At 42.9% G+C, this 144179-nt stretch overlaps 3 protein-coding genes and 1 pseudogene across 3 annotated transcripts; 1 reads left to right on the forward strand and 3 right to left on the reverse strand.

The window, feature by feature from the left end:
- The first annotated feature begins 17022 nt into the window (after positions 1–17022).
- On the forward strand, positions 17023–81106 carry ALA3 (aminophospholipid ATPase 3). The gene is made up of 26 exons (XM_086510784.1): positions 17023–17450; positions 48448–48513; positions 48617–48678; positions 49770–49851; positions 49926–50036; positions 50617–50694; positions 50785–50881; positions 51790–51896; positions 52055–52120; positions 52208–52329; positions 75173–75257; positions 75357–75434; positions 75525–75641; positions 75713–75862; positions 75941–76042; positions 77248–77390; positions 77485–77586; positions 77714–77777; positions 77876–78088; positions 78620–78785; positions 78899–78978; positions 79071–79532; positions 79611–79778; positions 79863–80225; positions 80312–80418; positions 80525–81106. Exons 1-26 carry the CDS (start codon positions 17313–17315, stop codon positions 80850–80852), a joined length of 3657 nt encoding a protein of 1218 aa, XP_086366910.1. The 5' UTR covers positions 17023–17312; the 3' UTR covers positions 80853–81106.
- A 38996-nt stretch (positions 81107–120102) lies between these two features.
- On the reverse strand, positions 120103–121587 carry LOC147459534 (uncharacterized). The gene is made up of 2 exons (XM_086509853.1): positions 120637–121587; positions 120103–120556 (listed from the first exon to the last, which is right to left on the reverse strand). The coding sequence occupies exons 1-2, from the start codon at positions 121342–121344 to the stop codon at positions 120284–120286; spliced, it is 981 nt and encodes a 326-aa protein (XP_086365979.1). The 5' UTR covers positions 121345–121587; the 3' UTR covers positions 120103–120283.
- Positions 121588–124204: 2617 nt separating this feature from the next.
- On the reverse strand, positions 124205–137059 carry LOC147459535 (uncharacterized). The gene is made up of 3 exons (XM_086511609.1): positions 135899–137059; positions 124913–125045; positions 124205–124331 (listed from the first exon to the last, which is right to left on the reverse strand). Exons 1-3 carry the CDS (start codon positions 136044–136046, stop codon positions 124205–124207), a joined length of 408 nt encoding a protein of 135 aa, XP_086367735.1. The 5' UTR covers positions 136047–137059.
- Positions 137060–137678: 619 nt separating this feature from the next.
- On the reverse strand, positions 137679–140103 carry LOC147459536 (uncharacterized; annotated as a pseudogene).
- Positions 140104–144179: the final 4076 nt, after the last annotated feature.

Raw genomic sequence — 144179 nt, forward strand, 5'->3', positions numbered from 1 at the left:
TAAACGTAAGCCCCACTATGACCATCTATGTGTTTTTGGTTATGAAGCTTATGCTCACGTGCCTAAACAACTTCGACAGAAGTTGGAGCCAAAGTCACACAAATGCATTTTCATTGGATATGGTGCATGTTAGAAGCTGGACACACCCCACGGCATCTAACTACTCGGAGGACTATTATTTTTGTAATTATTCATTCATTGAGGAAAACTCGATTTTTCACCTTGTAAATATTGGGACTTACAGAAGTTTCCAGATTGTATCCCAGTTTTGATAGTTAGATTGAGTAGATGGTTGATTTTGGAACTTTAGGGTTTGAGACATTGTAAGGTATATATACCACTTTTTGACCTTAATGAAGGACCTTTTGTCATTTTAAAACAAGTTTGAAGTTTGTGAGTGAGCGTACTGTGTACGAGGGAGAGAGTGTGAGCTTCATCTTGACGCTACGTGTGCTACGATGGTCGAAATCGAGTGCAGAGAAGTGCAACGTGTTGCCCCCGACTAGAGCTACGAGCCGATACCAACATTGCGCGCGTACGGTCCGGCTTTGCGAGCTCCTTCTACTAGCTTCATCGGTTGTTTGGGTGAGCATACGTTGTCCAATTTTGCATTGCAGCATATCCACGCGTTCACATTGAGTAGAACTACACCTTAGGCACTTTAGATTTTGGAAACGAAGACCTGCAGATTTCGGCCAGACATCCTACGTGTTTCTGCACCAGGTGTTTTGGGTCGTGATTTTGGTGCATAGACCTTAGGGAGAGCAGCCTATTGGTATTAGTAGGGTCTCCTTCAAGTTCTATGGTGTTTCGAGATTGTTTAATGGGTGTTCGGCTCTAGAAAGCGTTGTAGGAAGTTTCCTCTTTTGCACTCTTGAAGGCTGTGACTTAGACAATTGGTAGAGACCTCTGTAGGAATTAGTTAGGAGTCGGTCGAGTGTAGGTTGACACCTTATGCTTGCTTCCACGCGCCTGCGGGTCGAGCTTCGTCCTTAGCTGACATTACATGTTAGGTGAGTTCTCGCTGTGCTGACGTCCGTCGCAGCGTATCCGTCCAACAGTGCAAATGGAGAGATGAGATATTGTCTCTGGCACCTGAAATCTTGTCGCGTCATCCGTAGTTCAGATGTAATCTTCAATGAGTCGAAGATCCATAAACAACCTATCAAGGAAATAGAGATTCGGAGAGTCACTTTTGAGGATGTTGCCTCAGAGACAGTGAAATCAACTCAGCGGGCTAGTGATGTACTGTTAACCCTCACGGCTCACGGACACCCTATCACCTACGACGGACGTTGTAGTATTTACTTGTAGAGTCAGGTATCGGGCTTGGCGGTCCAATAGGAAAAGTGTAAGAGTGATCACCGATGAGAGGCGCACTCTAACTGGAACATTCAAGGGATTAGTTGGCTAAGCATAGGCGCCCAAGTGTGAATGGGGCGAGCTTATATAAAAGTCAAATAAACCTAAAATTCACTCATTCTCTCATTTGTGCAATTGAAGAGTGCTCTTGCTCCATCTCCATCTTCTTCTTCTTCATCTCCTTGTGTGTGTGTGTGTGTGCGAGAGAGAGAGAGAGAGAGAGAGGGAGAGAGAGAGAGTGTGTGTACAATTGAGCATTGTGACGACAGCACGACGGCAGCGAGGCGGTTGAGCGCGGCGTAGCGACATCTCCCTCTTCTTCATAGCGAGGAATCCTCCACGAAAGCAAGCGTAGAGCGGTGAGTGACACACCATCGCCATCTTTGAGCTTACTAGTTTAGGCTTGTTGTGTGATTGGAGCCATTTGTGGCTCGCACACGGTGTATCGGCAAGTTCCTTGCATTGACACGTGGGACATACGTGCACATTTTTGGCGCCGTTGCCGGGGAATGCCATACACTAAACTTGAATGGCACTCTGTGCTTCTTTTGTGGTGCAATTTCAATTGTAGGAAAGGTAGGGAAGGAGTGTGTGTGTGTGTGTGTGTGTGTGTTGAGAAGAAGGATTTGGTGTTGTACTGTGTTTTTTTTTTTGTTAATGGAGTTTTCAAAGGTACTGTGTTTATTCTCTGTGTATTAAGGTTGTTAGTTTTCTTCGTTATTGGAGTTTTCAAAGGTGCTGTGTTTATTCTCTGTGTATTAAGGTTGTTAGTTTTCTGTGTACAGTAAGTAGGAAGTAGATCTATGATAGCTGATAGAGTGTGTTAGTGTGTAACAGTAGGTGTATTAGTTAGAAGTAGGTAGATAGAGTATGTGTGTGCTCTCGCGTAGGCCGCGGCGACCTTATCCTTTATAAAAATAAACAAAATAATTTTAAAAAAAATTAAAGGTAGGACCGGGATCGGAAATATCTCCCAAACCCAAGCCCAAGCTCACGCTCAGGCCTAGGCCTCAGTCGCCTTTTAAAATTACGAATTTTAGCTTCACACGTAGCTAAAAATCAATTTTTTGAGGACCAACGGAACTTCAGATGCCCGAAAATTGTGTTGTAAAGTACACAACGACCCTCTAGGTGATACGCTCATTTCGAGCTATCACACACTTTAATAAAAAAAAATCAAACATTAAAAAACATTAAAAACGTAAAAAACACGAGTGAAAACGGACGCTTAAAAAAGGTAACCGGTTAACCTTCGAGGTTATTCGCCGACGCTTGTAGGGTGCCAAAGGTACATGCATCTGTGCTCTGGTCGTGTGCTAGAGACGGAGCAACTAGAGAGAATTTCGACTTACATGAGTTCTCAATATCCACCTACTTTAGGTTCCGGGCCCTCGGCGGGGACCCAAGGTAGTACAAACCAAGACCCGAACATAGCAGCTAGTGACTCTTCCTCTGACTACGACGTCATGGAGGGTTTCCCAATGCCTAATCCCGATAGCTCAAGCCAAAACATGCATGCCATGGGCCCACGGTCCGGGCCGAGCGTGCTTAGCTGCTTGAAGGAAACCTTTAGTAGAGCCACTCGCTCCGAACATGGAGCTAATGATGTAAATAAGGGGGGTGGGGAAGTAAATTCTCCATTCGTGACCAACGTAGACCCTATGCCCTTAGAGAATGTGCACGTGAATACTTCATTCAGTACACCTCCTGACTCTTCAGAGTTATTTCCCTCCGAGGTCATATTACCCAATGGTAGAAGCCTTGCCGAAGTGCAAGAGGTTGAGCGATATATCCTTGCAGCGAGGGAAAAATAGGTCGAGAGCTTACGCAAGGCGGAGCAACGAAGAGAGTTGAAAGCGAAAGCCCCTATGTCAATATCCTTGCTAAGAGAGCAATCGAGTGCTCCTGACTTAGCAACCACTAAGGGCCAACCCCTAGAAAGCAACATTGCATCTAGCTCAAAGGACACCCCTAGTACCTAAATCCTAGATGGAGTGTTCCTAAATGAGAACTGGGAGTACGAACTACAAACAGAAACTCTGACCGACCTATACACATGTCAAACCTATCACGTGGGTTGGTTAGATGTCCTACAATCCACAATGGGTGCTACTAGTGTGGAGGATCAACAACAAAGAGTTTGTGAGGTCATTTGTAGGGTCATTGAGTTAGAGAGACAGAACAAGGGGATCAACATGCCTTCAACGGGTCTCATGAGATTCTTAGATACAGGAAAGGCTAAACAACCGACCTTATCGCAAATGGAGACTCCCTCGGTAAGTCCGATGGATCCTCCATATGTTGTTTCGCCAGGGGTCTCAGTGCAATCTGAGCCCACAAGTGATAGCTTTACCTTTCCAAGTCTAGCTCATCTTTCCCTTGATGACACCACGGCTACCATGCCTACCCCAATGATGGGCATGCCGAGAAACACGCCATGGACCTCATTTGTTAGTAAAGCGCCACTACATGGTAGCTCAATGCCTACAACAGTACCTACAAGTGTGTACCAATCGTATACACCCATGGGTCCTCGTACTCATGTAGTCCCTACCCCTCCCATTGTTTCAACTACCTATGCTCCACAACCACAACACCCAAGTTCTTATTTCCATGGGACCATACCGGCTAGCATTAGCATGTCACATCCGACGTCTGCTATGCCTAGGGCCAAACATATGAACTTTGGACCACCACATGGCACAACATCGTACCCAACGTGGAACCCAAGGGCTTCCTATGCGCCAAGCCCGATGCCAATACCTACTCCACATGTAGTCTTTGGAGCACCTCCACCCACGATACCTGCTCACTTAGGTGACTTGGCAACATTTGCTCAAGCTATCGGCCGATCTATTGCTGAGAATATGCGTAACGCGCCTGATAGAGAGCCTAGAAGTAAGGCAATACAAATAGCCAAGCTCACACAAAAATTTAGTGGAGACAGGGATGTGAGAAAGCATATCGAAGTGTTTGAACAAATATGCGATTCTTTAGGAGAACACAATGACCTACATAAGAGCAATGCTTTAAGCCTAACCTTAAGTGGAAAGGCTGGGGATTGGTATAGAACCCTAAGGGTGGAAGAAAAAACGATTTACCCTACTCTTAGGAGATTATTCTTAAAAGAATACATACGAGAGGGAGTACTTTGGGGTGTAGCCTCTCAGCTCCAGAAAGCCCAACGAGAGGAAGGAGAGTCGGTGAGAGACTTTATTAGTCGCTTGAAGCATTTGAATTCTCGATGTAATCCAAATGAGCGCTTCAACAATAACCAATTGCTTGATAGATTCATTAGGGGATTACGACATGAGGATATCTACAATGGCTTAGTCATTAGAGGTATCACCACTTGGGAAGCAGTCACCACCAATGCGATCCAATTGGAGGATAATTTAATGATTCAAGGAGAAAGAGTGTCTGTTGAGCCTAAATCTATTAGCTCGCAAGCATCAGGGCATCAGCCAATGATCCTAAAGCCTATTGCTAAGGAGCCAAAGATATATGAGATGACTTTAGCAAATCTCACCAAGGCTATTCAAGAGAGTCTTAGAGACAATCGTGCTCCGCAGAACAATCATATGTATCCAAGAAGGGAGCAACAATGGTGCTCAGTATGCTATGGACCGCATAGTACTAGTGAATGCCCTACTTTTAGAGTAAAATTCAATGGGAATTGCAATGCATGTGGAAGGTATGGTCATCAAGGTAAGGATTGCATAGTATTTAAGCGTGTGATGGCCAATAGACCAACCTTAGCATGGACAGATACACCTCGAGTGCCTGCATTGATGCCGGCCCCGCTGGCCCCACCTCTTGAACAAACATCACAACACATGGTCCCTAGGGCCCAAAATGTTGTTCAAACAACACCTTTACCACCTCCAGCGCTAGGACCGCAACCACCACATCTGAGAATCACTTCTGTGAATCAAGTGGGTTGTGAGTCATCTATTGCTTGTTTGGAAGGCTGTGAGGAAGATATAGATCCTAATATTGCATATGGTATGGATGTGCTTGAAGAAAGTCCACAATACTACATGGAGGACTATTGGGGACAAGTCAAACCTGTATATCAAGTAGCTGCTCTTGCGGCAAGAGGCCAAAATATCAATTACACTGCTAAGAGACCACCTCTTCAATGCTATGAGTGTCGAGGCCCACATCGTGTAGCTGAGTGTCCTATTAGGCTACAAAAGAACGCCACACTAATGCAAACCAATCAAGCGAACACGTCTACAATGCCGATACTCATGTGTAATCGATGTGGCATAGATCATTTGATTGCCCAATGTCCAAATAATCCAAATGCATCGAAGATCACGCCATTAAACTTGATTGAAGTTACCGAGGAGCCATCACAAAGTATACCTATGGTACCAGTAAACGTACTCACACAATCGACGCTCCAAAAACAAAATTATATGCTTGAGGAAAGAGACACAGCATCAATTGCCCAATCTCAGAAAAAGAAGAAAACACGAAGAAAGAGATCGCAAAAAGCAGCGAAGTCAGACCCCAGTTCAAAGACCAACATAGGGACTGGTGATGACCCCGTATATATGAACAACGTTGAAGAGGATTCTAATTCAGGTGAAACCATGGAGACCAAAACGTCCACTAACATAGAAACCAACAAGGAAGATCTTCATGAGCCACAATGGCAGGGATCCAAGAAGAAGATAGGAACTTATCCAAACCCTACAGAGGAGATTGAGCGAGTCAAGCAATTAAGGAGTTTGGTAGAAGATACCCAAAGGGATCTAGAACCAACACCTAGGCAGATTCAGATTACAGACACCGTGTTCCCTATGCAACAACAACCTCACCAACTCCATAGACCCTTAGCCATACCTAGTGTCATCCAAGAAGAAAGTGACTTAAAGTCATGGGAAAGTGGGCATACTCACTTCTTTATGGAAAGAATGTTTACAGAGGGACTACTTGATCCTATCGAAGAAATGGAGATCCCATCTTCCCCACGTCAAGGGACTGAAGTCCAAAAGGTGCCGTTAAACATTGCCAAATTGATGGATTTCATGTCTTCAGAAGTTAGAACCACCATTATGTCCAAACTATATAAAGACCCTGAGCTAGTCTCAGCTCTTAGAGCCTTCCTCAATGGAGAACTGAAGTTTGGGCTACCACAATTTGCACAGATGGCTGGAGTTGGGGAGATGCCAATAGAGGACGAACACTTAGATCCACAACCCAACCTAGATGAGAACCTTGTTATAGAAATACATGTTAACAAGTTGGGACAATACTTTGAGGGTGATGAATCCAATGCGACCATACCAATCACTACTAAGGGATTAACTGTGAAGGGAATCCTTGATGGTAACGCTGGGGTTAGCATTGTGACTAAAAATTGCTGGGAAACTATGGAAAGACCTCACCTTGCGACCACAACCATAGTAGTGAAGATGGCCAATGGGTCTATTGTTAAACCTATTGGGATGCTAGAAGATCTCAAGATCAAGGTCTTTGGACATAAAATAAGGATTACCTTCATTGTTATGGATTTCTCCAAACACACCATGGCATCGGAGATGACCTTAGGACGTCCTTTCATGAGGGAAGCAAAAATGGTGCATGACTGGTCTAAAAACTAGGTCTACCTGTAGTTCCAAGATTCTGTCATTCGAGTGGATCTTGTGACTGGTCGAGCACATCCTCTAGGAAATAGGTTTATAATTGATCATAGATCTGACACCACAGTTCACTCGGCCCCATTGCAGTATTGTTACACGTGTAAAGCGCACATTGATGTTGGGTAAGATTCTCCTTATATGGATGTACTACCTGGGATGACTGAGTCGGACAATGTGGATTGGGTCCACCTAGCAGCAACCATAGACACTTGGGGAAACAGGGAGATGACCTGGGTAACACCTAAGGGGGATGAAATGCCCGTACCCTTAAATATGCTACAAGCAATGCATATAGCTTCTGACAAGAGCTCATCCTTATATAACAAAAAGAACATACAAATGGGTCTCTAAAGCTTCTTTAGCGAGCATAGCCAATGCTAAAAAACAAAAGCCTTGTAAGAAACGAGAAATGTACGGAAACGTTGCGTTGGATTCCTAAAAAACTATTGGAAGCCCAAGGCTACTATAAAGGAAATGATCAAATCTGGGTGCCAAAACGTAAATTCTGCTCTTACTTGTCACCGGGCCCATGTGAGCTCAATCCCGTAGCTCCAAAATGAATCGACAATCGCGGAAAGGAAAAAATCACGAAATGCTACACACCTGATTCAGAGCTAGTTTGGGTACCGAAGAAAGAACAATTTATTCCACCTAGCTCAGGAAGGGGGGAGTCCCATGAAGCTTCCAGCTCCTCATGTAATGCATCCATAGAGATAAAAGCTTCTCCACAACCTCCACCTACAATAGTGGACCTCCATGAAGCTACAAAAGAATCCACACCTCCCAGTGTTCAAGAATCACCTGATGAACCACTTCAAGTTCGATCCTGGGAGAGTACCTTACCACCCTTGCAACTCGATGAGGCACTTAAGGTAATAGAAAACTACTGGCAAAAATCATCACCTATTACCAACTGGAACAACTAGTTTCAAAGGGTGACCACATTTCAAACGGTATGATCTACCCAAGGAAGGGCGGAGTGTTTGCTGACATCCATCATTCACTTGCTTCCCTCTCAACCTTCCTCCCTTACCTCTCAATCTCCCAATATTAGGGAATGTATATATATAGCCTTATACTTACAAAAAACAAAAATAATAAAGAGCAAGAGCAATTAGCAAACGAGTGCACAATAAAAGTCAAAACATTGACCCAGACCTACACATTCACATCCGGTACACTGAAACAGAAACCTATGCCATAAAACAGCTTTGATCCTCATCACTCGAGTGATGGAGGGTAGGTAGAATTAGTACAATAGGAGTGTTTCTGTTTTAGAGTTGAGTGATTAGCAAAGTTCTTTTTTCCCACTAATGTGCCTCCTAGAGGTATTCTTTGTGTTTCCTAGTGTGTACATGAACGTGTTGCTGTGGTTAGGATTTGGACCGTCATGGAATCTTTATTTCGACTCACTTTTCAAATCAAGCGCAATCATCAACACAAACAGGTGTTTCTTGTCCATTAGCATTGCCCCTTATCTTTTTGCATCCATGTTTGTCTGCTTTAATTGTGATTGATAGCATAATATCCATCACATTTGCTTAGTATCAAACATTTAATTCAATGTAATTTTTTGTCATAATCACTTGTCTAGATTTAAAAATCAAGTAGTCTGACTAAGCTAGTTTGACCAAGCTAGGTGTTAGAGATCTTCTCTTAATACCATGGGGAATGCCTTCCTAATAATCAATGGTTACTTAGGTTCTTAATCCGATTTAGGCAGCATTGTGTGAAATGTACTAGGGCTTTCTAGTGGGCTTGACCCTATTGACCTTTAGCTTAAGTATTATAAAGAGAGTTTACTAGTGTGATGAGCCTGGGGAGGTGTAACAGTGTTATATGACCCCCCAAAAGTTACAAAATTAAAATGTTGAAAACGAACAAATAAAAACAAATCAAAGTGCCACAATGTAAAATCTTAAGCTGGAAGAGAAATCTCATCTTAATTTGGTACTTCACTCACATGTATCGCCTATGGTACTAGAGCCCTAGAGGTTCCCAGTGTGGGCGCTTTTCCTTGAAAAGCAAAAAACCCAAGGCATACAAAATAAGCACACACATCAAAATTGAATCACTGTGAAAAGACTTTGGGGGGTCAAAGAAAAGATAATCAGTCAGGCGATGATTTCATGAGAAATTCCTTTTATTGTAGCTTAACTACAAGGTCTTCTAGGTATAGCCTCTAGTCAGCCCTCGAACATGAAACACTTGGCTCTCGCAATTAAACAACTTAATTGACCAGAGAAAATTAAGAAGCTTACCCATGGTATTAATAGTCGATCTCTAGTGCCTTTCGACCATTAAATTAGCAACCCCATACTTGTTTAATTTATTACCTTTACATTTGTTTATGCAATTGATTATATTGCAATTTAATCTTTATTGCTGACAAATGGTTTAAAATTCTATTACCAATCAAATTGTCTGCCTACAACTATATATGCTTTTTAATTCTATATGAGAATGCAATTACTGTGCCAATGTTGTTTGATTTTGCAGTAACTGAAGGAGGCTAAGGACATTTATCTTAAAAGCTCTTCCATCTCGACGAACGAGCTTCAACTCAATAGCTTCTAAGGACGGAATCTACATCAGGAAGGGGGGCATGTTAACCCTCACGGATCACTGACACCCTATCACCTACGACGGACATTGTATTATTTACTTGTAGAGTCAGGTATCGGGCTTGTCGGTCCAATAGGAAAAGGGTAAGAGTGATCACCGATGAGAGGCGCACTCTAACTAGAACGTTCGAGGGATTAGTTGGCTAAGCATGGGCGCCCAAGTGTCAATGGGGCGAGCTCATATAAAAATCAACTAAACCTAAAATTCACTCATTCTCTCATTTGTGCAATTGAAGAGTGCTCTTGCTCCATCTCCATCTTCTTCTTCTTCATCTCCTTGTGTGTGTGTGTATGCGTGAGTGAGAGAGAGAGAGAGAGAGAGAGAGAGAGAGAGAGAGAGAGAGAGAGAGAGAGAGAGAGAGAGAGAGTGCGATTGAGCATTGCGACAACGGCACGACGACGGCGAGGCGGTTGAGCGCGGCGTAGCGGCGTCTCCCTCTTCTTCACGGCGAGGAATCCTCCATGAAAGCAAGCGTAGAGCGAGTGACACACCATCGCCATCTTTGAGCTTACTAGTTTAGGCTTGTTGTGTGCTTGGAGCCATTTGTGGCTCGCACACGGTGTATCGGCAAGTTCCTTGCATTGACACGTGCGACATACGCGCACATGTACCTTCCACTAGCAATGCTCTAGAGGGAGCGGATAGCACTGGTCAAGGAGTGAGATGGTCTACTAGAGTCTCTCGTCCACCTGCGCGTTTCGAGCCAGGTCTTGATTACATCATGTTGACTGATTGCGGTGAGCCAAGCTGCTACCAAGAAGCCATGATAGCGGATGATGTGGTGAAGTGGGAGCAGGCTATGGAATCTGAGTATAACTCGATTCTGGCTAATGACACTTGGGACTTGGTAGAACTGCCAAATGATGCAAAAGCTTTACCTTGCAAATGGGTTTACAAGAAGAAATTTACCTCGGGTGATCCAAATCCAAAGTACAAGGCTAGACTTGTAGCCAAAGGGTTCAAAGAGCAAAAGGGAGTCGATTTTGATGAAATCTTCTCGCCTGTGGTCAAGATGACAATGCTTAGAACCGTACTTGGTCTTGTAGCGATTGAGGACATGGAACTTGTCCAAATGGATGTGAAGACAACATTTCTTCACGGCGATCTCAATGAGGATGTTTACATGCAGCAGCCTGAAGGGTTTGTTCAGGAGAACGCATCTCGTGAGGAGCTAGTATGTAAGCTCAAAAAGGCACTTTATGGCTTAAATCAGGGTTCAAGGCAGTGGTATTATAAATTTGATGCATGTATGAGGTCTCAAGGATATAAAAGGAGCGAAGAGGATCACTGCTTGTACACAAGAAAGCTACATGATGGCTCAATGATCATTCTAGTTTTGTATGTTGATGACATGCTTATAGCTGGAAAATCCATTGCGAAAATTGCCAACTTGAAGAAAACACTTAGCAATAATTTTGCAATGAAAGATTGGGGGATGCTACACGCTTTCTTGGCATGCGAATCAAAAGAGATCGCAAACGTAGTATTTTTTAGTTATCTCAGGAAACATACATTGAGAAAGTTTTGCAGCGTTTCAATATGCAGGGAGGGAAAGCATTGAGTACCCGAATGCAGGCATTCTTGAAACTCAGCAAGGAAGATGCACCCAAATCTGATGTTGAGCGAGCTGAAATGGCTAAGGTACCATATTCTTCGGCAGTGGGCAGTCTCATGTATGCTATGGTGGCCACAAGACCAGACATTGCTTTTGCAGTGGGAGTAGTGAGCCGATATATGGAAAATCCTGACAGCAAGCATTGGGAAGCAGTGAAGCACATTCTTAGGTACCTCAAAGGTATGGTCCGCAGGTGTTTACGCTTCGGGAATAGTGATGCATCCATCGTGGGTTATGTGGATGCAGACTATGGGGGTTGTGTCGACAATAGGAGATCGACATCTGCCTATGTCTTCATATTTGCTGGAGCAGGAGTATCTTGGAGGTCATGTCTTCAAGATTGTACATCATCTTCCACTACGAAAGCAGAGTACATTGCATGTCGGATGCAAGTAAAGAGGCTGTATGGTTATCTCGCTTGGTCAAAAATCTTGGCATTGATGAGACTCCAATGATATATTGTGATAGTCAGAGTGCTCTTGCATTGGCAAGGAATCCCGTGTTTCACTCCAAATCGAAACACATTGAAGTCAGGTATCATCTCGTCAGAGATTTCTTGGCCAAAGAGCTCATTGATTTGGTCAAGGTACACACTGACGACAACCCAGCAGATGCTTTGACGAAAGGCTTAGCTCTGGAGCGGTTTACACATTGTAGTGAGTTGATGGGTATGATTGCTTCACGGTTGTACATACCAAGTCACTTAGGCTGCGTTGGCCTTCAAGTGGGAGTTTGTTGGGATTCAGGCCAATTGGCCGGACATCCCACTTACTACTAACCCATCTACTAACTTAACCATGTATACAGTTATTCTTTAATACAATACAATAAGGACCTGCAACAACTGGATAACGTTGATGTGCGCTCCACCCAAAGCAGGTCTCTCTCTCCCTCTGCTCTTGCACTTGCACTCGCACACGCTTCCCTTGGCACCTTCAGATCTAACAAAAACCTACATATTGCAACACTAACGGATTCTAACAAAACCTGCTAAACCTACACATTATAACCACTAACAGATCTAGCACAAACTCAGACAAAAGCTGAAAACAGATGAAAAGAATGGCTTCAAGAGGTAGCATTGCTCTTCAAGCTTAGTGCAAGGCAGTCCCTGATAGCGGTGCCAAAAATGTGCGCTTTATCACACGTGTCAGATAGGAACTTGCCAAGCACTGTGTGCAACCCACGAATGGCTGCAAAGCACACAACTAAACGATCTAGCAAGCTCAAAGGGGCAATGGTGTGTCACTCACCGCTTGATGCTTTCTATCATGAAGAATCTTGTGCCACGAAGAAGAGGGAGCCGTCGTCACCGCACTCAACCGTCTCGTTGTCGCCAATGCCGTCGCAATGCTCGATCACTCTCTCTCTCTCTCTCTCTCTCTCTCTCTCTCTCTCTCTCTCTCTCGCTCTCGCATACACACACACACACACACGTGAGCACACGATGGAGAAAAAGATAGAGGTAGAGCAAGAGCACTTCTTAGCATGCACCTCAAAGAATGAGGATTTTAGGTCAAAATGGACCTTTTATAAGAATCTGGCCCATTCACACATGGGCGCCCACAGTGCCCGGTTGTTGTTGCAAAAATACTGTAAAAATAAGATAAGTGGTGCGCCTCTCATCGGCGATCACCTACACACCTATAGGACCGACAAGCCCGGTCCATGACTCAAATAAATGATAAGGCATTCGTCGAAGGTGATAGGGTGTCCATAAGGGTTAACAGGATCACTGCTTATAAATAAGGAGGTCGAACGATGGTTCCCTTGTCATTCTCATCTTGTGCGTGGATGATATGCTTATAGACGGGAAGTCTAAAGATGAAATTGCACTTGTCAAGGATTCCTTAAGCAAGCAATTTTCCATTAAGGATTTGGGTGATGCACATCATTTTCTTGGTATGCGTATCAAGAGAGATCGTAAACGTGGAATACTTGAACTATCATAAGAAGAGTATATTCACAAGGTCTTGGTGCAACATTTTAACATGCAAGGGGGGAAGCATTGAGTACCCCAATGGATGCATATGTAAAACTTAGCAAGAATGATTGCCCCAAATCGGATGTTGAAAAGGCAAAGATGAAAAAGGTGCCATATTCTTTGGCAGTCTCATGTTCGCCATGGTTAGCATGTGACCAGATATTGCATTTTCAATGGGAGTGGTTAGTATATATATGAAAAATTCAAGCAGAAAGCATTGAGAAGAAGTGAAACATAACTAGATATACATCAAGGGTTCAACCAAAAAGTGCTTACGATTTAGGAACAGTGATGCATCCATCGTCGGATACATTGAATTGGATTCTGCAGGTTGTGTGGACACTAGGAGATCCACATCTGTCTACATCTTCTTGTTTGTTGAAGCGAAAGTCTCTTGGAGATCATGTCTCCAAAATTGCACTTTGTCTTCCACGATAGAGGCTAAGGATGTTGCAGTTTCAAGTGCTAACAAGGAAGCTGTATGGTTACCTCGTCTAGTGGGAGGCCTTGGTATACACCAGACTCTAGTGTTACATTGTGATCACCAGAGTGCCATTGTGTTAGCAAAGAACCCCGTTTTTCATTTCAAGTCAAAACACATCGAGGTCAAGTATCATGTGATATGGGATATTTTGGCTAGTAAACACATCGAGTTAGCCAAAGTTCACACGGATCACAACCCTGCAAATACTCTTACGAAGACCTTAGCCACAAAGCAGTTTGCACATTGCATTGAGATGATGGGCATAGGGTAAATCCTCATGATGCTTCACATTTGTACAAGTTTGTACTAACATAGGCCACTTGGGCCACTATAGCCTTCAAGTGGGAGATTGTAAGGGTGTAGGCCATATTGGCTGGGCGTCAAGCACCGCCCATCTTTGTACTCTAACCTTATTATTTAATACATAAAGCAATAAGGAGCTATGGCTAGTTATCCACTATAGCTCCACCCACACCAAGCGTACACTCTCCTGCACACTGCACTCGTGCACTCGCACTCACACACATCCGCTCTCCTCCCAGTTTTTACTAAGATCAATTGAGCTATATTTATTCCCCAATAAAAGAAAAATACTATGACAAATAATCATAAAAGCTCTTCAATTCAAAGAAAATGATTGAGTTTTCCTCTAGTTTCCCAAAGCTCGCTTGAGGCATACTATATGCAACAATTGGCATAGAGTTAACCAATCCCCAAAATTATTATGCTAAGTTGGCATGATGATACTATCATTTGTCTCGAATTCAAAAACCCATCAACGAATTTGCCTATAAAATTAAATTGTCATTGCATTGGCCAATTTATATTGCACTTCATGTTAGCTTGCTTAAGGCTTACATAGATTCGCCACCAACACAACCCATAGTAAAAGATCATCCTAAATTGGTGGTGTTGAAGCACTGGAAAGTTTCTTACATGATGAAGACCAGGGTCACAAAAATGATAAGGTATTTCGTACAAAATTAATTATGCTAAAGAATTATCCTTTCAATGATGCTACATGGATGATGCAGAACCTGGATAGAAGAATAAGATGTTTCTTGTAGATTGTTACAATACTTTACATATGATGCCTTAGGGGCAATTTTTTCCATCCAATCATGACAAACTAAGAAAAAATTATATGTTTGTCTTTTGCCATCTCAATGCTCTTCATTTATATTTTTAGGGTATTGTTCAAATCTCACACGCGACAAATATTTTATTCCAAATATTAAGTAAACTTGCACTTTGCAAAGAAGTGGTGTCTTTGCTAAATGTTATGACATACTGTTGCCAACAATCACTCCTAAGCGCCGAGTAGATTGGTCAAGTACTATGTGATGGTGTCAAGTGCTTGAATTGGATCCTTAGCTAAAGGTAAAGAGACCAAGTACATCTTTCCCTTGTGTATACTCATATTCAAGGACAACTATGAATTCAAGGACAAGATAATGCCACCAATGTTAATATTTGGTCTACTTAAGCTGACTTTGTCTCACTAGAACTGGCAAGTATATGAAGACAAAGTAAGAATAATCAAAGGATCAGGAATTACAAAGATGAAAAAATGTACATTCATAAACTCTATTGGTGCCGTGGTACCTTCAAAGACCAAAAGTGATTGAAATGGATCCTAAGAGCCTTTGGGAGTGCGCTAAAGAGTCAACCAAATGAGTTGAAGTGGGGAGAGAGGTGCATTCATGGCCTATTTGTGCCAAAAGAATGATGCTACCTTCAAAAGTGCCTAGGTAATTCATTTTGGATTTTGACGCGTGTTTGTGAAACCAATAAATTGGGTCTAAGTTACCTCCAAGAGTGTGCTAAACAATTAATCAAAAGAAGGGATGGGGCATCAAGATTGAACTTGGCAATCAAGGTAGCAATGGGTATCCAAGAGGTTTGAGAGGCATCCAAGAGGGGGCACCCTAGCTAAGTGTGGGGCAAGTAGCCTCCAACTTCTCTTTTACACCACAAGACTAGCATGCACACATGCGAGGGGTTGTTTTGGCTTGTATATGGTTGATCTCTGGTTGGTTTTAGCTAGCAGGCTCCTCTTAGAGCTCTCTTCTCCTACTTTCTCTACACAGAAGAATCCATATCCATGAAGCTCTTATATGCTTAGTTATATACATATAAAGTTGCAATATATTAACTACTACAAATTGCTTATTCTCCTTCCTCTTAAACTAGGATCCAATTCAAGCACTTCAACTATGGCGCTGCCCAATTTAGAAGTTATCGATCTCCTCGATGTGGGAATGTTATGGAGAATAAGCAAGACATGTATTGATTCAAAATCTCTTTCATAGAGAAAGTTAACTAATACAATTTCTGGAGGATGGGTCGCTTCATGAATAGGATTCATAATCAGTGTCAATCCCTCTTTCTCTTTTCATATCATTGCATATATGTATGCGGGATTGAACTATCAATGGTTGTGTGAATTTTGCAAACTATTAACTTTTCACCATGGGGATTTGTTGTGATCAATCTTCAAGATGACACAAAGGGGAGAGAGACGATGATGATGACGGTTTGCTAGGAGAAAAGAAGCTTTGCAACCCAAAAGACTTGCAATAGCCATCCATAGGTAGGTTGTGGACAGGTTCGACAAGAGCATGAAATAGAGGAAGGGGATTCTTTCAATTGATGGAGAGACATAGTGCCAAATCTCCACCATATTGCCCCATATAACACTCAATTAATTTGCGCACTACATGATTTTCAAGTTTTTTAGAAAATTTTGTAGCATGAAAGTTTAAATGCTGTATTGATTTGAATCATGTTGTGCACCGCATTCACACTTTATTGAAATGTAGTAAGTCTTTGAGGAGGTAAGGGAGCCAATAATGTTGCGGTTCCCAATTCTATGTATGTTGTCCCCTAATAGTATTGTGATTTCCTTCTACAATCTCGAGCACCACATTAGCATAGTGGATGAGTAGTTGAAAATGAACATACTTGTTTGTTCGCTTTCCCTCCATGAATGGTTCTCTTATGCAATATTACTATTATTCGCAGATGAAGTCATCCAAGGATTGTGAAGAGAAAAATGGAGGTGACTCTCCGAATTATGCTCCATAGACCAAAAGCGATGTCCCTCCATATAGCTATTGGCCCTCTTACCTTAGCTTCTCAATCAAATTGGACTACATTGTGCGTCTTATGCACATTTTATTGAAATACTGTAAGATAAAGTGTGAAAATACTTTTGTCAAATTATTACACCGAGCATGATGTTTTCCAGCTTGAAAAATGTCGTAGGGGACCGGTAGCTTCTTCTGGTCGACCGGTGGTAGCCAGTAATACCGAAGCCAATATTTTCAATCAGTGCCTCTACGCAGGACTGTGGCGCAGGCACGCCACGCTCCAAACTAACGAACACACAACGCAGAGAGCTAACTGATCGCATCTATTGACAGCTCTCTCTCTCTCTCTCTCTCTCTCTCTCTCTCTCTCACACACACACACACACACACACACACACACACACAAAGAGACAGAGGACCCAAGAGCGGCTTTACGCTTTCCGAGATCAAGCAAGGGCAGGCCCCTTCAAGCTTCAAGTATCCAAGATCTGCATTCATGGCCGCTTGGCGGCCATCTCATCGTGGACGACATAGGCTTGACCATTACCGTGCTCCCGAGCCTGATCTTCTCCTTGGAGGGCACAGGACTATTTTCTGCAATGAATTTGAAAAGAACCAGGGTTTTAAGTTCAAGGTATTTACCTATCGAGCTTATGAAAGTTTTCAATCGTGTCCTTCGATCATTTAGAAGTATCCAAATGACATGCTGCACTTAGCACACAACACCAAAATGATTTTTTGCTAGAAGAGCATGCACTTGTTTTGGTTCTATTTTCTCTTTCGATCCTTGTAGTAAGAGAACGAACATTTTGGTATCAGACAGTAGAACATGTTTCTTTACGTGCCATGGTGAGGGGTTGAACCAAACACCTCCTGACCACACTCACACACCCTCTCCACTTGCCCTTGCCCTTGCCCTAGGTTGTTTTTGACAAAGACAGTATGAGTTGTCAACTTCAACTGTTTTAGAAAACTTTTCAGAAGCATGAGGTTTTAAAGGTGTAAATTGGTATGGTTTTTTTAGTTCAAGCTTTGAAGTGCAAATGTATTGAGGTAGTTTTGCCGCCCGAGTGGACTTGTCCATACCACAGAGATGCTGGCAGATTATGTGTCACTAGGCCATTGCGACATAAGGTTATGGTAGAAAGCCATGTCCCACCGCATGTCAAGCATCGTGGCATAGATGCGACAGTAAAAGTGGTCGAGACATTTTTTTTATTAGCCTACTTTGAGGAGAGATGTGAATGCCTTTGTGCGAGCATGAGTGACTTGCCAAAAGGTCAAGTTTGACAGGCAAAAGGCACCTGATGGTATATGGACCATTATTTGCAGGTTCAACAAGCAGACCCATTTTATTCCCGTCAGGAAGATCTGACCAGATGACACGATTGTTTATGTACAATGTTTTCAATTACCATGGTATGCCACAGTCTATTGTCTGTGATCGTGATCCTTGTATGAGGAGCGTGTTTTGGAGAGGCTTGTTTGAAAACATGGGCACCATGCTCAAGTTTTCATCCTCATTTCATCCACAAATTGATAGGCAGTTAGAAGAGGCTAATGCTATCGTCTTAGATCTGTTAAAATGTTATGTGTTAGATAATAAGGGCAAGTGGGAACAGTATCTACCCATGCTTGAGTATGCGTACGACAATACGGTGCATTCGTCAACATGTAAGGCACCTTTTGAGATTGTTGAGGGTAGTGAAAAGGTTCCTCCCATTTTGCACACACAGGACAAATTTTTTGAGGCAGATCGATATGTTGAGAATATTGATGAAATGTATAAGAAAATCAAGCTTGCCTTGGAGAAGACTCAGACAAAGCAGAAAAGGGTTGCTGATCGTCATCGTCCTGAATTGTTGTTTTCACCTGGTGATTGGGTATTTTTACGGTTTGAAAAGTCAAGGTTAAAGAAGATGAAGGGCAAGGAAATGTTGTTTCCGAAGCTAAGCATGCGTTACCATGGGTCTTTTCAAGTACTTAAGAAGATCAACGATGTTGCGTATAGGCTGAAATTGCTTGACACTTGGAAGATTCATAATGCGTTTCACGTTGTTGGGCACATTTCTGCCACCCCGTTTTTTGTAAATTTGTACGTATGGACATAACGCCCGATGTCAAAAATATGTGTGTGGGCTTTCTTTAAAGCAAGCACATGTACATGCACTGCAAGTCGCTAGTCTAGTGATAGCTGTCGGGCTATTGTAAGTGCCTGTGAGTGAGTTTTTTGAAGCGAGATTTGTATATAACTAAAACTCATGTAAAACTAAAAAAAGTTTAGCCAAAGATCAGAAATTTGCAGATTTTTGGTCGTTTGGGATTCTCCATGCTTTCTGATGCAGTTTTTTGCCCTCGCCTTGCCTTCTCTACGCATAGTCGTACCGGGACAGCTCTCTGTTCGCGTCAATTTTGCATGTAGCGTCGTGTAGATTCAAATTTGGTTATCGTCAGCTTTCTCTCCAGTCATTTTTCAAGCTTTCTCTCAAGCTTTAAAGTGACCCAATTGGAGTTGTGCTCTTCAGGTTACGACTAGTTCTCTACAGGGTTATGGCTATGGCAGCATAGTGGCAAATTGTGTACAGGCAGATTGGGAGGGCATGTATGTATGAATTGTGGAATTGATATTGAAGTTGTGGGTTTGTAATGTTTAATGGTAAAAGGGGAGTCGCTTATTTTCATATGCATTGATCGGCGTGTGCTGTAAATTCGTGCTTTGATAGGGTTGTGCCTTTTTAGACCTTAAGATTTTTCAGACTCCCTTGGGATTACAAGTAGATATCTATGATAAGCGCCTTGAACCAGAATATGCCAATTTAAAAATCATCCGTATGCCTCACATTTCTTCGAACATTTCTCTTTTAGCTAAGTATGGTGTCATTTGCTCTCAACTATTTAGATTTTCTCGTCTTTGTTCTAGTAAATCTACTTTTGTTGCTCAATCTTGTCATCTTATTTCTTTACTAGTTGAAAAAGGATACTCATTCAAAAGAATCATGAAAAATGTTCGTTCATTTTTGCCTCGTAGTAAGTTTATTTTTAATGTTTCTTCCTTTGGAATGTTCAAGATAATCAGTAGTAAATTGAATAGAAGTGGGGAGCTAAAAAGACCACTTATTGTTTGACTTAATAACACCTTATGTTGTTGTTTTGATCTTTAGCGCTTTCAGTATTTTTAATATAGCTTGACAAATGCTAGCCTTTATCATGGCTGAGTATGCCCATCACCTCCGGAGGGTGATAGAAACTTAGCTCATTGGTTTTGTAGAGTACATTCAAAGCATGAATGACCTCTATATAAACCTGTACCTACTCTTGGGCACTGACGACGTGAGTAGGGATGTCATAGCTGTTGTCCAAGCTATGCATGATAAAGGTGATAATCTTATTCTTCTTGTTTGGACAAGCAGCGAAGTTGAGATCACATATTGTCAAGTTTGGTTCTTTGCTCTTCGTAGGTTTGTAGTAGTATTCATTTTTCGATTTCGTATTTAGCTTACCTGAGGACTTAAGAATGTGTTTCGTTAGCAGTTGTTGTGTGAAGTTTGATTTCTAGGATTAAGTTTTTAAGATGTCTTATCCTTTTTTTTTTTTTTGCTTAAAGTTGAGTACTTGTTTTAAGCCAAATACGTTGCGTCAACTTATTTTACACATGCCTTTTCTAAAAACATTTTTAAGTTAATAATGTTTTGTATTATCTACTTTTGTTTCGTAGCAAACAAAGTGATTTAGTTTGTTTGTTTGTTTGTTTTTGTTTTTTTTTTCTTTTCTTGTGTCCCTTGCTTTTATAGTTTTATGAGTGCTTTATTCCCTCTTATAATTCGTGAGTTTAGACTATTCTGAACTTATGAAGGTATATATGTTTCAAAGGGGTTTTCCAAAGCTTTTGGTATTCTTGCAATGCCATTTCAACACTCTTGGGTGTCGCTATAGAGGTGTTCCAGTTTGCTTGTTTCCCAATAGTGTTTTGGTGCCCGCCACCGAGGATCTTCTTCAAGTGACCTTCAATTGACAGCTTTGATGGCTATGATGATAGAGTTTCCAAGGTTCTATGGTCATGTAGGTGAGGATGCTAATGCATTCATTGAAAAGATGGAGTTTTCTTCTTTGATGGCAAATAAGGAAGATCCAATGATCATGCTCAAGATTTTGTTCTTTTGCTTGAAAGAGGATGTAAGGATATGGTATGATGAGTATGAGTTTTGGTTGAAATTGTCTCAACCTCCATTGGTGATGACTTATGATGCATTAAAGAAGGCTTTTCGTGAGAAGTTCAAGAAGGTAGAGGACCCAACGGATGTATGGCACTCCATTGAAGGACTTGTGCAATGTGATGGTCAAAGTGTAGATTCGGCAAACTATGTTGGGCACATTTATGCCACCCCGTTTTTTGTAAATTTGTACGTATGGACATGACACTCGATGCCAAAAGTGTGTGTGGGCTTTTTAGCTTGCTTTAGAAAGCACATGTACATGCACTGCAAGTCGTTAGTCTAGTGATAGCTGCCGGGCTACTGTAAGTGCCCGTGAGTGAGTTTTTTGAAGCGAGACTTATATATAACTAAAACTCATGTAAAACTAAAAAAAGGTTCAGCCAAAGATCAGAAATTTGCAGGTTTTTGGTCGTTTGGGATTCTCCATGTCACGCGACACATCCAACCCTATGTGTCCGTGGACAAGCTACAGTATGATCAGGGTTCAGTCAGTCCAGCCAGTCATAGCACTTTCCATTAAGAACGGAAGGTTCTCCCTTCCATAAGAACTAAAAGGAACCTTGAGCACAGTTCGGAGCACTCATCTTGAGCAAAGCGCAAACATTCATTCCATAGCACCTAAATTTGGTATTAGAGCTTTGACAGTGTTTTGTATCACTCAAGGAAAGAACCACAAGAATTTTTTTTGCTTGTTGCGGTCGCTCGAACCCAAGTTCGCTTGGGCGTGTCGATTTCTAATTGTGTTTTTTGAAGAGTGACAGGAATCCCAAGAAAGAAGGGCTTGTCCAGTCTTCCCTTGTGTCTCTTTCTACTCACTGAGAGTGGTCGTGCACTTAGCGGCCGACCAATCGACGTGAGGTGGGAAAAAGCAACCTTGGTGTGAGCGCAAGGCCACCAAGGGGTGCGTCTGTAGAAAGGAGTAGAACTCGGGTGAAGAGAAGATCCTTCTCAAACACGGTTTGCAAGCGAAAGAAAACCTCAAGAACCTCAAGATCCTCAAGAACCTCAAGAACCTCAAGAACCCAAGTTCCTCGTGGACTTAAGGACCAAAGATCATAGTGCATGGTCGTCACCCGAAACGGAATGGATACTTCGCATACAGGTGATGAGCATGAGAGAGGCGACGAAGAATTTTCTCCACCAGGAGATTTTTTCGACCCTCCCCCTTCGCCATCTATGCCACCAAGTGTACCAAACCCTATGGAGGCAATGGTCAGGCAGATGATGGCCATGATGGATAAACAAGAAGCAAATCGCCTTTGTCACAAAGTGATGACGTGGCTACTGACAGCAGAAACCCTAGTTTCTGCCAGAAACCCTAAAATTCCTGCAAACCCTAATTTTTGCTAGGAACCCTAATTTCCGGAAATCGCGGAGGCTATTTAAATTTTTTTTTTTTGGAAAATGATGAGCGACGCAAATTTTGCTTTTTCTCTACAATATGAGAAAGAGAGAGAGAATGCTTTTGCTTTCAAGTTTTGAGTCTCTGTGAGAGAGAGAGAGCAATTGCTTTTGATTTGAAGCTTTTGGGGTTCTGCTTTTGGGCATCCCTTGTAACCTTTAAATTAGTGGTGAGGGCCTCACTTCTTAGAGCATCTGGATGCAGAGTCTGAGAGTGAAATCCTAGCCACTCTCTTGTACTTGATCTGATTAATATAAAAAGAAGTACCGAAAGGGGCGCCAGTCTTTGGGGCCAATATCTCTGGGCACGGAACTCCGCCGGGCCAGTGTACATCTATTGTGATCTGTGACTTGTTTTGAAGTGGTTATTTGGTGCTGTCGCGATTGATTCTTGACTTGGAGTGTCCAAGTCTGTTACAGTGGTATCAGAGCACGACCGATTTCTCTTCTACGGGAAATCCGATCCCCGAATTTTTTTTCCGCGGCATCTATGGCTTCAGGCAATGATCAGTCGACTCCCTCTGCATCTGGAGATGCGGGTTGGGATCACAACGAAGATTCAGACAGAGTATGGCCCGCCTAGGTCTACTCAGGCGGAGCAAAGAGAGATGGAGCGTCGTCAATTGATTGGTTATGTAACAAAGATGATGCTCAATTTTTCCAAGGACCCGAAGATGGCAAAATATATGAACCAGACCTCTTTGGAAGAGGTACAAATGGAGTGGCAAAGAACCACAACACCACTCCCGAAACCCGCTCTCAAGAAACCTTCTGCCTCCAAGAAATATACAGAGAAGGAACTGGAGAACGTGGTTGATGCACGGATTGCTCAGCTTTTCGACGTGCATAAGAAAGGCAAAAAGCACGGCAAAAAGCAGAAGAAAGGCACTGACTTCCCGGGATATTTGGGTCGTCGGTCGACATTTGACAAGGCAAAGAAATTGAAGAAGCGCGTCAAGTTTGAAGACCTACCCAGTTCTTCTTCTTCTTCTTCTGACAGTTCTTCTAGCTCTTCAGACTCGAGCGAAGAAGACAGGAAAAGCAAAAAGCGAAGCAAGAAACAACGCTTCGGAAAGGGCAAGAAAAAGGCAAAGAAGTCTAAGTCTCGCCCAGTGAGTGACACTTCTACAAAGGACTCGTCTACGGACAGTTCAGACTCTGACAATGGAAACTTTTATGCGAACAAGAAGAATTTTTACAAAGCCAACCAGTATGACTTTCTCGAATATAAAAGCAAGAAAGTCCGAGAGTTTAAGGAAGGTGGCCACTCGATCAAGTTTGCTACTTTTTCAGGATACTCAGATGCTTCGAAGGCTTTGTCTTTTATACAGCAGTTTGACATCGCTTTCGCGGGAGGACGCTATTCAGAGCACTCCAAGATTCGGAGAGCTGCCTCTTACTTTAAGAGGAATGCTCGTACTTGGTGGTCCACGCTTCTTTTAAACAAGACTTCGCCAGTTAAATGACTAAAATTTAAGAAGCTTTTTATTTCTTCTTGGTTGACGCAAGAATATGAACGAGCTGCTTGGAACCATCTTCGGATGACCAAGAAAGATACAATCAATGCTTATTGTGAAAGATTCTGAAGCTCTTTTCTACCCGCCTCTTCATTCAAGAAGATCTCGTTCAGAGAACAGATTGAGCGGTTTACCTTGGGTCTACCTACAGAGATCCGAGATCACTGCTTGGAACAGAAGTCAGCTTCTATTCAGGAGTTGATGAGTCATGCGAAGCGGGGCTTTGCCATTCACTCTGGCAGTCTGACCTACCCCACAGATGAGGCCATGACACAACGAGCCGAACAAACTTTTGGGAATGAAAGTAGAAAGAAAAAGAGCAACCCAGAGAAAAATGATGCACGACCGAAGCTTACTCCTGAGGAGAGAGCTCGCTTCATCAGAGAGGGAAGTACTTTGGATGCGGGGAACATGGACATATCTCCGCGAAGTGCCCTAGAAAGGCACAGAAAGAACAGAATGATAAAGACGACGACAGGCTTGAGAGTTCGAGAGCAGCTGAGGAACGTGGCAGAAAAGGCAGATAGAAAAGCAGATCTGGTACCACATGGCGTGGGACCTGCACCGAATCTAATGAATGAAAGTACAAACTTTGCCGCTTTTGGGGCAAAGTGAAGGATCAGGAAGCTCTTTTGAAGGAGCCAAGGCAAACTTCTTTTCACTTGGAATTGGCGGCTCGATTTGGAATTACGCCCGACAGACTGACGCCACAAGCGGAGGTAGTTCGACTAGCACCCGGATGGGATGTTGCCATTACATCGAGCATTGGAAAACTTTGTTTGCAATGACAGGGGTGTTTAGGGCACGTGAGTGACGTTCTACTTAGGATCCCTTGGTACCACAAGAACTACGTCGTGGTTGACTACCGGGCCGAGAAAGCGACTTTGATAAATGAAGGGCTTAGAGATTGTACTTGATGAACTTCAACTTCTTACTCATTCTTTTGGGAGAGAACTGAACGATGGATAAAAGTTGAATATGTTTTGACATGATCAAAAGAACGCCAAGATTTTTCTCCACACTCGTGCCGATTGCTTTTCAAAGGGCCTGAAGATCAAACCATTGATCTGATACCTGGAAGCACGCCACCGAATCGGCCACCTTACTGTGTGAGCCGAGTACAGAATGAAAAGATTATGAACCCAGTGAAAGACCTCTTGGAAAAGGGTCTTGTCTAGCCTAGTACTTCACCGTATTGCTCTCCAGTGTTGTTGGTCTTGAAGAAAGACGGATCTTGGAGAATGTGCATCGATTATAGCACTCTCAACGAAATCACCATCACGAACAGATTTCCGATTCCTAGGATCGATGATATACTCGACAGGTTACAGGGATCCTCGTGCTTTAGCAGGATTGACTTGAAGAGTGGATATCATCAGATTAGGATAGCGCCAGGAGATGTCTACAAGACAGCTTTTCGGACGACTTTTGGGTTATTTGAGTTTTTGGTGATGTCTTTTGGCTTAACCAATGCTCCTGCGACATTTTACCGGATGATGGACAGGATTTTTTGAGAGTATAGGCTATTTGTTGGCACTTTCTTTGACGACATCATTGTTTTCTTCATGAATGAGGTAGCACACAGAGATCATTCGCTTCAAGTCTTTCAGGCATTACGAGATCACACGTTAGTGATAATGCAAAGAAAAGTGAATTTTTCCTACCTTTGGGACAAATTGTGTCACCAGCAGGAGTGCAAATGGACCCGGCCAAGATAGAGACTATCCGTGATTGGCCCGATTTGAGGAATGTCCATGAAGTTAGAAGCTTCTTGGGACTGTGTTCGTACTACAGGCTGTTCATACGAAAGTTATCAGAGGTTGCTTCCCTTTTGCATACCTTGACACAGAAAGGAGTACCTTTTTCGTGGGGACCCACAGAGGTGACTGCCTTTCGGACATTGAAAGAGAAATTGACTACGGGACCTATTTTGACTTTGTCGGACTTGCAGAAGTCATTTGAAGTATATTGTGATGCTTGTGGTCGTACTCTGGGTGCGGTCTTGATGCAAGAAGGCCATGTCATAGCTTACGAGAGCCGTTTGTTCTCTAGGCCGGAGATGACAACACAGATCTATGAGAAAGATCTTTTGGCGGTTATCCATGCTCTTACTCAGTGGTAGCATTACCTACTCGGAGCGGATTTTACTGTCTTTACAGACCATCAGAGTTTGCGCTACTTCTTGTCACAGAAGCAGCTTTCGAAAAAGCAGATGCGGTGGGCGAGCATCTTGTCAAAGTTTCACTTCCAGATTGTCCATGTGCAGGGACAGAAGAATGTGGTGGCAGATGCTTTGTCTCGGAAACCGTTGGTTCTGGCTATTTCCGCGATACATCATAGGAGCTTCGAGGATATGGTCGATCAGTATGCCACAGATACAGATTTTGCAGATATTTTCACACGGATACGGGATGGGGAGACAGTAGCCCGATACTCCCTTCGGGAAGGCCACTTGATGAAAAAGACTATGTTGTGCGTTACACAGCCGTTGAGGGAAAAGGTTATGACTGAATGCCATTGTCCACCTTTTACGGGTCACTGCGGCATTGCTACCACCATGAAAGGGGTAGAGAGATACTTCTTTTGGCCGTGACTCAAAAAGGACGTGGAAGAGTTGTGCGCAGTATGCCAAAAGGTCAAGTTTGACAGGCATAAGGCACAGGGATTGTTACACCCTTTACCCATACCCACCCGCCCCTGGGAAAGTATTGAAATGGATTTCATTTTTAATCTCCCGATTACACAGAATGATCACGATGATTTTCCGATTACATGGCACGTCTGAGACGATTGTCTCCGACAGAGACCCCAGATTTATGAGTTTGTTTTGGAAGGCAATTTGGGAGAACATTGTCACGCCGTTGCAGTTCTCTTCATCGTTCCACTTGCAGACCGACGGGCAATCTGAGATTGCCAATTCAGCGGTTTTAGATTTATTGAAGTCTTGTTTCTCGGATTAGAAGACTCAATGGGAAAAGAACTTACCTTTGGTGGAATTTGCCTACAATAACACGATACACTCTTCGACGGGGAAGACGCCATGTGAGATTGTTGAAAGTGCTGCGAAGGTTCCATCCTTCCTGAGCACGAAAGATTAGATATTTGAAGCGGATGAATATTCGTGAGATTTGGATATGGCTATTGCCAAGGTTCGCGAGACTTTGTAGAAGTCTCAAGAACGACAGAAAAAGGCAGTGGATCGCCATCGTCGTGACTTGAAACTGAAGGAGGATGATTGGATGCTCTTACGTTTTGAGAAGGCACGCCTAAGAAAGAAAAAGGGAAAGGAGAGGCTTTTCCAAAGCTTAGTATGCGATACTACGGACCTTTCCAGATTACTGAAAAGATAAATGATGTCTCCTTCCGATTGAAACTGCCAGATACTTGGAGGATTCACAATGCATTGCATGTGAGTCTCTTGAAACCTGTTAAGGGTGATGTGCCTGATGATGGGGAGCCTGATGAGCAACCCGAAGTGGAAGAAAACGAGGAGATCCTTGTTCCTGAATAGATTTTGGCACATAATGATACAAAGAAAGGTAAAGTCCGAAGGCGGGTTCTTGGTTAAGTTCAAGAACTTTCCTGCATTTGATGCGAAGTGGATGGAGGAGGAGGACCTAGCAGATACTCCTCGGATTGTGAAACTTTACCTCGATGTTTTGGTTTAGCATAGTCTACTCCAAACGGAACCCAGAATTCAGCTTGGCTGGAGATCTGGTGCAGTGGGATGCACAAGAGGGGAGTCACTCCGCTCCTTTCTCAACAGATGCCTTGATTTTGATACTAAAGTCACTGATGTCTCTTTGAGCTTCAGGGATACTGAGAGCTGACAGTATTTTGCTGGATGACTTTATGAAATGGAATTCCTGACAATGTTACTGATTTGTTCTTGACTTCTTGTGAGTGCAGGAACTGATAGACGAAATGACTGCAGCATTTTGGTCTACTTGATCTCGAATAGACATGGTTGCAATAGGGGTTAGTCAATCTGAATCGATGAGGTCCCGATTGGACCTAGATGTGATTGCTAGCTACATTGCCGATAAATCATGGTCTAAGATCCGAATGAATGTTGAATGTCATGTGATGTCTTGTGATGTCGTGTGATGTCGTGTGATGTGAATGTCGATTTTGTACATGTGCTAGATGTGTGTTCCTAGTACGTAGGTACTAACAGCCAGTGTTTGCTAAGACGGTTTATTTGCAGGCGTAATCGCGGTTGATTATAATGCTTTCAAGAGGGGGGTATGTCACAAAGTGATGACGTGGCTACGGACAGCAGAAACCCTAAAATTCCTGCAAACCCTAATTTTTGCCAGGAACCCTAATTTTCGGAAATCGTGGAGGTTATTTTAAATTTTTTTAAATTTTTTTTTTGGAAAATGATAAGCGACACAAATTTTGCTTTTTCTCTACAATATGAGAAAGAGAGAGAATGCTTTTGCTTTCAAGTTTTGACTCTCTGTGAGAGAGAGAGCAATTGCTTTTGATTTGAAGCTTTTGGGGCTCTGCTTTTGGGCATCCCATGTAACCTTTAAATTAGTGGTGAGGGCCTCACTTCTCAGAGCATCTGGACGCAGAGTCTGAGAGTGAAACCCTAGCCACTCTCTTGTACTTGATCTGATTAATATAAAAAGAAATATTGAAAGGGGCGCCAGTCTTTGGGGCCAATATCTCTAGGCACGGAACTCCGCCAGGCCACTATACATCTATTGTGATCTGTGACTTGTTTTGAAGTGGTTATTTGGTGCTGTTGCGATTGATTCTTGACTTGGAGTGTCCAAGTCTGTTACAGCCTTGCTAAGAACCGCGAGCAAGAAGCAAATCGCCTTGCTTTAGAACGCGAGCGCGACGAACGCAAAGAACGAAAACAACAAAGAAAGGCGGAAGAGGCAGCACGAAGCGCGGCCTTTGAGGCCGAGCGTGCAGCTCAAAGAGTGGCTTTGGAGATTGAGCGTGAGGCTCAACGAGAACTACGCACTCAAGAATTGATTCGACAAGTACTTGCCTCGAAGTCCGACCCACCCAAAGATCGTGGGAGTTCATAAAGTGGCGCAAGCCACGACGCGGATTCCAACCATCTAGTCACAGAGAAGTTGGCTTTCAGTAAGTATGATGGTAAGATGGATGCTATGGTTATTCATTCTTGGTTGCATCAAGTTAATGCTTATTTTGCGACAACTAAGAAGACAGGAAATAGCAAAGTTTTGACGATAGCTATGTACCTTGCCGGTGATGCCATAAATTGGTACCACGCATGGCAAGAGGCACAGCTAGCCGCGCGCCTAGAGGAAGCCGACGAATTCACGTCCCTTTCTTTCAATTGGGCTGATTTCCAAGACAAGCTCAAGGCGCGGTTTATGTCACCTCAGTACCTCACACGATTGAAGGACGATTGGCGTGCTCTCAAGCAAAATGGTATGCCGGTTATGTCTTTTTCTAATCGTGTTTTGCAGCGGGTACTGAGTACGCAAGTCGGATGATGAACGCAAAGAGACATTCCTTTTTGGATTGGAGGAGTATATCAAGTACGATGTCGAGGTGCTCGATCCAATTGATCTCAACAAGGCGGGAGCGATAGCTCTCGCACAGGAGATGAAGCACAACAAGGGAAAGCCTGAGGAGAACAAGACTTCCACAAGTACCTCGTAGACTTCTCAGAACCCTCATAACGGTAAGAACGGTAAGAATGGTAACTCTTCTAACCAATCTTCCACCAGTCTCTCAGAAAAGAATTCTTCCAATGAATCTAAGGGTAAGGCTAACACAATTGCTAAACCTAAGCTTACTCCAGATAAAAAGGTAGCCCAAGGAATTGTAGGAGTATACATCACATCGGAAGAACAAAGCACTTATTCTAAGGAAGGTCGTTGTTTTCATTGTCACATTAAAGGTCACATAAAAAGAACATGTCCTAAGCTTGAATTGAATGTGTTAGGTGCAGCGGAATGAATGTTGTATTTTCTCAAGGTTAGTGATCTTTATTGCTCAAGGTTCCTTTTAGTTCTTAGGGAAAGAGAGAGCTTTCCGTCTTGTAGAGTGCTGTGGTCACGAACAAAGTGAGTGGATATTGTGCGTGCAAGTGAATGAGACTGAGAGAAGGAGAGAGAAGAGATACGACACCGAGAGGTTGTAAAACCCTCCCCGAAGGCCCCACTCTCGTCGGCGAGAGTGGTCTACTTTGATTGCACAAAGGTGTACAATGCGTATGCAATGGACTGATGCAATGGGACTATGCGATGACGACGACGACTTGATGGCTGAAATCTGAGATCTTCTAATCATTGAATTTTGGGACTGTTTCGGTGGCTGAAAATGACTGTTTTGGCTATGTTTTTATGGCTGAAAATGGGAGGAACATCTGCAACCGTCTAGGGGCTGATCTACTACTATGTCATAGGCTGAAAACTGCGAGAATCCAACTGCTGAATTCTGCGTTTTTGCTACTGCTGAGCTGGCGTTTTTGACAAGGCTGAAAAAACGCTGAATCTGCAAGTGATGCTGGCGTTTTTGTCAAGGCTGAAAAACGCTGGCTGGGATGTATCTGTTGAGGTTGGAAAACGCCAGGCAAGAGGACTTGTAGGCGATGGTTGACTGGGAGGAAAACGCCAAAGGGAAGGAGTGGATGGCGAGGGTCTACTGCTGAGGGGGGGTACTGCTGAGAAGTTTCCTGTTGAGCGGGAAGCTCCTGCTGCCTCTTCTGCCAGAAAGTGCTAACTTGGGTTTGCTTATATATTAACTTAGCAAAATTGCCCTACCTACTTTTGTTGGAAAGTCACTTAAAAATAATAAGTGAAAATACAAAAAATAGGGAAAATAGGCTAAATGCACTTGAAAATTCCCCTGACTGAATCTGTTGGATTCTGAAGGGAATACTGATGATCATGCTGTGTGCAACCGGAGGATATGCATCTATGCTAAGTGACTGGGCATGCACGGTCTACGAATAGACTCACAAAAGTGCCATATCACTGCTTGACTGAACTGACTAAACCCTGTTGTGGTGTAGCTTGTCCATGGACACATAGGGTTGGGATGTGTCACGTGACATCCCCTCCTTTTCAAAGTGAGGTACTGGTACCGAACTATATGGCGTCGAGGGAGATCGCCAATAGCATCCGGAATCCTGGAAGGGACTCTTCGCCGGCCCACTCTGATGTGTGGGTCGTGCGGTACTTGAACTTCATAAGGGTCTGCAACGCTTGCTTCTTTGGGCCGCGCCGAAAGCGACACAAAGTCATTTGAATCTCCTTTCTTGTTTCAACTTCGTCGAGAGTCTTGCTTCTTTCGTCTTCAAGAATTTCCATGGCTGAAAATTCCTGAAACCATCTCCAACACAAAACCATGAATATACCTATTCCATGTAAAGTGAAGGAAAAAAATCTTGTCTTTTCTAAAGACTGTGTATGCAATGTCGATGAACATAGAGACGGAGTGACCAACCGTTCATCAAACACATGCAAACAATGAGGTCGAATCTTTTCTGTTTGATCGAAATCAATCAATTGTGGCGAATTACAATGGAAATGCCTGTGCTTGGTGCTCATGCTATCATGTGATCTTTCGGACACTGTGTCATGCCAAGGAAGAGACATGAAATGCGACTTCCTGACATACAAACTTTTCAGCTTTTCCTGAACAATCCGCATACATTTGTGCTCATCCATGAGAGAAACGTGCTCAATATACAGTATGTCATGCCTAGGAAAAGGGATCACATAACGATGTTGACTAAAATACAGGAAACCTTCACGAATGAAACACTCGAACAATGCGTGCGTATCAATCATGCGAACAGATAATACTTCCTGTGATGGTTCTTTGGACCAAGGCTCGAGAGCCAAGATCGGTTCGTTGGGATCTATTGAATCTTCTTGAGGGGGATCTGTGGACCTCGACTCGAAAGCCAAGATCGATTCTTGGTGATTGATCGAATCTGCAAAACGAGGTTAGCTTCGCGAGAAAAAGCATCCACTAACACCTCATCCTTGGGAACAATCACATCTGCTTCATGCAAATCATCATGCTGGTCTTTATCATCCAAATCATTATGCAAATCATTGTGCTTCAACTCATCATGCAAATCATTATCATTCAATTCATCATGCTTCACACAATCATGCAAATCCTGTGTGTCATGCTGTGGAGAAGTAGAGACTGAGAGAGTCTCCTTTTCCTGCTCTTGTGCGAACTGCGCTTGCACAATAGAAAAGAGTCGCAAGAACTCTTTCATGTGTTGGTCGCTCTTTTCTTTTTGTGCTTTGATCTTGCGATCAAAATCTGCTTGTCTTGCTTTGCTCTCGCGCGCTATGGCTGCCATTCTTTCTTGGTACTTAAGCTCGATGGCTGCCATGTCTTCTTCGTAGGCTTTTCTATCTACTTCTCTTTCTTGTTCCAACTCCTCCCTAGGAATTAGCGCAATCCTTGTCGTAGATGGAAAAGGGGGAGGGTCGGAAAAACCTCCTGGTGGGGAAATTTCTTCTTCGCCTCTCTCATGCTCATCACCTCCAAGCGAAGTATCCATTCCGCTTCGAGTGATGACCATTCTACAATCGTGGGTTCTTGTGGGTCTTGGGGTCTTGGGTTCTTAAGTTCATGAGGAACTTGGGTTCTTGCGGGTCTGGAGGTTCTTGAGGTCCTTGATTCGTGAGAATCTTGGATTCTTGAGGTTCTTGAGGGATTCTCTCGCTTGCAAATCGCCTTGGAGAAGGATCTTCTCTTCACCCGAGTTCTACTCCTTACTGCGGGCGCACCCCTTGGCGGCCTTGCGCTCACACCAAGGTTGCTTTTTCCCACCTCACGTCGATTGGCCGGCCGCTCAGTGCACGGTCCGCTCTCAATGAGTGAAAAGAGACACAAGGGGAGGTTGGACAAGCCCTTCTTTCTTGGGATTCCTGTCACTCTTCAACAAAACACGATTAGGAATCGCCACGCCCAAGTAAACTTGGGTTCGTGCGATCGCAACAAGCAAAAAAAATTCTTGTGGTTCTTGTGGTTCTTTCCTTGAGTAATGCAGAACACTTCCAAAGCTCTGGTACCAATGTTAGGTGCAGCGGAAATGAATGTTCTATTTTTTCAAGATTAGTGATCTTTATTGCTCAAGGTTTCTTTTAGTTCTTAGGGAAAGAGAGAGCTTGTATAGTGCTGTGGTCACGAACAAAGTGAGTGGATATTGTGCGTGCAAGTGAATGAGATTGAGAGAAGGAGAGAGAAGAGATACGACACCGAGAGGTTGTAAAACCCTCCCCGAAGGCCCCACCCTCGTCGGCGAGAGTGGTCTACTTTGATTGCACAAAGGTGTACAATGCGTATGCAATGGACTGATGCAATGGGACTATGCCGACGACGACGACAACGACGACTTGATGGCTGAAATCTGAGATCTTCTAATCGTTGAAATCTGGGACTGTTTCGGTGGCTGAAAATGAATGTTTTGGCTGCGTTTTTATGGCTGAAAATGGGGGAACATCTGCAACCAACTTGGGGGCCGATCTGCTACTGTGTCTAGGGCTGAAACCAAAAACGCTGAAGGGATCCTGCTGCTAGCCAAAAACGCTAGGCTGATTTGGCTTTGCAATCCAAAAACGCTGGTTTTGAAGGGGTCTTAATGTTGAACCTGTCCTTGCCAAAAACGCTAATGGCTGATGTGAGAAAACGCTAGCAAATGTTGGACATCTGATGGCGATCATGAGAGTCTGCTGTGGCTAGGATATTGAGAGGTGATGGCGATGGCATGCTGTGGAAGGAAACGCCAAGGTCTGGAAATTGCCCGTGATGATGGAGGTCCAAAAACGCTGGGGGTGCTGGGGTACTGCTGAGAAGTTGCCTGTTGAGCGGGAAGCTCCTGCTGCCTCTTCTACCAGAAAGTGTGAACTTTGGTTTGCTTATATATTAACTTGGCAAAATTGCCCTACCTACTTTTGTTGGAAAGTCACTTAAAAATAATAAGTGAAAATCCCAATAAATAGGAAAATAGGCTAAATGCACTGGAAAATTCCCCTAACTGATGCTAATGGATTCTGATGGGAATTCCGATGATCATGTTGTGTGCAACCGGAGGATATGCATCTATGCTAAGTGACTGGGCATGCACGGTCTACGAATAGACTCACAAAAGTGCCAGATCACTACTAATCTAAACTGACTGAATTGACGGGAACCTTGCTATGGTGTAGCTTGTCCACGGATACATAGGGTTGGGATGTGTCACGTGACATTCATCTACATTGCATGCACAGTCTTTGAGGAAGACAAGATTTTTTCCACTCACTTTACATGGAATAGGTATGTTCATGGTTTTGTGTTGGAAATGGTTTCAGGAATTTTCAGCCATGGAGATTCTTGAAGAAGAAAGAATCATGACACTTGACGAAGTTGAAGTATCGAAGGAGCCACATGAGACTTTGTGTCGCTTTCGGCGCGGCCCAAAGAAGCAAGCGTTGCAGACCTTTATGAAGTTCAAGTACCGCAGTACCCACACATCAGAGTGGGCCGGCGAAGAGTCTCTTCCAGGATTCCGGATGCTATTGGCGATCTCCCTCGACGCCATTCAGTTCGGTACGAGTACCTCACTTTGAAAAGGAGGGGATGTCACGTGACACATCCAACCCTATGTGTCCGTGGACAAGCTACAATATGATCAGGGTTCAGTCCAGTCAGTCTAGATATAGAAGTGATCTGGCACTTTTTTGAGTCTATTTGTAGACAGTGCATGCCCAGTCACTTAGTGTAGATGCATATCCTCTGGTTGCACACAGCATGATCATCAGTATTCCCATCAGATTCCATCAAGGAAATTTTCCAGTGCATTTAGCCTATTTTCCCTATTTTTGACATTTTTCACTTATTATTTTTAAGTGACTTTCCAACAAAAGTAGGTAGGGCAATTTTGCTAAGTTTGTATATAAGCAAACCCAAATTAGCACTAAATGGCAAAAGAGGCAGCAGGAGCTCCTTGCTCAACAGGCACCTTCTCAGCAAGAACCATCAAGGACCCATCAGACTTGGCGTTTCCCACCATCAACACTAGCGTTTTTGGTCTACATCGTCACCATTCCCCCTAGCCTTGGCGTTTCTAGCCTGATCATCGCCAGCACACCCAGATCCCCCAGCGTTTTGCTAACGCTACAAAGGACATCAGCAGTTCCCAGATTTGCCTAGCGTTTTTGCTAACGATCACCAATCTGCTAGCGTTTTTCATTTTCAGCCTTTTGTGGAGAATTGCAGCAGCGTTTTCAGCCTTCAAGACAACAGCAGATTCAGCCCGAGACGCATGCAGAAGACCCCCATTCCATTTTCAGCCCTCAAAAACGCAGACAAAACAGTTGTTTTCAGCCACCGAAAATAGTCCCAGATTTCAGCCCCTAGGGTTTTTGGACAACAGATAGAAGACCGCAGATTTCAGCCCTAAAGTCGTCGTCGTCACTGGCATAGTCTCAGATTGCATCAATCCATTGCATCGTCATTGTACCACTTTGTGCAATCAATATGTTAGGTGCAGCGGAATGATTGTTTGTGCTTTTCTCAAGATGAGTGCTCCGAACTGTGCTCAAGGTTCCTTTTGTTCTTATGGAAGGTAGAGCCTTCCATTCTTAATGAGAGAGTGCTATGATCACAAACAAAGTGAATGGACACTGTGCGTGCAAGTGTATGAGACTGAGAGATAGAGAGAGAAGAGAGACACGACACTAGAGACGTTGTAAAACCCTCCTCCGAAGGCCTCACTCTCGTCGGCGAGAGTGGTCTACTTATGATTGCACAATCTGGTACAAATGGTATGCATGAGACTGATGCAAGTCTAGGCTATGTCGATGACGACGACGGTGATGACGAAGTCGACGTAAGGGCTGAAATTTGCAATCTTTCTGCTGCTGTCCAAAAACGCTAAGGGCTGAAATCTGCTGCGGGTCCAAAAACGCTGATTTTTGGGGCTTTTCCTGTGGGTCTTTGTCCCTGAAAATCTGCAGGTTTAGGGCTGAAAACAGAGGTTCCTAAAGGGTGAAAACTGATGGTCTTTACGGGGCTGAATCTGCTACACTTTAGGGGTATCTGGCTGGTCTTGATCTGCTGCTGAATCGCTGTGGCTGAGGTTGAAAAGGCAATCTTGCTGATGTCAGAAACGCTAGCTTCTGTGTTCCAAAAATGCTAGCTGATGCCTTGCAAAAACGCTAGGTGCAAGGTTCTGTTGGCGAGGGAGATCTGATGCAAAACGCTAATGACTGGGTACTGCTGGCATTAGTGCTAGATGAAGAAAACGCTAGGTCTTGCTGCTTGGAGAAACGCCAAGGCTTGGGATCTTGCTTGGAGGGGGAAACCGCCAAGGTTTTGCTGAGAAGTTGCCTGCTGAGCTTGGCTCCTGTTGCCTCTTCTGCCAAATAGTGCTAGCTCTAGTTTGCTTATATACAAACTTAGCAAAATTGCCCTACCTACTTTTGTTGGAAAATCACTTAAATTAATAAGTGAAAAATGCCAAAAATAGGTAAAATAGGCTAAATGCACTGGAAAATTCCCTAACTGATTCTAATGGATTCTGATGGGAATACTGATGATCATGCTGTGTGCAACCAGAGGATATGCATCTACACTAAGTGACTGGGCATGCACGGTCTACAAATAGACTCACAAAAGTGCCAGATCACTTCTAAATCTAGACTGATTTGACTGACTAAACCCTGATCATGCTATAGCTTGTCCACGGACACATAGGGTTGGATGTGTCACGTGACACAATAAGTAGACCACTCTCGCTGACGAGAGTGGGGCCTTCGGAGGAGGGTTTTACAACGTCTCTGGTGTCGTATTTCTCTTCTCTCTCTATCTCTCAGTCTCATACACTTGCACGCACAGTGTCCATTCACTTTGTTGTGATCATAGCACTTTCCATTAAGAACGGAAGGCTCTCCCTTCCATAAGAACTAAAAGGAACCTTGAGCACAGTTCGGAGCACTCATCTTTAGCAAAGCGCAAACATTCATTCCGCTGCACCTAACACTCCATGCTTTCTGATGTAGTTTTTTGCCCTCGCCTTGCCTTCTCTACGCATACTCGTACCGGGACAGCTCTCTGTTCGCGTCAATTTTGCATGTAGCGGCGTGTAGATTCAAATTTGGTCATCTTCAGCTTTCTCGCCAGTCATTTTTCAAACTTTCTCTCAAGCTTTAAAGTGACCCAATTGGAGTTGTGCTCTTCAGGTTACGACTAGTTCTCTGCAGGGTTATGGCTATGGCAGTATAGTGGCAAATTGTGTACAGGCAGATTGGGAGGGCATGTATGTATGAATTGTGGAATTGATATTGAAGTTGTGGGTTTGTGATGTTCAATGGTGAAAGGGGAGTCGCTTATCTTCATATGCATTGGTCGGCGTGTGCTGTAAATCCGTGCTTTGACAAGGTTTTGCTACTATGTGGCATAGTCTCTTGGGTGGGCGACGGCAAGTAAATTCCCAAGGGGAGTACTCTTGTTGGATTTGTGGTGTTTCAAAGGGGTTTTCCAAAGCTTTTGGTATTCTTGCAATGCCATTTTAACACTCTTGGGTGACATTGCTATAGAGGTGTTCTAGTTTGCTTGTTTCCCAACAAGGTTAGTCTTCTAAGGCCCTTTGTGGGTTATGTGCCAGAAGATATGCAAGATGAAGATCAGCTAGAAGTTTAGAAACTTGGTGAAATCTTGGTACCTGTCACAAACAGGAGCGCATAGCAATATAAAATATACTCGGATAAATAAAATTTATCACTTAATATGAAGCCAGAGGATATAGAGAGAAATAGATAGAGAGAGAGATAGAGTGAGAAGATCGACACAGTACTGGGCACCAGAAGATGGGCTTGTCCCCCCCGTAATAGTATCTTTATTACCGAGGAGAAGTCTATACAAGCACTTGAACGGAACGTATTACCATGTTCGTTCTAGAATAAGACTTGATGGTTCCCGAAAGCCTCGGCTTCCGATTCCTAGGGCAAAGCCCTATTCCAAGGAACTTCCGTTCCTTATTCCAAATCCTTGAGAACCAAGGTTCTTGCCTCTGGATCTCACCTTTCAAACTCAGGGCATGACATCCCTACAACTCTCTTTTCCAACTCTGTTTCCAATGTCCTCTCCCGCAGAACAACTCTGCTTTTCCGGACACGAAGTCCTTACTTGGAAATCCTAACTTCCGGATCACAACCTGAGAGACTACCTCTCTCCGATCCGTGGATCTACTTCCCAAACTTGGGTACGAAACCCTTGGGTTGATCTGGCTCTAGTTCCTCAGAGCGCTTTTTTTCTGCAGAGGCTCATGCCTTCCTCTGCTCCTACTCCCTCACGAAGAGGAAGTACACCTGCAATCAAATACTCAAAGATCATAACATGAAAATCGTTACCTTCAAAGTCTCGACGCTCGAAATGCAACTTGGTTCTCGAAAAGCAATTCCCCGGAAGAGATCTCTACATAGAAAGTCCTCTCTTCCAATCCTACACACAAAAGAGGTGTGTTCTCGGGTTCCTTCTCGTAAATCAGCCCCGTCTACGACGTTTATGGGCTGAAAACAGAGAAAAACAACAGCTTGTCGCGATGGAAACACGTTCCGTAGGCACTTCTTCGTGAGGGAACTCGCGCATTGGGTCTTGGCGACATCGGGTACACTTGGGGCAGCCATGGGCATCACCGGCAACGTCTTCTTTACGGCTGAAATCTGCAGCAGCATCTCCTCCTTGTGAAAATTGATTCCCCCTCTGAGTGAGGGCATGTGATGCTTTTATAGCTCCTAGCCACGGGCACGAATAGTTGCTCGCGTAGAGATCGCGGCCGTTTTTTTTTTTTTTTTTTCCGCTGTTTTGCTAGAAAAAGAGAGATAGAGAACGCAGGCTGATCTGTGGCCTTATTTATCAGATGGCTGCCCACTTATTAAATGGGCGGCCAGCGTATTTTAAAAATAGTCTGAATCTGCCCAAAAACTCAATAAAACCTTATAAGTTAAAAACAATGCTTTCATAGCACTTCCCAGGCGTCCCTAGATGCAATCACATGCACACTTGCAATGCAGACATAGACTTCCTCGCGAGAAAGCATCTGCTTTCCCGAAAAGCAATCCGCTTTCTCAGAAAGCATCTGTTTTTTCCTCAAAGTTTCCTCTGAACCCATCTTCATTCAAGTGCTTGTTTTTCCTTGTGCACAATTCTAACACAGTTCTCTTGACTATGGATATCCCCTTTCCGATGCACCCGTCACCCACCTTGTGACGCATCAGGAATACCCATCACCTAGTCCTTTCCTACCGAACTTACAGTACAATCTCCTTCACGATGCTCTATGTCACCCATCCTATGACGCATCAGAGATGTCCGTTCCCGGATGGTCGGATACTTCTTTCCGATGCTCCCTGTCACCCATCCGATGTGATGCATCAGAAGTACCCGTTCCTGGTGGCCTTACACATATTCCCGTTCTCAATGCTCCCGTCATTACTTTCAATGACGCACTAGGAATACGCTGTACTCGGATGTCTCCAGTGAGAAAAACCCTCTCACTTAAAATTCCAATAATTCATTTAGAATTATTTTTCTTGGTGTTCCAAGCGAGAAAACCCTCTCACTTATAAATCCAATAATTCATTTAGAATTATTTTCTTGTCAGATAAAGCCAATTTAGCAACAGTACCTGAGCAAATTTTGGCACATAAGGAAAGAAAAGTTAAGGGACAGGTTGCAAGACGCTATTTGGTGAAGTTCAAGAACTATCCATGTAACAGACTTGGACACTCCAAGTCAAGAATCTACCGCGACAACACCAAATAACCACTTCAAAACAATTCACAGTTCACAATTTATTCGACATTGGCCCGGCGGAGTTCCGTGCCTAGAGATATTGGCTCCAAAGACTGGCGCCCCTTTCGGTATTTCTTTTTGTATTAATATGTGTTCAAAGTACAAGAGTACGGGCAAGCGCTCACAGTCAGACTCTGCGTCTAGATGCTTGAGTTGTGAGAGGCCTGCTCACATATTTAAAGTTACGAGGGTTGCTAAAAGCAGAGCCCCAAAAGCTGAAATCAAAAGCTTCAAGTAAAAGCTTTGAAAATAAAGCAAAAGTTCTTCCTCTCTTTCTTTTAAGAAATAAAGCAGAGAGGCTTTCTCTTTCTCTCTCTTGCTAAAAATAAAGCAACGCCAAAAAGCTGCCTAGCTTTCTGTAAATCACGCTGATGTCTGTACAACAAGCCACGTGTCAGCCCGCCACGTCAGCAGATCAGGGTTAGGGTTAGGGTAGAATTAGGGTTTTTGATTTTAGGGTTGGGGTTTCAACAAAATTAGGGTTTCTGATTTTAGGGTTAGGGTTTCAGCAGAATTAGGGTTTCTTGTTTTAGGGTTAGGGTTTCAGCAGAATTAAGGTTTTTGGCAGCCACGTCATCACTTTGTGACATACCCCCCTCTTGAAAGCATTGTAATCGCCCTCGATTACGCCTGCAAAAGAGACAAAAGCCGTAAACCGTCTTAGCAGACACTGACTGTTAGTACCTACGTACTAGGAACGCACATCTAGCACATGTACCAATCGATAGTCACATCACAGGACATCACTAGACATCACTAGACATCACTGGAGATCACATGACATTCAACATTCATTCGGATCTTAGACCATGATTGATCGGCAATGTAGCTAGCAATCGCATCTACATCCAGTCGGGACCTCATCGATGCCCGATTGACTAACCCCTATTGCAACCATGTCTATTCGAGATCAATTAGACGAAAATGCTGCAGTCATTTTGTCTATTAGTTTCTGCACTTAAAAACAAGTCAAGAACAAATCAGTTTCATAGTCCGGAATTCCATTTCATAAAGTCATCCAGCAGAATACTGTCAGCTCTCAGTATCCCTGAAGCTCAAAGAGACATCGGTGACTCTTGTATTCGAAGATCGAGGCATCTGTTGACAAAGGAGCGGAGTAACTCCCCTCTTGTGCAAACCCACTGCACCAAATCTCCGGCCAAGCTGAATTCTGGGTTCCATTTGGAATAGACTATGCTAAACCAAAAACTTCAAGGTAAAGATTCACATTCCGAGGAATATCTGCTAGGTCTTCCTCCTTCATTCGCTTCGCATCCATTGCGAAGTAGGTCTTGATATAACCAAGAACCGTCAGTTCGCCTTACCTTCTTTCTTTCTTTCTATGCCAATTTCTGTTCTGGAACGAGTATCTGCTCGTTTTCGTCCAATTCGGGTTGCACCTCTAGCTTCCCATCATCGGGCACATCGCCTTCAAAAGGCTTCAAGAGACTCATATGAAAAACATTGTGAATCCTCCCAAGTATTCTGGCAACTTCAGTCCAAAGGAGATATCATTTATCTTTTTAGAAAACCTGGAAAGGTCCACACTATGTCATGCTAAGCTTATAAAGAAGCCGCTCTTCCCTTTTGTTTTCTTTCTCGGTTGTGCCTTCTCATAATGTAAGAGCACCCAATTCTTCTCCTTCAATTTCAAATCGCGACAATGGCGATCTGCTACCTTTTTCTATCTTTCCTGAAATTTCTGTAAAGCCTTCTGGACCAAGTTCACGAGAAGTCCCTCGTGAACTGGTCGGCTTGAAAGAAAAATCTTATCTTTCGCGCTAAGGAAGGGTAGAACCTTCGAAGCAAATTCAAAAATCTCAAATGGCATCTTCCCCATCAAAGAGTCAAACGTGTTTCACTGAATTAGCAATCTCTGATTGTCCGTCAGTTTGCGGGTGGACGAGAGCTGCAATCGCGTGCCTATGTTTTCCCAAATAGCCGTCCAAAACAAACTCGTGAACCTAGGGCCCTGTCGGAGACAATTGTCTCAGGCATGCCATGTAATCTGAAGACGGGGGCAATAAACAATCGTGCCCACGCTGTGTTCTCGGGAGATGAAATCCATTGCAATACTTTCCTAGGGCGGGTGGGTATGAATAAAAGGCTGTAACAATCCTTGTGCTTTATGCCTGTCAAACTTGACCTTCGGGCATACCAAGCAATTGCACACAAACTCGTCCATATCCTTCTTGAGTCTCGGCCATAAGAAGTATCCCTCTACCCCTTTCAAGGTGGTAGCAATGCCGCGATGACCCGTGAAAGGCGGACAATGGCATTTGGTTAGAACCTTTTCCCTCAACGGCTGTGTAACGCACAACATGGTTTTCTTCATCAAGTAGCCATCCCGAATGGAATAATCCGCTACTATCTCCCCTTGCTGTATTCAATTGAATACATTTGCAAAATCTGTTCTGTGGCGTACTGACCGACCATATCCTCAAAGTTCCTATGATGTATCGCGGAAATAGCCAGAACCAACGGCTTTCGGGGCAAAGTATTTGCCACCAATTTCTTCTGTCCCTCTGCACATGGACAATCCGGAAGTAAAACGTGCAAAATGTTTGCCCACCGCATCTGCTTTTCCGATAGTTGCTTCTGTGACAAGAAGTAGCATAAACTCCCATTATTTGTGAAAACCGTAAAATCGGCTTCGAGTAGGTAATGTCGCCACTGAATAAGAGCATGGATATCTGCCAAAAGCTCTTTCTCACAAATCTGTGCTGTCAATTGTGGCCTTGAGAACAATCGACTCTCGTAGGCAATAACATTGGCCTTCTTGCACTAAGACCGCATCTAGACTACGACCATAAGTATCACAATATACTTCAAACGACTTCTGCAAGTCCTGCAAAGTCAAAACTGGTCCCATAGTCAAATTTTCTTTCAAAGTCTGAAAGGCAGTCACCTCTGTGGATCGGGACTCCTTTCTGTGTCAAGACATGCAAAGGGGAAGCAACCTCTGCAAACTTTCTAATGAACCGTCTGTAGTACGAACACAATCCCAACTTCATGGACATTCTTCAAATCGGGCCAATCATGGATAGTCTCTATCTTGGCCGGATGCATTTGCACTCGGGCTGTTGACACAATGTGTCCCAAAAAGTGTATCTCTGGTAAGAAAAATTCACTTCTCTTCCCATTAATCACTAACTTGTGATCTCGTAATGCATGAAATAGCTGTACTCTCGAAAAATCTTGTTCATCATCCGGTTAAATGTCGCAGGAGCATTGGTTAAGCCAAAAGGCATCACCAAAAACTCAAATAACCCAAAAGTCGTTCGAAAGGCTGTCTTGTAGACGTCTCCCGGCGCGATTCGGATCTGATGATATCCACTCTTCAAATCAATCCTGCTAAAGCACGAGGATCCGTGTAATTTGTCGAGTATATCATTGATCCTCGGAAATTTGTTCTTGATGGTGATTTTGTTGAGAGCTCTATAATCGATGCACATTCTCCAAGATCCGTCTTTCTTCAAAACTAACAACACTGGAGAGCAATACGGTGAAGTACTAGGCTGGAAAAGACCCTTTTCCAAGAGGTCTTTCACTTGGTTCATAATCTCTTTGTTCTGTGCTCGGCTCACACGGTAAGGTGGCCAGTTCGGTGGTGTGCTTCCAGGAATCAGATCAATGGTATGATCTTCAGGACGAGCAGGTGGTAACTCGCCTGGCAGGCCGTCTGAAAAGCAATCGGCATGAGTGTGGAGAAAATCTTGGCGTTCTTTTGTTCATGTCAGAACATATTCGACCTTCATCCATCGTTCAGTTCTCTCCCAAAAAAAAGAGTAAAGAATCTGAAGTTCATCAAGTACAATCTCTGAGCCCTTCATCTGTCAAAGTCACTTTCTCAGCCCAATAGTCAACCACGGCGTTGTTGTTGTGGTACCAAGGGATTTCGAGTAGAACGTCACAACCTTCCAAGGCAAATACATAAAACTCCTCGTGCTCTAAACACCCCTGTCATTGCAAACGAAGTTTGCCAATGCTCGGTTTAATGGAAACATCCCGTTCAGGTGCCACTCGAACTACCTCCGCCTGTCGGGCGTAATTCCAAATCGAGCCGCCAATTCACAAGAAGTTGGCCTTGGCTCCTTTAAAAGAGCTTCGTGATCTTTCCTTTTGCCCTAAAAACGGCAAAGTTGTACTTTCACTTACTAAATTCGGTTCGGGTCCCACGCAATGTGATACCAGTGCTGCTTTTTATCTGCCTTTTCTGCCACATCCCTCAGCTTCTTTAGAACTTTCTGGCCTTTCTTCATCCTGTTCATTCGGTGCCTTGTTGGGGCACTTTGCGGAGATATGCCCAGTTTCCCCGCATTCAAAGCACTTCCCCTCCTTTATGTAGAGAGCCCTCTCTTGAGGAGTAAGCTTGGGTCTTGCATCCTTATCTTTCTGTTCTGGGTTGCTCTTTCTCTTTCTACTTTCATTTTTCGAAGTCTGTTCGACTCTTTGTGCCATGATCTCATTTGTGGGGTAGGTCAGACTGCCAGAGCGAATGGCAAAACCCAGTTTCGCATGACTCATCAACTCCTGAATGGAAGCTGACTTCTGTTCCAAGCAGTGGTCTCGGATCTCTGTAGGTAGACCCAAGGTAAACCACTCAATCTGTTCCTTGAACGAGATCTTCTTAAATGGAGAGGCGGGTAGAAAAGAGCTCCAGAATCTCTCGCAATAAGCTTCCACTGTATCCTTCTTGGTCATCTGAAGATGGTTCCAAGCAGTTCGTATATCACGTTCATACTCTCGAGTCAGCCAAGAAGAAATAAAAAGCCTCTTGAATTGTAGCCATTTAACTAGCGCAATCTTGTTTAATAGAAGTGTGGACCACCAAGTTCGAGCATTGCCCTTAAAGTAAGAGGTAGCTCTCCGAATCTTAGAGTGCTCTGAGTAACGTCCTCCCGCGAAAGCGATGTCAAACTGTTGTACAAAAGACAAGGCCTTCGAAGCATCTCTATAACCAGAAAATGTGTCAAATTTAATTGACTGTCCACCTTCCTTAAACTCTCAGACTTTCTTGCTTTTGGCTTCCAGAAAGCCATATTGGTTGGCTTTGTAAAAAATTCTTCTTCTTTGCATAAAAGTTGCTGTTGTCAGAGTTTGAACTGTCTATAGACGAGTCCTTTGTAGAACTTTCACTCACTGGGCGAGAATTAGACTTCTTTGCCTTTTTCTTGCCCTTTCCGAAGCGTTGTTTCTTGCTTCGCTTTTTGCCTTTTCGGTCTTCTTCGCTCGAGTCCGATGAGCTAGAAGAACTATCAGAAGAAGAAGAAGAAGAAGAAGAAGAAGAAGAAGAAGAAGAAGAACTGGGTACTCCTTCAAATCGAACACGCTTCTTCTGTTTCTATGCCTTTTCAAATGTCGACTGACTACCCAAATAGCCTGGGAAGTCAATGCCTTTCTTGTGCTTTTTGCCTTGCTTTTTAGCTTTGTTCTGCGCGTCAAAAAGCTGAGCAATCCGTGCATCAACCACCTCTTCTAATTCCTTCTCTGAATACTTCTTGTGAGCAAAAGGTTTCTTGAGAGCGGGTTTTGTGGGTGGTGTTGCGGTTTTCTGCCACTACGCATGCACTTCCTGGAAAGAAGTCTCGCTCATATATTTTGCAAATTTTGAGTCCTTCGCAAAATTGAGCATCATCTTTGTTGCATCGCCGATCAATTGTTGACGCTCCATCTCTCGAGGCTCCGCCTGAGTAGGCCGAGGCAAGTCATACTCCTTGCCGGAATCTTCGTTGCGATCCCTTCCCGCATCTTTGGATGCAGAGGGAGTCGATTGATCCTTGCCTGAAGCCATAGGTGCTGCGGAAAAAAATTTGGGATCAGATTTCCCGTAGAAGAGAAATCGGCTGTGCTCTGATACCACTGTAATAGACTTTGACACTCCAAGTCAAGAATCTACCGCGACAGCACCAAATAACCACTTCAAAACAGTTCACAGTTCACAGTTCACAATTTATTCGACACTGGCCCGGCGGAGTTCAGTGCCTAGAGATATTGGCCCCAAAGATTGGCGCCCCTTTCGGTGCTTCTTTTTGTATAAATATGTGTTCAAAGTACAAGAGTGCGGGCAGCCGCTCACACTCAGACTCTGCGTTCAGATGCTCTGAGTTGTGAGAGGCTTGCTCACATATCTAAAGTTACAAGGGTTGCTAAAAGCAGAGCCCCAAAAGCTGAAATCAAAAGCTTTAAGTATAAGCTTTGAAAATAAAGCAGAAGTTCTTCCTTTCTCTTTCTTTTAATAAATAAAGCAGAGAGGCTTTCTCTTTCTCTCTCTTGCTAAAAATAAAGCAACGCCAAAAAGCTGCCCCGCTTTCCTAAATCACGTTGATGTCCGTACAGCCCGCCACGTCAGCAAATCAGGGTTAGGGTTAGGGCAGAATTAGGGTTTCTGATTTTAGGGTTAGGGTTTCAACAGAATTAGGGTTTCTGGTTTTAGGGTTAGGGTTTCAACAGAATTAGGGCTTCTGGCAGCCACTTCATCACTTTGTGACAATCCACCTATGGATGCAAAGTAGATGGAAGAGTGTGAACTTTTGGAGTCACCAATTGTATTGCACCTTTACCTTGAGGCCTTTGGGTTACAACCTACGTATGCCCCATCCCAACGTGTTTGAAAGAGGGGTAATGATGGAGCTAGCACATCAAATGTACATACGGATTCAGTGCATCAGAAGTGGACATTGCTCTACAAATGCTAAAGGTAATATGCTCACTTCTATCGTATGACCAAAGTATGAACGGTCTCATTAAGTCATTTGTATCTATATTCCATGACCTTTCCAGCGGATACATGTGATGATAAAAGGGTGCTAATCACACTAAATCATCTATGGCATGTATGTCTGGCATGCTATCGAGGACATTTGCGATTTCAAGAGGGGGGTATGTCACGAGGCTGTGGCAACCACTAACCTTAGTTGTTGGTTTCTTTCCCTTGGCATGCTATCGAGGACATTTGCGATTTCAAGAGGGGGGTATGTCACGAGGCTGTGGCAACCACTAACCTTAGTTGTTGGTTTCTTTCCCTTGGTTTTCTTTAATTTTTGGGACGCTCTTTTTGAAGTCACAAATGGGCAAACATTGTGTAGCCAGTGTGAAACAGCCAACGCCCGAGAGTTTCACCCCCACTCGGGAAGGGCAGGTCGCCACGAGATGGTCGGGCCAGTTGGCACTGAAATCCGAGCAGTAAAAGGGTGTCTAGGCTCAGTTCAAAGTCATTTAGGCCCCTCGCTACATGATATAAGTCGGTGGGTACTAGGAATTAGCTCACCAAAGGCAAACTGGACACATGGCGGCTCCAAGCAAATTTACCAGCTTCAGCATGAAGAGGGGGCATCCAAATTGAGAGAGGAGGCTAATTTTTGAGGAAGTGAGCCTACAGTGTGTCTGAGTAGTGGCTGCAGGCGATCACAACTTTAATGGAAAGCTTGCCTTCTCCCTTGTCTCATGTAGCACGATGATTTGCTCCTGTGCATCTCTCTCTCCCCTTTGCACATATGGTAATGCCCCACTAGTTGGGCTTCTCAGATGACCATGTACAGTTATGGGGTTTTATGCACGTTTGCCAAGGCAAGAGCTTTCTGTACAGGAACCGGATTAGTTAGTTGCTAATCCCCCACAGGTACGCACAGTTCCATCGCGAAGGATTTCGAAAACGGAGAGTTCTCGCATGAAAACTCGTCCCTTTCAAAGGGGAACTGTCCCATTGTGTGCGGGAGCACTTGATGCACGCGTAGATGTGGTCGCTCCGTCCAAAACGATCCAAAACAGAAAATTACAGCCTGCTTTGTTTTTCTGTAGGTTTGGGTTTCGCACCTTAACTGCAAGACATCGCCAGGGGAGCCTCGGGAAAGCCTTGTGATGCTTAAACGGGGCTTTGGGCACTTGACATAGATAAAATAGGGAATTATAGCACATTGAAGTTGACCTGCAGGCTGCAGCTCACTAGAAAGCTTCCAAATCTCAAGGGAAAGTGTCCTTGACGTGTATTTTTGACCTATAGAGGTTTTTGTGCTGTCATGCTAGCGAAATTGGGTAAAAAACCTGGAATTACAGCCATGGACAGGTTTGGACAGCTTGGTGAGAGTTAGGTGAATGTGTTCGCATTGTCTATTTGCAATAAGAATAAAGAAATACCGAAAGGGGCGCCAGTCTTTGGGGCCTACAGGCTATTGGGTAGGGATGATAGGGGGAGGGTGGGGGCAAGGAAGTAGGATAGGGGCGAGTGTAGGAGGGTAGGGGTCCAAACCCCATCTTTCAAATGACAACCATGCCATGGATACCTGGAGGGGGACGGTTGGACTGCTTACTCGGTTTAGGGGCACATCGTTGACTTACATCACACACCTTTACACGAGCAATGGCATCCCGAAACACATTGTCACGTGCACATCTAACCCTATGTGCATGTGGACAAGCTACTTCATGATAAGGGTTCAGTTAGCTTAGGGAGGCTTTAATTCCTTCTTAGGTTGACAGGTGTTAGGTGTTCTTTCCTTGTCTATAGATTGGGTTTTTGCTCACAGCTATTGTTGTCTTTTGGCTCTGCCAGCGTGCGCACGCGAGCACACACACAAAAAAACAGGCACGAAGGCAAACATGCACGTGTATAATCTGTTATCTGGTTGGACGTCTTAACTGTCCATAGGTTGTTCTTTTTCTTAGGCACAAGTTAATTTATTTGTTGGTATTGCAGGGTAACTCTATTTCAACCACAAAATACAATGTTTTGACTTTTCTTCCCAAAGGCTTGTTTGAGCAGGTTTGGAGTGTCTCATGGATTGCTTGGTGCTTTTACAATTAAAAAACAACCATTTTCTCTTCCATTGAACCATGAGGCTGATAAATGTGGTACTGTGTTGTAGTTTCGACGGGTGGCAAACCTTTATTTTTTGATGATTTCAATCTTATCTGCAACACCTGTCAGGTAGATTTTCCTTGTTTTGTGTTTGCTCTTCTCAAGTTTTTGCAGAATACCCAACCTTAGTCCTTGTATATACCCACTTCTGTGGCTTGAGCCACAAATCTGGCTCTTGCTTTTTTAACCTAGTTAACTCTCGCTTTATAATTATAAGACTTTTTGAGAAATTTTTACTGGCTCTGTGTGGATAATCCTTCCTAAAGACTTGCACTTGGGCTTTACCATAGTCTGAAGCTAAAATCAAAGAACATTCAAGTTTTGAAATAGTGCAAAGGATATGATCATTGCTGCAAATTTGAGTCCTTCAAACGCCATTGAACTTTGGCTTTGGACTACTTAATTTAGTATCACAAATGGAAATAGTAAGTTATTATGCAGTTTTATTGAATGCTTGGTATCATAACTATGAAGGCCTTACTGGTTAAGTTGCTATAAAATATACTTTGTGATGCATGAACAGAGCCGAGCACTAGAAATCTTACTTTTTGAATAATATGACTTTGCCATAAAGTAAAACGAGAGGAAATTGTGAAGAATTTTAAATAGTTGATGATTTTTATACTTTTTTAAAAGTGTACGAAATCGCCTATATTGCCTAAGCTAACCATCATCCACTGTAGGAAATTGTATTGTCACAAACAGGAGCAATTGCACGCATGTGCATTAAATTGGAAGAAACAGGGTTCACTTGTTAGCTTCTGTCTGCGTCTCCTCTGGCCTCTGTCGGCTCTTTTGTGATCTTTGTTTTGCCTCTGCACCTCCTGTGGACTTCTTGTGTCCTCATCATTCTTTGCTGCTCTTCATTGCTGCCTGTTTTTCTACCCTTCAGACACTTCAATGGGCCACCCAACTACCAGGTGCCCTTTCCTGTCACCTGCACAAAAAGGGATCCGGTTCAAATCTTCATCTTAGAGTCCAATCTTTTGTGCAGGAGTCTCAGTTGTTTTCGTGTTTAGTCTAGTAAAGCTCTGTTAGTTAACAGTAAAGCCTTTTTCTGCAGGTATTATGTTATGTTGTCACTATGCTACATCTGTTGAAGTTACCTTAGGGTCATTTTGGCTGTCTGACTCTGTTATTATGCATGTTCTTGGTTTCAGTCCAGTGAACCCAATAACAAATGTCGTCCCATTAACATTGGTGCTGTCAGTATCACTCATCAAGGAAGCTTTTGAGGATTGGGTAAGTATACCAGTGCTAGAGCTTCTGAATGTCCTACATAATAGTATGTTTACGTCAGGTTTCAATGATCGTAGAAACGGTTTATTAATGACAAAGCTATCAATGGGACTGCGGTTGAAGTTTTAAGAGACGATCGCTGGAAGAAATTACCATGGAGGAGGCTAAGAGTTGGTGATATAGTGAAGGTTTTTTCTAATTTCCTTCACTATCTTTCATATTACATCGGGAAAAAATATGGTGTTTATTGTTAATCTAAGGCTTTCTATACTGATTCATATGGTAGTTGCAGTTATTCAATGGGCACTTTTTACTTTAGGAAACCCTTGAAAATATTGAACTCTTGAAATTTCAGTATCAGTACAAGAAACGTTGCTTTTTGCGTTTGAGGCAATCATAGAGTACAAAGAATTGCAGTTGTGTAATTTCTATTGGCCGACCTATGATTTTTAAGTTTTGTGTGTCTATCTACTTGATACGTAGCAGAGGGCCCATGCTGAACATCGTCAGCCATTTTTTGAAAGCTTCGCCTCATTGAGAAGCAGTTTGAGGCAAGCCACACCATCAATCAGATTGATATGATGATTTTGCCCCATAACCATTTGTCACTCAAGGCTATAGTGGCCATGTCAAGTAGCAGCAGGCTTTAGGCTCGTGTATATCTCACATTGATTTCCTCAAGACTTGGGCAGAGTTTTCTGTGGCCTTGTTACTGAGATTTTGCTGATACATTCATTAGCCAATGGCAATTTGTATTTCCCTTTGCAGGTCAACCAAGATTCTTTCTTCCCTGCAGATCTCTTGTTTCTTGCAAGCACAAATCAAGATGGTATTTGCTATGTGGAGGTATTGTGGGGAGCTTGGAAATCTTTTGACTTTGTCTTTTCTTCTAAGTTTCTTATTCAGCTTAGATTGTGCTGTGCAATTGTTCTTTAGACTGCTAACCTTGATGGGGAGACCAACTTGAAGATAAGAAAAGCCTTAGAAAGGACATGGGACTATGTTGATGAAGAAAGAGCCAAGGATTTCAGAGGTTTGCAGTGATAGCAAGTTGATCTATATTATTAATGTGTTTGTAGGATTCCTAAATGCATGCAGTTTTGTACTAATAATAAGCTAAAGCTCGATTCTTGCAAGGGCTGCCTCACTGCTTTGAACTTCACTGCTTGATAAAAGAGCATCAAATTATATGGTCATACTCTACTTTTTAGAATGAGAATTGCTTCTAGATCATAGCAGGGACCCTCAATTTTGACACTACTAAAAAGATTAAATTACTTCATAAAAGCACGATAGCTTTATCGTCTGGTCTATGGTTTCTTCCAAACGTCTTCATTCCTACTGAACTGTTTCCATGCTGTTATGGGGCTGGATGTAGGATGAATGAGTTTGCATGAATGCAGAGAGAGTTTGTAAATTAAGCTTGAGATTGCATCAATTTCGTAGACTAGATGGTTCCAAGTTGAGAACCAAGAGGTGTTTATATAGTTCTCTAGTGAATTCCCGATGCATAACTCAAATAGCCCATAGGGAGTGTCACTTGGTTTGCAGTGGATGGCCACACCCAATTCATGCCGGGGATTGAAAATTGTATGCTAACCACCTCTCACCACCCCACTCATGTGAGCAAGAAGAAAGTGGCTGAGTGAGGGTAGTGGTGGCCGCCAAACAAGATCCTTGGGAGGCTGCTTGAAGTGCTTTATAGGTAGTAATAGGATGATGCTGTGTTTTCCACCGGTCAAGTTTATTTGTTTTGCTTTGCCTTTCCTTTTTGTCCTCCTGCCACACTCTTAGACAAGAGCTGTTCAAGTAGCTTTGGAAATTTGTTTGCTGCTTCAACTTCATTTCTATTCAAAATGCTTATGAAAGAATTTATCAATGTTTCTCATGATTTTGGCCGTATCATCTGTGTCTTCTTAACTCCCCATGTTAATGGATCAGGTGAGATTCAATGTGAACAGCCAAACAATTCCCTTTACACATTCACCGGCAATCTTGTGATCGGGAAACAGACTTTGCCCGTAACACCCAATCAGCTTTTACTGCGAGTAAGTATTTAAATCAGGGGCAGAGGATCTCAAGCTTCTTTAAGGTTCTGTCAGAAGGATTACTCTCTCTCTCTCTCTCTCTCTCTCTCTCTCTCTCTCTCTCTCTCTCTCTCTCTCTCTCTCTCTCTCGTACTGATGGTTTTGTGCTTTGTAACTAGGGATGCAGTTTGCGTAACACAGAATATATTGTTGGAGTGGTTGTTTTCACTGGACATGAAACAAAGGTTATTCCTTCTTGTTCCTGTTTTTTGGGTCATATCTTTGCACGTGTAAGACTTCATTACCTTTTACTTACCCTTGTATTTGGGCAGGTCATGATGAATGCCATGAATGTTCCTTCAAAGCGCAGCACTTTAGAAAGAAGATTGGATAAGCTTATTTTGATCTTGTTTTCAGTCTTGTTCACCATGTGCCTGGTTGGTGCCATTTGCAGGTTAGTTGCAACACTGCTTGTTATTGTGGGGGACTTTTTCTTCGTAGAACTTCCTGGCTAAGAATTTTTCTTGAAACAACTTGTTATCTCATTGTTAATTTCAGAAGTCAAGACTTCTGAACCCTAAAAGCACATCAGAGAAACTTCATGCTCCTCTCTGGACCCCAAACCTTAGGCTTCAGATACAAGTGTGATAAGATTATTACTTAAGAGTGTCACTCTGTGGTATCCAGGTAGACTTTCTGTGATGACAGGCTCTTTTGGCCCCAAAAAGATGAGACAGCCATAGAGACACTTTGGAGACTTCTCTTAGAAGTGAATAACTGCACGGCGAGAGAGCACATCGGAGGGAGCGTCAATGATCATGCTCATCTCTGGACCCCAAACCTGAGGCTGAGGTACAACTGTGATAGGATTGTTGCTTAGAACATCACACTGTGGTATCCAGGTAGACTTTCTGTGATGACAGGCCCTTTTGCCCCCAAAAAGATGAGACAGGCCCTTTTGTGTGACTTGCCATAGAGACACTTTGGAGACTTCTCTTAGGAGTGAATAACTGCAAGGTGAGACAAGTGACAATGTAGAGTGTGCCTTGCAGGGGGTCATGTATAGCAGTCACACATTGACAGGAATTGTGTTTTCCAGGGACTCTTTCATTTACAATTCTTGCTGTTTTGGCAGGTCTTGCTTTGCTATTAAGTCTCGGTTTTTCCAACCCTCTGGCTCTAAGCTATGTCAAGAGAGAGCAGAGCGCCTTTGTTATAGTTTTGAAGTGCCTCCTATTGTGTATGAATAAATGGACATTCAATGATAACCCTTTAACGGTCGGACAAGAGTCCAAGGACCCCTGTTGTATTGGTTGGACAAACTCCGAAGACCTGCTACGACGGTTACATGGACCTGGCTTAGCGGTTGCTTCGGTTATGATGGTTTTCACTGAGCCGTTGGACAGAGTCCCAGGACCCACTCTATACATCACATTTGACACGTGAAAGTTTATTGCATCTGCAAGTGTGATGCATAAGATTCTAAGAGATTGGTATGTGACAAGCTCCTAACATTGCACCACAATGATGTGCCACCGAGAGCAATGGGTAGAGCAGCACATAAGGCCGCCGATGAAAGGGCTGAATTGTAAGTGTGGGTGCCCGCAAACCGTTACAGAAAATGCAGGGAGCAGTATGGATTTTGTTGACATTTACCTAGAGTTAGTTTGTTAGTGTGACGTGCGCATTGCAGTTGAGCCACATGAACAAGCTACTTCTACAATCTAGCGTCAGTCTTAGTTTAGCTTAGGATCTAGCTTGGCACTTTGTGAGCCTCTTGCAGGATGTGCATGTTCAGGCAGGTCATAGTCGTAGTTGCATACTCTCTCTTCACAATACTATCATTTAAGCATTCAGGCATGTGAACAGTCCCTTAAGTCAATTTATTAACAAGTGACACTTTAGCTTCATTTTTTGTCACTATCGTGGTTTGCAAAGTATATTTCTCGACCATCATGGAAATCCCTATTTAGGTGCTCCTAGGGAGTCATTTCCCAAGGCAAGAAGCTGAAGAAGAAGTACCCTCAGCTTCGTCAGCAGCGTTTTCAGCAACAGAACTCAGCACCTCTATTCCAGCGTTTTTACCTCAGCATGCCAGCATTTTTTGCACCTCATACAGAGCATTCAACCACTGTAATAGGGAACGGGGGGAACACAGCCCAAACGTTCCGAAACGGCGTTCCGGACGAGTCCCGTTCCCGAAACGGAGATAGGAACAGAACGCCGTTCTGGAACGGGGTTTAACCGAAATGGTGTTCCGAAATGGGCGGAACATGAGGCGGAATGGCGAAATGCAGGGCGGAAGAGACAAAAGTAGGCATTTGGGGGAAAAAACTGGGCTTTTGGGGGCAGATTTGGGGTTGTTCGGGGAACATATTTGGTGCAGTTTGAGGGCAGGTTAGGGGGGCAGATTTGGGGTTGTTTAGGAGTTTATTTGGGACTAAGCTGAATGGAGGTAATTCAATCCTTACTTTAGGTGGACCGTTCCAGCCCCGTTCCCGTTCCGGCCCCCCCTCCTCCTCCCCGTTCCCGTCCCGTTCCGGACCCTCCCGTTCCCGTTCCCCGTTCCCGTTCCCGTTCCGGGTAACTATGCATTCAACCCGCAAGCCATCAGCGTTTTCCAGCAATGCAGATTTCGGCCCCTTCATCACCATTAGGTGCAGATCATAGTCACAGGACCATAAGCGTTTTCAGTACTTAGCCTTAACCTCGCAGTATCAAGCATCTCTAACACGTACCCATAAACATCCTAGTAGTACCAAGCGTCTAAGTGAAGTAAAGCAACCTTGTGTTTGTGCGGAGTACTAGATCTGAGTTAAATCCTTAAACTGACATTGGTATTAGAGCTCTGTGCGTGCTTCGACTTTGCGAACTCAAGGGAAGAACCACCAATAACCCAAGGAACCTCCTTCGGTTTTTTTTTCTCACCTTTTGCAGCAGTTCCTCGAGGACTGACTAGTTTTGACATCCGTCGTTGGTGGGAATTCTTCGCTTACGACTTCACACAGTTCCTTGGCGATTCCTCTCCCGACTTTGAGGCGGCTTGCTTCAGAGTCCGTGTACTGATTCTACCAGCTAGAGGGGCAGAACCCCTGGACACAGCGGTTGGTTTCTCCTTCCCACTGTGTGGCAGGGACCAGACTGAGTGGATTCTAGACTCAGTGATGGACTGGCTTCAGGCTGAGGCTCTCAAGTTCTATCATCACACGAGACTTGGGGTGACAGATTTGATATAGACTCAATGGCCAAGTTCTCTGTGACACCACCGGATACAGCAGGATGTAGGCACATTGTGGTACACTTTTTTGCTGACACGCAAAGTACGCCCTGTTATGTATATGTATTTGAGGACTCCTAGACAGAGGATGTAGCCCGACGGACGCACGCTCTTCCTCGGCCAGGGTTGGATAGACTCTGCAATCACGACAATCTCAGGGTCGCTCGGATGGGGATTTCTCCCCATCCAAGCAAGCCTCGAAGATAGCGAGGTTGGTTGTTGTTGCATCATCGGTTTTTTCTCACTAACTCCATGAGGATCGTCTCATGGAATGTGCAGGGATTAGGTGGACCCCGGCTTCAGTGTCACAGGGGTCGCTTGCGTCAGGAGCTTCAGCGATGCCTTGTGGGCGGTATGATTGATATTCTTATGTTTAGAGCACCATCTTTGTGAGAGCCGCATTCATCGATGTGGTCAGATTTTGTGTGGCCGCTATGAGACATTTTGGTCAGCTGCTTTTGGGTCTGGAGGCATTTAGGGAGGGGTATGTATAACTATTATGGACTCATGGCAACATGCGATAGTGGGCAAAGGTATTAGTGTGCTAGGCAGGGCCCAATGGAATACTATGCATTTTCATGGTTGCCTCATGGGGTTCGTGAACATTTATGCGCCCAATGTGGCAAGTGAACGAGCTGAGTTTTGGTCACATATTGTAGAGTCCTTGCCGCATGCAGAGCAGTGTTGTGTAGGGAGAGACTTTAACATGTTGGAGGACCCCTCAGATAGGATTGGAGGTAGCATACTACTGTGCACGGGGCTGAGTTGGCAGCATGGGAGCGTTTATGTATAACCTTGAGGGTTTCGGATGTTTGGCAGCATGCAGGCTTTGTGCGGCCCCCAGACAACTTATCTTTCTCTCGCTCTGACAATAGAGTAGGAGGAGTGAATCTATTTCGGATAGATCGCTTCTACGCCAATGACCACACCTATGACATGGGAGGATCTGTTTGCATTTTGGCAGGGACTACATTTTCAGATCATGCACCAATGATTCTTACCATGACAGACACACAGAAGAGTGGGAGTACGATGTTGCACATCCTTGAGAGGATCTTGCTGGATCCAGAGCTCAGAGAGCGGATGGTGGCACTTTGGACAGAGAGTGTCACAAAATAGTGACATGGCAGGTGTTGGCAGGCTGTTGACGTGGCAGAAAAGAGTATGGGCAGGCTGACGTGGTAGGCGATGTACGGATTCTCGTAAATCGTGCTGATAGGCTGACGTGGCACAGCATATGGAATTCCGCTCTTTGCGCTGACATGCTGACGTGGCCTATTGTATGGAAATCCGAAATTTAGCTGGCTGCTTTTGGCAGATTTTAGTGCCAGTTGCTATGCTTTCTGATAATACCCTTCTAGAAAAATCATTTGCCGTCGGACATATTTTTGTTGAAGACAGAGCTTCTTTTCCTTGTTTACATTCTATTATAAGCTGCAAGATCAATTTCTTTTAAAATCATGCCTTGTACCTCCATTAAGAAACATATTCCGAGATGATTTTTCATGAAACTGTTTTTGAGTTTACTGCTTTCGGGGGCTCTGCTTTTGGCATCCCTTTGTAAGAATAAAAGGAGACCAAGGGCCTCACTTCTCAGAGCATCTGGACACAGAGTCTGAGAGCTGAGGACCCGCGAGAGTTGTACTTCGCTCAAAGATTAATACAAAAAGAAATACCGAAAGGGGCACCAGTCTTTGAGGCCAATCTCTCTTGGCACAGAACTACGCCGGGCCGTGTCGACTCAATAAATTGTGAAGTGTTCTAAGTGAATCTCTCTTGTTCACGACAGAATCTAGACTTGGGGTGTCCAAGTTTGTTACAGTGGTATCAGAGCACTGTTGATTTCTCTTCTACTGGGAAATCCGATCCTTTTTCTCGCGGCACACCTATGGATTCCGAAAAGAATCAAATGACTCCATCTGCCACCTCTAAAGCAGGAGGCAGTACGGATCAAGCGGATTAGCGGAGAATGAGGACGGGCTATCCGGCCCTCGTAGTATCAACTCATGGAGATGCAATGTCAACAGCAGGTTGACGAGTGGCAAAGCAGATGCTTCAGTTTGCCAAGGATCCCCAGTATGCAAAATTTTTGACTCGGCACCCGATGGATGAAGTGCATACTCATTGGCAGAAAGCCATTGAGACACCAATCGGTCACAAAGTGATGACGTGGCTACCTGTCTGCAAAACCCCTAAAACCTGCAAACCCTAATTCTACCAGAAACCCTAATCTGCAGAAACCCTAATTCTGGAAACCCTAACCCTAACTGCTGCTGAAACCCTAACTGTGGCTGAAACCCTAATTCTGGCGGCAGAAATGCCACGTGGCAGCAGTACGGACATCCCGGATTTGCGCCGGGATTTACGGGCTGGATTTTCAGCTTTTGGGCGTCAGCTTTTTCTCTACGCAAGAGCAAGGAGGGAGGGAGAGAGAGAGAGAGAGAGAGAGAGAGAGAGAGAGAGAGAGAGAGAGAGAGAGAGAGAGAGAGAGAGAGAGAGAGAGAGAGAGAGAGAGAAATGAAATGAAATGATATATTAACGTCTTCAAAAGGCCAAAATGACCTATGAGACCATCAGATACAAAGTGGTGAATCTACTACAATGTCTGAAGTACTAGTACAAAAAGTACTGAAAGTAAAAATGAAAACTGAAAATGAAGTGTGAAATGTGAAATCTGAAAATGTAGAATAGGCCCTCAATGACAATCTGGGTGTCGTGCTAGAATGCCTCTGATCCTCTGCTGGAGTCTCCGTCGATGTAGTGTGCTCCTGTGTCTCGGTCGTGGTCATCTCGATCTCCCGAGCTCAGTCGCCCTGTCAATGAGGGTGCCTCTCGTATGAATGCGGGTACAACCCTGTGCTGGTGGTTGGTCTCTTGGCTCCCTCGATCCAAAGAAGTCTGTGATGTGTCTCTGCGACTGTCGTACTCCATGTCTCCTCAACAGACTATCTCTATGTCGGTGTAGCTCAAGTAGATATAGGCCAAGGCATCTCTGATCCTGATACCTCATGACTCTATCTAGGGGTCCAAAACCCTCCCTGAATAAGCAATGGAAGCGCCCTCGTATCTCATAATACACATTGCAGTGGCATATGTTGTGTAGCTCTGTCTCTGGCTCTCTACCGCATAGTTGACATATCCTAGACTCCGGCGGTATCCCTCTGAATCTACCCGTCTCAGTCTCCAGCTGGTGTGAGGATGTGCGAATCTGACCAATAGCACATCGTAGACCATGAGACAAATGAGTGTCCATGTAGCTTGGACGAGTCACAAACCCATCTCCCGAAAGTTGGAGAAGGTGCTCTTTGTAGAAAGCCATCTTGGTGCCCAACTCTTGCATCGACTCTACCCATGTCCTTCTGGTGTCCAACTGTATAAGATCCTGCCGAATGAGTAGTGATCTCCTTCCGTGTGACTGGTAGGGAGGTGCATCCAGGGAATACTGAAAGGGAGGCAATCTATCCATGCTGAGACCATGCCTCTGAAACCATGAGGTCATCTGCGCATACCAACATGATGCATCTCCCTGCATCGCTAACTGTCTAGAGGACTCAAGAGCCAATCTAGTATATCTGCCTCTATGTGTATCCCATAGACTGTGCATAAAGGACACTGATCTGGTAAGAGCGTCAATCTCTATAGGAGGGGCGGCTACCTCAGCTCGAATAATCGCATGTGGTACGGAGGCCTTGGCTCTAATCATCCGGGATATCATAAATACCAAGGGTCTCTCCATGTTCCTCCAACTGTCCTGATTCACAGATGGTCCCCACACTTGGACCCCATAAAGCATAGCTGAAGCAACCAAAGTATCAAAGAGCCATAACTTTGTTCGTGGTTCTTGAAACTGAACCTGCGAACACATCCTCTCTAGCCCTCCCAATGCCGCATAGGCTCTGGACAGTCTAGTCTCTGTTGCTCTCCTCAGAGTAAACCTCGGTCCCGTGAATACCACCCCCAGATATGTATATTCATCTATGTACTCCACAGTGTCTTGACCATATACGAATGCAGGTGTCGATCTCTTGACCCACTGTGGTGTGGTGTTAAACACCATAACCTTGGTTTTACCAAGGTTCACAGACAGTCCACTATCCTCTGCAAAGTTGTGCAATGCATCCAAATGTCTCTGCATGCCCTCTGGCGACTCTGATATCAACAGAATGTCATCAGCATATAATAATAAAGGGATCCATGTCCCTGCTAGCTGAGTGCCTCTGTCACCCTCTCTGTCAATGTAGTCAGAGACCTCATCTACATACATACCAAAAAGTGTAGGGGACAAAGGACACCCCTGTTTCACTCCAATAGTGGAATGAACAATGTCAGAAATCCCCTCGGGAGTGCGTACCTGGCCAGTCACTGAGCTGTATAAAGCATAGTTACCAGGGAACGTCCCCTAGCCCCCGTTCCGGCGTTCCGGGGGGCAATTCTCTTCCCGAACGTTCCGGAACGTCCCGGAATGTCTGACATTCCGGGTGGCCAATGCAAACCGGAACGGCCGTTCCGGAACGTTCCGAAACGCCCCCGGACCGTTCCGGAATGCCCCTGGAACGGCCAACGGTTACAAACAAATTTGGCAAAAATTGAAAAAATTGAAGTAAATGTTTGGGCTTCTTTTGAAAGTGTGCAAGGCCTCAAGGACTCATAAAATGCACCCCCCTTCCCCTTTCTCTTCACAAGCTAATCCTCAAGGCTCAAGCTCTCCCTCTCACTCTCAAGATCTCTCCCTCTCAAGACTCACTCTCTCAAGGCTCAAGGCTTCAAGCCTTCAAGCTCTCTTCCTCTCCCTCCCACTCTCTCAAATCTCTCCCTCTCCCTCTCTCTCTCTCTCTCTCTCTCTCTCTCTCTCTCTCTCTCTCTCTCTCACTCACACATCATCTAGTCATAGCAAGGTTGAATGGTCTTCAAAACGAGTTTTTTGTGAGTATTAGAGTCAAAGCACTCTAATACTCCTTGTATTTAAACACAAGGAGCTAAAAATTGCACTATTTGGGTGTTTTTTATACCTCTTGTTCCGCGACGTTCCCGTTCTGGACCCCTAGGCGTTCCCCCGTTCCGCGGGGATCCCGTTGCCGTTCCCGTTCCGCGTTCCGGGTAACTATGGTATAAAGCCATGATCCCCCATATGATCTCTGTGGGTACTCCCAACTTCAGTAGCCTGTGCATCAATCTGGCCCTCGGCACTGTGTCAAATGCTTTGCGGAAGTCCACAAAGCAGCAATACATCCGTCTCCCATGAGCCCGACCCTCCTCAATAATGGCTCTGAGTGTAAGAATATGGTCCAAAGTGGAGAAACCCCTCCTGAATCTAGCCTGTCCTGCTGCTCGTATGCCCTCATTTTCTGCCCATTTACTTAGTTGCTGTTCAAGAATGGATGCATACAACTGTGCCAATGTGTGCCCTATCATAATAGTACGGTAGTTCCGTGGCACTGTGGGGTCCCTTGCCTTGAAGAGAGGTACAATAGTAGATAATCTCCAGGACTCGGGTAGTCCCTCACACATGACACGGTTAAACAACTGTGCAAGAACCTTTGACAGTAAATCTCTAGCATGTATCAAGTGCTTTGCCACCAAACCATCATGATCATATGCTCTCCTAGTCCTCATCCTGTCAATGGCGTTTTTCACCATCTTAGTGGTAAAGAAGGTACTAGTGGGCTGGACATGGCTCTAGAGGGTCTGGTAATGGTGGTTGCCCGAGTACTGTATATAATGATGTTGCATACTATTGGACCCATGTCTATACCCCATTTAGAAAATGCACGTGCTCCCATCATAGGTTGCAGTGGCATATTATCCATGAGAGGTAATCACTGGAGGAGGTGAGTGCTCACGAAAGAGATGCCAGGCCTCACCTGAATCTCGACTCAAAAAGAGCTGATACAAATCACGTTTTATCTGGGCTAAAAAGGCCCGCTTCTTCCGTCGCACTAAACGCCGAAGAGCATTCCGAGACTGTCTATATGTAATGACTCCAAGTCTCATCTCTCTGCATTCCTCATCATACCAACTATTCTGAGGCATGTTCCCAGAACGCCTTCTCTGATCTGGTTGAGTGTGTGGGTATGCCTCTGCTGCTGCCCCGTGCAAGATCTCCGTCAATAAAGTGGTGATCTCCTCCACTGTATATACAGGCGTGGCTGCCCACATCCGTCTGTAAATCTCTTCCACAAACTGAATCCGTCTCTGGTGTAAAAGTATACCGTGTGTGTGCAATTCTCCGTGGTGTTTGAGAGACACTATACTGGAAAGAGACTGAAAAAGTCAGGAGAGCATGGTCCACTGCTACTCCAATAGGCCTAGGGCCCACACTGAAATCCTGAATATTAGAGATGAAGCTCGGTGAAGTCATGACATAGTCTACTGGACTGGCCCCATGTCTGTGTGGAAAGCATGTGAATCCCCAAGACGAAGGAAAAATCTCTAGACCATTAAGTATGGCCAGACCATGCGTAGTCGCCATCTCTATGAGATATCTCCCATACTCTGTGTGCTCTCTATCCTGTGAGTGTCTGCCAAGCCCCATCTCCGATATATCCATCTCTCTAAGCATCTCCTCCGAGGTATCATAAAATACCGTTTGGGACTTGGCCGTCCTGGCATTAAAGTCACCCAAGAGAATGATATCTCCATCTCTAGAGAACTCCCATATGTCATCATCAAGTATAGAGAAAGGGGATTGCCCTCTAGGTGAGGTATAGACTGATGTGCTAGGGGGAAAGTAACATATAGCAATGTATAAGAATCTGCCTGTCTCAGCTCTCAGTCTCACCCACATGTATCTTGCCTGTTCATCTCTCCGGACAATCTGTAATAGCGGCTGCAACTCCTCCTTGAATAAAACTGCTACCCCTCCTAAACCTCGACTCCCATGCTGGGATCTAGCGTCTGGCCGACAAGCTGTCTCCCATAAATAACCAGTCACACTTGGCATTAACTGTCCAGATTTTTGATGTGTCTTTGAGTAAAAGACAATGTCTTTATCTCTGAAGCTATCCTCAAAGGCACCCACATCCAGCCTATATGATCCATTACAATTCCATGCCGCCATCCGGAGTGTGGTTCCATATGTCTCGCACCGTCATGTTGTGCGTTTTTCCAAAACCACTACTTTCCCTCCTCTATAAAAGGCAATTTTTCCCTTCTCCCTTGCTGCCTTGATCTCTGGCATCAACTCTTGCATATGTGCTATTTGTGCTAAAGTAAGGTCATCCCCCATAAATATTCCAGTTTTCTTAAGTGCCGGTCTCTTCTTCAAGAATTCCTTCCTTGTTTCCAAAGTCGGGAAACGCAAAATAAGTGCTTTCTCTTTGACGTTTCCCTTCTCATCCACTCCTTTCTTTCCTACTCTCCAAGCACCTGTGTGCATAGGTTCCGGCATGCCCATGCGCTGCAAAAGTTCCTTCACTTCGTCTTCTACATTTTCGGTGTCTTTGATACCAGTAATACGCACATGGAGGGCTCAAGTCCTCCTCTTCTGTTCTTCGTCAATGGTCATATTGATGATGGTAGAAGTGTGTGCGGCTTCTGGCATCCGGGCCTCCCCTTTCTTTGCACCTTCAATCCATTTTTCTGCTTCGTCAACTTTCTCTAGTGTTTTAAAAAGGCGCTCCGCCCATGAGGAAGCCTCTTTCGAGTTTTGTTCTTCCCCTTCGCGCAAAGTTTTCACCTGCTCCTTAATATCTTCGAGCTCCTTTAACATCGAGGGCTGATTTCCCCCTTCCGTTTTGGGCATAATTTTGGAAGCTGCAAGTTCCCCTTTAAGCTCTTCAATCATTGCATCTTTTTCCTTCATGCACTTTTCCACATTGGTTTTCCAAGATTGAAAGCTTGCAATTGCCTCATCCAACTTTTTCTGCATAATACATTCCATTACATTCACTTCTGCCCGCATTAGAGCCTGCATCTCCCCTTTCACAGATAGATACATCTCATCATGCCTATCAAGCATCGCTTTATCTAATTCTTTCCTCATATCTGCATACATAGAATTCTTATAACTATCTGCATTTGCGTACATCTCTTTCCTGATGTCATCTCTCATAAAGCTGAGCTCAGATTTAATCATTACTTGAACCCTCTCTATCATTAAATCATCTTGGACTCTGACGGTTTTCCCTGCCCTCAGTGAGCTTGGCGAGAGTATGCTATCTCTGCTCCTCCGCTTGAAAGTCGCTTTCATTTTTTGTGGGGTGGTGAAGCCACTTGCATCACCATCCTCGGCTGGTTGGTCCATCTGAGAGAGAAGAACAAAGACTCACCAGTAGAGGTCTCGCCTCCTCCTTGGTTGGCCTCGCCTTTGTCACCAAAGTCCTCGCCCTAGCCCTGGCAGGCTGGTCTCGTCTCGTCGCCCTTGGCTCTTCTCGCCCTCGCCTTTGGTAGGCAGCTCGCCCTCGTCCTTCAAAGGTCAAGACCCTCGCCTTCACCCTTGGCCGGCAACTCGTCCTCGCCCTTGGTAGGCTCCTCGTCGACCCAGGAGCTCGACCTCTTGACACAGGACCAGCAGCTTGCCCAGGCTTAGCAGCTCGCCCTTGACCAGGTCAAGCAGCTCGCCCCTCGTCTTTCAACCAGCAGCTCGCCCCTCGCCCACCCAGTCGAGCTCGTCTCTCGTCCAAGACTAGCAGTTCGCCCTCGCCCAAGACTCTCGTCTAGCAGAGAGAGAGCTCGCCTCTCGTCCCTCGTCCAGCGGGTTGGCAGCGCGACAGCTCGCCCTCGCCTCAGCCAGTGTACCCTTGCAAAGAACCTGCTCGTCCCCGCCTCAGATTCCTGCTCGCCAAGAACCTGCTCGCCCTCGTCTCAGCCAGCACGCCCTCGCCAAGAACCAAGAACCTGCTCGCCCTAGAGAGAGAGAGAGAGAGAGAGAGAGAGAGAGAGAGAGAGAGAGAGAGAGAGAGAGAGAGAGAGAGAGAGAGAGAGAGAGAGAGAGAGAGAGAGAGAATTACATTGCTTTTTATTTCACAAGACTCAAGAGAGCTTGTGTGAGATAGAGAGAGAACACTTTGCTTTTGATTTGGAAGCTTTTGGGGCTCTGCTTTTTGGCAACCCTTGTAAAACTTTAAATAAGCGGTTTTGGGCACACTCTGCAGAGCATCTGGACGCACAGTCTGAGAGTGAAACCCTAACCGCTCTCTTGTACTTTGAACATTGATTAATACATAAAGAAATACCGAAAGGGGCGCCAGTCTTTGGGGCCAATATCTCTAGGCACGGAACTCCCCCGGGCCAGTGCAAATCTATTGTGATCTGTGAATTGTTTTGAAGTGGTTATTTGGTGCTGTCGTGATTGATTCTCGACTTGGAGTGTCCAAGTCTGTTACAGTGGTATCAGAGCACGACCGATTTCTCTTCTACGGGAAATCCGATCCCCAATTGTTTTTCCGTAGCACCTAGGGCTTCACACAAGGATCAATCGACTCCCTCTGCATCCGGAGATGCGAGCAGGGATCACAACGAAGATTCCGGTAGAGAGTATGGCCTGCCTCTGCCTACTCAGGCGGAGCAACGAGAGATGAAGCATCGTCAATTGATCGGCGATGCAACAAAGATGATGCTCAGTTTTGCGAAGGACCCGAAATTGGCAAAATATATGAGGGAGACTTCTTTTCAGGAAGTGCATGCGCAGTGGCAGAAAACCACAACACCACCCCCAAAACCCGTTCTCAAGAAACCTTCTGATCACAAGCAATATTTAGAGACGGAATTAGATGACGTGGTTGATGCACGGATTGCTCAACTTTTTGACGCGCAGAAGAAAGCTAAAAAGCACGGCAAAAAGCAGAAGAAAGGAACTTACGTCCCAGGTTATTTGGGTCGTCAATCGACATTTGACAAAGGAAAGAAACAGAAGAAGCGTGTTCGCTTTGAAGGAGTACCCAGTTCTTCTTCTTCTTCTTCTTCTTCTTCTGACAGTTCTTCTAGCTCTTCAGATTCGAGCGAAGAAGACAGAAAAGGTAAAAAGCGAAGCAAGAAACAACGCTTCGAAAAGGGCAAGAAAAAGGCAAAAAAGTCTAAATCTCACCCAATGATTGACTGTTTTACAGAGGACTCGTCTACGAATAGCTCAGACTCCGATGACGGAAAATTTTATGCGAACAAGAAGAATTTTTATAAAGCCAATCAGTATGACTTTCTGAAAGATAGTCCGAGAGTTTAAGGAAGGTGGACAGTTGATCAAATTTGACACTTTCTCAGGATATAAAGATGCTTCGAAGGCTTTGTCTTTTATACAGCAGTTTGACATCGCTTTCATGGGAGGACGCTACTCAGAGCACTCCAAGATTTGGAGAGCTGCCTCTTAATTTAAGGGGAATGCTCGAACTTGGTGGTCCACGCTTCTTTTAAACAAGATTGCGCCAGTTAAATGGCTGAAATTTAAGAAGCTTCTTATTTCTTCTTGGTTGACGCAAGAGTATGAACGCACCGGGCTTTGCTATTCACTCTGGCAGTCTGACCTACCCCACCGATGAGGCCATGACACAACGAGCCGAACAGACTTCTGGGAATGAAAGTAGAAAGAGATAGAGCAATCCAGAGAAGAAGGATGCACGACCCAAGCTTACTCCTCAGGAGCGAGCTCGTTTCATTAGGGAGGGGAAGTGCTTTGGATGCGGGGAACATGGACATATCTTCGCGAAGTTTCCTAAAAAGGCATCGAAAGAACAGAATGACAAGGACGACGACAGGCCTGAGAGTCCCAGAGCAGCTAAGGAACGTGGAAGAAAAGGCAAGATGAAAACAGGACTGGTTCCAGATTGTGTGGGTACAGATCCCAACACCATGGATGAGAGTACAGAACTTTGTTGAGCTTGGGGAAAAGTGAAAGATCAAGAGGCCCTGATCTTCTTTGATAGAGGAGCCAAGGCCAACTTCATTTCACCGGAATTGGCGGCGCTGCTCGAGATCACTCCCGGTCGGATGGGACCGCTTGCGGAGGCAGTTTTAGCGGCACCCGGCAGGGGCGTAGCCATTACACGTATCATTGGCAAACTTCGGTTGCATTGTTAGGGGTATTTGGGGCATGAGGACTTTTTCATAATGCCTTTGGAGGGTTGTGATGTTCTCTTAGGGATTCCCTGGTACCACAAGAACAACGCTGTGGTCGATTATCGGGCGAGGAAAGCGACATTGACTACAGAGAAGGGCAGAACCATTGTACTTGATATTAAATTGAAGGGCGAGTCTGTTCCTATTGTATCGGCTTCGGCCATTTCTAAATTAATGAAATCCAGTTTGTTTGTTTACTCGATCTTTATGAAAGAATTGAGCGATAATGATAGGACAAATAAGTCTAAACTTGATAAAGAACGCCGAGATTTTCTCCACTCTCATGCCGATTGCTTCTCAGAGGGCCTACCAGGCGAGTTACCACTTGCTCGTCCTGAAGATCATACCATTGATATGATACCTGGAAGCACACCACCGAACCGGCCACCTTACCGTGTGAGCTGAGCACAGAATGAAGAGATTATGAACCAAGTGAAAGATCTCTTGGAAAAGGGTCTTGTCCAGCCTAGTACTTCACCGTATTGCTCTCCAGTGTTGTTGGTTTTGAAGAAAGACGGATCGTGGAGAATGTGCATCGATTATAGAGCTCTCAACAAAACCATCAAGAACAGATTTTCGATTCTTAGGATCGATGATATACTCGACAGTTTATAGGGATCCTCGTGCTTTAGCAGGATTGATATGAAGAGTGGATATCATCAGATCAGAATCGCGCCGGGAGACGTCTACAAGACAACTTTTCGGACGACTTTTGTGTTATTTGAGTTTTTGGTGATGCCTTTTGGCTTAACCAATGCTCCTGCGACATTTAACCGGATGATGGACTGGATTTTTCGAGAGTACAGGCTATTTGTTGGCACTTTCTTTGATGACATCATTGTTTTCTCCAAGAATGAGGCAGAACACAGAGATCATCTGCTTCAGGTCTTTCATGCATTACGAGATCACAAGTTAGTGATTAATGCAAAGAAAAGTGAATTTTTCCTACCAAAGATACACTTTTTGGGACACATTGTCTCAACAGCAGGAGTGCAAATGGATCCGGCCAAGATAGAGACTATACGTGATTGGACCGATTTGAAGAATGTCCATGAAGTTAGAAGCTTATTGGGACTGTGTTCGTACTACAGGTGGTTCATTCGAAAGTTTGCAGAGGTTGCTTCTCCTTAGCATATCTTGACATAGAAAGGAGTCCCTTTCTCGTGGGGATCCACAGAGGTGACTGCCTTTCAGACATTGAAAGAGAAATTGACTATGGGACCAGTTTTGACTTTGCCTGACTTGCAGAAGTCATTTGAAGTATATTGTGATGCTTGTGGTCCTAGTTTGGGTGCGGTCTTAATGCAAGAAGGCCATGTCATTGCTTACGAGAGCCGATTGTTCTCAAGGCCGGAGATGACAGGACAGATTTATGAGAAAGAGCTTTTGGCGGTTATCCATGCTCTTACTCAGTGGCGACATTACCTACTCGGAGCGGAGTTTACTGTCTTTACAGACCATCAGAGTTTGCGCTACGTCTTGTCGCAGAAGTAGCTTTCGGAAAAGCAGATGGGGTGGGCGAACATCTTGTCACAGTTTCACTTCCAGATTGTCTATGTGTAGGGACAGAAGAATGTGGTGGCAAATGCTTTGTCTCGGAAGCTGTTGGTTCTGGCTATTTCCGCGATACATCATAGGAGCTTCGAGGGTATGGTCGACCAGTATGCCACAGATACAGATTTTGGAGATGTTTTCACACGGATATGGGATGGGAAGACAGTAGCGGGATACTCCCTTCGGGAAGGCTACTTCATGAGAAAAACCATGTTGTGTGTTACACAGCCGTTGAGGGAAAAGGTTATGATTGAATGCCATTGTCCACCTTTTACGGGTCACCGCGGCATTGCTACCACCATGAAAGGGGTAGAGAGATACTTCTTTTGGCCGAGACTCAAAAAGGATGTGGAAGAGTTTGTGCGTAGTTGCTTAGTATGCCAGAAAGTCAAGTTTGACGGGCATAAAGCACAGGGATTGTTGCAGCCTTTACCCATACCCACCCGTCCCTGGGAAAGTATTGCAATGGATTTCATTTTTGATCTCGCGAGAACACAGAGTGGTCACGATGGTATCTGGATTGTTATTGACAGATTTAGCAAGCAGGCTGGTTTCATTTGAGTGAAGAAAACAGTCAAGCTGGATCACTTAGCGAGATTGTTTGTGGCCCATATCTTTAGATTACATGGCATGCTGAGACGATTGTCTCCGACAGAGACCCCAGATTTTACGAGTTTGTTTTGGAAGGCAATTTGGGAGAACATTGGCACGCGGTTGTAGTTCTCGTCATCGTTCCACCCGCAGATTGATGGGCAATATGAGATTCCAAATTCAGTGGTTCTAGATTTATTGAAGTCTTATATCTTAGATCAGAAGACTCAATGGGAAAAGTACCTATGTTTGGTGGAATTTGCCTACAATAACACGATACACTCTTCGACGGGGAAGGCGCCATTTGAGATTGTTGAAGGTGCTGCGAAGGTTCCACCCTTCCTAAGCAAGAGAGATAAGATCTTTGAAGCGGATGAATATATGCGAGACTTAGATACGGCTTTTGCCAAGGTTCGCGAGACTTTGCAGAAATCTCAAGAACGACAGAAAAAGGCAGCGGATCGCCATCGTTGCGACTTGAAATTGAAGGAGGATGATTGGGTGCTCTTACGTTTTGAGAAGGCACGCTTGAGAAAGAAAATGGGAAAGGAGAGGCTTTTTCCAAAGCTTAGTATGCGATACTACGGACCTTTCCAGATCACTGAAAAGATAAATGATGTCTCCTTCCGACTGAAACTGCTAAATACTTGGAGGATTCACAATGCATTTCATGTGAGTCTCTTGAAACCTTTTAAAGGTGATGTGCCTGATGATAAGGAGCCTGATGAGCAACCCGAAGTGGAAGAAAACGAGGAGATCCTTGTTCCTGAACAGATTTTGGCACATAAGAATACGAAGAATAAAGGTAAAGTCCGAAGGCGGTTCTTGGTTAAGTTCAAGAACTATCCTGCATTGGATGCGAAGTGGATGGAGGAGGAGGACCTAGCAGATACTCCTCAGATTGTGAAACTTTACCTCGATGCTTTTGGTTTAGCATAGTCTACTCCAAATGGAACCCATAATTCAGCTTGGCTGGAGATTTGGTGCAGTGGGATGCACAAGAGGGGAGTCACTCTGCTCCTTTGTCAACAGATGCCTTGATTTAGATACTAGAGTCATTGATGTCTCTTTGAGCTTCAGGGATACTGAAAGCTGACAGTATTTTGCTGGATGACTTTATGAAATGGAATTCTTGATTATGATACTGATTTGTTCTTGACTTCTTTTAACTGCAGGAACTGATAGACGTAATGACTGCAGCATTTTGGTCTGATTGATCTCGAATAGACATGGTGGCAATAGGGGTTAATCGATGAGGTCCCGATTGGATCTAGATGCGATTGCTAGCTACATTGTCGATAAATCATGGTCTAAGATCCAAATGAATGTTGAATGTCCTGTGATGTGACTGTCGATTGGTACATGTGCTAGATGTGTGTTCCTAGTACGTAGGTACTAATAGTTAGTGTCTGCTAAGACGGTTTATGGCCTCTGTCTATTTTGCAGGGGTAATCGAGGGCGATAACAATGCTTTCAAGAGGGGGGTATGTCACAAAGTGATGACGTGGTTACTTGTTTGCAGAAACCCTAAAACCCGCAAACCCTAATTTTTGCCAAAAACCCTAATATGCAAAAACCCTAATTCTGGAAACCCTAACTCTTAGACTCTACAGAGCATCTGGACGTAGAGTCTGAGAGTGAAACCCTAACCGCTCTCTTGTACTTTGAACATTGATTAATACATAAAGAAATACCGAAAGGGGTGCCAGTCTTTGGGGCCAATATCTCTAGGCACGGAACTCCGCCGGGCCAGTGCAAATGTATTGTGATCTGTGAATTGTTTTGAAGTGGTTATTTGGTGCTGTCGTGATTGATTCTTGACTTGGAGTGTCCAAGTCTGTTACACAATCAAACCGGCAATCAAGAAACCAATCCTATTCCGAGGATGTTCACTGAAGAAGAACTCAATGTTATTGTCGAGACCTGAATCAATCATCTTCTAGACACGAAGAAGCATCGAAAGGAATTGAAGAAGCGCAACAAGGAGACTGAAAAGATACAAAGTCTTCTGATGTTGACTTTTATCAATGGGTACCATCTGCTTAGTTTGATTCATTAGTGCTTGGTACTTCTGTCATTGAATCTCGTAAAAAAGTTTCGTGTTCTTTCTTTGAATTTGGGGATTCCGACGAATCCAACCTTATCCGAGAAATCATGAATGATTTTAAGGATGTCTTTCTTGATGATCTACCTCTTGGCTTGCCGCCTTCGAGGGGAGTACATCATGGCATCGAGTTGGTGGCTGGTAGTCAGCCCTTCTCAAGGCAACCCTATCGGTTTAGTAAAACTGAGGAGGATGAGATTCAGCGGCAGTTGAAAGATTATCTCGATAGGGGTTTTGTTCGGCCATGTAGATCCCCGTGGGGAGCGCCAGTGTTACTTTCTCGAAAGAAGGATAACACTATGCGCTTTCGCGTGGATTACAAGGGGTTCAATAAGCTCACTCTCAAGAATAAGTATCTGCTCCCACATATGGACGATCTAATAGATTGGTTCCATGGAGCGTTGTATTTAAAGATAGACCTGCGATCAGGCTATCATTAGATACGGATCAAATTGGAAGATATTCCTAAGACCGGTTTCCATACGCGTGATGGTCACTATGAGTTTTTGGTCTTGCCTTTTGGTTTGACCAATGCTCCAGCTACGTTTTAGCAGATGATGAATGATCTGCTGAGACCGTTTCTAGAGAACTTCGTTGTTGTATTTCTCGATGACATTTTGATCTACAGCCAAAGTTTGTCTAAGCACTTAGTGCATATACGCGTTGTTCTCGACGTACTGAGAACTGAGAAGCTTTATGCTAAGGCCTCAAAGTGTAAATTCTTCAAGAAAGAGCTTCTGTACTTGGGTCACATCATTACCCGTGATGGTATTCGCGTTGACCTCGAAAAGTTGGATAAAGTGCGAAATTGGCCCATTCTGAAGAATGTGCGCCAAGTAAAGTCCTTTTTAGGCTTTACAAGACTCTTTCGCAAATTTATCAAGGATTACTTTGAAGTTGCTGCTCCGCTTATGCAACTTTTAAGAGGAGGGGTGAAAGGGCCGAAGACTTCGGGTCCTCACCGTAAAGATAATCCCCCTGTTGTTTGGAATGAGCGTCTCGATGAGAGCTTTCGGACACTACAGCACTTGGTGGCTACTGCGACAATATTGCACATTGTGGATCCTAGCAAACCGTTTGTGGTTGAAACGGATGCTAGTGATTATGCCATTGGTGCGGCGTTATACCGGGATAGACGTCTTGTTGCGTTTGAAAGTAAGAAACTTTTTGACGCTGAGATGCGTTATCCAATGTATGAGAAGGAGCTTTATGCCGTAGTCCACGCCTTGAGGAAATAGCGACACTACTTGTATGGCTCTACATTTGTTGCATGGACAGATCATCACTCTTTGCGCCATGTCCGTGATCAGGGTGATCTCAGAGGCCGGAAGGCTAGATGGGTTGAGCTTATGCAAGAGTTTGACTTTGAGATCCGTCATAGAAAAGGATCCAGTAATCGAGTTGCCTATGCACTCAGGAAGATCCCTGAGGTTAATGCCTTGTCTATGGCTGAAATCTCTCTCTCTCCGAGGGCTATGTCGTTTTGATAGCCATTTTGGCAAGATATGGAATAAGGTCGAAGCGGGGCATGACTCGTGTACAGGCTTGGGTGGTTCGGAGACCCAAGTGAGTCGTGCTGGAGAGATGAGACAGCGACAATATTCCATTAGAGGTAGACTATTGTTCAGAAATGGAAAAGTTTGCATCCCGGAAATCGACGAGGTTCGAGAAAGGATTTTGTGTGAATGCCACGATGTTCCTAGCACTCGGCACCTAGGCATCCAAAGAACTTTGGCTTTGGTCAAGTGATATTTCTATTGGCCAAGGATGCGCTCTTACATAAAGAGCTATGTGAAGAGATGCGCTCAATGTCAGGTCCATAAGGCAGAGCGTCTTAAGAAAGCTGGCTTGCTACATCCATTGGAAATCCGAGATGCCAAGTGGCAAAGTATTTCCATGGACTTCATCGTTGGATTGCCAGATACTAGTCAGGGCAATGGTGCCATTTGGGTTGTTGTCGATAGACTTACAAAAATGGCAAAATTTATACCAATGAAGTCTACTTTACAAGTTGTATGGTCTGCCAGACTGAGAGGATGAATCAGACGTTAGAGGACATGTTGAGGGCCTATGTCTCTCACCGGCGGTCTGATTGAGAAAGGTATCTTCCACAATTAGAGTTTGCCTACAATAGTAGCAAGCATTCTGCTACTGGATTTAGCCCATTCATGTTGATGTATGGATTTGAGCCTAAATCCCCGATTGCTATTGGCTTAGAGAAAGTCAAGGAACACCAAGCTCGTGATTTCCTATATGACATGCAAGAAATGCTTGAATTGGCTAAGGATAGTATAAGAACGGCTCGTGATCGAGTCATTACTTATGCTAATCAAAAGAGATCTCCAAGGACTCTAGATGTGGGACAATGGGTCTATCTGAAGATACCCAAGGATTCCAAGACTATGTGAAAGGGAAAGCATTATAAGCTTTCAACTAGATATTGTGGTCCATTCTTGGTCACAGAAAATTGGCCAAGTTGCCTATAAATTGGCTCTTCCTTCGGATGTCAGTGTACATCCAGTGTTTCGTGTCAGCCGCCTTAAAGTAAAATTGGGCGAAGCCGACGTTGTTGTGCCTATCGAGGAAAATGTATGACAAGATATGCAAACTGAGTATATTCCACGAGAACCAGAGGTAGTTTTAGATCATTGTATCCGTCAATCGCGCCAAAGGGCTTATCACGAGTACTTAATCAAATGGAAGGGTCAATCTGAAAGGTTTGCTACTTGGGAACCAGTTAGAGCTTTGAAAGCTCAATATCCCCACTTCATTGATGAGAACATCAATGGTTCTTAAGGGGGAAAGTATGTTATGTCCCGCTCGTAGGAGAGGGGATCTAGCCTAGACGCCGTCGAGATGGGCACCAGTGTCCGGACGGACGTAGTGTAAACCCGGCCAGTGTGGCCGGCCGTTATTATAAAAGGGAGGCCAAGGCCTCATTTGCAGTTATCGACCCCCACTGGCAGAGTGCCAGTGGTTAGCCCGCGAGGCTAGGAGTGCGCGAGGTCACCTCGAGGAGGTGAGGCTGGGTGGTATGGGACGCCCAGTCTTACAGGTGCATGCCTACGTCCTCGGACGTTGGCCCTAGCACGGGGGAGCCTCCGGATGGTGGCTATGGTCGGGTGGTTCGTCCGATGCGTGTCTGTAGGCGGTCCGTGTAGCTAGGAGATCCACTCCCTGTGTTCGTTTGAGTGGTGAAAAAACCTAATGCATAGCTTGGAAATTAACTCCTTGTCCATTTAATCCAACAGTTGGGCTTTGAAAGGTGGCTGGCTGAATTGGTAAAGCCTGTGGAATAGGCGTCCAACCACCTATTTGTGGACAGAAGGAATTTGTCTTGGAACCCCGATTGACTTTGCAACATGCGAGTGCTTCGTGCCATGCTGAGACGCGTAAGGAACTTGGGCTTGAGCCTCGACGGGCTCTACTGCAAGAGAAAGTTGCTTTGTCTGCTGTGACGTTGGTGGAGCTTGTAGAAATTCCATAAACCTGGGGTTTTGCACCAATTGAGAAAACACATTCACAGCAGCAACCGATTGTGTCCGGAACGCATCCTTGTTTAGTCATAAACCCTTGAATTTGTTTGTGGAGCATTCACATCGACAAACGGTATAGACAGTGGTGGCCGTGAACTCTCGCCAACCTCAACACTAGAGGAATAGCCTGTATGTCCTATGAAGAGGAGCCCTCTTCTCTGGTGTCATTCGCTTTGTCAGCCATAGTGTAATTCCAAGTTCTTTCTTGTTGTCTTCACTTAAAACCAACCAAGGCTCACTTCTCAAGGAAAAAGTGATTCTGTCCCAATGACAGAACCATGAAACCGGCCCGTAGACTGGCTAGAGGGAGGTAAACTTTAGCTTTCACCGTATTTTTAACTTTAAGACACGAAGCAAATACTCGAATTGTTTAGATTGCAGTTATCTCTGTGTTTTTGTTCGATCCCTTGCTGGAAGTGATTACACTACACCCTAGTCTAGACTGTTTGACTGGGTGAACCTATTTGTGATGCTGATCATTGACGTGATGACTTTTGGACGTGCAATTTGGCAAGAAGTGGACGAGTGATTGGCTTGGTGGCTTAGCACCTACGGGGTCTATCATCGGCCACAACCTACAGCGTCTACCTCATCTACTCAATAGCTGTGGAAAATATGTTAAATCATTGTATATATTACTTCAGAGATATCAGTTGGGACTGGCTGTTTCTGGTCTATCATTGAGTCTTGTGTTTTTGAACCGAGAGTCGCTACCACTAGCACAGTCTCCATTCCACAATTGAGCCTCTACGTGTGCATTGTATCCTAATAGTCCTTGGTCTGGAGCTGAGTGGGCTGCCTGCCAGTCAGTGTAGATGGTACGTTGTTAGTACAGAAGTTCAGCTGAGCATTGAGTTTACTGTGTTCCTTCAGTTTCAGTGTCGTTGTTATTACATCGTGCCAGATGGCACTAGTATTTAAATTGGAGTTTAGCAGCTCGCATGTCGATTAGCATGGATTATTGTCTACACGGGTGCAAGACGTTCAATTGAGATAAGGAATGGTCAGCCCATTTGGGTGTCTCCAGCTCAGTGGCTTGTGGTTCAACCTGCAACTACATTTGGTTGGAGAAGCTAGATGTATCTCAGAGTTTCTTTTAGCTTTTTGTCTCCAAGTCATCTAGTTATTCTTCTGTTTCAACTTTATTGATGTTTGCAACCAGACATTAAGATTTCTGTATGAACAGTGGAATCTTTATCAATCGCAAGTACTGGTATTTGGGCCTTACTTCTGATGTCGAGGACCAATTCAACCCAGGAAACCGATTCTTGGTACCTTTTTTCCACTTTGACAGAGGAATTTTCATACCATTTGTCTTGAAGGAGGGAGTTTAGAGTTTTCAACTGTTAGCTTTCTTTACATCTGGACAGGTGGCATCTCTTGCATTTCTCACGTTTGTGACACTCTTCTCTCCCATTATTCCAATCTCCCTATATGTATCCATAGAGGTAAAATTTGCCATGTAAATCTCTGGTTGAAAGGCAGAAAGTATTCTTTGTCTCTGAAAATTGACACTTTGTATGTGGAGTTGACGTCAGATGATAAAGTTTATTCAAGTCACTCAATTTATCAACAAGGATCTGAGAATGTATCATAAAGACACAAAGACTCCGGCGCTTGCTCGAACATCAAACCTGAATGAAGAGCTTGGACAGGTTTGTGCTGTTGAATTGTTAGTTTGCAGAGTCATTTTGAGGTTTCTTTGATTCTATGTTACATGTGTCAGGTGGAGTATATATTTTCAGATAAGACTGGGACTCTTACACGAAATTTAATGGAGTTTTTCAAGTGCTCAATTGGTGGGGTCATGTATGGTACGGGAGTCACTGAAATTGAGAAGGGTGCTGCTCGTCGGAATGGAACCAGCATGGAAGAGGTAATTTGTTTGAAAGTTTTCATTTTAGAATCCATAATTCTCTGTCAAGGCTAAGATAGGCCCAGTGTACTCTTTCAGGTGGAGAGCTCTAAAGATTTTCATGAGAAGTACTTCAACTTTGAAGATGATAAACTCATGAAAGGGGCATGGAGACAGGAAGGGAGCCCAGAATTGTGTAAGGTGTTACACGGAAGAACTCAAAATTTGTACCCTGGTTTTGAGTCCTTTCAAAGATCGTTTCTGCTTGATTGGTGCCTTACAGCAATGTTGAAAAAATTTGGTCTGGTGTATTTGTAAAGGAGTTTCCGGATTTTACATTTCTTATTCCTCTTTTTTTTTTGTCATGGGGATAGAGATGGGTACTGTGGCTCACTCTTACACATGCAAACTTATTAGCTTAACCAGTTCTAGGCATTCCAAGCAACTCAAACCTTGTCAATAATCAAATATGCAACCGGAGGTGTTGATAATGGCAGTTTAGGGCACTGATTCTCTCGTGCAAGAGCATCCTGCTCCACTATCTCTTCTCTCCCCCTTCACTCTCTTGTTCACTTTACTCTGTTCTGTTATTCTGAAGTGCTAAAGTTGATTCATGTCTTGCAGATGCTGATAGTTACACATTAGGTACATTGGGTGGTTCTAGTTAAATAGAAATCAGAGATGAGGATGCGTCTGGTTGGAAACACTGTTGTACTGTTGCCAATAGATTTCCCTAGGTTGCTTTCCAGGATGAAACCTCTTGCTAGGGAGGATTGCCCGGGGGGGGCGGGGGTGGGGGGGTGGGGATCATGGATGTAACGCTTTCTGTGCCGGTGGCAGAGCTTGACTAAGCTTTGAGTCCGCATTTTGGAGGGCAGGTGGTGAGCATGTTGGCAGCGGGTAGTTGGGCAGTGTTATGTGCTTCCACAGAAAAAAGTTGAAAGTCTTGTCACCAAGCTCAGGAGTCAATATGTAGTTCTCAAAACTAATATCATATTATACTGTGCCCAACTCTTGTACTTTAATCATTGAAAAGGGATTGGCTTATGGAACGTTCAAATCTTGCCAACAAATTTTCTTGTTGCAACTATTCACAAGAATAGAAGTCAGATACGATAAGTTCGTGTTTTGATGGTTTCATATATTGCTGTCAACTTCTCTGTCTGATGCTGATTTACAGCAGGAAGAGCAAAGAGCGTAACTTTGTAAATTAAATATTTCAAATAGGCATTTCTTCGACCCTTATAAGAATGACCATCAATTCTATGTATACACTAGCACATGTACATGTGCATACACCAAGACAGATATCAACGCAAAAGCACTTGTAACCACTTTTTGCATACTTTGGGAGAAAATCCAATAAACGATTTGCTAAGTGTTCTTGGAATGCAATATACATGCAGGAGTTCTTTAGATGCCTTGCTATCTGTCATACTGTACTACCAGAAGGGGATGAGTTGCCGGACAAGATTACTTATCAGGCTGCTTCGCCTGATGAAGCTGCTTTAGTAACAGCGGCAAAAATGTTTGGCTTTTTCTTCTTCAGGTATTACAAAGCAGTTCTGTTTGGAGCGAAGTGAACTTTTCATTACACACCTCTAATGTTGCAATTCAACTTGAGAGGGTTCTGTGTGTGGCAGACGCAGTCCCACAACTATTAAGGTTCGCGAGTCTCATATTGAGAAGATTGGGCGAATTCAGGATGTGGAGTATGAAATTTTGAATGTGCTTGAATTTAACAGGTAGATTCTCCGTACAGAAATTGTCAATTCTTAGTCCATGACAAACTTACACAGTTTTCTGCTTTCATATATAATAAGCTTGCAAGTAACCGATTTAGTCAGGGGCTGAAAAATTTGCAATGTGCAGCACTAGGAAACGTCAGTCTGTCATCTGTCGCTATCCAAATGGCCGTCTAGTATTATATTGCAAGGTCAGACAAGCTGTTGCTGTACTTGTTTATTTGATTTCAGAAGATTTATTTGGTTGTACAGGTTGAAGCTTTTTTACTGATTTTTTTTGGTGTTCTAGGGTGCTGATTCTGTTATTTATGAGCGCTTGAATGATCGTGGGAACACGTTTAAAGATGTTAATCGAGATCATCTGGAGTATTTTGGATCTGCTGGGCTTCGGACACTCTGCTTAGCATACCGAGACTTGGACATCAACTTATACGAGAGTTGGAATGAGAAGTTTGTGCAAGCAAAGTCAGCTTTACGTGATCGGGAGAAGAAGCTGGATGAGGTTGGATTTTCTTTTGATGAGGGTTTCTTAGATGTGGATGCTTTGTAGATTCTGCTGGCAGTCATTCAAGCTAACACCCTTTTCGCCTTGGGAAGGGGTATGAGTTTGGCTTTTGTTTAATTTTGGAAATGGGGCTAACTGTCTCGTATAGGTTCAGAATCGCCAGACAATTAGCTATGGTACATTTTATAGGTTTGCACACTACTTTTCGAGCCTCTACTGTTTTCTTTGATGCCCATGTCCTGCAATCAACTTGGGTTGAACCATACTTATAAGAACTTCTGCATGTGGACCCTCATGCAGGGAATTTCATTAGCTTGTAGCTCCGTCTAAATCTTTAATTTTCTTCAAAAGGGTTGGAATGTCATTGATGATTGGGCAGTGTGTGAACCAGGAAGATCTATGTACCTTGCTCCAAATTCATAGCTCATTCTTTTTCATTTTTTGGGATGAATTGAAATGTTCATGTGATGGAAAGCACAGATGGCTATGATAGTCCTTGAGTAGTGCTTTTTCTTTTGTTATCTGCAGGTTGCAGAGCTGATAGAGAGGGATCTTGTTCTTCTTGGATGCACAGCCATAGAAGATAAGTTGCAGGAAGGTGTTCCTGCATGCATAGAGACCCTTGCAAAGGCAGGAATCAAAATTTGGGTTCTCACTGGAGACAAGCTGGAAACTGCCATTAATATTGCATATGGTATTAATAAAAGGCTGTATGAATGGCTGCGAATTGCAGCAACACAAAGTGTGCATGAGTTGCATATCTAGTGAGTTATGGTCCTATTCTAATGAATCACTTTTGTTAATCAGCTTGCAGTCTTATCAATAATGGCATGAAGCAATTTATCATAAACTCGGATACGAAGGAAATTAGAGAAGTAGAAGACAGGGTATGTATAGCTAGTGTTGCATTGTGGTATTGTCCTTACTGGCCCATAGGATTGAGATCTGTTGACATTTTGGAATTGTTTTCTATGGTCAGGGTGATCCTATAGAGACAGCGCAGATGATTGAGCGTATCGTTTCAAAGAAGCTACATGATTCTCTACAACAAGCCCTTGATAGTGAGCGAACACAAATGGGACTGGAATTGGCCTTGATAATAGATGGCAGATGTCTTATGCATGCACTTGATCCACAACTCCGAGGGACATTACTTAAATTGTCTATGCTATGCAAAGCTGTGGTTTGCTGTCGTGTCTCTCCACTGCAGAAAGCACAGGTTACTAGTTTAATAAAGGATGGGGCGAAAAAGATTACGTTAAGCATAGGGGATGGTGCCAATGATGTGAGCATGATTCAGGCTGCTCACATTGGTGTAGGAATAAGTGGTATGGAAGGCATGCAAGCCGTCATGGCGAGCGATTTTGCCATTGCTCAGTTCAGATTCTTGACAGAGCTACTACTAGTTCATGGCCGCCTTTCTTACATACGAATTTCGAAGGTTGTGAAGTTTTTAAATACTAAGATACGAGTAAAAATTCTATATTTTGCCTGCCTTGACATGGTATGTGGTTTACAGGTAGTTTGCTATTTCTTCTACAAGAATTTAATGTTCACTTTGACTCAGTTTTGGTTCAACCTCTACACTGGTTTCTCTGGGCAACGATTTTATGATGATTGGTATCAATCACTATATAACGTGGTCTTTACTGCTCTCCCTGTGATTATAGTGGGGATTTTTGACAAGGTAATGATATTTGCCCTAGAAATTATTTTAGTGGCTGTTTCTTTGTTTTTTAACGCAAATACATTCTGGGCTTTGAATTTTCAGGATGTAAGCATTGCAAATGCAAGAAAGTATCCTCAGCTTTATAAAGCAGGAATAGAGAATGCCTTCTTCAAGTGGAGGATCCTAATTGTTTGGGCTCTTTCTGCTGTTTATCAGTCTATCATATTGTTTTACTTTCCTGCAAAAGCTATTATGGAAGGCAAGAATGGCTCTGGTAGAATGCTGGGCCTGTGGGATGCAGGAACGATGGCTTTTACGTGTGTTGTTGTTACCGTCAATGTGCGACTACTTATGGCATGCAATTTTGTGACGAAATGGCATCTAATAAGTATCTTTGGCAGCATCCTTGCCTGGTTCATCTTTGCGTTCCTATACTCGGGAATAAGAAATCAACTTGATAGACAGGTAACCCATTTTCTGATATGGATGGACACCTGAAGAGTTGATTTTATGGGATTTATGGCTAAACTGGATCTTGCTCGTTAATGCAGGGCAATGTATATAAGGTTATTTTTATCATAATGGGCACATGGTACTTTTGGCTTCTGATTGTGTTGGTACCCATCTGTTCTCTGGCTTTGGATTTTTGCTACGAAGGGTAAGGAGGGAGTTCTCCAAGCTACAGATTTTCCTTTTCAAGGTGTTGAAAGCTTGTTGTTTTTTGCATTATATCAACTCCTTAGTGTTACTTTTGTTGAGAGCAGATTGCAGAGATGGTTTGCTCCATGTGACTATCAAATTATTCAAGAAGTTGAGAAGAGGGAAGGCAGTCCGGTGGATGGATTTTTGTTGGTCGAATCACCCCGTCTATCAGCAGAGGAGCAGACAAGCATTGCACTGGCTCAGCTTCCTCGTGAAATGTCGAGACACACTGGATACTCTTTCGACTCACCTTGTTTCGACTCATTCTTTGCATCCCAGGAGGGCGTTTCCATGTCGCACCGGTCTTATGACATTGCTCGAAGGGCTAGCATGAGAGGACCGAGGCGCCTTTCCAGTGATGCTGGACAAGATTCTCCATTGTACTTGTAACGTATTGTGCCCTTGAGATCATGTCCTCATATTCCCTTCCTTCCTCTGTCCTGACATTTTAGTTTTGTCAGGAAAGGGGGATTCATACTCCTTAGCATAGCCAGCACTAGCCTAGGTAGATATACCCAATTTATTCTTTTTGTCAGGGATAAATGTATATTCAGCTGAGTGAATAGGCTTCCTGTACCATATGCGTACACCTGTAAAGATAAATTTATTTGAACAAAAGAAAAATAATAGAAGAGTTTCAAGCATCTTTTTGTCTTTGCCTAGTCAGAGTTGTCATAAACCAGCAGATGCCTCTGCACCCTTCTCCACAAAAAGCTAATATACTTTAATTAATTTCCATACATAAACTTAAACATCAATAATGGTAATGTACCAGTGCAAGCCATAAAGGTGGTTTGAGATCTGTTATAGAGGATTGATGCAACTCAAACCACATAAGCTTATACTCGAGCAATTTGGCAATAAAACAGTTCCATTTACATCGGCAATGTTTCTTTTTTCGGTAGATGTTTCTGAATTATATGGTACATGAGACCACTCTTATCGCTCAAATGGCAGCCACACAAAATATCATCTGAAGTTTGTTGGCATTGCCTTTCAGCAGAAAGGGAGGGTGAATGCTGAGGGAGTTGAGGGAGTTTCAGCTTGTGTCAACGGAATATCCTTCAAAGATTAAGGTACTTTTTATTTTTCTCCCTCTTAAATTTGGCTTTGACATTGTCTCTGGGAATGGCACTGTAACCTAACATGGCTCATAAGGCGAGAGCAAAACGAATCAAGTGACAAGCGGAACTTTCAATTATGTGTCCATTTAATGGCCTTGCAACTAGGGATGGTGGTGTAAAACTACAATATATGTTGTTTTTGCTTTGGAACTGGAGGAAAATATGACTTGAGAAAATAAGGAGTAACAAGGTCTTGAAAAGGGGAAAACCAAAATACCCTTGCATTTTATGGAATTCCCCAAACGACCCTTGAAATCTTAATGTTGCCAAAATAACATTTTATCAATTTTTGACAGATTGCTCCAGTTTTCATGTTGTCCATTCATTTTGAGAACAGACACATATGTTCAAAGTGTTGTATGCAAAAAAATTCACCAAGAAGCTCATAAATAGTAGCCTTTCTACAAAATAACGAAGTGTTTCATCTTGAGAGCCCACATTATCTGAAAAAATTCTAGCTCAATTTTATTCCTTGAAGAGTGTAAAACAAAATGTCTTCATAGATATTTGTGAGATTGCCAAGGGGTGCTTTGGGAATTTGGAAAAGATTCAAGGGCATCTTTGGAATTTTAGGCAAAATTGGTCAAATGAGGGATATTTGGAGGGGTACTTTGGGAGTGTCAACAAATCGCAGTGGCATTTTGGTAAATTCTTCCTTTTAAAAAATAAGGAGTTACAAGTTTAGAAAGAGTGCAAGAGTTACATGAAGCTTGTGGGGTGTGAGGGTTGGCTGGTTGGATTGGTGGGCTTTTGTTGAAGGTTGAGCTTTCTCAACAAGTAGCCTTTGGGTGCTATAAGGAGTTCTCTCTCATTTATCACATGACCACAATGGTCTAGTTATTGAGCATTTATGTCACATTTGACATACACATGGCACCCTTATTGATTCACATGTTTTGTGGAGCCATATGCAATGCTTTTCTAAAGAGTTGGAGCTCTAACACTCTTGTGCTGATACTACTAGGTCAATTTGCCGTTTCATTAATTAATTAGGCCCCAAGATTCCTTCTCCCAATCTTCCCAAAGCAAATGCCCGACGTTCGCCCCAGTTCCTGCCTGCGGACTGGCTCTAGTTCCCATGAACGATTTGTTCTACTGCGGCGCTAGCATCGCCTTGCAGAGAAAATCGGCTTTGTGCTCACACCCGTCCTGCTCTCCCTGTTCTCTGCTCCAGATGCCCCCCATCGGCAACCTACACCCCTCCTCTCGCCATGCACATGTGCCAGTAGAATGTTTGCAGAATTCTTGCATTGACTCGGCTCCCACCTCTCCGTTCACTCGCGTGCCGACTCAGCGCCGTCATACAAACTCTGATTCCCCTGCTGTCCATATCCATATGCCATGCCTTCACTCCTACCTCCGCTGCCGCAATGAGATCTATTTCTCATTGCCCCTTTGGCCTCCCATACACGGGCCTTACCGTGTAGACAGACAGGAGGATAGAGACGAGGATCTGCACACGGCCTGTGCCGTCACAACAATGAGAAAGAGAGAGGCGCACACATGCGTAAAAAGAACAATTTTTTTTAATAGACTCTCTCTTTATCTCTCTCCAGCATGTGCCCTCAGCCTTGGCCAAATATTTCATCCCACTCCCTTTTGATATTAAACCAACAAAGCATCTCCGTAGATGCCACTTAATGAACCCAAAACAAGTCGTTTTGGTCTCCTACTGCACGGATATTGAAGGTTGGGGATATTACCCTCCATAGTAAATCTTGTACCATTGTGGTAGGTCACACATTGGAGTTCAATCATTAGGTAAAGGCATTGAAACATATGTCCGGGAAGTTGTGGAGTTCGATGTCTCACATATTGGAGTCAGGTATAAGTGATGCTCAATTCTTTGCAAGAGAAGACGGCTTTGCGACACCTTGTATGGTTGGAGATAATGTGCCCATTAGTACAATTTTTGGCGCACCACTCTTAAGCTATAATTACTTGATATATTGGTGGCATCACATCATTGTATGGGATACAATATGGTTGTATGCATGGTGGATGGGACATATGGACAGACCTTTGGTGGCTATCATCTCTGGGATGATTCGCATAGCCACATGGGATTGTTAGAGTGGAATTGGGAGCTACAGTGATTGTGGTTGAGGGACCTACTAGATTGACTATCATCTCTAGGATGATTCTGTGCCTGTTGTATTATGAGATGCGGTATTGATCTCTTTGTCATTTTAGCTAGGACCTCGGGCCATTTGTGTAGCGTGATCACAAGCACCCACATGCTTCTTGTACAAAGTTGAACTTGCTCTACCAAGGCCCCAATAACATGAAGGTGGATGATTTTGTTTCAGAGCACCCCCCAACACCAATGTACATATCACTTTTTAGTACATGGAACTCTGTGGGTAGAGCTACAAAGCTTAATAGATCTCAATGTCCTTGTCCCTCTTGCAAATTGCAATTAACAAAAATAGTTACCATTGCTGGATTGGGGCAATTATTAAGAAGCATAGAGAAGCTACCACAACCCCAACACCAATGTACATATCACTTTTTAGTACATGGAACTTTGTGGGTAGAGCTACAAAGCTTAATAGATCTCAATGTCCTTGTCCCTCTTGCAAATTGCAATTAACAATATAGTTACCATTGCTGGATTGGGGCCATTATTAAGAAGCATAGAGAAGCTACCACAACCTGCTTTTCAAATCACAAGAACTAGGCACTGTGTTATTTTCTTTTCAGAACGTCAATTATTGAAAGCACTGAGTTGTTGGCTTTTAGAAGCATTAGACTTGAGTCCTTGTAAAAGCAAGAGGCTAAGGTCTTATAGATTAGTGGCCTTGGGGAGTTATTTTCCTTGAGTTTTGTCAAGTGCTCCTCTCACAAATTGTATCACAAGAAATCTAGAGAAAGTAAAGAACTTGAATGTGAGACCAACCTCCTTAAAGCCTTTGGCTATGGTAGACTACCTTGTGGATGCTTGGAGAGAAACTTTAGTAACTTGTTGATATTGTAGTTTATTCTTTAGACTCCATGGTTCGAATTGCAAACTATAAGTGCGATTAGTTTGCTTGTTGGAAAAGAAAATTGCTAAGCCCTAATATCACCAAAACCAGAGGGCAATTAGGATTTATCATAAAGTGTGATCTTTCTTTGTTTAACCAATAGAGTTTTTGCAAAAATCTTTAATTCATTAATCGTGAAGTAGGCATAATGTTCCTCCTTTGTTACTCCAGAGATTACACGCTAACCGTGAGATAGATGAGTTGCTAATCACATATTATTCTTTGCTAACCTTGTTATTCTCTCTACTTTGCAAGCTTATTCATTATGACCTCAAGAGCTTCTCACTAACCGCGAGCTTATTTGCCAATGATCACAAGATTCCCTCGCTAACCTCGAGTTTCATCTTGCCAGAGGATGCCCTATCAATAAACTTGCTTCTAAAGGAAATCTTTCCATACTGTTCGAATATCTTTAATTAACCTCCTATAAGCCAAATAGTATTTTACTCAAATAGTTCCTTTCAACATGATATGAAAAGACAGGCTTGTCTATTGAGATTTTGAACAATGTTCTCAACTGTTTTAGAGATAACTGAAGCTTCTCTTACTAAGGTCAATCCATGCATCACCAATGCCAAACTGAAAATTGGAGATAAACTATGCTAATTTCCATCCATGCATTACCAATGCCACATTGAAAATTGGACTTACTAGGTTCTTTGTGGGTACATTTGTAGCCTACGCTTGAAGATGGCTGGCTACAACTTTATTTGAATTCTATTGTAGTTTGGAGATTTATCGGTGCAGCACATATGACATTGAATATTTTGGTTTTTTTATTTGGGACAATCTCTTAGACAGTTCTAGAGAAAAAGGCAAGTGAAGTGATAATACTATATTCAATTCTAAATGACTCCATGTTTACCAAAATTTAAATGGATGTTCTAATCTAATACTTAGGTAAAGAGACATGGGCATATTCTATGCATGTGATAATGTGTCTAATTAAGTAGGTACATTTTCTAATGAACATGGAACCCATTTGTGGAGAAACAATGTTTTGCATACTATACGCGTGGGTGAAAAAAAGGTGGTTAGGAAGGAATGAGAACAACATGAGGAAGCAATGAAAGTGTGTATAGAAGAAGAGTTCGATCACGTATTTTCTCATGCATACACCCCCCATATACATGTGTGCTTACCTAGCTCTATGTAGATTATCCACATATCTTCATAGCTTATTCTACACTTGGATGAGCTCAGGTAGACAAGAGAGTTAAGCTTATGCATACATTCTTCAAAGGAATAAGCAAAAAAGAGGTTTATCTCAATGGTGAGATACGTTGTAGTTCATTGCACTTGGGCGTTTCAAGAAGTTTTGAGTTTAAGCTAGCAAGTGAGCCTCAAGTGAGCCTTAAGCACAACCAACAATGCCAATGAAGTCTTTGTAGCTTGTTGTTGAGTATGCTAAGGACTATGCCTTGATCACCATCTTGGAGGAGCCATATGGAGAAGGTGAGAGGGTCACAGTGTGGTGTACTCTCGCTGCTACTGCATAGAAGCTTTACTGTAGAGTCATCTCTTACCGCTCTATATAACCTCATATGCTTATTCTACACTTGGATAAGCTTAGGTATATAAGAGAGTTAGGCTTATGCATACATTATTCAGAGGCATAAGAAAAGATGAGCTTTAGCTCAATGGTTAGATCCCTTGTAGTTCATCATGCTTGGGCCAGAACGCTACTTCCTTCCGAGAAGTTTTGACTTCAAGCTAGCAAGGGAGCCTCACACACAACCAACAATGCCATATGAAGTCTTCATAGCTTGTTGTCGAGTATGACAAGGACTATGCCTTGATCACCACTTTGGAGGAGCCATACAAAGAAGGTGAGAGGGTCACATGGTTGATGTACTCTCGCTGCTGCATAGAAGCTTTACAATAGAGTCCTCTCTTTTTGTGTAAGAAAAACACAGGCAAATTTTGCCCCCCTTTTTTTTTGGGGGGGGGGGGAGATATGTAGCCAAAGGTTTACACCAAATGCATTCTTCTTAATAGCTCATCAGTGGTGCAAACCATACAAAAGAGAGGGAGACGGTTTAAGTAGGAGTGGGAGGATGTGTCTCCATTTCCCAAAAAGGGTACAAAATTTAAGGGAAATTTAAATGGGATAATTTTATACAATCCTGGGGGTTTGGTGGCTTATTTAAGAGAGAAAATATTGTCACAAACAAGGATGTACTTCTCCATAGAGGGGAAAAAAGGGTAAGTGTGGAAATAAAAAATAGATACGAGAGGGCTAGTCAAAACAAAAGGGAGTCTTTAGGAGCTTATTACAAAAAGATAAGAATAGGGATGCCCATGAAAGTGTGGCAACACATCATCCGAGTGAAGGCAAGGAGGATGCCTTATCATGGTCCAAAGGGTGCTCCAAAAAGAAAGGGGGGAGCGTGTCCATGGAAAGGAGTTTTCTGAGGTTTCGTGAGTTTACGCAACGAATTACAGGCTCGCGAAGATGTGAAAGCTCAAGATTGTTGGTTAATGAGGGTTTTATTGATGGAGCATGCTAAGTTTTGTTGACACATGTGAGGGGAAAAGGGAACTTCAACAAGTGGTTTGGGGGGGAGGGTGGGTTGTAGTTTTAGTTTCAAGGAGCGATGATCTAGAGTTGTAAGAATGTAGAGAAAGCATTCCATCAAGAGAGGGGAGGGATAACCTTTTGTCCTTAGCTTAGAGAAGAACAAGTTGCAAATAGAGATGAACCCTGAAAGTGAACCCTATCTGATGATGTATCTTTTAAGCTCGGATAGGGTAAAATAAATTTTTTGATGTGTGGGGTGCCATGATTGCCATGGACTGTAGTTATAAGAATTCAAACATTTTTAATGACAATGCATGTCTAGTATACCGTGCATAACAAAAGAGGGGGCCTTTAAATAATTGCACATCTAGAATAAAGGCTTCAAAGGTATAAACGGAATGAGAGATTCTAATGTGCTCTTTAAGAGGGTGCCCAATGCTCAAGAAGGTCGGCTAAACTAGAGGGAGGACCATCCCAAATTCCAAAGGAATCATCTACAAATATTTTGAAGTAAAGGAGTGAGGGAGAGGAAAGAAGCTTAAGGTTATCTTCCAAGAAGCATAGAAAGAGACATGCATAAACAACTATAAAGTAGGAACCATGGGAGTTCCTTTTACTTGGTGACAAAATTACAATTAAAAGAGAATTATTGATGGTTTAAAATAAACAAGGCAAGAGAGAAAATGAAATGGAATTTGGGGTAGGAAAAGGCCTTGGATTGAGCATTTGAGAGCTTCTAGGCCCTCTATGATGAGGATACTTGGGTTAATTGATTCTACATCAAAGGTAAAAAGAATACTGTTTGAAGGAAGGGGGCAGAAGGCTAAGTGTGAGATAAGGGAGGGAATGAGAATCCTCAAGGTGTTGAGTTTTGGATAAAGAACATGGTAGAGTTGTACATGAAGCCACTGTCTTGGATGCATTACTAGATTTGTATCAAACTTTTGCTTCTACTTGGAGGCATGTTGCACAAGGTAATGGTAATGCTATTAGGTTTGATGCATCAATCGCTTTGCTATTACCAGAGGCTATGTCAAGGGAAAATAGGGCTAGGAAATGTGCTCTTTGAACAAGCTTTTAATGTTGCACAAAGAAGAGATAGCAATGGAGGCATTCTTTAAAAGGTAGCCTTTGTAAGAACAAATCGGATGGCCAACAAGGGTAGTTTTTTTTTGGATTTTAGGTAGCAGAAAGAAAGGGCAAGTTTGAGCTTATCGTGACTAAAGGAGAGGATAAAGTTCCTTTCATTGTTGAAAAGAAGGGAAAAATTTGAGATAAATTGAATTTGGACTCATTTTGACCAGTCTAAACTGCATTTCACTATTTTTTCCATAACTTTCACAAACGATATCGGATCGGAAAAGTTTTTATATCAAAACGTAGCCTGAGAGCGGCTCAAAATGCATCCGGAAGTTAGGGGTGTCTAAAAGCGACAATTTGCGAGAATTGTGACAAAACGGTTGCGGTTTTGGACATAGTTTCGACTTTTCCCTAACCAAAGAACTTGAACACAGTGGACTAAGTCTACTTGAACCAAGCAAAAGCTCTTAAGCCCAGAAATCATGTCTACCCTAGATTCAAACGTAGCTTACACAAGCTTGGAGATCCCGACGATAGAGGAATATCCTCCCACAATGGATCTTCCAAACTTGCAATTGATAAAGATCCATCTTGTTGAGAGAGTTTGGATGATTGTTCATGAGAGTGAAGGACTCTATAGATACATTGATGACAATGAAGTCAATCTTTATAGGTGCTCAGATCCATACCTAGAAGAGATAACGGATTACAAGCTCTTATATATCTGCACATACGGAGTCGACTGTCAATGGAGATCTATAGTTGTCCACAAGTATGGACGAGAATACAGAGTTGTAGAAAGAACAAATCCACAGACTGTACTAGAAAGAGGTGGATATTTGGTCAATGAAGGACCACAAATGCCTCCACCAAACTCGAGAATTCCTACAGGAACTCCAAGAAGGGAGCCACCAGGATTCCCTTCAAGAGCGATAACGAGAGAAGGATTGGGAGAGTCTCTGGTTAGACTTGTAGACAATCAACGAGTTAGAACATCCCAAGTCCAGAAATGGGTAAACATAAAATACTCAGGAGATAAAGACCCAAGAGATCACGTAGTGGTTTTTAGAAGAGTGATTAGAGCAGAGGAAGTTTCAAATTTTGCGACACAGTTTGCAGGATTTGGATTGACTCTAGAAGATGATGCAGCTACATGGTTCGACTCGGTGGAAAAATGGGATTTTGAGACCCTAGATGATGTGTTTGAGGAGTTTATTGAAGAATTCTTGCCAAAAGGCATTGCTCACAACGCGGTCTCGCAAATCCATAGATTCAAACAAAAAGAGAATGAATCAGTACGCAAAGCATCATTACGGCTCAAGAGATATGTTAAGCTCTGTCCGAGAGCGGAATTACCTATGTTAGCACGACTGATGCTGATCTTTATCCAGGGAATGAGACATCCGGGCCTTCAGAAGGATCTGCATATGATAAGGAGGATGACGCTAAACGAGTTGATCAAAGAAGCTCTTTATCTAGTGGATAACTGTGAGGCATACAAAGAAAAGGACTTGAAGAATCAAGGAGATGACACATCCTCTCAGCACAGTGTTTCACAGATAAGTGAGTCCATTGACAAGCCAACGGCACCTATTGATCAAGAAAAGCTTATCGACGACTTGGTCAAGAGGTTGATTCCTCTTGTAAGGTTTGATTCGGGAGAGCCGAAGTGGTGTGAAATTGAGAGAAAATGGACGAACCATACGGGTGAAGAGTGCTATTATAGCATGGAAAATGCTAGGGAGAGGTATGTACAACTTGTTCCAGAAGCACCTACTCCACCTAGATACATTACGGGGAATGCGCTAAGACCAGTAGGAGTTTTAAGGCCACAGCTTGTCTTAGGACAACAACCTCCGCTGCTAGGTGCTAGAATGCAGGTAGACATGAGATACATACCAATGATGAAAGCATCAAATAAACCAACGCCAGTACCAGCTACAATGTGGTATAGCAACCAAAGTGAGTACTACCCTTCTGAGCAGCAAAATGTGAGAGAAACACATGGAGTGGTGAGGCCGGTACAACCTCCACCTCTTGGGTTTCAGTCGAAAGAAAGAGGGTATGAAATGGACGAAAGGACATTGCGATTCATTGCAAATAGCGGCTTATCTAGGTCAAAGCTTGCTTATAGCCAAGAGGAAATGCTAAAAGAATCTCCTCAACCAGAGACAGATTGTCACAAAAGTCGTGACAACCACTTGGTCAAACAATGTCCTCATACAGAGATCACTGAAGTAAATGCCTATTGTCTTGAGTGTGGCATCTCTCACTTGATCCTCGATTGCCCAAAAAACCCAAACCAAATCAGGAAAATCACGACAAATGTATTTGGGATTGTTCAACTACCTAATAGCTCAGAAAATGAAAATGTTGTACCATTTCAAGTGGTTACGAGAGCACAAGCTCAAAAAAAAGCTGATGAGAATCCAGAGACAAAGAACACGGAAAGTGACATGAGTCCAAAGACAAATGATGGACCAAAGACAAATGCACCTAGTCAGAAAACCAAGAGCAAACGAAATAGTTGGAAAGCTAGAAAGACTAGGATGAAAGCACGCAGGGAACGAGTGCAAAAATCCCTAGCTGAGAAGCTTACCGAAGCTGAGGAGAAGATAAAACAACATGAGGAAAAGGAGGCACCTTCTCTTACACAGATAGTTAAACCTCTAGAAGAACCATCCACGCATGAGAAACCGAGAAGTGCTAGTTCAGAAGGATCTGTGTTGGCAGAGAAGGTTAATGAAAAATTAAATGCCCTCTTGAAAGCCTATGATGTGAGGCTGAAAAACAACCAAACCCAAGAACACAGGTGGATGACATATCCCTATGCGGAACTAGAAAAGCAAAGGTTTGAAATGTGCCAGAAAATGATTCAAACAACCCAAGCTTTACTAGAACCACTAGTTGCAAAACCTGAGGATGTGATCCGTGTCATGCCTACACAAGTAATCCCACCAAACCAGGAACTAAAAGAGCCAGATTCTAGTCATGAGCACAGATCAAACCTCAAAGACCCAACATTAGAACCAAGGATGGTACTGAATACCACGGATAACTCTTCCGAGGGATTTCACCAAGCTATACCTGAGGATTGTAAAGAGATAGATGGTCTTGACGAATTGTGGAAACAAGTCAGAGAGGCCAATGAAGCCGATGACCTAAGAAGACGAGTAGACAAGACTGGTGATGAACGAGGAGTGTTTCTACCACCAATAGAGGAATTTGAGACTGGATCTCAAATGAATCTAAACGTGAGATCGTATTGGGCGACAAAGGATCTGTACAATCTATGGATAGTCAACCTCATTCGCTAAGAACACTACCGTCCTACATGGGAGAGTACGAGACCAAGTCAGATGTGGTTGCAGTCCCGTCACAGAGACTGTCTCCCAACAAGGCCATCGATTCAAAGGGGCTAGTAGATATTCTATCTACCCCAGTCACCTGTACAATAATGTTAGCCGAGTTGCTCAGAATAAGACCAAACATGTGGGCTAATGTGGGTAAATGTCTAGAGAAATTTGGTGTAAAAACCCCAATGACTCAAATCGAGGAAGGCATCAAAGAGCTTGAAATGCCTCAACTAAATACTAGGCCAGTGTCATTAAACAAGGTAGGCGAGTATTACGAGGGAGAAGAGGGAAACACCACCCTTCCTGTGGAATTCAATACTGTAAAAACCATGGCAATCCTTGACAGTGGAGCTGGTGTGGCCATTGCAACCAAAGAGGTTTGGAAAAAATGGGAAAAACCTGCCTTGATATCCACACGAATGACCCTGCAGCTTGCAGACGGACACAAGGAAAATCCTCTAGGACTGCTAGAAAAAGTACTTGTTACTTCTTGTGGCATTGAATATGAACACACTTTTGCTGTTGTTGACTTTGGCAAGAAGAACAACTATGACATCATTTTGGGAAGACCATTCATGCGACAATTGAAAATGGTCCAAGATTGGGGTTATGACCATATATACCTGAGACATATGGAAACCATAACAAAGATAAACTTGAGGGACCATAGCTATAGGGATGTGACGAGAACACTAGTTGAGGAGTTTGATTCCACCACGGTAGCAGGATCAGAACTTCCAGCTTGGTTAGGTAAGCCTAAAGAACTGTGGATGTGTGGAGCTTCACAATGTGGTAGCTTGAAACGTGAGGAATGTATCCTAGAGCGAGTTATAGAGGATAAGGACTATATCCCAGAACCATTTCCTGAAGAAGAGTTAGAGCCTTTTGGATGGGAACACATCTTGGCTACTCTGGACGTGGCGCTGTGGAGGATGCTCCCACAACAAAGTTTTGTGATGAAAATGGCTATGATGTCGTTCCTTATTTTGCAGTGAGTGTAATCCAAGAAAACGAAGAGAACCAGACATCAACAAGCTCTCGACATAAGGAGCAAACAAAGAAGTGTGGAGAATCAAAAGATGAAAAAGACGACGAGTTCTATGACTCTGTAGAACACTTCAGGGTTCAAGAAGATCAACGACCCGGGAATCAATGTCATCGCTACATGAATAAAGTGCATCAAAAGTGGATTCCAAAGTCCTCGGTGAAGATATAGCCACCACAAGCACCCTCATACATGGCTCCTAATAAGGATGCAAAGACTCAGCTAGGATAAATACGACCAGAGCAACGAGCTAACAATGCTCTAATCAATGGGCTAGAAAAGTCCTCCAAGAAACTACCACCCATGAGCAAACAGACAATAACTTTCCACTACTAGCCAAAAAATCAAGGGAAAGTACAAGAAGTCAACCTTGCTGAGGATAGTAGTGATAGTGATGAATCTTACTGAAGGAGTACAAGCCAAAGTGCGACGCGAGAGAGAGTGCGAGAAGAAGAGCATGACGATATGGTGAACTCGCTCTACTGTAATGTGTAGAGCATAGTGAGTTCTTATTAGGTTTTTACAAAAGAATATGTGTACATACCTGGCGGCCCGGCTTTATACCCCAACAACCTCCCACTTAAAGTCCAATGTGGTACTTTAAGTGTGAGAGAAGCTACTATACAAGCTAATATACAAGAGATGTAGAGAAGTGATGTACTACCCTACACCTATCTGCTTGCGAAAATGCGCAAAGCTCTCTGAGGGAAGTCCTTTTATAAGTAGATCGGCAGGATTTTCTGTGGTGTGAACTTTGACAAGCTGAAGTTGCTTATCCTCGAGCATTTCCCTGATGAAATGTTACTTCACATCCACATGCTTTGTCTTTGAGTGATAAACTGGATTGTGAGCCAATTGTATAGCACTTTGACTATCACAGTATCACACAGGTATCTCTTCTTTGATTCCCAAATCTGTTACTAGTCGATTAAGCCAAATTGATTCTTTGCATGCCTCTGATGCTGCAACATATTCAGCCTCTGTAGTAGACTGAGTAACACAATCTTGTAATCTAGAACGCCATGATACTGCTCCACCAGCCAATGATAAGACATACCCTGACGTAGACCTTCGGTTGTCTAAGTCACCTGCATAATCTGAGTCTGTAAAACCCTTTACACTTAGCTCTTGACTCCCATAGCATATACGCATACTCTTTGTAGCTTTCACGTATCTCAATATTCCTTTCACTGCCTCCCAATGTTTCTTGCCTAGGTTTGACATGTATCGACTTACTACTCCCACTGCAAATGCAATGTCTGGGCGAGTAGCAATCATTGCATACATCAAACTACCCACTGCAGACGCATATGGAATCTTATCCATTTCAGCCTTTTCTTCCTCAGACACAGGACAATCTTGTTTGCTAAGTTTCACATATGGTGGCAATGGAACACTCAATGCCTTTCCCTTCTCCATATTGAAACGTTGCAAAACCTTGTCAATATACTTTGTTTGAGATAACCAAATCAAATTCTTTGATCTGTCTCTCTCAATGCACATACCAAGTATATGACTTGCCTCACCCATGTCTTTCATGTCAAACAATTTTGCCATCTTTGACTTCAAAGCTGAAATCTCTTCCAAGTGCTTGCCAGCAATCAACATGTCATCCACATACAAAATAAGGATCAGCCAACTACCATCCTTAGCCTTCTTTGTATATAGACAGTGATCGAACTCACTACGTTTGTAGCCTTGAGAAAGCATAAACTTGTGGAATTTATGGTACCATGCCCTCGGTGATTGTTTTAAGCCATAAAGACTCTTTAACAACTGGCATACCCAATCTTCCTTGCCTTTCTCAACAAACCCTTCTGGCTGTTGCATGTAAATTTCCACATCTAAATCACCATGCAAGAACGCTGTCTTGACATCCATTTGGTGCAACACCAAATCTAATATGGCAACCAATGCAAGAAAGCATCTCAATGTAGTCATCTTGACCACCGAAGAGAAGACTTCATCAAAGTCAATGCCTTGTTCTTGCTTAAAGCCCTTGGCAACAAGCCTTGCTTTGTACTTTGGCTGACTATCATGAGCGGTGATCTTATACCTGTAAACCCATTTACAAGGTAGAGCCTTTTTGCCCCGTGGTAATTTAACTAGCTTCCATGTCTGGTTTTTATGCAGAGCTGTCATCTCTGACTGCATGGCCAATTGCCAATTCGCGGAGTCCTTCATTTGCGCTGCTTCCATGTAACATGAGGGCTCATTGCAATCAGTCAACATGACATAGTTCATAGATGGAACAAACCTATCAGGAGGTCGCGTGACACGTCCAGATCTACGCACAATAGGTGGCTCAGGCTCAGCCACAACCTGTGGTTCCAATCTATGCTGTCCTTGCTCCTCTTGAGCCCTGACATTTTGTCTTGCACGTGTAGGTCCATCTTCTTGGAAGACAACTCTTCTAATCTCCTCAACCCTCTCTGGTTTAAAATGAAATTTGGATTCATTAAAGTGAACATCATTGCTGCGGACAACCTTTCTGGATTTGGGATCCCAAAGTCTGTACCCCATCTCACCAGAATTACCATAGCCTAGAAAGATGCACTTTCTACTCTTTGGCTCAAGTTTGTTCCTAAATTCCTTTGGAACGTGAGTATATGCCTCACAGCCAAAGACTCTGAGATGCTTGTATGAGGGCATTTTGCCTGACCATACCATCTCTGGTACTGAATCCTTCTGCAAAACCTTGCTAGGAGATCTATTTACAAGATGAACAGCTGTTGATACAGCTTCAGCCCAAAACCCATTTGGCAGCTGTGCATTAGACAACATACTTCTGACCTTCTCTTGTATGGTCCTATTCATCCTCTCAGCAACACCATTTTGAGGAGCAGTAAGTTCACATTTTATACCTTTTGACTCACAAAAGTCCTGAAAGGCCTTTGAAACATACTCTCCACCATTGTCAGTGCGTAAGCATTTAAGCTTCTTGCCACTCTGATTCTCCACAAGTGTCACAAACGTTTTGAAAACACTAAACGCTTCATCCTTATGCTTGAGAAAGTAAACCCATACTTTCCTCGAGTAATCATCTATAAATGTCATAAAGTAAGAAGCTCCCCCTAGAGATAGGTTATGCATAGGTCCACACAAATCACTATGAACAAGTGCCAACTGTGTATCTCTTCTACTGCTTCTATGCTTATGTGGCTGCTGTGTTTGCTTACCATACAGACAATGTTCACAGAATTCAAAATCATTAAATGAAAAGCCAAGAAAATAACCAGAACGAGACAAGATTTCCATTCTCTTCTTGGACATATATCCTAACCGGCTATGCCACAAAGAAACGTTCGGCTGCTCGGTTACATTGATTACATTTTTAGAGACATTTGATACATAAATCAACTCCATGTGCTACAGTCATAGAACCCTTGGATATCTTCCACATGTTCTGTCCAAAAGTGGTGACGTAGCCAACATCATCAAGTAAACCTGTGCTGATCAAGCTCTTTGTAATTGCGGGAACATGTCTCACATTCTTCAGCATGAAAGAAGAGCAATTCTGAAACTTCAATTGAACATCTCCAACACCTAAGATCTCACATGTCTGCCCATTGCCTAGCCGAACATGATCTTTAGTGGTCACATAAGAGGTAAACCACTCCTTGTTTGGAGACACATGAAGTGATGCCCCTGAGTCTATAATCCAGTCACTCAGTGCATTTCCATCAGATGCTGTAAGAAGAGCTGAGTCCATTGTATTCTTCAAGAAGTAGATGTCTCCTGACACTAGACTGTCATCCTCTGCAACAGTGTTTGTCACATTTATTTCTTGAATCTTCACTGAGGACTTGTTCTTCTCACCATGGTCTTCAGCTTTCTCTTTGCCTTTTTCTGCTTTCCATTCTCTGCAGTCTCTTTTCACGTGACCCTTCTTGCCACAATGGTAGCATTCTATGTCACTCTTGCCTTTAGCACTGCGGGACTTGCTACAAGACTGATTCCTCTTTCCACCTTTGTACTTTTCTTTGGTCCTTCCCCTGACAACTAAGGCTGTTCCTTTGCCTTTGTCCATTGTCTTTCTATTGGTTTCTTCAGTAAGCAGACTTCCTTCTACACCTGTTATGTTCAAACCATCTGGAGGTGCAGAATTACTCAAAGCTATGCGAAAAGTGTCCCAACTTTCCGGCAATGTGATCAACAGGAACATAGCTCTAACAGGTTCATCAAACTTGACACCTTGAGCTGACAACTGACTATAGATTGTGTTGAATTCATTCAGATGATTGGACATAGGTGTCCCTTCTTTCATCTTCAAGTCAACAAGCTTCTTAAGCCAGTATACCTTTGAAGCTGCACTCTGCTTCTCATAAAGATCACTCAGATTTAACCAAGCTTGATAAGCCGACATCTCGTCTGCTACATTGAAGTAAACGCTTTCTGCCAAAGTCAGCATAATGGTAGAAAGTGCCGATTCATCCATTTCGCTCCATTCATCTTCGTCCATATCTTCTGGTTTTATCCCTTTGAGCTTTATAGGTTTTATCTGCTTCTTTTGTACGAACACGTGCCAAATCTACGTCTTCCACAATGGGAAATTGGTTCCATCCACGTTGATATTGTAAAGAGCAGTGTCCTGTGATCCAGCCATAGCTACGCTTCACAGTGGTTTACTTTCCTGGGAAAAATTCGGCAGAGTTTCCCCTGTAAACTGACCTCTGAACCAATATCAACCTGATGAACTAGTGGATGTCGCCTACGGTCTGTGTGTAGATGCGCCCGTGTCGTATGTGACACGCCTTCAAGAACTGTGAGCCGTCCTTCAATGTGTAGACAGCCACAAATCAACACTCTGGGAGTGTCGATATCCTCAGCACCTGCTGTCGTAGGCCAAAAACCCCAAATTTGCAGAGTCGGATCTGCACCCGCCAAGACCACGTAGTCGAAAATGGCCTGCGCAGACCTTTGTCGAAGCCGAACGGTGGCTAAGATGACCTCAGAATGAAATTCTAACAGCACCAAGCCCTTCGGACTCTCCCTCGAGAATTGGGGCCGTGTCTTCGCCTGTCAAATTTCACTCCAATCTGAGCTGGTGACTCTAGCCTCCTGCAGTGCTGCCCCGAGCCTCGATCTGAGCTTTGATACCAGTTGAAGGAGTACGAGCGGAAGTGCGATGCGAGAGAGAGTGCGAGAAGAAGAGCACGATGATATGGTGAACTCGCTCTACTGTAATGTGTAGAGCATAGTGAGTTCTTATTAGGTTTTTACAAAAGAATATGTGTACATACCTGGCGGCCCGTCCACTTACCTGGGCGACCACATTGGGCTTTATACCCCAACACTTACAACATCCCCTATCATCAACTCAGGCAATCCCTATCACCAACCCCTTCAGAAACAACCATGATAGGTCAAAATAATAGGACAATAAGTCAAAGTCAAAAAGCTCAACAAATCTGGATACCAAAAAGCCAGATCGGCCAAAAACAGATATGGATCAAGAAGACAAAGATCTCTAATGACAAATCACAAGATCCAACACCAAAACAAAAACAAGGAAAGCGTGCACGAACGGGTAAGAATATCACAAAGTTGCAAGCTTTCACAACTCAGGTTTGGGCTCCAAAGAAGTTGATTCAAGCACAAAAAAGTCAGGAATTCATTTGGATTCCAAAACAACCACAGTATCAACTTTCAAAGCCTAAATCCCGTCCCCAACCAAGCGTACAAGGGCTGAAGCAAAGACCACTGTTGACTCCCACAACAAAAAGGTGGATCCCAAAGAAGTCTCTTCAAACACAAAGGAAGTATGGGTTCCCAAATGAGAGCCAGCAACAAAACAACCAATAAACGCAAAGAAATGGGTCCCAAAGAAGAACAACAAAACTGCTGTCAGTGCATCGCCGCTTGAATTCTTACAATTCTTCCTACGATTACAGTACAGTTAGAAGAGACCAAGTCGCTTCAATCAGGCAACGATACAGGAGCTTCAAAGACCATTACATTGCTTAGAATAGGAAGCCTCGCCAACAAATGCCAATAATCAAATTGCTTATACCCACATCTTACTCAACATAAATCTTTTCCATGCATTGACTGTGTATGCATAATAGGGCTACATTACAAGGCCTGCATAGGCACAACTTTTAATTGTCCAAGCACAACACATACCCTGTCGTAAAGGATGACTCCCATAGGAAGGGGGGAGGCGTTCTGAATGCGGACCTAACATTATGACTATTAGAGGGCAATGTTTTGTGAGATGCATTGAATTTTTGTGTTTTATTGTGATAATTTTTGGACGAAATTTAGAGTATATGCCCTCATAGTAGTGTTACAGAGGAGTATGGGGACAAAATCCATATATGAGCCCCTAGGGACGTGTGTATAGTGTACATAGCATTTAGATTTCTATTTGAATGATTTTTCTTTTGTTAAGTTTTTTTAAAGATTTTCTTCCTTTATTATTAAGAAAAAAATTAAAAAATCCATAATCCACATGAAGAAAAGACTGACGAGAGGCTTGAGCACTACAAAGAGAAGAAGGTACAGGAAAACGATAAAACTTCACGAAGTATGTCTCAGCAGCCACTACAACAGCCGAAGAACTTGTCACAAAGCAGTGTCAACATGCAACCGACAAGTCATAAAAGTCAGAGTCGAGTAGCTAAGCCACAAAATGAGTGAGGTGTTAGTCCCAAAGCTTCAAGTAATATTCTCTGTGGTCTAAGCGTCTTAGTTATTCTAGGTACTGCTCAAGCTGGAAGAGTTGAGCATATTTACGTTGTGTCGCTCATGCTGGTATAGGTGAGCAAAAGAGTCGAAGTCTAAGTACTTAAGTCTGGTGAAGTGAAGGAGAAGGTCCAAAAGACACTCACATACTGAGCACAGTGAGATACGAGTGGAGAAACTTCTACATCGAAAACCCTTCTTGGAAAGGTGGAAGCTATTGAGACATCTTTTGATGTCGCATGTGCTACATTTATTCCTCGAAACACCCATCATCTCCTTCTTTCACATTGCATGCTTTTGTTGACAAATTTCTCATATGCATATAGAGTGTCCCATAATTGGCACTTGCATCAGGCACTCTTTCCGTGTTTCACCCAAGCACTCACCTTTCATGAACATGTACTTCACGTTCAACTGCTCAACTCCAATAAGAGCGTATACCAAAGGCATTTTTTTCCCAACGGGTTTTATTCCTTTGGTCATCCAGGTTTTAGACCCTAATCGAAAGACACCTATCACCACCCTCTTGTACATATTCCTTCTACATCAACAATAAGAAAATGCTACTCAAATCAATTGACAAATGAATTGGAGCACCAATTTCTGATCATAGCATACTTCTCCTCCATGGCGAGTCGAAGAATGGCCTACAATGACAAAGCTGCAGACAACACTAACAACATAATTGCACAAGAACAAAGAAGTCCCCAATGAAGAAGAGCAGACATAAAAGTAATCAGAGGATCTCAAAAGATGAATGGTTATGATGATAGATGTCCGCTCTAATGGATCATAGTTCTTGTTGTGGTTCGACAAAGTTACAAGCAGTGCAACAGATGAAGCCAAAATGACATCAAAGACCACATCGCCATCGACAATCAAGTCATGTCGGGGACGACATGAACGTGGAAGGGGGGTGTCTTGACCGCCGGGTCAACAACACAACATAACTCAAGTTTCGTACCAAAGTCTTATCTTTTGCGAGTTATGAAATGCTGCGGATTCTGGCTATAAACATCATTTGTAATGAGTAGTTATTCTAGTTTCAGAAGCCGGGGTGCAATGGCACTTCCAGATTGTAAATACAAAGCCATTTGACCCTTTCAACCCCATTTTTGGTTAAACCTAAGGTAGCCTTAGTATATAAGGTACCTAGGTCATTTTGTAAAAAAGATTTTTAATCATAATCAAAACTTTAGCGCTGCCGTCTACTATGTGTGAGAGAGAAAGAGAGTGAGCGTGAGCTTTATCCTCTCGCTACGCCCGGCTCACTCAACACATTGGAGATCCGACTGCACCATTGCTATAGGCTCGAGGAGAGCTACGCGACAACGCCAAGCATTCCACGTGAGACGAAGCGCACATGCCGACGCATCTATGAGCTATTTGTGGCCGTAAGTGTATCAAACGGTGTTTGTTTTCTGCGTGCTAGTAGTCTATAGAATCGTGGCGACATAAGCTACGCATAGGTACTCATAAATTTCAGTTTCAGGCACTTTCAAAATTCTATTATGTCATCCTACGCGTTTTCCGCAGATGGGTTTAGAGTAAGGGTTTTGAGTGTAGAAGTTTAGGGACAGGTGTATCCTAGTGAGGGGACGGTGTTCCTTAAGTTTTGTACGAATCTGGCATGATTAGGTGAGTTACCTTCCGTATGTGTGTATGTGGCTAGGTGGTGTAGTTGAGAGTAGTGAGGTTCTTGATTGTGGTTTAGTTGGCCTTCCAGAGTGTTGTATGTGTAGGATGGTCTCAGCCTGACAAGCTAAAGAGATTTCCTCCGTGTGCCTATCGTGTCATCTGTGTCCTCGATTGGCATTATGTTGATCTAGGTAGTGTTTGCATGCACTTCATGGGTGTGAGTCGCTCACGTCCAACATCGAGGTAGACCTAAATTATAATTCAAGTACAGTTTAATAACATTGCATTTCGGTAAGATAGGAAAATATCATTACTCCAAACATGTTGGTAATCCAACGGAGACCACGGGGCTTTAATTAGTGTATTTAAATTCAGGTAGGAAAGAGTGTTTTTGGAATAATCTGTCTGAAGTAGGAAAGACTGTTTGCTATGGAAAATTAACTCGGCCAGTTCATTTCTAATTCCAATGTTGATTTAGTTCTGATCCCCCTCTTGATCACAGGGGGCAGCTCGCGAGATTCTCGCAGTAGCTAGGATTACCTAGCTTAGGGCTTTGATCCACATCTTACGTTCTTTGCGGTGGATACCCACAACTTGCGTTCTTTGCGGTGGGATGTCCATGTCGTGCTTTTTATGCGGTGGACAAATCTAGTTGTATGGGCAACTAGGTAACAACGGGTGGAGTTAACACTCGTTGGGGGATTTCGTGCCTCCAGGACATTGGAAGTTTAAATGAAATGAGTTATTGAGTGAATGTTTACTAGAAAGACTATTTTGGTGCCACTTTGAAAAACTGTTTGAAGGGTTGTCATAACACAACCTGTGAATGGGAATTAATCAATGAATATATATGTTGAACAACAAATGTGTTAGTAATTAGGACACACAAGACAAATTGTGAGTATGGGAGTGGAAAGTGGGGTCTTGGTTCGGGTTGCCAATGCCTATGAGAAGGGTGGTCGGGAACTCTCTGTCCCCATAGTACGGTAAATGACGTTAGAATTGCTCAGCACCAAAAGCAGTGAAGTCCCAAGTGTACGTGCCTCTGAAAGCAATGTGGAAAAAGGTACACGATACTTCTCTCCTTCTGGAAGGTGAGTCTTAGGACCGATAATTGGTTAGACACGCTTTTCCCTGTGGGGTGGAACTAGATCTCGTTGCTATAGGCTCGACTCAATTCACTTGGTGATGAGAGCTCGTCCGCTAGTTGATCCCTTAAACCACTTTGTTTGCTTCCGCTATAGGTCTAGTGGCCACCAGGTTTACCATCCGTCGTTTGAGATGACGGGGTGGGGACCTCACACTTGGTATCAGAGCAAGGTTAGGATAGACTGGGAACTTAAATTCATACTGTTTGAAAATTTTAGAACTAAGGAAATCTAGGTAGCTAATCTGAACTCCTTGCATTGGTGTTGCAGGAAGATCCCGCACTTGAATACCAAAAGTTTCAAGTCTTGAAGCTTATTTATGAGCAAGCACGTCCTTCCCCAAAATATTGTTTTCGGCAAGACGTGATGGAGATGCTGCTAAAGGTTAATACACCGCACTCCACTCGCATTGATAAAGGATGGGAGATCGACTGGACCCATGAAGGTAGGATTTACTACATCAATGCTCAAAAGTTAGGATGCTTGGCTACCGACTTAAACAAAATCTGTTGGGGAGAAGAATCGAGAGTAGTGCAGTTATACTACTTGTTGCCTTCACATTCGGGCGTCACTGCTGCTACTTCTGACGGCACCGAGCAAACCCTCAATGAGTGGCTTTGGGACAAGGTCACTTATGTAACTCCAGCAAATAGAGTTAGAAATTTTGGTGTTCCAAGACACCTATCCAAGAGTATGAACACCATAATTTACTACCCGCTTAAGGATAAGTATGGGGACTATTTCTCAGGAGAAATAGAGGATTGTAAGAATGTGACAACACATAAACTTCGTCTGTATCATTATATCCCACGACAATCTGCCAGACGTATCATTATAGATATCTCAGAATGCCATGTAATAAATTGATCAAAAGTTATCCTAAACCTCAAAAGGTTACGATTGTAATAAAAATTTCTATCAATAAAGGAAGAGTTTTTGTCTCTGAGTTTTTGTCTCTCGGTGATTTGGAACTTGGATTTTACTAAAGTCTCGTGTTTATTTAAATCTTGAACTCTAGCAATCGTATCAAATTCAGTGTAAACCATGTAGGCACCACCTATCGCTCTCTATTCAACAGCACAAGAAAAGAAGCTCCTCCTCAAACAAGCCCAACCTCCGACCCAACCTCCGACGTTTAAGGGCGAGGGAGCTAATGTGGAGAGAGATGCGGAAGTGTGGATGGAAGCAATGGATGATTATTTTGAGGCTACAGGGACTCGACCCAAGAACCAAACCATGCTTGCAATGTTCCGCCTCTCTGGCGATGCCAAGATTTGGTGGAAGCAGAATTGCAGAGATCAAAATATCAAAGGATCTTCTCAATCGTGGGATGACATCAAGGTTGCAGTGATGGGGCGTTACTTACCACCCGCTTATAAAACCTTGAAGATGAACGAGTTCTTTTCCCTTCGTCAGTCGAGGAGTATTACTCAACGTTTGTTAATCTTCAAAGATATGCTCCTAGAATGACCTTGGATCAGCAAGTAGCACGGTTCTGCCAAGGGCTCATCGACCCCTTGAACAATCGGCTAGAAGCTCTCAGACCGACAACTGTTCAAGATGCCTTGCTAAGAGCTAAACCCTTAGCTATGGAAATTCAGAAGGTCAATCAGAATAAGAGGAATCATTTGGCGAAAAGGACAAGGACAAATGTTTGGAATAATAGACCAACCAACCAAGCATACGAACAGCACCCAATAGTAGCAAATACCACAGTTACGGAATTTCCAAATGTACGTTGTTATGAGTGCAACGAATTCGGGCATTACCAATCTAAATGCCCCAAGAAGACTCAAGAAACCATCACCAATGCCATACCTCTAAATGTCTATGGGCGAGGACAACCTAATGGAAGAGGAGGACGTGGAAGGGTAAACAGAGGGCGAGGGCATGGAGCTACCGCCAGAGTGAATGCCGCAGTGGTACAACCAACTGTGGGAGATGAAGTAGAGGAGAGAGCAACCTTGCATGCTGCAATTGACAACCCCAATGGTTGCGAGCAATACGCAATCATTCATATGCCAGGATCTCTTAGAGGTGAACAAGTTAACTTCCTTATAGATTGTGGTAGTACTCTTTCATTTCTTTCACCCATATGCATGAGGAAGCTAAAGCTAGATAAGTATCCAATTAGTTGTAGAGTTAGCAAACGGCAAGGAAGTAGTATCTCAGCACTCTGCAAGTATAATGGACTTTGACCTAGGGGGACACCCAACTTCTGCTCAATTTCGAACCCTACCTTTAGGATTCTTTGATGGGATACTAGAGATAGACTGGCTAAAGCAAAATTAGGCCCACATCCATTATGCACAAGGGAACTTTACCTTTATAGATAAATTGGGTAATGAAGTCTTAATCCAGAGGAAAAATAGGAGACCTAGGACTACTCTAGTTAAAGCCAGCAAACTTTTGAGGGGACTGAGAAAGGGGCAGCAAATTTATGCAATAAAGCTCAACAAGGTGGACCAATCAGACACCATACTTCGACCAAACTGGTTGATGGAGTATATGATAATGTATTCCCTGAAGACCTTATGAATCTTCCACCACATAGAGAGGTAGATCATGAGATCGAGACTATCCCTGGATGTGAACCTATCTCAAAGATACCTTATAAAATGTCACTTCCAGAGGCCGTAGAACTCAAGGAACAACTTAGGCAACTCATTGAACAAAGATTCATTCGACCCAGTACTTCTCCTTGGGGCGCACCAGTTCTTTTTCAAAAGAAGAAGGATGGGACCTTAAGGCTATGCATAGATTATCGTGGACTGAACCAGGTAACTGTCAAAAACAAGTATCCAATTCCAAGGATTGACGAACTCTTGGATAGACTCCATGGCGCTAAAATGTTTACAAAGATTGATCTAAGGTCACGATATTACCAAATCAGGATCAAGGAATTAGACATTCCAAAGACAGTTTTCAACACTAGGTATGGACACTACGAATTCACAATAATGTCCTTTGGTCTAACAAATGCTCCTGCAAGCTTCAATCGACTTATGCAGGATATTTTTAGACCTTATCTGGATGATTTTATCCTAGTTTTCTTTGATGACATTTTGATCTATTCTAAGAACAAGATAGATCATGTAAAACATATTCGCAAAGTACTTGATCTTTTTCGAGAGCACCAACTTTACACTAAAGCAAGCAAGTGTACCTTCTGCTCACCAAAGGTCAATTATCTTGGATTTATCATATCGATCGAAGGGATTTCAGTGGACCCGGATAAAATCAAGGATATGGTTGATTGTCCTCAACCATCCACCGTCAGCGAAGTAAGAGGATTTCTTGGAATAACGGGATGGTACAGGATTTTTGTCAAGGACTATGCACGTATTGCTGCACCTTTGACGGAACTCCTGAAGAAAGGAATGAGGATCGAGTGGAAGACTAAGCACGAATCTAGTTTTGCTAAGCTAAAAGAATTCTTGGTCTCAGCTCCTATCTTAAAGCTTCCAGATTTCAGTAAGGAATTTGAAGTAGTGACCGATGCTATCAAATTTGCTTTGGGTGGAGTTCTTACTCAAGAAGGAAGACCGGTGGCGTATACTTCACGAAAGCTGAGGGATCATGAGAAGAATTATCCTACTCACGATTTGGAACTTTTAGCGGTTATACATGCGCTGAAGTTGTGGAGACATTATCTTCTCGGATGCAAGTTTCAGCTAGTTACAGACCACAAGAGCTTAAAATGGATTTTTACTCGACCTATTCTCAATATGCAACAACGGCGATGGATAGAACTCTTACAAGAATATGACCTTGACATAAAGTATAGACCAGGAAACGAAAATGCCTAGCCAAAAATATTTTCTCGGAGCTATCTCTATTCCAAATAACCCTATCTGGGATAGAATTAAAGAAGCATCTTTGGTAGATCCAGAATACCAACGTATAGTATTATTAGTCCAACAGAATAAGATGCCTGAAGCTAAAGATTACTCTCTTATGGGAGGATGTCTTTACTTCAGACATAGACTCTGTGTACCCAGAGACCCAGCTTTAAAGAAGACTATTGTGTATGAAGCACACGATAGCCCTACATCAGGACATCCAAGTTATGCTAAGACTCTTCATGCTATCATGAGGAGTTATTTTTGGTCCGGAATGAAAGGAGACATACTTTGCTATGTGAGGCAATGTCTTTCTTGTCAACGGATAAAAGCCGAAAGAATCAAGTTACCAGGGAAACTTCAACCTCTTGACATACCCCAGATGAAATGGGAATGCATCAGTATGGACTTTGTTACAGGATTACCTTCTACAGGAGGTTATGACTCTGTATTTGTGATTGTTGATATGCTCACAAAAGTGACTCATCTAATACCTGTAAAGACAACCTTTACTGCTTTGGATATTAGCCGAGTATTCATCAAGGAAATTTTTAGGTTACATGGGTTACCCAAGCGTATCATCAATGATAAAGATGTCAAGTTTACATCAAAGTTTTGGACTTCTCTTTTCCAATCTAATGGGTCACAATTAGCCTTCAGCACAGCGTATCATCCACAGACAGATGGGCAAACTGAAAGAGTAAATCAAGTCATTGAGAAAATTCTCAGGGCCTATTGTTCGCGAGAGCCAATGAAGTGGTTACAATATCTTCCTTTGGTAGAATATGGTTACAATTCTTCCAAACAAAGAAGCATTCGAATATCACCCTTCAAAGCTCTTTATGGACAAGACTGTTTAGCACCGCTTAACTTTTCAAACCCAACTAATAGGGTAGAAGCCTCTAACAAGATGCTAGAAGACATGGAAGCTCAAACTAAAGCCATTCGCCAAGATATCTAAGCCGCTCAGAATAGACAAAAGCATTACGCAGATAAGAATCGATCAGAACGGATCTTCAAGGAAGGAGAAAAAGTTTTTCTAAGAGTCCGACCGAAGAAAAGCAACTTATCATTAGGAAGGTACAAGAAACTAAGCCCGAGATATTGTGGACCCTTCGAAATCACTAAGGTTGTGAGTGACCAGGCCTACAAGCTCAAGTTACCCGCAAACGTAAAGGTTCACGATGTATTTCACATTAGCCTACTCAAACCCTACATTCCTAACCCCGATCAACTCTTGGACTCAGATCAGATAGTTATGCCAGCACAAGGAGTTCTCGAACTTCAACCTGATTACGTCCTTGAATCAAGAGAAAGAAAGCTATGAAACAGGACAATTACCGAGCACCTTGTGAAGTGGAAAGATTATCCTGAGAAGATGCTACTTGGGAGGACGAACCAACGTTCATAAAGGATTATCCTAATAAATTCTTGAGATGAGGAAATCTCAAATTTCTCACGTTGGGGAGGATGTAAGATCTCTAACCCCGAGCTAAAGAGCACCCCTTTACTACAAATAATCATACTGCAAAAAGTCACTATTTTTGGTAGTTTTTCTAAATCTGTCAGTGCCAAGATGTTTAGAATGTTATAGAGCTTTCAAAAATGAATAAAAATAATTTTTGTGAAAATTTTCCTAAAATAGTAAGTTTTTGGTCACCCAACCCGTCTAGTTTTGACCAGCTCGACAAACTGCACCCGTACCCAGAATTAAAAAAATGCATTTTCGGACACTAGGAGCTGCTAAATATGGCAGGTACCCGGGATGATGCACCTTAGTTCCGTTTTAGCACAGAAAATTTTGGAATTAAAATCCAAGCTGTAACGAACATCTAAGGTTAAAAATAAAAAAATTTCTATGGTTAGCGGGGGCACCGGTACTCGGGGGCTGGTGTGTGCACAGGCTCTAGGTCATTAGAGGCTTGCTTTAGCAGCTAGAGGGCACCCCCACTCATCTAGGAGCTCGTGGGAGCCTTACCAAGCATGAGAGAGAGTGTGAGAGGTAGTTGGAAAAGCTAACTGGACACTTTGCGAGCCATGCACCCAAACTACCTATGCAAGACCAAGTGCTCACTCAGATGCATTTAGCAGCAGATTTCAATTTGCATGAGAGTAAGCACTATATAAGGAACTGCTCACACACACACACACACACACACACACACACACACACACACACACACACACACACATATACTCAATACACACACACACACACACACACACACACACACACACACACACACACACACACACACACACACACACCCCTTGGGCGAGGTGTTGCCGGCATACACAATCTCTAGAAGCGGATTAAGAGGAGGAGGTGCTGCCAATCTCTCGTCAATTAGGCTTCATCGGATCAGCATTTCTGGCCTAATTAGCTCGATTTACGGTAATCCAAAGTCAATTTTATGTTTTCATCTTGATTTCTCTATGAATTCCTTATCTCCAGCTAATTCTATGCAAAATCTAGCTACTCTATCTAGTAGTAAACTCTCTAAATCACATATGTGATTAATTTATTTCACTATCTTAATCCAATTAGTTAATTATGCATCAAATCAACTTCCTTAATCATCAATTAATCCATGATTAATAATAGTGAATTGCCAGCTAATTAGATCAATGCATGAATGATGGAAATAAGTTAATCTCTAGCAAAGTAGCAATTTGAACGACTTCAATCGGTCATTGCATTAGGAATGAATTTAATTAACAAGGATTAAACTCTAATTACAAGAGATTAATGTGTAAATTAGAGAAATTAATCATCCTCTTAAATTATTGTCATTATAGAAAAGGAAATTCTTCCACATGTGCACAAGTTAATTATGTACTTTTTTTGTTCATCTTAGAGAAGCAATTAGTATAGCAAATTCATCATTCAATTACTCTAATTAAGCAAGTAATCGCAGAAAACTGAATTTTCCAATTGCCGAGCTAAACATCTAATTTTAAGGCCAATTCTCATAAGATCATATGAAGATGTTGTCAATGTAATAAAAAACTTAGATCAACTAGTGTTAATCTAAATTTTTCCCAAGATAGATTATGATAGAGGAGTAATTAGCATACCCCTGAAATGATTCTGTTTGTTCCGTATAAGAAGAAATGCTTGTTAAAGTTAATAATGTTGTTATCTGACCAACTGCGGATTGTCATGATATACCGTACTCTCATCTCTTTCCCGAAATCATCTTCTTAAATAGTGAGTAAAAATGACCCCAAAGAGGACCCGTTTTGGTGGATCTCACGACCATGAGGCCGGGATGAGCAACACCAACGGAAAGGGGAAGGCTCACATAGTCGAGCAAGTACCGGTCATCTCACGAATCAATAAGGAGGAAATTATCGAGGTAGACCTAAATTTTGATTCAAGTACAGTTTAATAACATTGCATTTCGGTAAGATAGGAAAATATCATTACCCCAAACATGTTGGTAATCCAACAGAGACCACAACACTTTAATTAGTGTATTTAAATTCAAGTAGGAAAGAATGTTTTTGGAATAAATTGTCTGAAGTAGGAAAGACTGTTTGCTAGGGAAAATTAACTCGGCCATTTCATTTTTAATTCCAATGTTGATTTAGTTCTGATTACCCTCTTGATCACAGGGGACAGCTCGCGAGATTCTCACAGTAGCTAGGATTACCTAGCTTAGGGCTTTGATCTACGTCTTGCGTTCTTTGCGGTGGATACCCACGACTTGCGTTCTTTGCGGTGGAATGTCCATGTCGTGCTTTTTATGCGGTGGACAAATCTAGTTGTATGGGCAACTAGGTGACAACGGGTGGAGTTAACACTCGCTGGGGAATTTCGTGCCTCCAGGACATTGGAAGTTTAAATGAAATGAGTTATTGAGTGAATGTTTACTAGAAAAACTGTTTTGGTGCCGCTTTGAAAAATTGTTTGAAGGGTTGTCTTAACACAACCTGTGAATCGGAATTAATCAATGAATATATATGTTGAACAACAAATATGTTAGTAATTAGGACACACAAGACAAAGTGTGATTATGGGGGTGGAAAGTGGGGGCTTGACTCGGGTTGCCAATGCCTATGAGAAGGGTGGTCCCGATTGGTCGGGAACTCTCTATCTCCATAGTATGGTAAATGACGTTAGAATTGCTCAGCACCAAAAGCAGTGAAGTCCCAAGTGTACGTGCCTCTGAAAGAAATGTGGAAAAAGGCACTCGAGACTTCTCTCCTTCTGGAAGATGAGTCTTAGGACCGATAATTGGTTAGACACGCTTTCTCCTACGGGGTGGAACTAGATCTCATTGCTATAGGCTCGACTCAATTCACTTGGTGATGAGAGCTAGTCCGCTAGTTGATCACTTAAACCACGTTGTTTGCTTCCACCATAGATCTAGTGGCCACCAAGTTTACCATCAGAACCGTTTTTTGAGATGACGGGGTGGGAACCTCACAATAGACCAGGTCATAGATAGTGCTACTATGCAGATAAATACATCAAGAACACATGCACACATTACCAATGCTAAGGGAGCTAAAAAAGCTCACCTTTTATAGAGTTTAGGAGCAAGTAACACCTTCCTCATGATAGTACAGTGGGCCCATCTACAGGAAGTTACTGCATTAGTGGTGCATTGCCAGGTACAGAGGCAAATGTAGAGAGGAAGAAAAAGGAGGTGTTATGGAGCAAGTGGCAGCCAACTGTTAGCACAAAACAACAGGCCCCTACACTAGATGTGGAGTTAAGCCACGCCACAAGTCCTCATAATGGAGAGAGTGCGTGAGGAGGGAGCCACCATGGTTTTGCAAAAAATGCCATTGAACGCAGAGCCATGAAACCCACATACCTTAATGTCCTTAATCAACTACAGGGTTAGGTAGGGTCCCTCCGTAGTCAATACAACCTCCTTAGTCAATACAACCTCCTAATCCTGTAGGGAAAATGTCCCCTTTATTTTACAAGGTAAAGATACCATAAGGTTCTCAAAACATTCTTTACCGGAGCCAGTAATACATTCTGGGCATCCCCGGCTAGTAGTCCCAGCAAAATAAAAATTAAAGAAATTACAATCTAGCTAGAACTAGCCATAAGAATGTGTGTGTGTGTGTGCGCGCACCCACCCATACCCAGGCACATACCTAATAAGGTCGTAGACCCATTAGGTATGGGCCTCCTTCCTTATTAGATTACAAAGAAAAATAGGATCTACTCTGGCTCCAAGCCAGTTATTTAAGTGAATTGCTTTTGTTATAATAGCAACCAGTTCATTCCCCAAAAAACCATTATTACAAAATTTACATATCAACTTGTTAATTTCTTTATATGCAGAAATTTATCCATTGATGAGTATATAATTAGTGACCGAATACCCAAGCAAGTGTTATGCGCATTTTTTATAAATTTGTTACTTTTCCTTTTGATGAATTCGGCAGGATTAAGTGACAAATTATCCCGCTTCCAAAAGAAGCGTGTAGTGTATTGTCCAATGTAGGGAGAGTAAAGTTGAATTTCCATGTTTAAAAAGCAAGTATTTTTAATTATAGTCATACCTTCTACCTCCATTTCTTCTAGATAGGTAGGCTCTATCAGGAGGCAAGGTGGGTAAATCTCAGTGAGGTAATCTTTGAAGTTTTGATTGTTTATACTCAAAAAATCATCCATGAATCTAAATGTGTTATTAAAGACTGAAAGTTGTTTGGCCTCCTCATAATGGTTCATTTTTTAACACAACTGTTTGGATTCAAAAATTAATAAGTATAGATTGCACATTATAGATGAGTAGGAGAACCCCATAGGTATTCCCTTCTTTTTTCTATAGCAGATTGGCCCTAATTGGATAAAGCAATGCTACAATATCCTTTTAATTACAATAATTAGAGTAGTTTTGTCAAGGCACTGCGGTGGTTTTTTGGCAGAACTTTTAACCCAATATGGTATTCTAACCAATGAGATCTTTTCAAACCCTTGTGTTTTTTTTGGGAAAAATCCATGTTGATAATATCTTCAAGCACTCCAAGAAGGCCATCATTCCCTGAGAGAGGAATATTTTCATAACGTTGTGTAATATCAGCAGTGAAGATACAATAGATATCTGTAGGTAGGTTGATAAACACCTCTGATGAATTCCTAACAAGCCAAAAAGTACAGCAATCTATACCACTGATTTTTTGAGATTTGTCCTCCTTTTCGCACAAAGATTGCAAACCTCTGCCATGACTAGGTTTAGGCAGGAAGTAATATCTTTTGTAACATAAGAAAAAATACAATTTGAAGCATCAAAAATCCATCCAAACTTTTGTTTGTGTTTTTTAAAAGTTGGGAGTAACACGGGAAGCTTATTTGAAGTTTCATTGTACCCCATATTGTCCAAATCCCTTGGCAAGGCTAAGGCCACATCCTTTAGTGTCGCATTTGCCTTTTCAAATTCATTTCCACCCAACCGTACCAGTGCAGCTTCATAAACCAAGTTTTTACAAATAATTGATATAGTGTTAGATGCTTTATCAAGGCCGATTATAAACCAATCACGAGCCAGCTTATGACAGTCTTGCATAGTTTTTGGGTTGACCCAAGTAGTATCCAAGCTGAGCCATTTATATGGCAAAGACTAACTTTTTGAAAAAAGACTGCTTTAAGTTTTTTAACCAGATCCTGTAGGATCTGCTGCTCCAATTGGAGCTTTACATCTAAGTCAACCAGACAATCCAGTAGTGTGGACAGTGCCATTCCAAGCTTAAGAGGTTCTATATATATGTGATACAAACCCATACCAAGTAAATCTCAAAGAGAAGAAGTCTTAATAATAGTTAGGTTTGTCGTACACACATGCATACCAAGTAAACTAAAATCCTTGCAGTAAGCAGTAAAAAATTTTCATTTACACTGAAAAATAGGTTCATGTCTCAGAAATTCGTTTGAGTCTACAAAACACTTAATAGGATCAGAATATCTCCAACCAAACATCATATTTTCAATCATAGAATGATTACCATATATTAGATCAAAGCATTCAACAAAAATTGGTTTTGGTGAAAATAAATCCAAAACTCTATTGGCAAAATGGCAATGAATGAAATTTGCACTACAGTCACCAGTTTTCATTAGGAAATTTCGGAGGTCATTTGGAGAGCCATATGAAGAGAGAGAAAAATAGAGCGCGTCCAATGAGCAGGAGGGCTACATTACGTAGGAAAGTACGTGGAAAGACTCAAAAAATAGGAAAATAGCCTAAAAACTTTCACGAATCTAGGATTGTGGCATCGTAACTTCCTTGCTTTTACCGAGCTGTTAGGTGCTTGCCAGTGGTCCCACTGCTGATATTCTCTTATGATCATTAACGTACTGGAGGGTGACCATTAAGCCCACACAAGATATTGGAATTCTAAAACACTTTCCCTCCATTAGAATACTTTCAAAGTGAATCTCCCTCCACTAAAGCTTTTCTCTGAGAGCTATGGCTTCCACGTCTTCCCGCCCAAGAAGCTCTAGGTGTTTACTGTCTCTCACACCAACAACCAACAGTTGCACTTTGCCTAGAAGGCCAAGTAGTAGCATATCCTCAATTACAATATCAACTTCAATAAGTGCAGAGAACCAATGGGTTGGACAAAGGATAAACAAAGGTTCATGGGTCCTCATGCAACCAAGAAGACCCAAGAGGTCTGGTGGTATCAATGTTTATCGATCAGCATGGAAGGCCATAGTGTTGGATTTCAAGGTTGAAATCGGCAAAAGATCTGTAAAGGAAGTTCTTGTTCAGCATGTGTTTACCCATCCAGACGTGATAGCAAACAGTGGAAATGTATCAGATATACATCAACCACGTTGCAATTGTAAGTACTCTTGACATCTGAACTTCATTTGATTTGTCATTTCACTTATTGATACTCTCATTATAACTTTTCTTATATATTTTGCAACGTTTATCCCTCTTCTTATGAGCAATATCTCCATTCTTCACAGCTCAACTACATTAGATTTGTCATTTTTACTTATTGATACTCTTAGTTTAACTCTCGTTATATATATTGCAGATGTTTATCCGTCTTCTTATGAGAAATGGGAGCCTATGGAGTGCATAATAGGCCTCTTCCTTGTTGTTCATGCCCACATTGGTTCTCTACAGTATTCAGGGAGGAGCAGCAAAAGCCTGGCTGATGAAGGAATTTTTTTCTATGACCACTTCTACCAACTCAGCTCAGGGAATAAGAATGGCATGTTGGTGAAACTACCTCTACCAACCGATTGGAACATTGTGGACTGGCCAGTTCCCGAGGAAACAATGGTGGAGGCAATGCAAAGTAAGCTCTGCAAGGATATACAAAGGTCTCTACGTAGCTCTATTCCCACCAAACTGGTTAGAATTGCAAACTTCTGTCCTGCTGCACTCTTCATAGAGTTGTTTCATAGCTACAATATCCGTCTTATGAAAACTATGTTCATGTGCAAGTCATTTCAGCAGTCATCCTGTGACAAACTTCTTGACAGAGGATGGTATGTAAAGGAAGAGATTGGCTTACGGTGCGAGGTCGCGCTTGATACTCTAGTTGTCAAGTACATGATTGCAAGCCAATCACTGTTAGTCTCCTTTTGGTATATGCGATCACAAATGCTCAAAGGTAAGTACATTCCTATGGACCAGGTTTCTGCAGGTTTGGAAGATAATCCTGCTGTTGATGTGGAAGTGATTGATAAAGAGCATGGCCTAATGTTGGTGGTTACAATAAGGGAGCTATGCAGTCTTTTGCAGTTGCGGCATGACATAATTGAAGAGTTAATGGACAGGGACCTATCAGATTTTTCCTTTTTCCTAGCTGGCCGTAAGCTGATGCGGCGAAGGGAAAAATATTTTTTGTGCAAAGAGTTGGATGGTCGGGTTGAAATAGTGTCAATGTAACAGAGTTTCTAGTGAACCCAAGTGTATACGAATGACTTTCAATACATGAAGTTTTTTGAGCTCATTTGTCAATTGTGCCTGTGAATATAAGTGTGCTTGAAATACATTTCTTTAGCATGTCAAATCTCTCTCTCTCTCTCTCTCTCTCTCTCTCAATGTTAGACAAGACAAAGACATGATAGAAGAGTCATCTTAATTCATTAGAAAGTACAAACTCGTCCGTGAACAATGGACTCAGATACAATTTCTGTAAGTATGGAATTAGAATGTCTTCAAGGTAAAAATCAAAGGAATGCCCCTCGAAAGAAGGTGGTGAGATAGTTGTTCCCGGTGGATTTAGTTCTCTCTTTTCAGGAGTATCATCGATCAGTAGTGTATTAGTTGAATCAAAGGGTACACCGATTTGGCTAAACGGTTTGTACAAAAGAGGTAAATGTGGTTTTTTAGGGTGGTAGTGGCCCTCGATGGTAACACATTTCTTTGATCATACAAAAAGGAAAAATCTGACGTGTGAGCGCCGCATACACCGCAAACTATTGTAACTAGTGGCGACAAATTTTGCCTTTGCATTGAAGACCATATGGCAACTTTGAAGCGCGGAAGAAGAAACTGAATAAATTCCTTGGTTCCTGGACGAACCACGACTCGACAAGTTCCCATCCGAAATGTTTGCAAATCCTCAAAGGGTTCTGTGTCACCGAGAGGCACGCGCATCAGCAGCAATCCATTGAGGTCCAAGATAATCAACCTTTGTAAAAGTTGACAAGTACATATAAGTAGTTAGAAGCTGAACATATTTTGCCATACTTGAATAGACATTACCAGAACAATCGTATCTACAGGTAGCAAGGGTACATACTGGGTCTCTGTAGTGTTGTTGTCGTTGTTGCTCTCCTCTGCTTTAGCTTCATCATTCACATCTTCATAGTCATCATTCACATCTTCATCAAGGGTCTCCCCCATGGCTCTTTCTGCCTCATTAAGGGTTTCCTCCAAGGTCTTTTCCTCTGCCTCGGTTGGCCGGCTTGCATCATCCACCCTTGCCTCATCCATATCAGTTTGCTCATCCCTAGGCCTACTTTCCTCATCCATATCAGTTTGCTCATCCCTAGACAAGCTTTCCTCATCCAGGGTTTCATTCATAGGCTCTTTTGGCTCCTCCACTGGCTGACTTGGATCTTTCATTGTCTCCTCCATAAGCCCCTCTGGCTGTACACTAGCACCTTCCATATGGTCATTTGACCTTTCCTCATCCTCGGCTCTTTCATCTTCGGCGGCTGAAATGACCCCCTCGGCCCGTTGTGATTCCACTGTATCTGATGCAGGGGTTTGTCCTGGTGGCACGTCATGTATTGTCATATCAATTGTGCGGTCATCCAAGCCGCTATCTTCAGGTTCTTTGGGGCTCGACATAGTAAGTAGGTGTTGTATTAAACTTACCCGGTATCTTTGCAAATAATCATATGTGTAGTTTTTTAAAGCACTCTGCAAAATTGAAAGACCACATGGTGAGAAGTCTTGTATAAACTAAACCAAAACTGACTGAATGCATTGCCAAATGGTTACCTTAGTCATGAAAGGTTTTAATGCAAAGTAGCTTTGTAGGACATATTCTGTATGGAGAAGACATCTCCAGCCGCAAGAATTTCCATCGGTTTGATTTAGGACAGGTACATCTTTGATTGGGGCCTTGTATAGTTCATACTTTCCACATTGCATTTTGTTTGCCTCTATCGACAGGGTCACATTGCATTCTGTTTGCCTCTGGGACTCCACTGCTACTTTTGCTTTCTCCTTAAGCTCTACTTCCCTCGTGTCCTCTGTTTGGTGAGCAACCGTCTCTGCCCTTGCCCTTGTATTCACATCATGTGTGACATCTACAATTGTGAGTTGTGGCAATAGCTCAAGGGGGTATAACAAAATTTTCCTCATTTTCTTATCCCTGCAGACATTGGGGACCAGTAGTTTGTCATACCTCCACCTTATTCTTTTTAGTGTCTCGCTATCTTTGTCCATTACAGTTACCCTGTGGGCATGGGCTGCTACAATGGTGATGTCACTGAAGTACTCGAGTAGGAAGTCCTCTGCTGCTTCTTGTAGAGCCATAAATGCCACCACCTTCCACCTTTTAGTGTCCCAGGTAGCTTCTTCACATATGGACCTCACCATCCTCTGAAAGGGCAGCTTTGGTATGCACAAATCTACACATTTCTGTGCCTTTCTGATTTCTCTGAAAAGTCCCATGTAGCTCTGTAACTTCTTCACCCATGGACCTTTCAAAATTTTATTTGGTTTTCCAGGTCTCTTCTTTGGGGTTGCAGATCTGCTACTTGCCTTAGCTGCTAATCGTTATGTCGAAGATGGGTCAAGTCCAACTTGCAGGTGTTTTCTGTCGGAGACGCAGACGACAGCTCTCTCTCTCTCTTTCTCTCACTCTCTTTGACGCGGTGTGGTTTTTCTCTCTCATCACCTTTATATGTGACGTACGAAAGTATACGGGCTCCATAGTGACCGCACGTGCGGTATCATGCAATTATATTCTATTTTTTAGTAACACGTGGGGCGCCGCCGTGTGTATCCGTTATAAGTGTGATTTTGAGAGAGAGAAAGAGAGAGAACCGTAGAAAGAGAGAGAGAGAGAGAGAGAGAGAGAGAGAGAGAGAGAGAGAGAGAGAGCCTCATTACTGCCAGAGAGTGATAGAGAGAGAGAGAGAGAGAGAGAGAGAACCATAGAAAGAGAGAGAGAGAGAGAGAGAGAGAGAGAGAGAGAGAGAGGGACTAATCACTATCAGAGAAAGAGAGAGAGAGAGAGAGAGAGAGAGAGAGAGAGAGAGATTGAGACAGAGAAAAAGCAATGGAGGAGACACCTCCCATGGAGATTCTGCAAACTCCACCAACAAAAGGTAATCTCTCACTCTGTCTCTCTGTATTTCCAACAGTTGGTAGCAAATTGTGTGTGTGTGTGTGTGTGTGTGTGTGTGTGTGTGTGTGGAAACAAAGAAAAACCCATACTGTTGGTCAACACACACACACACACACACACACACACACCTCAACACATACTTACATAGACAGACACACAAACACAAAAACACACACACACACACACAAACTCTCTCTCTCTCTCTCTCTCTCTCTCTCTCTCTCTCTCTCTCTCTCTCTCTCTCTTGTACTCAAGGCGCGCGTAGAGTGTTGCAAAGAGTATGTTTTTGTGTATGCGCGCCTTTAGTACAAAGAGACATACACACACACACACACACACACACACACACACACACACACAGAGTCATTGTGTGTTTTTTTTATGTTCTTTGGAGAGAGAGAGAGAGAGAGAGATTGTCTATGTGTGTCTTTGTTTGTGCTTTGGAGAGAGAGAGAGAGAGAGAGAGAGAGAGAGAGAGAGAGAGAGAGAGAGAGAGTTGTCATGTTTCCTGATGAATAGGATTAAGGTCCAGTAGGCAGAAGAGGCTGAAACCATACCCAGAGCTTGTGCCAGGATTTCAGCCTTTGTAGGCTCAGTTGCTTAATGTTTCTGCCAAAAGAACTGTTGACTTTTGTCAGGACATATCTGAAGAAGAGTCAATTGGTGAAGATCTGTCAGAGAGGTCACCAGGCCAAGAGGATCCCTCACCCTACAAGGGTCCTTCACCCTCTACAGTACTTGTCAAGAAAAATACAAGAAAGAGGAATATAAACTTCTCAGATAATGCAAATGTCCCAGAAAGCAGTCCCTGTGCAAGTAAAGGTAAAGCCAAAGAGGATGTGTCTTCTCTGGAAGACCCAGCTGCAACTGATGAGAGGCTGTTTGATTTTGCAGCATCTTGTGGTGCTGGGGACAAATATGATCTAGTTCATTCTATGTTTAATCCAAAATTTGACATTGAAGACCTATTAGCTCAGCATAGTGAATTCTTGCAGTCCTACAGAGATAGATTTGAAGTGATGGTGCAGGTAGGGAGGGTTGTTCTGCCTAGTATGACTGTTGTGCATTTAAATGACTGTGGTTGAAAGGGACAGGGACTGAAGAAGTATAGGGAATTACCACTTGCTTGCCGACATTCAGCCTGCCCTTTGCACCAAAAAGAGTGCAAACTTATTCAGGAATCCTTTGGCTTTATGATTTATCTGAACATCCTGTTTGGATTCCTCATGCAGAATCCTGATGAGGTGTTAGAGGAGCAGGATGCAGCACCAGATGAAGAATGCGAGGAGACAACACATATACAAGAAGTCGAGGAGGTTGAAGATACAGTCGACCTTGAGGTTGAGGCAATTGAAGTACAAAGAAGTAAGATGCTCTCTGTGAAAACCACAGAAATCAAACTACCTTTGGATGTCAGTAACTTCAATGAGAAGCATGCTCAGATGATGCTGCTTGTTGTGCCTAACTTCAGGATTGGAGAGAGGACCTATATCTTTTTACATGATATGCAAAGCATCTTTTATTTAAGGGAGGACTTCTCCTTGGCTATCATTTCCAGAGTCCAAGAGGAGAGGAGTGGATTTGTTTCAGAGGATAGTAGTGATGATGAGGCAATGGAAACATCCAGCAATCCAATGGAATGCCTTTGAATATGCTTTGAAAAAACTAAAAAATACAAGGAGACACTACCTGATGAAGCCACCTTCCAAGCAATAATACAAAGCCTAACACCATCAATAAGTAACAAAGAAGTGGAGGATTGGTTGAACCATTCAGGTCAGGGGTCAACTATATATGTACACCTGTGGTGGCAGGATGACCTCTTTCTGCAGGATGAGAGCTTCATGGTAACTCTCTCTCTCTCTCTCTCTCTCTCTCTCTCTCTCTCTCTCTCTCTCTCTCTCTCTCTCTCTCTCTCTCTCTCTCTCTTTGTGTGTCACTTACTCAGACATGATATGTGCAGTCTTGGATTGCTGACAAGGATGACTTCCTTCGGCTGCGGACTCGAGAGTATCGTGGAAGGGATGCGGCCCTAGCGCAGTACCTTTCAAAGCTTTGCGAGTCGCCGATAGTAGTTTTTCACAATTCCATGTCACAAGAGGGTTCAATAGAAACTTACACATTAAAGACAGTATCACGCTTCTTGGGTGGACCCGTGCTGCCCAAAAGTGCAGATAAAGTCATTCTTGTGGACAAAGTGTTTGCTAGAGATTGTTTTGGTTACTGCCCGGGCTATATAGGTGGTCAGGCAGCGTATTACTACACTTACACAGCAATGGCACTAGCTCTTGGTAGACAAAACCCAGATGAACTTTTAGAGTATGGCAAACATCTCATGATTTGTTACAAGGGTGATGTGCCAAAAAACAAAATTGAACCTTCAAAATCTTGATACACTTCAAGTAGCAATTGTATAAGATCATGTATTACAGAAATTTTATACAATGTCATCCACTCAGAGTATCTTTCTCCACTTGTGGTTCACATACACCATTGTCTCTCTCCACCTTCGTTGACTTTCACGAGCACCGGAGTTGTTGTATGCCATTGATCTTTTAACTTTTTGTTGTTGTAAATGTCTGATGGCTTGTGCTGTTTGTTGAAGAGGCCAAGACTTCTTTTGCCTGCATTCGATGAATGATTCTACGATAGAACCATTCAAATAGTTCTCTCAAACTGTTAGCCTTGATTCGAGAGTCACCATGTCGTGTGTGCCTGAAATAAGCATTTCTCGCCATGTAATGAGACTTTTCCATCCCTTGGGTATTCCATATTGCCGGGTTCCCATACTTTTGTATAAAATATGGTAAATGATTGAAGATGATGTGCTGGATATAAAAACAGATTAGTTAAAATGTTTTACACTCACATAGTTGCACATAAAAGAGAATCAAATACACGATAATACCATGTAGTGAGTAATCTGGGTGTCTGTCCATGCTGTCTTGAATGATTTTTTGATAAGGTTGAGATTCTCCTTGAACTTGTTCATATCACCTTGTGACCAGTCATCTTTGTCGCCCATCAAAAATAGGATGTCTATTGATCGCAAAACCTCAGCCTTCGCGTTACGAGTAGTTGGTTCTTGGTCTTTGAGTGCAATATGTAGCTTTTTCCAGCTCTGATACTCTACCTTGCTAACATAAGATGTGTTATATATTCTTCCATGTTTTATTAGCTTCGGATCTCGTATACCTTGGGGTTTAGATAAAAACCTCCGTGCCTTCACCCCATCGATGGATGGTTTGCATGGGACATCCTTCTCAACAGTTGATCTCTTTTCATCCTGCTGGATTTTCACATTGCCACCATGAAGCCCCATATCCGACAGTACCAATTCTAAGCACTGCAGGGCTACTTGTCGCTCTGCCGAGTTCTTAATTTTCCAAGAAAACCCGATATATAAGTAGACCAATTTCTCCACAATTCTACAAAGGGCATGCATTGTACAGATGTGGACATTCACAAGTGGTATTTTCAAAACCGATCGAAAAGCAGGGTCCTCAATGTGACGTGTTGGAGCTTTTCTCCACCACTTTGGGTCCATGACCTTTGCAGGCTCCATGCAAAACAAACACGGCGAATTTGCCATTGCACCCATTCCACAATTATACATGCACTTTAATGTTTTGAGATCACCTGCAAGATGCCACTGAACTTGAAAGTCTCCCCTTCCATCTAGACGTAGTACCTCTCCCTGGTTAGTCTGTCGATCAATCACCTCCGGAATATTAGTTTGATGGAACACCTAATATAGAATCTCATGATCTTCTTTCTTTACCTGCAACACAAAATAAATGAGACTTAAGCAGATGTGAACATTTGAGCTTACCTGAGAATCTCGCTTACCTCAAACGCACCAAGCCACCATATGTTAGATTCTGATTGAACACTAAAATACAAAGGATCATCACTGGGACACTTTGAGAGGGCTCTATTCATTAAAGTAATAGTAACACGCTCTAGCTTTTTCTCTTTAACAAGCTCACACTCATCCAGTTTTAACACAAAATGTAATACCCCTCGTGACTCTTCAAATGTGATGTTGTAAAACTCCACCATTCTCTTCTGTAACATCTGCAGGTCCATAAAAATATTATTGAACTCATCATATGCCATGTTTGCTCCATGGCCACTGTAAGTTGCTTTAATATGAAAAGATGGATGAGACAGATTTTTGTATAGCCGAATATCCTCTTTTGCTTACACCAAGTGAATCAAGTGTGCCTTGTATCTCTTTTGCAGGCACTGAGTTCTCTGAAATAAAGCGGTCCACTACATTTCGTTGTAGGACCTTAAACTTCTTGTCATGTACTATATCTACTGCCAGGCTTCTACTTATAAGTGGCTTCAATCTCTTTCCTATATTGGCTTTGGGGTCAATGTTTTCCTTGTCAGGATAGATTGAATCTCTACATGAAGACAATGCATAAGTAAATAACAGAAAATTTACTTCACTGACACTATTTAGGCACATGAAAACAATGCATAACAAGAAAAAACAAAAAGATTACTTAATTAAGACAATGTAGCCAACCAAGAAGCATCACCTTAATGCTCGGATTCTTTTCTTGAGACCTCCGGATGCAACCTGCAATGTTTCAAGATTGCGCAATTTCTTCTTTCGGATACGACCACTCAAGATGGTGTCCTTCATTTGACAACTTCGTACCTTTCCTTTCAGTTCCTGTACCTCTGTTTTGTGTTGCAAAATGGTAACCTGATCTGTAGAATGTAAATGTGAAAGACGAACCATCTCACATTGTTGAGCTTGGAGAATGCCCTTATAAGTTTCAGCTTCTCTTGTAAGAGATTTACAATAACCCAGAAGGCCCTTTTCTCCATCACCAGCAAAGGTCAATAAGCTTGTAGGATTAACAAACGGTGGAGACACATTAGTCATTGGATTCTTAGGGTAGAGAGAGCCTCTCGTCCAGATATCTATGTGTTTAGCTCCCTGAGCTCTGAGCGTGTCTATGCAAGCGGGAGGTATATGTGTGTTTGTTTTACTACGCTTAATCAATGGTTGGTACTCATTGTCCAAATCAATGTGAAGGTGATATTTGGCTCGTTTCTGCGTAACATTTGTGCCATTTGAGGAGTGCGCCATTAGCCAAATGTGCAGGTTTAATGGAAAGTGAATAGCGGTTGCGCCTTCGTCCCTCCTAGTTAGCCTCATTCCCTCCATATTGACGAGGTTCATTCAATGCAACTGAAAAGAATATTATCCCTTAATCATTACGAACGAATGTTCAGAAGAGTAAGGAATCTACTTAAAGTACACTTTTGAACTTTTACAATGAAAGACCCAGCTCTATTATTTGCCATTTTTTCTAGAGAGAGAGTGCAAAAAATACATTTTCTTAGAAGGCCCTCCAAATGACCTCCGAAATTTCCTAATGGCTTGGTAGACAACGCCTCTCGATCCATTGACCACTACCTGCACAATCACATTTCCAAAAGGTGTTTAATAGGCAACCCCCGACCCCTTCCTCTTGTAAAGCTTCTAGATTATCTTCTATCAAAACTAGAGTCAGAAGACGAAGAGGGGGTAAGAAATGAAGTAAACATGGCGTTTGGATTTAGTAGTGTGTGGGATCTTTTTTGAGAAAGGGACTCATCTTCTTTAAAGTTAGCTTCAGAAGTCCCAGAATAGTTTTTATCCCTTTGTAAGAACCATAAGTAGTAAGGAGCATCCCTGGTTCATTTGCTCTGAGCTCTTTGAGCATGTCAACCATTAATGTACGAAAATGTATGAATGCAATTTGTGCCAAAACCAACTCCTTGGCTTGTCCACCTAACCAGCAGCAAATGAGACTAAGATGAAAGGATGTAGGCTTTTTCGAGAAAACAGATTCCATATTGTTGAGTGCGTACCAAACTGCATGGTCAAACCATATAATGCTAGACTCACATGATGCTTTTGGTCAAGAAATCTGCAAGCACACTTGAGATAGGGTCTGTAAATATTCCATACTGATTTCGCATAATAATCTTCATTGTTTTTATGGAACTGCATGAGACCTTTTGTTCTCACGTACAGACCTGCATTAGAGCTACACTTCTTGGAACCGAGAAAATACTATTGAATGGAGCTTTAATCAGCTCTCCTTTGTCCAAACATTGCATTCCTTTGAGTGTCTTAGCCGAGAATCCTCCATTGTAGCAGCTGGCAGATTTGCCAAAAAAACCCAAGTCTCTGTAGAGATAGGAGCCAAAAAACCTTTATTAGGGAGTAACCACAGTTTGTGCTCCACCCTAAAGATTCAACCTCCACTTATCGAAATTGGTGAAAATGGAGAGATTCTGGATACCTTAGGTACCAATTCCAGAAGCGAAGTGTCACTGAGAGAACATAAATCTCTCTGAAATTCTTTAACAGCTTCCACAGTTGCAATATCTCTACAAAAAAGATTGTTGGCAGGTGGGAGACTTGGAATAGTCGGGGCCGTGACAAAACTCGGGTTGAGCCCACACTACTTTCTGAGAAGGTTAGCAAGTTCAGTTCCATCAGAGGAGAACTTGGCCAAATCCTCTTTATGAGCTTTAGAGATAGTGGGAATATTAGCAATAATGTCGGTATTAACAGAGACACCCTCCTTACTGTTTTTGACCAAAATAGCTAAAGTTTTGACCCATTTGTCAAAGAAGATTGTGTGAATCGGGGAGGTAGTAGGAATACTAGACTAGGTCACAATAAGCACAGATTCTTTCGCATCTAAGAACCAAAAGAGAAGCCCATGATAGTCGCTCCATTGGTAAATCCAATCCCTGATACTACAGCAAAATTGCCTTAAGTAGGCATAGTTAGAAATGACCAAAAATTTCAGATGTCCTAGAAATTTGAAAGGAAGCATAATAAAAGGCAAAAGCAAAAACAAACTATACATTTAACGGTGTACTGAAATATTTTGATAGCCACCCAAACCTTCATTCGGTCAGAAAACATTCATATTGACCATGTGAGGATAGCCCCTCCTAGCTCAGACTGACGGTTTTACCAGATCATCTTGACCTAGCACAGTGGGAGTCTGGTCTTGACCTAGTGGTAAAACTAGATCTAAGTGCAATTTGTGTGTGTTTTAGTTATTTACATATATTACCCACAAACAAACATATACATGTTCAAAGACCAAGGTACCCACATAAATACAAGGTTTATTATACAAACAAACTTAGATTACCTGATTTTGTACAAATGAATATCAACAGGTTGGTATAAGACACCATCCAAAAGGTGAAAACTCCTTCGAACTAGCTGCAAATCTTCCAGACAGTAAAGCACCAAAAAGCTAAACCAAGGAAAGTAGCCCTCACCTGCACCCATAGAAAACAACACAACATTCCATTAGCATTGGCTCTGTATGCAGGTGATGCATGGGCATCCTAGTTGTTATCCATGTCACAAAGGTGCAACTTTTTGTGCAAGTAAAGAGAAAATTTCAACAGACTTTGGTAGCCAATTACACAATCATAAAAAAAACCTTTATGAGTCTAGTATACAATTACTGGTACTCGTACCGTTTTCATATCTATAGTGCTATTACTAGTAGTACTGGTATTGCTATACCGCTATCCTGGTATACTCGCTCATCAATACTGGTATAAGTCTCAGTCTTTCAGTGTTGGTAATGGTACTGGTATTGGTACTGGTTGTTGGGGTATAAAGCCCAATGTGGTCGCCCAGGTAAGTGGGCGGGCCGCCAGGTATGTACACATATTCTTTTGTAAAAACCTAATAAGAACTCACTATGCTCTACACATTACAGTAGAGCGAGTTCACCATATCGTCGTGCTCTTCTTCTCGCACACTCTCTCGCGTTGCACTTCCGCTCGTACTCCTTCAACTGGTATCAGAGCTCAGATCGAGGCTCGGGGCAGCACTACAAGAGGCTAGAGTCACCAACTCATATTGGAGTGAAATTCGACAGGCGAAGACACGGCCCCAAATCTCGTGGGTGAGCCCAACGGGCTCAGTGTTGTCAGAATTTCATTCTGAGGTCATCTCGGCCACCGTTCGGCTTCGACAAAGGTCTGCGCAGGCCATTTTCGACTACGTGGTCTCGACAGGTGCAGATCCGACTCTGCAAATTTGGGGTTTTCGGCCTACGACTGCAGGTGCTGAGGATATCGACACTCCCAGAGTGTTGATTTGTGGCTGTCTACACATCGAAGGACGGCTCACAGTTCTTGGAGGCGTCTCACATGCGACACGGGCGCATCTACACACAGACTGTAGGCGACATCCACTAGTTCATCAGGTAGCTTGTGTTTGCTGCTTGATATTCCAGATTTCATCCTGACATTGCAGGTACTTCCACATGGGATGTATTGTCAGAGATGATGTATGTCTGTTGAGGGTTTGTTGGCTGTGAGTCACGCAGCAAACAACCGCCGCAGCGGTTACAGCATACAGTGGGAAATTTGTGGATGTATGACTTTGTGGGAAGTCTATGTACTGTCAGATTTACTGCAGCCTTTGTTGAGGGTCGAGTGAGGTTTTATTGCGCTGGGGGATTCTCGAATGTTGAGATCCTTTCGGTGATACAGGTCTTGGAGCGATCCCTCGAGCACCCTTAGATAGGCAGCTAGGATATATTGACTGTGAGTTAGACAGTTGGGATTGCATCTTTGCTTTACTGCCGTTGAGGCATTGTCGCAGTCTATGCTTACAGGATGTGACAAGACAGTCAGAGACAGTACAGGTGCAGGACAGGTTTACCCACAGCTTACAGTGTTAGAGAGACAGTGGTTTTTTGAGCTGTTTTTTGGTCTGTTTTTAGTACACCAGAGCCATTTTACAAAGGAGACTCTGCCAAAATTTCTGCAGAATCTGAAGCTTTCTTGGTTGATATTGGTTCAGAGGTAAGTTTACAGGGGAAACTCTGCCGAATTTTTCCGAGGAAAGTAAACTACTGTGAAGCGTAGCTATGGCTCGATCACAGGACACTGCTCTTTACAATATCAAGAAGCTGGATGGAACCAATTTCCCATTATGGAAGAAGCAGATTTGGCACGTGTTGGTACAAAAGAAGCAGATAAAACCTATAAAGCTCAAGGGGATAAAACCAGAAGATATGGACGAAGATGAATGGAGCGAAATGGATGAATTGGCACTTTCTACCATTATGCTGACTTTGGCAGAAAGCGTTTACTTCAATGTAGCAGACGAGATGTCGGCTTATCAAGCATGGTTAAAGCTGAGTGATCTTTATGAGAAGTAGAGTGCAGCTTCACAGGTATACTGGATTAAGAAGCTTGTTGACTTGAAGATGAAAGAAGGGACACCTATGTCCAATCATCTGAATGAATTCAACACAATCTATAGTCTGTTGTCAGGTCAAGGTGTCAAGTTTGATGAACCTGTTAGAGCTATGTTCCTGTTGATCACATTGCCGGAAAGTTGGGACACTTTTCGCACAGCTTTGAGTAATTCTGCACCTCGAGATGGTTTGAACATAGCAGGTGTAGAAGGAAGTCTTCATACTGAAGAAACCAATAGAAAGACAATGGACAAAGTCAAAGGAACAGCCTTAGTTGTCAGGGGAAGGACCAAAGAAAAGTACAAAGGTGGAAAGAGGAATCAGTCTCGTAGCAAGTCCCGCAATGCTAAAGGCAAGAGTGACATAGAATGCTACCATTGTGGCAAGAAGGGTCACATGAAAAGAGACTGCAGAGAATGGAAAGCAGAAAAAGGCAGAGAGAAAGCTAAAGACCATGGTGAGAAGAACAAGTCCTCAGTGAAGATTCAAGAAATAAATGTGACAAACACTGTTGCAGAGGATGACAGTCTAGTGTCAGGAGACATCTACTTCTTGAAGAATACAATGGACTCAGCTCTTCTTACAGCATCTGATGGAAATGCACTGAGTGACTGGATTATAAACTCAGGGGCATCACTTCATGTGTCTCCAAACAAGGAGTGGTTTACCTCTTATGTGACCACTAAAGATCATGTTCGGCTAGGAAATGGGCAGACATGTGAGATCTTAGGTGTTGGAGATGTTCAATTGAAGTTTCAGAATGGCTCTTCTTTCACGCTGAAGAATGTGAGACATGTTCACGCAATTACAAAGAGCTTGATCAGCACACGTTTACTTGATGATGCTGGCTACGTCACCACTTTTGGACAGAACATGTGGAAGATATCCAAGGGTTCTATGATAGTAGCACATGGCGTAAAGTCTCGAGGACTTTACATGATTTATGTATCAAATGTCTCTAAAAATGTAATCAATGTAACCGAGCAGCCGAACGTTTCTTTGTGGCATAGCCGGTTAGGACATATGTCCAAGAAGGGAATGGAAATCTTGTCTCGTTCTGGTTATTTGCCTGGCTTTTCATTTAATGATTTTGAATTCTGTGAACATTGTCTGTATGGTAAGCAAACACAGCAGCCACATAAGCATAGAAGCAGTAGAAGAGATACACAGTTGGCACTTGTTCATAGTGATTTGTGTGGACCTATGCCTAACCTATCTCTAGGGGGAGCTTCTTACTTTATGACATTTATAGATGATTACTCGAGGAAAGTATGGGTTTACTTTCTCAAGCACAAGGATGAAGCGTTTAGTGTTTTCAAAACGTTTGTGACACTTGTGGAGAATCAGAGTGGCAAGAAGCTTAAATGCTTACGCACTGACAATGGTGGAGAGTATGTTTCAAAGGCCTTTCAGGACTTTTGTGAGTCAAAAGGTATAAAACGTGAACTTACTGATCCTTACAATCCTCCTCAAAATGGTGTTGCTGAAGGTCAGAAGTATGTTGTCTAATGCAGAGCTGCCAAATGGGTTTTGGGCTGAAGCTGTATCAACAGCTGTTCATCTTGTAAATAGATCTCCTAGCAAGGTTTTGCAGAGGATTCAGTGCCAGAGATGGTATGGTCAGGCAAAATGCCCTCATACAAGCATCTCAGAGTCTTTGGCTGTGAGGCATATACTCACGTTCCAAAGGAATTTAGGAACAAACTTGAGCCAAAGAGTAGAAAGTGCATCTTTCTAGGCTATGGTAATTCAGGTGAGATGGGGTACAGACTTTGGGATCCCGAATCTAGAAAGGTTGTTCGCAGCAATGATGTTCACTTTAATGAATCCAAATATCATTCTAAACCAGAGAGGGTTGAGGAGATTAGAAGAGTTGTCTTCCAAGAAGATGGACCTGCACGTGCAAGACAACATGTCAAGGCTCAAGAGGAGCAAGGACAGGATAGAGTGGAACCACAGGTTGTGGCTGAGCATGAGCCACCTATTGTGCGTAGATCTGGACGTGCCACGCGACCTCCTGATAGGTTTGTTCCATCTATGAACTATGTCATGTTGACTGATTGCAATGAGCCTTCATGTTACAAGGAAGCAGTGCAAATGAAGGACTCCGGGAATTGGCGATTGGCCATGGAGTCAGAGATGACAGCTCTGCATAAAAACAAGACATGGAAGCTAGTTAAATTACCACAGGGCAAGAAGGCTCTACCTTGTAAATGGGTTTACAGGTATAAGATCACCGCTCATGATAGTAAGCCAAAGTACAAAGCAAGGCTTGTTGCCAAGGGCTTTAAGCAAGAACAAGGCATTGACTTTGATGAAGTCTTCTCTCCGGTGGTCAAAATGACTACATTGAGATGCTTTCTTGCATTGGTTTCCATATTAGATTTGGTGTTGCACCAAATGGATGTCAAGACAGCGTTCTTGCATGGTGATTTAGATGTGGAAATTTACATGCAGCAGCCAGAAGGGTTTGTTGAGAAAGGCAAGGAAGATTGGGTATGTAAGTTGTTAAAGAGTCTTTATGGCTTAAAACAATCACCGAGGGCATGGTACCATAAATTCCACAAGTTTATGCTTTCTCAAGGCTACAAACGTAGTGAGTTCGATCACTGTCTATATACAAAGAAGGCTAAGGATGGTAGTTGGCTGATCCTTATTTTGTATCTGGATGACATGTTGATTGCTGGCAAGCACTTGGAAGAAATTTCAGCTTTGAAGTCAAAGATGGCAAAATCGTTTGACATGAAAGACATGGGTTAGGCAAGTCATATACTTGGTATGCGCATTGACAGAGACAGATCAAAGAAGTTGATTTGGTTATCTCAAACAGATTATATTGAGAAGGTTTTGCAACGTTTCAATATGGAGAAGGGAAAGGCACTGAGTGTTCCATTGCCACCATATGTGAAACTTAGCAAACAAGATTGTTCTGTGTCTGAGGAAGAGCAGGCCGAAATGGATAAGATTCCATATGCGTCTGCAGTGGGTAGTTTGATGTATGCAATGATTGCTACTCGCCCAAACATTGCATTTGCAGTGGGAGTAGTAAGTCGATACATGTCAAACCCAGGCAAGAAACATTGGGAGGCAGTGAAAGGAATATTGAGATACCTGAAAGCTACAAAGAGTATGCGTATATGCTATGGGAGTTAGGAGCTAAGTGTAAAGGGTTTTACAGATTCAGATTATGCAGGTGACTTAGACAACCGAAGGTCTACGTCAGGGTATGTCTTTACATTGGCTGGTGGAGCAGTATCATGGCATTCTAGATTACAAGATTGTGTTACTCAGTCTACTACAGAGGCTGAATATGTTGCAGCATCAGAGGCATGCAAAGAATCAATTTGGCTTAATCGACTAGTAACAAATTTGGGAATCAAAGAAAAGATGCCTGTGTTATATTGTGATAGTCAAAGTGCTATACAATTGGCTCGCAATCCAGTTTATCACTCAAAGACAAAGCATGTGGATGTGAAGTGTCATTTCATCAGGGAAATGCTCGAGGATAAGCAACTTCAGCTTGTCAAAGTTCACACCACAGAAAATCCTGCTGATCTACTGACAAAAGGACTTCCCTCAGAGAGCTTTGCGCATTTTCGCAAGCAGTTAGGTGTAGGGTATTACATCACTTCTCTACATCTCTTGTATATTAGTTTGTATAGTAGCTTCTCTCACACTTAAAGTACCACATTGGACTTTAAGTGGGAGGTTGTTGGGGTATAAAGCCCAATGTGGTCGCCCAGGTAAGTGGGCGGGCCGCCAAGTATGTACACATATTCTTTTGTAAAAACCTAATAAGAACTCACTATGCTCTACACATTACAGTAGAGCAAGTTTACCATATCGTCGTGCTCTTCTTCTCGCACTCTCTCTCGCGTCGCACTTCCGCTCGTACTCCTTCACTAGTAGTGTTGGAACTGAATGCATTATACTACTATATTGTTATACTGGTATATCGAATCCCAAACATTTGTCTATGTCAAGAATACAAAAAAAATGAAGAAAACCAGTAGTTATAAAATTGAAAATAGGAAATAGGTAAATCTATACGAGTCTTGTAAAGAGCCGGAGTACAAGTATTGATTTAGGTTTGGTATATTGGTTCTCATACTGGTACCAATTGTTGAGATTTTTAGTGCTAGTACCAATACAATTAGTCTTGGTATTGATATTCCAATACTGCTATACAGGTATACAGGTATATTAGTACTGGTAGTAGTTCCAGATTGTCAGCATCAGTACTGGTTCTGGTAGTACTAGAATTGGTGTTGCTTTATTGCTATACTAGTCTACCAGTTTACTCGTATATTGGTTCCAGACATATTGTCATGCAGCGAATACTAGAATGGATGTATAACTAGGAGAAGGGAAGTAGGTAATTCTACACTAGACCTGTTGAGAGCCGGTGTACTGATATAGATATTGATTTGATATACTAGTATTGGTACAAGTACTATTATTGATAGTATTGGTCCCGGTAGTACTGGTATTGAAAACTGCTATTCAGTCATACTGGCATATTTGTAATGGTACTAGTTTTAGACTATCCATTCTAGTATTGGTGCTGGTGGTACTGGTATAATGGTCGACTAATAGGTAACGATATGCAACTCTCAGAGGGTTAACACCATCAAGCATAATTCTTCCTAATGTGTTAATGACATTACTTCATTATATTTAACTTAAATAGAGGCCCAAATTTATAACTTCCAGTGTTTGCCAGAGGAAACCTTAAAATCCAAACTTCTGGTTGGTTCCAAACTATGCCAGATCGAAGTTACATACCAAACCAATAGGTCCACTATACCAAATGATTTCATCACCAAGTGTTATGAAGAACATCATCCTCAGGCCTTAGCTTTATAAGGCACCAAAAAAACCAGCTTAACTGGCTACAATACCCTCATTTATGTTGAAACTACCCAAGCTCAAGATAGGACTGAATATGCATAACGATAGGAAATACTCCTTTTACTAAAAGGACATACAACCAATGCCGTTGATACAACTTTGAACCTCAATGTTTTAGCAAGTAATCTAAAGCTCTCTTGCAGGAGCATACACCATCCAAGCCACATCAAAAGTGACATTGCAACCTGAGTATGAGGAATAGCACTATAATCTTAATCTAATCAAACTTTACCATTCAAGCAGTAGTAAATACTGAAAAATTATCAAAAACATGAGTTGCCATACATGTCCTTAATGTGCATGAGAAACCAATTAGAGAAAAACATCATCATTTTGTCGAGCAAGAATCCATTTTAATGCCAATATTCACCTGAGATTGAGTTGGAGCAACTAGCTCCACAATGGCTTACTTCTCCTTGCCTTTGGCCGTAGATCTATTACTTAATAGTATCAACCAGTAGGCCAGGTCATAGATAGTGCTACTATGGAGATAAATACATCAAGAACACTTGCACACATTACTAATGCTAAGTGAGCTAAAAAAACTCACCTTTTATAGAGTTTAGGAGCAGGTAACACCTTCCTCATGATAGTACAGCGGGCCCATCTACAGGAAGTTACTAGAGTAGTGGTGCGTCGTGAGGTATTAAGGAAAACAAAAGGAGGTGTTATGGGGCAAGTGGCAACCAACTATCAGCATAGAACAACAAGCCCGTACACTAGATGTGGAGTTAAGCCACGCCGCAAGTTCTCATAATGGAGAGAGCGCGCAAGGAGGGAGCCACCATGGTTTTGCAAAAAATGCCATTGAATGCAGAGCCATGAAACCCACATACCTTAATGCCCTTAATTAACTATAGGTTTAGGTATCTGTAGGGTCTCACCATAGTCAATACAAGCTCCTATCCCTGTAGGAAAAATGTCCCCTTTATTTCACAAGGTAAAGATACCATAAGGTTCTCAAACATTCTTTACCAAAGCGAGTAGTACATTCTGGGCATCGTCGACTAGTCCCAGCAAAATAAAAATTAAAGAAATTACAATCTAGTTGGAACTGGCCATAAGAATGTGTGTGTGTGTGTGTGTGTGTGTGTGTGTGTGTGTTGTTAGGAAATATGATGTAGCTAAGTAGATAATTGAGTAGATTACTTAATGGAGAGAGATAATTTTCACACACAAGAGACTGTAGAGTAGAGAGAGAGAGAGAGAGAGAGAGAGAGAGAGAGAGAGAGAGTGTACACACGATATACGTGGTTCACCCAATGTGGGCTACATCCACGAAAAAGCAGCCACTTAATGGCTTTAGTACTTCAAACATGAAGTAGGTTACAAAGGGATTATACCCTTAATAGAAATCTCACCTTGCTTCACTATCACCACCTCACGCCCACCTTGTTGCATCAATTTCACACTGTGAAATGTGTGTAGAAATGGCCTCCTTTATAGGCCAAAAGTGCTACCCTCTCTCATGAGAGGCAACCATGTGTAGCTGCCCTTGTGTAGATAAGTCCAAATCACACTATGAAATGTATGTAGAAATGGCTTCCTTTACAGGCCAAAAGGGCTACCCTCTCTCATGAGAGGCAACCATGAGTAGCCACCCTTGTGTAGATAAGTCCAAATTGGACCCTCCAATCCATCCATGTGTGGTCGCCCTTGAGAAGACAAGTCCTCCTTTGAAATTGGCCACCGGCCATTGAATTCGACCACCGGCACCGGCCATTGACTTTCGACCACCGGCCATTAACTATCGGCCACCGGCCAACTAGCCAAACAACCGGCCATTTTCTAACCACTTTTCGGCCATTGTCCGGCCATAATATTCCGGCAAAAATGAATATTCCGGTGTTTTGGTTTTCGACAAGTGATTTTTCTTCACGCATGATGGCTTCTTCTCATAATGAGGGCTTTACAAATGTGCATTTTTAATACAAAAATTTACAAGGCGTAAATTAGATCCATACTTAACATGTGTGTGTATGTGTGTGTGTGTGTGTGTGTGTTAGATTGGTTATGCCATTTCCCTCTTGAATAATAGGTCTTTTCAATTCTCGTCGGATAGATCTTTCAGGTCTCTTGGGATAGTTTCCTACGACGTTAAAATTCTATTCTTCTCATGTGTGTGTGTGTGTGTGTGTGTGTGTGTGTGTGTGTGTGTGTGTGTGTGGGTGTGGGTGGGTGGATGTGTGTATGTTAATAAAAAGAGGAAAACGGTATAACCTTTCTATAACATTTCTATCACCCAAGTGTGGTAGATTGGTTATGCCATTTCCCTCTTGAATAACAATCTTGAGTTCAACTCTCATTGGATAGATCTTTGAGGTTTCTTGGGATAGTTTCTTACGACGTTAAAATCCTCTTCTTCTTGTATGTGTGTGTGTGTGAATAAAAAGAGAAAAACGGTATAACATCCCAAGTGTGGTAGATTGGTTATGTCATTTCCCTCTTGAATAACAAGTCCTGAGTTCAACTCTCGTCGGATAGATCTTTGAGGTCTCTTGAAATACTTTCCTACGACATCAAAATACTCTTCTTCTTTTGTGTGTGTGTGTGCGTGTGTGTGTGTGTGTGTGTGCGTGCGTGCGTGCGTGCGTATGCGCGTGCGCGCGCGTGGGTGGGTGGGTGTGTGATTGTGTTAATAAAAAGAGGAAAATGGTATAACCTTTTTATCACCGAAGTGTGTAGATTGATTATGTCATTTCCCTCTTGAATAACAGTTCTTGAGTTCAACCCTTTTCAGATAGATCTTTGAGGTCCCTTGGGATAGTTTCCTTCTTCTTGTGTGTGTGTGGGTGTGTTAATAAAAAGAGGAAAATGGTATAACCTTTATCACCCAAGTGCAGTAGATTGGTTATGCCATTTCCCTCTTGAATAACAGGTCTTGAGTTCAACTCTCATTTGAGGTCTTTTGGGATAGTTTCCTACGACGTTAAATTGCTCTTCTTCTTCTTCTCTCTCTAACATGTGCACTAAGAGAGAGAGAGAGAGAGAGAGGAAGGAGTTCTCTCGATCTTGAAGCTAATATTTTATAATTTAATGTCTTTTTTGTTATGCTCTCTCAATCTTGAAGCTAATATTTACTTGGTGAGTTCTACATGGGCCATGTGGTGGCTTGTGGGTTCAACGAGGGGAAAAGCGTTCTCTTTTCGCACACCCAGACTAAGCAATAAGTCAATTCCTTGGTTCCCATTATTTGCTTTTGCTTGCTCATCATGCATGTTCCAGACACTTGTAGCTCCACTTGCATCATAAACTCTACCATCACTGATTTAGAGGAAGAGACGACGAATGCAGCAGCTATGCAAAGCAAGGTGCTCTTAGAGATTGTGCGATGGAATCCAGAGATAGAGTACTTGAGAGAGATTTGCGGTTTAGACGGCCATGTGGATGCCCTTTCCTTCAAACAGAAGGTGCCTATGAATCATAGCCTATAATAGTAAAACAAGGTACGAACCACATTAGATTGGGCAAATACATTGATTTGAGAAAAGCAAATAGCACACATACGATACCATGACGAATCGAGGGGAAAGGATTCACACAATTTGTGTTTGGCTCAAGGGTTAGAGGAGAAAGGTCCACACGATTTAACATGCCTTGCATTATAGGCACACATCATCCTCCAAATGCAACTAGTCTTGCTTGGTGGGCCTCGCTATATAACATCTATAGAATAATCATGTAGCGTACGCCAATTGCGATCAAATCCAGCTTATTGAACTTAGGGTCTAGATTCTAGAAGTCACTACTGAAGGACATTTATGTTACCCGTGTTCGTCTTTGTTTTAACTTTTGTAATGTTAGTTTGATTGTACAACTGATTCAAGGCAAGGTTGTTATAGTGTTGGACATTTCATCTTGTAAGTACATATTAATTATCATAGTAGAGTTGTTGATGTAGTAGCGTCTTATCTATAATACATGCACCCAAGGTACAAACAAGAAAATAGATAAAGCATGAATGAACTGCAACAATAAATGAGGTGCTTTACTGACCTGCAATGTTGTACTGCTGCTTTTCGATTGTCCAATCTATAGGCCGATATTTGAGTGAAGCTACAAAAAAGCAACGTGAATAGTTAAACATAACATCTTGCAATGAAACGTCACAGATTGAAAGTGCGAAGTATATAGTGCACGCCATACAGAGATGCCATACAAAAGTATGGTGGAGAGCTGGCACTGTGGTCTCTCCAAAAAATTATAAGAAACAAAAGCCGTGCCCTGCCCCGTAGCGTTTATGTGTTGCGCCAAGCAAACGCATGCGCATGGGAAATTGAATGCAGATAACGGACCTTGCAATGTTGTCGAGCTGAAGTCGCGCTTGTACAATTGGAACATGCAGTGTTGTGAATATATATCCAGCTTGTTAAAAATCCCCCAACTGCTCGTTTGGTTTTCCCTATAGTTTGCTCTTGCTCTTATTAAGGATACCCCATATCTAGCCACCAGTGCCCCGGCTACAAATCTTGTTGCTCAACGACCTCCTTTGTTGAAGCACTGCTCCCCCATTAATTTCTCTACACTACTCGTTAGTGGCTCCCTATTCTTTGTAGCTACACGCTCTGTTTAGCTTCTCTTGCCTCCTTCTTACCTGCTCTTCAACTAGCACTGCTCGTTGCCTCTTTATAACATTCCAACTCTCCTAGAACAATAAATGCTTTGCTGTTCTGTTTGTAGATCCCAATCACCTGCTTGTGCACCTTCTATGAAATCTTGTTCATTTTTCCTCTTTACGTTGGTTTATGACCTTACACCAGGTGACACCAACTTCCCAAGTCTTCTTCACGCCTTCAACCTACAACTGCCCACCCATCAACTCTTCTGCACTTAAAGAGAGATCCATCCAAAAGCGGCTGGCAGTTCAGTGAGCAGTGCGAAAGTGCCATTGTGACAACCAGTTCATGATGTAGAACCTATTGCATCGAGAAGGTAAAATAAGCATTCTAGGCCACTTGAACGGTTTACCGAGGACCTTGCAAACCCTGGTTACTTGTTATATTTTGCAGATCATGACCCTTAAAGGTACTTGGGGTTCTTGCCGACATGATGAGCACTCTCAACGATCAGATATTTGGTGCGATCAAGGCATGGCAAAGGTCTATTCTAGTGCTACTGAGACAAAAGATATCAGATTTCAATTGATGATCAGTGGGCATAATCTGGAGTCGAGTCACCAAACTTGTACTTGCTTTTGGAACCTGAGAACGCTTACAGATTGCACGCGTGTGAACTGCGCGAACTCACGCCTGTGGTGCCTACGAATTGCGCAAACCGTTGCAAAGTCCTGTCTGTGAACTGGAGGCTGCAGTGTTGTAGTGTCATTTTACTTAGTTTAGCTTTAAGCTTTTCACTCGTTTGCTAGCGTGAAAAGCTTTCGGCGAGAAGCTGCCAAGTGGTGGCTTGTGCGATCAGATAGGGGGAGAAGAGCCTTTGGCTCACCTTGCAAGTAAAAAGCTATATTCTAAATCTTTCCTATTTCATCCCATGATGGCGCCCTTCTACATGCCTTGGCTTCCAGCTCTCTGCAGACCTTCCAAAGAAGGACAAGCATGGACGTCGTCTTTCTTTGTGTGCACCTATACGTAGGTGGTTGACGGCATGAAAATAAAGCGGTTTGGGAACGAGAACTTGAGAAGTACTTTTAATAGGAGACCGGTGAGTAGTTGCAGGAGGACGAGAGAATCCTACTTTGCTCTCGAGTCGCGTCCAGCCTCCCCATGTGTGAGAACGCCTTCCGCTACAGAGCAACACTCTTCTTGCTGTGGCCTTCATGTTTTGAAGTACAATACACGAGCCAATTTGTATTTTATTCTCAAATGCGCTTGTGACTTCAGTGCTAGTTATTGAGGCCATCGGATTCCGATCAAAGGCAATGGCCTAGATCATGCCAAGTGGCAGCTTGTATGATCAAGAAATCAAAAGAAGACATTAGGCTCACCAAGTAACCAAGATCGTTTTGATCGTTGTTGTGCTCGCTTCGCATCAGGTGAAAATAGCTCTCTGGCCCTGCCCCTGTTGAGAATCAAGGCACTGCCAAGCACACAGCCCCTGTGTAATTCAATATGTAAGCATTGCCTTGAAGACCAAAGCATAGGTGATTTCATTCGGAGAGACGCTTTGACTTTGCATCTGCCGGAAACAGCCCAGAGCTTCCTGGCCATACCCTGTACCACATATCTTGTAATCAATACATTCCAAGAGTTCACATCTTGCACAAGAAGCTCCTCAAGTAGTTTTTGTGCTTTCTGAAGTACACCATATTTGGCATACATGGCGACCAAGGCCCTAACTAGCGATACCATCGTGAATTTTCTTGCCCATATCAGCGTCTTGCATAGTGTCACATGCCTTCGAGAAGAAAGCATAGGTGATTGCATCTGGAGAGATTCACTAGCTTCACATTTGCTGAAAGCAGCCCAGGGATTCCTGGCCCTGCCACATTTGGCATACATGTCGACCAAGGTTGTGCCAAGCATACCATTTTTTTTTCAACAGCCCCTGACTAACAATATCGTCATGAGTTTTTTTGTCCATCTTAGCGTCTTCCAAATTGCCACATGCCTTCAAGATGTATCATGTAAGCATAGGTTATTGCATCTGGAGAGATGCACTCGCTTCGCATTAGCTGAAAACAGTCCATAGCTTCCTGGCCCGCTCCTGGTTTTAGCGTATCCAGCAATCAGTGCATTCTCGATATCAGCGTCTTGCATAGTGCCAGAACGCAAGCATATGTGTTTGCATCTAGAGAGATGCCATCTCTTTGCATCTGCTGAAAACAGCACAGAGCTTGTTGGCCCTGTCCTTGTTGGGCATATCTTGCAATCAATGCGTTGCAAGAAACGACATTCCGAACGAAAAGCTCAATGGCACTCCAAGAGACGACATTCCATACAGAAAGCACCTGAAGCAAGTTTTGTGCTTTTTGAGATGCACCACATTTGGCATACATGTCGACCAAGACAGTGCCAAGCACGATGTTTTTCCTACACGACCCCTGACTAACAGTATCATCATGAATATTTTGGTCCATATCAGCGTCTTGCATAGAGACACATGCCTTCAGAATGCAAGCATAGGTGTTTGCATCTGCATTCGCTGAAAATAGCCCAGAGCTTGCTGGCCCTGTCCTTGTTGGGCATATCCAGCAATCAATGCTTTGCAAGGAATGACATTCCGCACAGGAAGCTCAAAAACGACCCCTGACTTACAATATCATCATGAATATTTTGGTCCATACCAGCGTCTTGCATAGTGCCACATGCCTTCACAATGCAAGCATAGGTGTTTGCATCTGGAGAGATGCCATCTCTATGAAGTTTGCATCCACTGAAAACAGCTCAGAGGTAGCTCGCCCTGTCCTTGTTGGGCATACCCCGCTGAAAATAGCCCAGAGGTAGCTGGCCCTGTCCTTGTTGGGCAAATCCCGCAATCAATGCGATGCAAGGAACGACATTTCAGACAGGAAGCTCGTCAGGCACTTTTTGGAGCCATCTGAAATATTTAACATACATGTCAACCAATCAACAACATCTCGTGTAATGCCACACACCTTTAAGATGCAAGTGTATGTAGGTGATTGCATCTGGAGAGATGCCATCTCTTTGCATCTATTGAAAACAGCCCAGAGCTTCCTTGCCTTGTCCCTGTTAGGCAAATCCCGCAATCAATGCACTCCAAGAGACAACATTCCGGACAAGAAGTTCCTGAAGCAGATTTGTGAATTCTGAAGTTCACCACATTTGGCATACATGTCAACCAGCCGACCAAGGCAGTATCAAGCATAAAAGCATAGGTGATTGCATCTCGAGGGATAGGTCTCTCTTCTCACACGTTGAAAACAGCCCACAGCTTCCTAGCCATGCCGGTCCCTGTTGGGTATATCCTGCAATCTGCAAACAGCCCAGAGCTTTCTTGCCCTGTTCCTATTGGGCAAATCCCGCAATCAATGCACTCCAAGTGACGACATTCCAGACAAGAAGAAAACAGCCCAAAGCTTCCTAGCCATGCCAATCCCTGTTGGGCATATCCTGCAATCTGCAACCAGTGCGTTTGAAGAACTCAATAAATTGAGAGCAGCGGCACAGATTGAGATTGAAAAGCAACGATCATGGCAGCAATCGGGCCGTACGATCGTGGCAGTAATCGCACGTCAAATAATTGCTCTACGTGCGAGCGTGCTGCCTAATTTGAAAAAAAGGGCCTTAGGCTCACTAAGTAAAGAAGTTGCCCTCCTAGACTTCCAAATGTTGCATTATATTTGTCCATAGCACCTTCAGGATCTTAGAAAGGGGCCATACCTTTGTCAAACAATCAATTGATTGAGCATCCACCTTCTCAAATTGATTGCACAATTTTCATCAAATATTTGATTCAAGTATGTCGAATTCTACCTCATTCAGGTCCAAGCACACTCTTTTCGCCCTTAACCCGTGGCCAACACATTCATGCCAACAAGTCCTTCCTCTTCCACACTCGGAATGCACCATAGGTGACCATGGCAATCACATTGCCTTTCTTCCAATAGTTCTTCAAAAATGACGCCATTCTCTTCTATGGGCCTTTCCTCTTCAAGGCGGTGGGCTTAGGGACGCAAGCCTCCCTCTACTACATGGTCGTCACCGGATTCATGACCGTTGTGGGAATCATCTCTGTGTTACTCGTCGATAAGGCTGGCCGAAGAGCCATACTCTTGGCATCCTCCGCAAACATGCTTGCATACATGGATGCGGTCAGCCTCATTTTTGGCATGCAGATCAAAGGCAACGTCACCAAGTTGTCGCATGCAGCCAGCACCGTAGAGCTGGCCTTGGTGTGTCTCTTTGTGGGTGTGTACAATGGCTCATGGGGGCCCTTGGTATGGCTTATTCCTAGCGAGATCTTCCTGTAAGACATCCGCGCTGCAGCTTACAAGATGCAATCACCTACGCTTTCATCTTGAAGGCATGTGGCATTGTCTTGGTTGACATGTATGTTGAGAATGTCAACTCTTGAAGTGCATTGATTGCGGGATATGCCCAACAAGGTCTGAACCACGAATCTCTGGCTTGTTGGTTTTTAGGATGCAAAGCTAGGGTACTTCTCGCACTACATAGGATTCTAATACGTCTATGATGTAAAACATAAAGTTTAAGTTTAATCTATATCTTGCATCTTTTGTATTTGTCTTACCGCGTGTTTTGTATCTGACAGAGAGGACATATATTCACAACAGTGGACGTTTTGATTGCACAAGCACAACTCCAGCTCGACAACACTGCAAGGTCTACTATCTACATTCAATTCCCCATGCTTATGTGTTTGCATGGCGCAACACATAAATGCTCTATGGGGTAGGGCACAGCTTCCGTTTCTTACAATTTTTGGAGACACCACAGTACCAACTCTCCACCATATTTTTGTATGGCACTTCTGCATGATGTCCACTGTATATTTAGCATTCTCACTTTGTTGATGCTTCATTGCAAGACAAAAGGTTTAACTTTTCACATTGCTTTTATGTATCTTGACTCAAAGATTGTCCTCCAGCTTGCACATTTGGACAACACCCGCATACGATTATCAAGTCGGTAGTGCAATAATTTAATTTTTATAGTTTGTTGATGCTTTTTGTATTTTTTGAGTTTGTCAATGCTTCCTTAATTTTAGCTTAGCTACATGTTTTTCTCAGTAGTACATGCTCAATCTCGATCATCATATGTACATATCAAATAGACCGTATGTATTTCTTTTCTCATAGTTGGACAATTCAACTTATGCACTGCAATACTCGATGCACTATGTACATGTTTACTTTATTCTTAGGTGGTTGATATCAACCTATGTATGCCCTTGTTTGGTAATGCATCTTATATATTGCTGGCCAATGTTCTCCTCTGCATAACCGTTCTGTAGCACAAAGACAATTCTTTATCCGAGCGTTTCCCTCCTTAGATATGTTTTGCACCAGGTTCTGTGATTGACAGCCAAGACCCTCCAACTATGAAAACATGTAACTCTCTCTCTCTCTCTCTCTCTCTCTCTCTCTCTCTCTCTCTCTCTCTCTCTCTCTCTCTCTCTCTCTCTCTCTCTCTCTCTCTCTCCCTCTCTCTCTCTCTCTCTCTCTCTCTCTCTCTCTCTCTCTCTCTCTCAGGTTCTATGAGAAATAAAAGAAAATTGACTACGCTTGATTCAGAGTAAGATGGGTGCCTCAAAGATGGGTCCCTGGTCTAGAGATTAAACAGTCGGCGATATTACCAGGTTGAATGCAATCTACAAATAAACTTCTAAAGTAGGTTAAGGAGCATAGTTTAAGCACAATGATTGAGCTGCAACCCTTTGCTCAATTTAATTATCCCCCTTTATTAGCCCTTTTTCGTATAGTGAACCCTATGGGACACAACTTGCTTCGTCCCAATAGTCATCAAGTCCTAATCTAAGCCATTGATGTTGCCTATCAATTGTTTCTACTCATTTGCTTGCGCTCCCAATAAAAGCCGAGGCGACAGCAATCACAACCCTAAGTAACCAACTGTGCTCCAAAATCTATCAGGACATGTACGACAAAGAGCACTCACTGCTCAAACAGTTGTAGAGAAATTCATGAAATTGGATCATTTTAGAAACAGCTATAGAGGCAATCAATCATCATATATGTTCGATAAGTACACATGTAATTCTAGTTTAAAAATTTGCCAATGAACTTTGTACTTGTTTACTTCAATGATAGATGCTTGATGTCAATTCGTGTATCCCTTGTTATGTTCTATAGCAATGCCCACCAAGCAATACTAATTTACAATCTAATGTCTTTTTTTGTTATTCTCTCTCTCTCTCTCTCTCTCTCTCTCTCTCTCTCTCTCTCTCTCTCTCTCTCTCTCTCTCTCTCTCTCCCCCCCCCCCCCCCCCTACCTACTTTTCTAATGCCTTGCATAAATTGGGGAGTTGGTGGAATGGGTGGAACACTAGTAGAGGCATCTCCCATTGGCTCATCCTTTTCCATATGTAGAGGCACTTCATAGATATACACCTTTGGTTTATTTGGTACTAAAGAAGTCAATACTTGTGAATCATCCATTTCACTTTCACTGGTGTCTTCTTCCATGCCAAAATTATAGTCATAAGGAGGAGATGGAAGTTGAGCTAGGATATATTCTTCTTGGAAGCCATTATAAATAGTTTCTTCATAGAAATAATCAAATTGATTTAGGTCCCCATGAAATACTGCATCATAATCTTTAATACATGATCTTCATTCTGCATTGGTTATATCCAACCTAGGCTCATCTGAGTCTTCTTCCCAGGCACAGCCAATTGTTGCAAATGATACACCTGCTAGGACTTTGAAGGCGGGTTTTCCTGTGTTTTCAATAAGATTGTTACAGTTTTTGTGACAATGAGCAATAGTATATAAATCTCTCCCCACCTCGAACTCAAAATTAGGCAAGCTGCCTTGCAGCTTGTTATTGGAGCGGCTTCCCAATCTTTCCACCCTGGTTCTTTGTCTGAAGAATTCTCATGCTCATTAGTAAACTCCATAACAATGAAGAACAGGCATTTGGCAGAGTGACTAGGAGTTTCTTGCACGGTTGGTTTGGTGAATGAACAGCTTGGTATAATGGGAGAGGAGGAAGGACCAATTAGATTTGCATGCAAAGAAAGATAGGCTTGTGGCTTTTGCATAATGTTAACCGGCTTTTGTGAGTTAATCATATAATTAAATAGATCTGTATTAATAATACAAAAATATGTACGAAGAATTCTATTTGTGAATTCTAATTTGAGAATTCTATGTATGATTAATAATCTAAAAAATCTGCAAATGAATATTAATCTAAGAATTATGAGTTCTATCTTATCTACACAAATAACTTTATTTTCCAACTCTAAAGAGTTCTATGTACGAGTTCTAGTTGGAGAATTATGTCTAATAATTCTAATTTAAAAATTATATTTAGTAATATTAATTTAAGAATTCTATTGACAAATTCTAAGAACTCTAAAATATATAAGCAACCAAATTGAACAAGATGATTGCCTCCCCAGATGGCTTCTATTTTGTCATTTTGGAGGATCTCGGCAAGTTGTATAAAACGCATTAGACTGTTAGAAGAGATAGATATAAAAGATCTATAATATAAAGATACAGTAGATGCATGAGGTTTAAACAAACGTTTATAAGGATGGACTTGTTCGAGTTTTAATTGTGGTATTTGCCATTGAGCTAATGGTTCGGCTTCTTCTACTACTAATGAGAGATTTGCAAGAGACTTGGTCACTTTAGACAAAGGTCTATTCA

Source organism: Adiantum capillus-veneris, chromosome 4 (genome assembly GCF_014529385.1).
Source record: "Adiantum capillus-veneris isolate H3 chromosome 4, ASM1452938v2, whole genome shotgun sequence".
In the NCBI taxonomy this organism is placed as follows: domain Eukaryota; kingdom Viridiplantae; phylum Streptophyta; class Polypodiopsida; order Polypodiales; family Pteridaceae; genus Adiantum; species Adiantum capillus-veneris.

Excerpts from the sequence above, each read along its gene's own strand:
- ALA3 (XM_086510784.1), top strand. The coding sequence starts at position 17,313 with ATGGCCGCTTGGCGGCCATCTCATCGTGGACGACATAGGCTTGACCAT. Across the intron at positions 75,435-75,524 it reads CCCTATATGTATCCATAGAG|ATGATAAAGTTTATTCAAGT; the intron begins GTAAAATTTGCC and ends AGTTGACGTCAG. Across the intron at positions 78,979-79,070 it reads TTAGAGAAGTAGAAGACAGG|GGTGATCCTATAGAGACAGC; the intron begins GTATGTATAGCT and ends TTCTATGGTCAG.
- LOC147459534 (XM_086509853.1), bottom strand. The coding sequence starts at position 121,344 with ATGTATAATTGTGGAATGGGTGCAATGGCAAATTCGCCGTGTTTGTTT. Across the intron at positions 120,557-120,636 it reads CCCAGATTACTCACTACATG|CACATCATCTTCAATCATTT; the intron begins GTATTATCGTGT and ends TTTTATATCCAG.
- LOC147459535 (XM_086511609.1), bottom strand. The coding sequence starts at position 136,046 with ATGGCGTGCACTATATACTTCGCACTTTCAATCTGTGACGTTTCATTG. Across the intron at positions 125,046-135,898 it reads GCAGCAGTACAACATTGCAG|GTGAGGGCTACTTTCCTTGG; the intron begins GTCAGTAAAGCA and ends CTATGGGTGCAG. Across the intron at positions 124,332-124,912 it reads ATTCATTTGTACAAAATCAG|TAAGGAGGGTGTCTCTGTTA; the intron begins GTAATCTAAGTT and ends GGTCAAAAACAG.